Below are 123592 nucleotides of genomic sequence, written 5' to 3'. Positions count from 1 at the left end.
AACCACCCCACTCCTTCTTTGAACCCTTAATCTCTTGAGCTGTTTTGGAATAAAAATACCTTCCACCAAGATCAGGAATCTGTTAAGCCACTTGCGACTCCTGCAGCTTCTCTGTAATAAATCCTCGCTTACTTTGAACTGCTGTCAGCACTCTGGGACAGCTTTTACAGATCGCCCTCTTCCACACCCGGGGTTATGAAGGAAATTTCAAGCACAGACCATGAACTGCCATCCTATGGTCGTGCCAAACCAATCTTCTCTTCAGTCTTCCCTATAGGAAATCTTCGGTTTACAAAAGTCTTTCCAGAAACCCATCCGGATGCCAGATCCAGCTGCTCTTCATGGAGCTCTCCGTTCAAGCAGCCATTCGTGCTGGCAACTAACCCCACCTCCCCTTCAGTGATGAGAGCAATTTTTACTTGACTGAGAATCAGTGCAATAAGCATGTCAGAAGATTTCCAGCTGAAGAATTTAGGCCGTATTGCCTGAATCTATCTGTGAAGCATCCATTGCACATGATGATCTGGGGCTATATTGCTGCTTCTGGTATTGGTCAGATACAAATCGTGCAGGGAATCATGAATTCCAAGCAGTAAGTTGAAGTCCTGGTAAAGACCATACTTCCTTCAGTTCAGCAACTTAAAGGGAAGGACTTTTACTTCCAGGATGACAACGCTCCTTGTCATTGAGCCAAGTCCGTCCAACAGTGGATGAAGAAGCATGGTGTTCGACTCCTGGATTGGCCAGCTCAGAGCCCAGATTTAAACCCAATTGAGAACTTGTGGACCAAGATTGATTACGAAATAAGCAAGAAGCATCCAAAGAGCAAGCAGGATCTGATTGAATCCATTATTGCAGCCTGGCACCACATTGTCACCAAAGATCGCGTGCAAAGGCTTATACAGTCTATGCCGAAGCAATGCTGCAATAAGGGCTAGCCAATTTCATATTAGTTACCATGTTTGGTTACCTAAATGGTCCTTTTCAGGGCTACAAACAATAAAAATGTTAACAAAACACTAGCATTGGCCTTAGTAATTGCAACACGTATGCCACGGTATGCATCAGTTAATCTGTTTTCAAAGTCATTGTAAGCATGCATTGTAAGCATGCAATAAAATTCACAATCCCCATCCAAACAGCACCAATTTGCAAAAAGCTATGCTTTTCACTTAAAAACCACCAGTATTTATTTAAATATAACAATATTTGTGTAGTGGTTAGCATAAAATATCATACAATCAATGGCCTATCCAAAAAATGTCATAAACTATAAACCGTAAAGCATGCAGGACTTTTTCACACAGCTGTACTGTACTGTCATCACTTGCTGACTTCCACCTGAGTCCTTGCTTGCTGACTTCTCGGCCTGCGGCACCCCAACGGAAATTCTGCCTCCTGCGGCTGATTAAAGGTAAGTAAGCCTACCGCAGGCCTCATGGGATGTGGACAATAGGAGGGATGGCAAGAAAGGCTACAGGAGAGTGCCAGTGGGCATTGCAGCCTATACGAGGCCAGGGACTGGGGTCGGCAAGAAAGGCCTTAGCTGAGTGCTGGTGCTGGCTGAGTCCTTTCTTGATGCCCCCAGTCCCCAGCCTCATGTAGGTTGTGAAACCCATTGGCACTCGGCCTCAGCTATGACTTTGCGGGGCATCTGGTCTGGTTGCCTGCCTGTCTGGAACTGGAAGACATCCATTCCAGCATCCATCTCATTGGCGAGCAACTGAGTCTGCCTGCTGGTAAGTGGCTGGTTTTTTTTTTCTTTATGCTTTAAAAAAAATTTAAAAAAAATTTCAGGAAGTGTATTTTTTTAATTTTATTGTTCGTAGGAAATGTTTTATTTGTGATGCAAAATCTTGTTTTTATAAATGCAGGTTGGTGCAAGCTTTGCGAGATTTTGAGTGTTTCTTGTGTGATAACTGGATTTTGAGGTTGTGTAATTTTTGAGATGTGGTTGCTTCTTGCAGCAATCACCTTTTATGCGACTCCATGGCTTTCATATGTTTAGCTGTGCGCGGCTTTGTGAGCTTCTGCAGCTTGATGGGTTTTGATGTGCTTCTGATTGCCCTGATTTTGTTTTTCTGTTTTCCTGGGTTAATCTTGGTCCCAGGTCTTTTGTCATCCTGGGGGTTAGTTTTGCTAGGAAACAGGAAAAAGGGAGTTCCAGGTGAGCTATTTTTAGCCAGCGGATTCCCTTTGTCTTAATGGGTGTACTTAAGAACTTAAGTCTTCCTTTCAGCTGGTGCTTTGGCCTGGGGTTTTCTTGAAGGGCAGGCTTGAGTTTCTTGACACTGTTTTGTGAGGTTTCTGGTTTTGTGAGGTTTCTAGCACTGTCCTTTATGCTAATACTTCCCATAATGCCTTGATGTTTTTTATTCCAGTGGCTTTGTCTTTCCTGTCCTTAGGGGAAAAACTGGTTTTATCTGCAGTCTTTTTTTGGGGGGGGGGGGGAACTGTTGTTATTCTTTTGGTGTTTTTCTGGCACTGTTATAGTTTGGTGTGTGTGTGTGTGTGTAATGTCCCACAGTTATCTACGCATTAATAATGATCAAATAGTATTCGCTTATACATTTTAGTGGTCTTTCCTTACATAATTGGTGTTTTCTTTCATACTTTTAGATTTCTAATTTGTTTCTGTTAGTTAGCCATTGATAAAACAAATCCTTTATTAAAAAGTATCCAAAGCCTTCTCCTTGATTTTAATTGTTAATTAGATTTAGATTTAGATTTTAGATTTTATTAATATTTGTAGGCCGCCCTTTTCCCTGAGGGGACTCAGGGCGGCTCACATAAAATCAGGGAGGGGGGAATACAAACGTTGACATAGAGACATATAATAAAATAGTAAGCAACATATACTCATCATTCGGGAGGGGCGGCTATCCTTGTCCCCAGGCCTGACGGGCTAGCCAGTTCTTAAGGGCTGTGCGGAAGGCCTGGACGGTGGAGAGGGTACGAATCTCCACGGGGAGCTCGTTCCAAAGGGTCGGGGCTACTACTGAGAAGGCCCTCCTCCTTGTAGTTGCCAGCCGGCACTGGCTGGCCGATGGAATACGGAGGAGGCCTAATCTATGAGATCTTATTGGTCGCAGGGAGGTGATTGGCAGAAGGCGGTCTCTCAAGTATCCAGATCCACTACCATGCAGGGCTTTATGGGTGACTAATAACACCTTGAAGCGCATCCGGAGATCGACAGGTAGCCAGCGCAGCTCGCGGAGGATAGGTGTTATGTGGGTGAACCGAGGTGCACCCACAATCACTCGCGCGGCCGCGTTCTGTACTAGCTGAAGTCGCCGGATGCTCTTCAAGGGCAGCCCCATGTAGAGTACATTGCAGTATTCCAGCCTAGAGGTCAAAAGGGCCCGAGTGACTGTTGTGAGAGCCTCCCGATTCAGGTAGGGTCGCAACTGGCGCACCAGGCGAACCTGGGCGAATGCCCCCCTGGTCACAGCTGTCAAGTGGTGGTCAAACGATAGCTGTGAATCCAGGAGGACTCCCAAGTTGCGAACCCTCTCTGAGGGGTATAGAATTTGACCCCCCAGCCTGAGTGATGGAATATTGATCGAATCTTTGGGAGGGAAACACAACAGCCACTCGGTCTTTTCTGGGTTGAGCACAAGCTTGTTAACCCTCATCCAGTCCATAACGGCTTCAAGGCCTCGGTTCATCACGTCTGCCGCTTCATTGAGTTGGCACGGGGCGGACAGATACAGCTGGGTATCGTCCGCATATTGATGGTATCTGATCCCGTGCCTGCGGATGATCTCTCCCAGCGGTTTCATGTAGATGTTGAATAGTAGGGGGGATAAGACCGAACCCTGAGGCACCCCATATGTTAGGGGCCTAGGGGTCGATCTCTGCCCCCCCCACTAACACCGACTGCGACCTGTCCGAGAGGTAGGAGGAGAACCACCGCAACACGGTGCCTCCCACTCCCACCTCCCGCAGTCGTCGCAGAAGGATACCATGGTCGATGGTATCGAAAGCCGCTGAGAGGTCAAGGAGGACCAGGATGGAGGAATGTCCTCCATCTCTGGCTCTCCAGAGATCATCGGTCAATGCGACCAAAGCGGTTTCTGTGCTGTAACCGGGTCTGAAGCCTGACTGGAAGGGGTCGAGATAGTTTGCTTCCTCCAAGGACCGTTGGAGCTGGAAGGCCACCACCTTCTCAACAACCTTCCCAAGAAAGGGAAGGTTGGAGACTGGGCGATAGTTATTAAGAACAGCTGGATCCAGAGATGGTTTCTTTAGGAGGGGTCTCACCACCGCCGCTTTCAGTGCGGCGGGGAAGTTCCCCTCCCGAAGGGAGGCGGTAACAACCGCTTGGATCCAGCCTCGTGTCACCTCACTGCTGTTAGTGACCAGCCATGAGGGACACGGGTCCAGTACACAGGTGGAGGCACTTACAGCCCTCATGGCCTTGTCCACATCCCCGGGGGTAACATCCTGAAACTCAACCCAGAGATGTTCTACTTGATCCTCCTGTGCCTCGGCTGGAACTGCGGGGATGGAGTCCAAATCCGACCGAAACCGAGCAATTTTGTCCGCTAAGAATTGGGCATAATCCTCAGCTCTGCCCTGCAAGGGTTCCCCCGCTTCCCTTTTGTTCAATAGGGAGCGGGTTATCCTAAACAGGGCGGCTGGGCGGGACTCAGCGGACGCAACCAAGGTGGCTATATGAGATCTTTTCGCTGCCCTAAGTGCCCTGGTGTATTCCTTGGTGCAGGTGGTTACCATTGCTCGGTTCGATTCGGACTTATCGGACCTCCATCGGTGCTCTAGGCATCTCCTCCGGCGCTTCATCTCCCGGAGTTCCTCGGTGAACCAAGGAGGTCTCCGGGATCCGCCGCCTCGGAGGGGCCGTAGTGGCGCAATCCGGTCGAGGGCCTCCGATGCTGCCGAGTGCCAAGCAGCAACCAGAGTCTCTACCGGACTGTGGGCGAAAGTATCAGGAATAACCCCAAGCTCCGTCTGGAACCTTAACGGTTCCATAAGTCGCCTGGGGCGGAACCACCTGGTCAGTTCCTCCTCCCTACAGTGGGGGTTTGGTCTCCGGAAGTCGAGCCTCAGTAGGCAATGGTCTGACCAAGACAGGGGTATGATGTCGTTACCCCTCAGACCAAGATCACAAATCCACTGCTCCGAGAGAAATACGAGGTCGAGCATGTGCCCCGCCGAATGGGTTGGGCCCCGAATTACTTGGGTCAAGCCCATGGCTGTCATGGAAGCCATGAACTCCTGCGCCCCATCAGAGTTTTCACCGAGCGACGGCAAATTAAAGTCCCCTAGGACCATCAACCTAGGGAACTCAATTGCCAGCTCGGCTACCGACTCGAGGAGCGAGGGGAGGGCTGCTGCAACGCTGTTGGGAGGCAGGTACGTTAACAGCAGACCCACTTGACCCTTGAGGTCCAACTTTATCAGCAGAGACTCACACCCGACAAGCTCCGGAGCAGGGACCCTACGAGGAACTAACGACTCCCGGATAACAATGGCCACACCCCCACCCCTTCTCTGGGCTCTCGGCTGGTGTAGCACCTGAAATCCTTCTGGGCACAGCTCTACAAGGGGGACTCCTCCCTCTGGGCCCAGCCAGGTTTCAGTAATACATGCCAGGTCTGCCCTCTCGTCTAAAATTAAGTCCCGGATGAGAGGAGCTTTGTGTACAACAGACCTGGCATTTAGCGACAACAGCCTGAGTCCAGGGTCCTGATCACTTGCACCATCTGGTCTCGGAGTGGGACTCATAGGGCCGGACGGAGGGATCTCTGTAATGTAGCGAACCCTCCTTCCCCGGTAATGGCCTGCCCTAAAGTCCCCGCCGTATCTGCCCCTCCCTGTTACAATCGTAATACCCCGACCCTCTCCCGTGTCTCTGGTCCCCCCAACCACCCCCATGGCCCCCGCATCTCCCGGCAGGTCCTCCGAATCACACATACTCATACACTCCCCCAAACAGTCCCCACGTAAGAGTTAAAAACACAAAATTTACAACAATATGATAATAAAAAGTGGGACATTCATTCATCTCATACGTATCTCATGCATATCCCATACAAAGAAAGAAGAGAAAGATGAAAGAAAAGAAGGAAACTAAAAATAGTTGCGCAGTTGTTTAAAATTTCAGGTGCGAGTTCAGATGGCAAATTGGCTCTTAATATTCAAAGTTAAAGTAGCTAGGGACCAGTTATAGTTCAGATGGAATATGCGGGGGAGTGTCTTGTTGCCCCTCTCTTCTTTTGCAAATTTGCTGGTCAAAAGGTCCTGTGGGGGTTCAGTGTAAACACACAATACTGCCGTCATCTGTCCACCCGCAACCCAGGTCCAAGATTTCTTTCTGGGGGTAAAACCAGTATAATAGTGATGGTAACAGTCAAAGCTAAGAAAAACAAGATCACAGGCCCTAAATATATGGGTGAGGGAAGTCAAACAGTCAAAGTCCAGAGTGGCAGGAAGCCAATGTTGGTAAAAAAGGTAGCGTTGAAACCAATGTTGGTGGAAAAGGCAGCGTTGGAGAAGAGGGCAGCGTTGGTAAAAGAAACAGTGCTGGTGGGGGGGGGTATATTGCTGAAAAAAGCAGCAATAATAACAAAGGCAGCGTTGGTAAAGAAGACAGCGTTGGTGCAAGAAACAGCTCTGTTGAAAAAAGTAGCATCGATGAAGGAGCTGAGCCAGATATAGGGGGGGGGGGGGCATCCAGAAAAGGCTCCGGCCACGGCGCACACAGCCAGCCGCCCGGTTCGCCTGATCCGAAGAGAAGCCCTGTTTGAATTCCCCAGTTCTGAAAGATGGCAGTAGTTGATCAATACAGTCACTGTAAGCTCACCAAGTTGTAACGATTGTGAGGAAAGGGTTAAGAAACCCCACAGCTGCTGAAGCCGCCGCAAAGCGCTTTCAATCGCCTTCGCCGCCACCATAGAGCCGCCACTCCCGCCGCCGAGAACGCCAAGCCACGCCGGAGAATCCGAAGCCCCAGACCAACGGAAGGCATCGGCTCCCCTCAACTTTTGTCCCACACACGTCCCCCGAATCTCCGTCATCCTGGGGGACCTTCTCAAGAGCGTTAAAAAGCCGGTTTCAAGGGCTCCCAGCGCTTTTTCGCCAGATCGTTCTAAAGCGAAAAAGCCCTGGCCGCCATTCCGATTCTTCGCACATGCGAATACATTCATTTATGCACATTCTAATATTTTCTTTATTCATTTTCATATCTTTGTTTTTTCACTATTTTGCAAACACAATTCCAGCAGCTATTGACATGTAAAATTTAATATGTATTGTATTCTCTTTGAAATACCCAACAAAATGTTTCTGGTTTTAAATCCATATCTTGCTTTACCATTGCTTCTAACTGTAGGAAGTTATCACCCAGCCCAGCCCTCTCCCAGCCCTCTCCCAGAAAAATGAAATATGCTAGGAAATATTGAAAAGGCAGAATATGGATGTGAAAAGGAAGAAACATGTTTTAAAAGACAGAATAGCTCCCTGTAGCTTCCTGCCCATCTCCACTTTGTCAATGGGCCATTAAGAAGGCCAAGCTAGTCCACTTTACATAATAAAGAGTTCTCCCCTTCAGCTCTAGAGGGATGGGATTAAGGCATGATAATATTGGCCCTTTACCCAACTCGCCACATGGCATCTGAGAACTCAACCAAACCTGGATTCAAAACGTAGCCCAAAGAGTTGCCCCTGCATGGCCCCATGGGAGTCTGACAACCAATCAGAATACAAGATCAAGATCAAAGGCCAGAGGGGGATAAAACCAGGTATTCAGCATCTCAGTCAGCCCTCTCTTTTCTCCACCAACACTGAAGCATGTGATCACCTTTTCTGTTCAGGACTCAAGCCATGTGGTCCTGTCCTCCATTAAACCATCTTTCCAAGCCGAACCCAGAAGGACATTTCTTTCATCATAACCATGACACCACTAACTATTGAATAGCTACTTGTACTGACCTTAGTACTGAACGTAATTCTTATATTCCTGTTTTTTGAACTGAGGAATAAATTTCAGAAAAAGAAATCTGTATTGCTCTGTGAATCTATCTATGACATTCATTCTTCTTGCAGCAAAACGAGCAGCGCACACACAAAACGACCTCTCAGCAAACCGGTAGTAAACCAGTTAGGAACCCACCACTGGATGCAGAGACCATATTTTCTTCAGAGATGGGAAGCTTACATAAAGTTGGGTTTACTACGGAATATCTGCAAAAGCATTTAATAGCATTTTGCTCCAATGGTGCCAGTTTTATGCTTAGGAGAAAATCTGGAGTGAGCACCAGAATAGCTAAAGAGTTCCCAAACATTGTAATCAGGCACTGCTTGAACCATCGCCTCCAACTTGTGCTGGATGACTCCATAAAGGACATCAAGCAACTGAACCACTTTAAAATATTCATTGACAAGATACACACCACTTTCCATAAATCTTGCAAGAGCCAGACAGAACTTTCCCAAATCTCTGAACAACTGGGCATTGAAATCATGAAGATTGACAGTGTTTTGGAACCAACATGGGGTGCCTGTAGTTTAAGGTCAACCATAGCTGTGTGGTGTGCTTATCCAGTGCTACATCAGTTTTTTCATTCTAAATTAGATTTCTCTTCTGTCAAATGCCCACCAATCAGTATCCTGTTGACTTATCCATAATAGCCATAATAACATTCTTTCTCGGAAAGTCAAGGCCGCTTTTGTCCCTGTACCTGGATAGATGTGGATGAGAGGAATCTGTCTTTGTGGCAATGAAGGATTGGATCATGTGATAGACTTGTAGGTGTTGGGGCAGGGTATTGAACTTTCAACTGGGTGGGAAAACCTGGAAGCTTTCAGATTCGGGTTTTCCCAGATGTGCCAACATGACATTTCTAATAAAGTGGAACTTTGAGGAAACACAAGCCTGAGTTTTCTTTCATTGGGGGTGTTTATTGAAACCCTGAGATGTTGAGGACTATGTCAAGAGCTGCGCCACTTGCACAACCGTGGAGAAAAGGCCAGGAAAACCCCCAGAGCTACTTCAGTAGTTGGTAGACCCCTCCAGGCCCTCAGAGGAGATTGCCATGGACTTCATTGTGGAGCTCCCTGAAAGTGGGGGAAATACAGTCATTTGGACCGCAATAGATTTATTTTCAAAACAAGCCTGTTTCACCTTGCCCAGGTTTCCTGTCAGCAAAAAACCTGGCCAGGTGGTTTATAAAACATATTTATAGGTTGCATGGTGTTTCCTGCAGAATTATTTCTTATAGCGGTCCAATTCGTAGCAAAATTCTGGAGAGAGTTCATTAGGTTCATTGGGTCCTCGCAGGGACTTAGCTTAGCTTTTCATCTGAGCACCAATGTGGCCGCGGAATGTGCAAATACCATGGTAGAGTAGTACTTAATGTGCTATATCAACTATCAGCAGTCTAATTGGGCAGAGCTACTGCTATTTGCTGAGGTAGCTTACAATAATGCTGTGCACAGCAGCACCAGCCTGGCCTCTTTCCAGGTCACCAGTGGAATGGAATTTGTCCCTATGCCTGAGCTCTCCAGGGAGCTCCCCTCATCTATGTCACTAAATGAATGGATGGAGTCCCTGAAGGAGTGGGTGGGAAAATACCAAGTGGGCTTTGCGAGAGGCGGCAAAACCCTATAAAGCGCAAGCTGATAACCGCCACAGCCCCCAAAAGCCATTCTGGGTTGGAAGCAAAGTTTACCTCTTGACAAAATACCTAAGGCTAAAACTCCCGTGCAAGAAGCTAGGACCAAAGTTTATAGGGCCTTTCCCTATAGTGAAACTAATTAACCCTACTTATCCTCCTTCACCTGTTAGGGAAAGTTTGTGCAGTATTTCACAGCAGCTTGTTAAAAGCCGGCAGTAGGCTCCCTGATCAAACAAGTAGATTGGGCCGCCCCAAAACCAATAGTGGTATAGGAGCCACATGGGTCAAGAGCTGGAATGTGAAGGCAGATAGGTTGGTCGAACAGTTTCATGACGAGTTCCCCAGAAACCTAAGGATCTCCAGGAGGAGGAAGGGAGGGTTGAGCTGAGCCTTGACTAGGTTCACCCAGTATGCTTTTGTCTTGCAGTAAGTCATCTTACTGGGGGGGGGGGGGGGGGGGAGTCTGTCAACCCTGAAGCTGACCTGACTGGAGCCATCTTGTTGCTTCAATGTTGTCACACTGGAGCTGAGGGTAGGTAGAGGGGATTAGAGATAGGGTTTTGTAGCCAAAATAAAATACTTTCTCTAGGGAACCAAGGACATTCTCACACCTGGCCCGTGGAAGGTCACCAGGCAACCAGACAGCGTCTTGATTGGACCATGTGACTGTTTGGGGTTAAGGGGAACCTTCAGAATTGGTTTTCACCAGAACTGTGCCAATATGATATCTCCAATAGAGCTACTGTATTCTTTGAGGAATTCATCTGCCTTGGAGTTTTGCTTGCTATGAGTTTATTACTCGAAACCCTGAAAATATGTAGATGTATATAATACAATAATATATCTTCATTCAAGCAATATATAAAGATGATGTAATTAAACAAAACTATAAAAAAGACTTTTCAGTCATTTATGCAACCAAAAAATAGCAATAGCAGTAGACTTATATACCGCTTCATAGGGCTTTCAGCCCTCTCTAAGCGGTTTACAGAGAGTCAGCATATTGCCCCCAACAATCTGGGTCCTCATTTTACCCACCTCGGAAGGATGGAAGGCTGAGTCAACCCTGAGCCGGTGAGATTTGAACCGCTGAACTGCTGATCTAGCAGTAGCCTGCAGTGCTGCATTTAACCACTGCGCCACCTTTGCTCAGAAATGCAACAGATATGCCATTTTCTGCATGGAGAAAATAAGTAGACCTCTGGCATTAGCTCCTTTGGCTGCACAACCCCCTCCCCCTGCAACACCCACTGCCCTGATTGGATGCTGGGAGGTGCAGCTATTTGTCCCCTGCACCAATTTGCCAGGGTGGAAATGTGCCTCCAGGCTGGGGCTGAGAGCAATTGTCAGTGGAGAATTGGTGGAAGGAAGGCTACTTACTTTGTTTCAGCTGTGTCGGGGGGGGGGGGGAGCTGAAAGTGAAATGATCATGACCAAGGGGCGATGCATAATTGTCCTAGACTCCACTGAGTTCATTATGCTTAGAATGAACTACCCTTCCTCTCCTACAAAGAATAGCTTCAAACACAGTACATGTCAAACATCTTTATTAATTGCAAAAGGTATGCAGATAAGCATTCTGGGTTAGAAAAATTAGTCTACAGGTTGGGTAGTGCAGGTTTTACAATGAAAATGTACAATGCTACCTCTGCTCATACATTTGATTAGTTCCAATTGTGCCTTCTGAATTTATAATAACCCAGGGACCCTAAAAACACTAGAAGGATATACTCTTTTCCAAAGCCAAAAAGAACTTTACTATCTGGCTATAAATAAATTTCAAGCACATAAATAATAAGATCAGAACTGGTTCCTCTGCAAACAGCTACGGTCCCTTTCTAACACATAAACACACACACAGAGACTTTTTCTACTTCTCCCACTTTTACTGCTTGAGCTTTATACCAAGTTGCTTGGATGGCAAGCAATAATATTCTCCATGTATACATAAAAGTGACAGATACCTACATAAATAACTTATACTTCCATATCCAAGTTTGGACCACATTCTGTCTAGCATAACATTAGTAGGGTCATAATTTCTGACAGGTTCCTCATGAATATAAACTATTTTCAACAAACAACACTTTAGCTTCAACTAAGTATAATGGACCCTATGTCAGGCTGCTAGGAAGAACTTGCTGCTGACATCTGCTTCAACAAGGGACTAGCTCTGAACTGTAATGAAACTTTATGCAGGAAGGCAATCCATAGCCGGTAAGAACTTTAGCTCTCAATCTAGGAGTTATCATTCTACATTTAGCAGCCTTGTTCAAAGATATACCTGATTTTTTAACCTCGCTGAAGAGTTTGTTTATTCCTCCAATTGTTCAGCCATTAATATAGTGAATGGTAAGTTGGACCTTTAAAAATGAACTAATAACTCAAAAGGCTGGAGGGGACATTACAAAATTGTATTCTGTCATACAAAGTAATGGCAGCAACATAACAGAGTTGAAGTAAAACCAAAGTGAGGGTGAAACAGCTTCATCTTTTTAAAGCACACCATTAAAAATTGGAAGAGGGAACAGAATATCATCTGCCTGGGGAGCATACAAAAGAACAGATACAGCTATCTCATCCTCCTGCTTCTAAGCAGGTTTGACTATATTTACACACATAAGATTAATGAAGAGAATGCAGTGCAAATGGGCTGAGCAGGTGGATAGATGGGCTAGAAAAAACGCTCTCAAGGTTGGTCTTTTGCTTCAGTCTTTATCATAGATGTAGCTTCCAACTGCACCTGTGTTCACTCCTACAAAAGAAAAGAAAAAGTCAGTAGAGGAGGAATTAAGGGAAAATAAGCTAAAGGGAAAAGACTGTTTGGGACAGTTTGGGAATATTTGTATTTATATGACTTTGAAAACTAGTAGTGAATTCATTATTGGAAAATGAATGTTTATATAGTATATAAGTAGGTATCAGCAAATTCAGAGAACTCAGGGTTTGGAAAATGCTTAGAGGCTGCATAGTTTTGACTGAGAGAAAGAGGCAATGTGATAAAATGAAGGAAGGAAGGAACCAGTGGTGGGTTGCAGGCGGTACGCCCCGATACGCACGTACCGGAGCCAGCCCGGAGCACCGGATACCGTTCTGGTACGGTGCTGCGGAGGGCCCACCCGCCCGCCCGAGCTCCTTACCGGTGTTTAAAGGCTTCTGTGCTTCTGCGCAGGGACATGGCATGTACAGCCCCTGCGCGACGCTCCATGGAGCAGCTGGAGCATCGCGGAGTGTTATGGTGGCGCTAAGACACATTCGTGTGCTGCACATGTGTGCGCGCATGCTGCACGCGTCCATGAGGACGCCGCCGGCCCCATTCCAACCGTACCGATTGGAACGGGATTTGAAACCCACCACTGGAAGGAACCATAATGCTAATGTGACACTCAATGAGTTTGCCATAGGAGAATGATTTTATTTATCATTATATTATGTTATGATCCTGTTCACACACACACACACACACACACACACACACACACAAAATCCAGTAGTAAAAACATTGCTTAAAAAAGTAATAAAAGTTCCAACAATCAGCTGTGTGACAATCAGCTGTGCCTCAGCATTTTTTAAAACTTTTAAAGCATTTTTTAACTTAGCAAAGACTTAGACTTTTTCAGCAGCTTTATCCCAGGCATATAGAAGAAGATGTATTTTTAACTATATCTATTGACACTAAATTTCACTAAGTTTAACTAGTTTTAAATTATACTCTTCCATCTATCAACCTGTATCTTTCTAGTAGCAAAACAGTCTCATATCTTCTGCCATTTGTGGTGTCAGTCCTCTAATCATCTCCTTAATCAATTTTGTATGGACTCCTCTTAGCATATTTAAATTGATTTCTGTCCATCACTTTACCTTTTGGTCCAAACAGGATGCCATAGCATGGCTTGTGGCAATATGGCTGTCCATCATGCTGGTAGGAAAAAAATAAAAGATACATTAATGTAAGTCATGAGATCAGCACCCTTTCTGCTAAAAACTTTCAATGCATTGTTAACTTTTGAACAAAACCAATAATTTTTGTTCCCATCAATATTTTCAATAACTTTACACCTCAAAGCACATTAAGTATAAATAACCTAGTTTATATAAAGACCTACTCTAGAGGAGGCACCCAAAATAAAACAATCATCTTAGCCCCTAGTATATCTCATACTATTTCAGGGCAATTACAACGTAAGACCACTGCCTTAGTTCTAGCATACATAGAAATAAAACTGCAAGCCTTTGACTTAATTAAAAGTTATGTCCATTAATGGCAAGTAGTATATATTGTGCCTGAAAGCAAAAACATCTTTTGGATCCCAAATCTCACTTACTGACAGTGCAGAACAATGATCTAATACCTCTCTGTACGCCTCGCGTGCCCTGACAAATGGCTCCGCATGCCAGCTGTGGCACACATGCCATAGGTTCGCCATCACGGTTCTAGAGTGATAATGCAGTTCTTTGGTCTAAGAACTCCTATGTCCATAATACAACACATTAGAACTATAAAAAAGTAAAGTGTACTTTGAATTAATTGATACTCAACTAATCAATTAATTCAAAGTACACGTCTCAGATTTTTTTAACTTGTAAATTGAACGTACAATCCTAGAATTACCTGGTAATTTCCAATCCAAAAAGTAACCATTGTGACTGCTGTAAATTTTTATGATCAGTCCAGATCAACCAGGTACATCACCTGGTTTCTACTCAGAAAGCAGCATACATTACAGTTTACAAACAAAAACATACATCTCCAAAATTTCAGTAAGAAAATATAGAAATCAAACAACATAGATACTTTATACTGTTGATAAATAAATCAGATGCAGATTATATCAGAACATTTGTGAATTACTCTCCAAAAGACATCTAGAAAGACCAAAGGATACAGTAAGGAAGAAACATTTGATTATGAAGTAAAATGTAAGGATTAATTATAAAGAATCAATATATGGTTTATTTTGTGATATCAAATATTAATGTGAAATGATGCCAAAATCTGCTTCTCTTCCAGATCTTGTTTCATGTCATCTAGGAGCAAAATAAGCAAAAGGTTCAATTCCAAAAACACCAGAAGATAAAACTGAATCCAACATAATAGTTTCCTACCTCAGCATGGCCTCCAGGAATAAGAGTCTTCCCGCAACGCTCACAACGTAGACAGGGACGGTGCCAATCCTTGCCCAATGAAGTCACCTTCTCAGCTATAATATAGAAGAAAATGCATGCAGTTCAACTTTTTTGTAAGTGTAAATCAATATGCTCACTTTGGAGTAAAGGGAGTTGCATGTTAAAAATAAGAATCGTAATACTTCATCCTTGTCCTCAATGATGATTTCAAGACCTTCAAAGAATATTATATTCTGAATTGAATATAGTTTTAAACTATATTTAAAATTCAACAATATGGGATAGAGAGCATCACCACCAGTTGGATTTGTAATTGGCTGACACATCATACTCCACAAGTAGTCCTTAATGGTACTACATCTACATGGATGGAAGTAAGCAATACGGTACCACAAGGTTTCGTCTTAGGACCAGTACTCTTCAATATCTTCATAAATGACTTAGATGAGGGAATAGAAGGGGAACTCATCAAATTTGCAGATGATACTAAATTGGCAGGAATAGTTGACACTCCAGAATGCAAGCTTAAGATCCAAAAAGATCTTAACAGACTTGAACAATGGGCCCTATCCAGCAAAATGAAATTTAATGTTGAGAAAGGCAAGGTTTTATACTTGGGCAGGGAAAACTAAAGGTTAGGTTAGGCAAAAACCTGGCTTAAAAACAGAAACTATGAGAGGGACCTTGGAATAGACAATCTACGAGTAGACAGTTTATCACAATCACTTACATATGAGCCAGCAGTGTGTGGCAATAGCCAAAAAAGCTAATTCAATCCTTCGTGTATAAACAGAGGCATAAAATCAAAATCACATGAAGTATTAGTACTGCTGTATAAAATCACACTTGGAATATTGCATCCAGTTTTAATCACCACATTACAAAAAAGATGTTGATATTTTGGAAAAAGTGCAGAGAAGAGCAATTAAAATGTGCATCACACTGTTGGCTCATACTTAAGTCTAGATCCTTCTCACAGTTGCTACTATTGAGGCATGTATCTCCTATACCTGTGCATCTTATTCTTCTTGCCTATGCCTAGGACCTTATTTTTCTCACCACTGAACTGCATGTTTTGATAAGGCTGTCAGGACTTTCTGAATATTGAGTCTGTCTTCTAAAATACAGGTGAAACTTGAAAAATTAGAATATCGTGCAAAAAGTTCATTTATTTCAGTAATGCAACTTAAAAGGTGAAACTAATATATGAGATAAGACTCATTACATGCAAAGCAAGATAGTTCAAGCTGTGATTTGTCATAATTGTGATAATTATGGCGTACAGCTCATGAAAACCCCAAATCCACCATCTCAGAAAATTAGAATATTACATGCAATCAATAAAACAAGGATTGTACATAGAACAACATTGGACCTCTGAAAAGTATAAGCATGCATATGTACTCAGTACTTGGATTGGGCCCCTTTTGCAGCAATTACTGCCTCAATATGATGTGGCATGGAAGCTATCAGCCTGTGGCACTGCTGAGGTGTTATGGAAGACCAGGATGCTTCAATAGCGTCCTGCATTGTTTGGTCTCATGTCTCTTATCTTTCTCTTGGCAATGCCCCATAGATTCTCTATGGGGTTCAAGTCAGACGAGTTTGCTGGCCAATCAAGCACAATAATCCAACTGTCATTGAACCAGGTTTGGGTGCTTTTGGCAGTGTGGGCAGCTGGAAAATGAAGTCAGCATCCCCATAAAGCTCATCTGCGGAAAAAAGCATGAAATCCTCCAAAATCTCCTGGTAGACGGCTGCCTTGACCCTAGTCTTAATGAAGCACAGTGATCCAAAGTCCTGTTGCTCAGTGGTCCAAAGTCCTCTTTTCTGATGAGAGCAACTTTTGCCAAAAGCACCAAAAACTGGTTCAATGACAGTGGGATTACTGTGCTTGATTGGCCTCTCCATTCTTCCTCCATACTCTGGGTCCTTGGTTTCCAAATGAGATGCAAAAGTTGTTCTCATCAGAAAAGAGGTAATGTGAAGTTGGCTGGAATGTTATATTGCTATGTTACATCTCAGAGAACTGTAATGATCCTTAAATTTCTCTTATGTATAAAAAAATATATACTACGTATTTTCCATAATAAAATTAGGATAACTCCCTTTTAAAAATCTACCATTTCCAGATGAAGTGTGTTTCTTTCATGAAACTGCAAGATCCTCTATACTTGTGAGATAAAGATAGTTCAGGTCCAATGCAAACAGGAGATCTTCACAAAACTCACCAAAATAGACTCTCTTGGAGCAGCGTGGACAGACATTGGGTTCTCCAGTGAACGTAGTAATGCTGGAGGCTGAAACAGGTAATATAAGCATTTAGTTACACACACAAGCAAAATTCTGATAACCTGCATTAGTTCTCTTTGGAAATATGCTCTGAACCTGATATTGATGCCCTGAATCTACTCTGCATCTTTTGTGAAAAAGTAAAAAAGCAGAATTACCCTGGTATTAAGAAACAAAATAGGAATATCATAGAAGAAGAGTTAAGTGGCTAGATTAATTACTTAATATTCTAAGCAAGATTTCAATCACCTATGCATTACATATAGATCATTGTTCCAAGAAGCTCAGATCCAAAATACCTGTGTTTTCCCAAAAGTAAGACTGGGTATTATATTTTTTTGCCGCCAAAAAAGACAACAGGTCTTATTTTTGGGGGGTGGGGGAATGTTGTCCACTGACTCACCTCACTTATGCTATTACCAGTGGCCTTTTCACTGTCAGAGGCCTTCAGGAATTTCTTCTACAACTAGAAAGACTTTCCTGAAGGCCTCTTCAGCTGATAACAGAGCTCCGGATCAGTCTGAAGCTCTATTATCAGCTGCAGAGGCCTTCAGGAAAGCCTTGCTGGCTGCAGAAGAAATGGACTGGTAATGCAGGTGTTGGGATGTGTGAGGTCTTGTTGAAAAATTTGATCTGTCTCCAATTCCAGACTGTTTCAGAGCCGAGGTGGCGCAGTGGTTAAATGCAGCACTGCAGGTTACTTCAGTTGACTGCAGTTCTGCAGTTCGGCTGTTCAAATCTCACCGGCTCAAGGTTGACTCAGCCTTCCATCCTTCCGAGGTGGGTAAAATGAGGACCCGGATTGTTGTTGGGGGCAATATGCTGACTCTGTAAACCGCTTAGAGAGGGCTGAAAGCCCTATGAAGCGGTATATAAGTCTAACTGCTATTGCTATTGTTTTTTAAAAATATATTTTTTTTATTTTCAAAAGAAACACAACACATAAAATCTTCCTTCTTTACATACTGTAGAAAGTGTATCAGTTGGTTACAAAAAGACTTTGGTGCATCTTTTCCACAGTCATCAAACATAATTCATATTAACTCAAGTATTTTAACTCAGATATTTATACATGTTACCATCATCATACCTCCATTTTCATTTGACTATAATTGTTTAAATGTCCTTCATCATAAAATGTACCAAGATTTAATACATAACCACATACTGGCATTTCATTTACTATTTTTAAAATCCTCCAACAACACTGAATCCTTATGTCCTATTCTAGCTAAACATCCATAATATTTAATAACAAAATTTTCTAATTCTCCTTTCCAAATCACTGTTTCCTTATGTTGTATCCATGCATATGCATATATACATATATACATATATACATATATACATATATACATATATACATATATACATATATACATATATACATATATACATATATACATATATACATATATACATATATACATATATACATATATACATATATACATATATACATATATACATATATACATATATACATATACATACATACATACATACATACATATATACATATATACATACATACATACATACATACATACATATATACACATTGTTATCATTATCCCTTGTTTATTTAACTATATCCTGTATCATAATATTTTCCCCCTAGTAATCAAGACTTAACTGTATCTAACTTAGTTCTTTTTTATTAACCTTTATATATAATCCAAAAGGATTTCTAATCTTCCTTTCATGGGTATAATTCAATATTCATACCCAATTATTACTTATCATAACACTACACATTGTATATATTATCATTATCAATAATCTATTTAACTATATCTATTGTCACTAAATTTCACTAAGTTTAACTAGTTTTAAATTATACTCTTCCATCTATCAACCTGTATCTTTCCAGTAGCAAAACAGTCTCATATCTTCTACCATTTGTGGTGTCAGTCCTCTAATCATCTCCTTAATCAATTTTGTATGGACTCCTCTTAGCAACTCATTGCTTATAAAATCTCTCATGTAATTGCAATGCCCTTCTTCTGTTTCCTTAATCAGCTTATCTTTGATTGTTGGTAGTGTTATCAATGATGTTGCTAATACAATTTCTCTCTTTAAATCCATAAATTCTTTTGTTTTTTCTTCTTCTGTATCTTGCCATCTGGGGTATGTTTCCCCTCCATTTAATTCCTCTTTCAGTATTCCACTCTTTCCATTTTCAGAGACAAACCAATCACCATAAACATCAGCAAATTTAATTTCTTTATATTCATTTTCCTCTTCAATTTTTATGATTTTAACCACCACTTTTCCCACTTGATAAACATCTCCAACTTCTTCATCATATTTTACTGTTAGATGCTCTGTCTTCCAACTTCTTCTCTATCTTTTCATATGTATTTGATAATTTCTATATTTCTGAGAATATCTTTTGCAGATTTAAAGTTTCTTTCTGCTGTTGAAATTGTGCCATTATCTCCAGCTAACAAACACTGCTGCTCTAGCTTGGAAGGTTTTAACAAGATTAAGCATAGATTCCCAATAAAGTTTTATTTTCACTTTTCTCTGGTTAAAGGTATACTTCAAAGAGACATCTGTATGCTTTTCTTCTTATCACTATCTATAAACAAGCAGTGAGATCTTGGGAGTGCCAAGCCAGGATAATCAGTGAGAAAAATAAGAGTGTTTCGTTTCCAATACACAAATCTCCAGCCTCCAAGTAGCAGTGTTATTGTTTCAACTTTTTTGTTTCTTTTTGTTATCTTTTTTGTATTTCAAGTTAAAAAAAGTCCGATTCTTGAATGAGTTAGAAGAACACCCACAGTAATGAAAGAGCAGAATTTGAGGGCATATCTGGACTTATTATTTAAGCTGATCCTGCCTTGTATTCAAGCTGACTTGACTCAAAACCGACTTAATAAAATGCTGTTCAGACACAGACACTGTGGTGTCCTTGGGGCTCTCTGAACTTGGTTGTTTTCTTGGAGATGTTTCATTACCAAACTAGGTAATGTCGTCAGCACTCAGGAAGAAAATAGCCAAGACTAGAGAGCATTTATGACCCTCATATTTCAATCTTGAGCTACAAATATTCTATTGAGACACCTGTGAGATATTCAGTCTGGACAGTAAGCTAACCGTATCAACCCACTGGAGTGTTTGCTGTTGCTGTGCCTTCCTAGCTTTCTTTGCTAGGAAAGCAACTGCAGTTCACTTTCCATTCTATGGCAATGTCTTATACAGTTCTTGTTTTGGTACAATTTTATATCTATGAATATATACTATATATATAAAGAGTTAAACTGAATTTTATGTAAACAATAAAGTATCAAAATGAATGTACATGTAAAGACAAAAGGAAACAAACACCCTTGTCCTATTGTCCTGTTAATTTCTAAAGGTTTTAGAGCTGTTAGGCTCTTTTCCTAGGCTCCACCAGGCAAAATTCCAGTGCAACATGCATAACAGTGGTGTTACATATGCCAACCTAAGGATTTCCTGTACATGCCACTGCATTCTGAACTAACTGTAGCTACCCTCTTCAAGGTCAGTCCCCTGTAGAGCATATTGCAGTAATCCAGATGAGATGTTCAAGGATCATCTCATCATGCACTCAGGGTCTTGTGATCCAGGAAGAGGTGCAATTGGCAGATGATACAAAGTTGTGCAAAGGCTCTTCCAGGAGACCCCCAAATTGTGCACCAGATTTGTCTGGGATAATACAACTCCAGGCAGAACTAACGATGATTAAAATTTTGAATCCTGAGGCTCTGCACACACACAACCTTTCATCTAATCAGGGTTCATCGGAAGCCTGTTGCCCCCCATCTAGGCCTCTACAGCCCCCAGGCACCACAGAAATGAAGTCATATTACTTTGGCTTCCTGGGCTGGAGATATACAGTGTAGTATGACTGGTATATTGATGAAACTTCAATTCCATGGTGTCAAATAATCTTATCTAGTTGTTTCATGTAGAGGTTAAAAAGAAGTGGAGAGAGTTCCAAGCCCTGCATTTCCCACAGAGGAGCAGTGCTTTGTTGGACTTCTTGCTTTCTAGCAACACTAATTGGAACTGGCCTTGGAGAAAGAAACTGAACCAGCGCAACATTATGCCAGTGCCATCCAGTGCCAAATGCCGCAGCCAGCCCAAAAGGATACCATGGGAAGCTGGTGAGAAGTCAAGGAGCGTGAGGATGGATACACTACCTCCATCCTACTTTCTCCAGAGGTCAGTGACAAATGTAACCAATGACATTTCTGTACCACAACTTGACCTAAAACCTAACTGAAAGAGGTTTAGACAATCTGTTTCATCCAGGGCTCTTTGGAGCTACAATGCAACCACTTTCTCTACCACCTTCCCTAAAGATGGAAGAGTGGACTGAAATTGTTAGAGACGTGGAGTATAAAGATCGTTTCTTAAGGAGGGAGCAAACCAAATCCTTCTTAAAGGGTACCTGGAGCATCACCTAAATCAGTGGTGGGTTTCAAATTTTTTTAGAACCTATTCTGTAGGTGTGGCCTGTTTTGTGGGAGTGGCTCAGTGGTCATGTGACCAGGTGGGCATGGCCAATTTGGAAAATGTGATGAAACTCACTTGACAACACTCTTGCTTAGCAACCAAAATTTTGGGCTCAATTGTGGTCATAAGTTCCCTTTCTTTCTTTCTTTCTTTCTTTCTTTCTTTCTTTCTTTCTTTCTTTCTTTTATCTCTCTCTCCCACTTTCTTTTCTTTTTTCTTTCTTCCTTTCTCTTTCTTTCTCTTTCTGTCTCTCTCTCTGTGTCTGTCTGTCTGTCTCCCTCTGAGAGGATCTGTCTCTCTCCCCCTCCTTCTCTCTCTGTCATTCTCTGTGTCTGTCTCTCTGTATCTCGCTGTCTCTCTCTCCTCCCACCCCCATCTGTCACTCTGTGTGTGTGTCTGTCTGTCTCTCCCTCACTCTGTGTGTGTCTCTATCTCTCTCCCCTCCCTTCCTCTCTCTCTGTCACTGTGTGTGTGTGTGTGTGTGTCTGTCTGTCTGTCTGTCTGTCTGTCTCTTACTCACTCAATCACTCACTCACTCACTCACTCTGTGTGTGTGTCTCTCTCTCTTTGTGTCTGTCTGTGTGTCTGTGTGTCTCTCCCTCCCTCCCTCCCAACCCGCAGATGGGCTCCGGACCAGCAGAGCCTCTTCCTTCTTTTTAACCAGATGATCTTTCCTAAGACATAAAAAAGAACCTTAATTGCAGGCTCAACAAAAGAAGCTGGAAAGAGATACTGAAGCCAGGAAGCTGAAACCTGGGACTGGAGAAAAACCTTTTCTATCCCCTTACCAGCCCATCCAGGAAGACGAGTAACACAAGGGGGATCCCTCCCCCCCGCGGATGGGTTCCAGACCAGCGGAGCCTCATCCCTCTTTTTAACCAGGTGGTTATCTTCTTTTCAGACAGGCGATCCTTTTAACTAGGGGATCTTTAGCCAGGCGATCTTCGGCTGCTGCACAAGCACACAGACACGCACTGCCCTTTTCTCTCTGATAGCCGCCTGCTTAAAAAGAAGGAGGAAGCTCTGCTGGTCCAGAGCCCATCCGTGGGGGGAGGGATCTCCCTCGCGTTCCTCGTCTTCCTGGATGGGCTCCGGACCAGCGGAGAAGAAGCGGTGGGGGCTGTCGGGCTGGAAACCCAAGCCCCTTTAGCCCCCAAAACCTCTTCTGGATGTCTATTGCAATTGCAAGGCACCGAGGAGAGCATGGAGAAGGTTCTCAATGCTTCGGGAAGCCACGAAAGCGGCTGGGAGAGGGGAGTGGCTCCCTGGACATAGCAGCAGCAGCACCAAGTGCACTGATCTCGGCGTTTTTCGCATTGGGGCGTGCTGCAAGAGAGAGTGAGTGAAGACCTTTTCTAGCCGATGCAAAGGACTTCCCCAGACTTGCTTTGCTGAGCTGGGGCGACAGGCCCGCACCTCCACCACCAGCAATCTGGAAAAGGTCTTCACTCCCTCCCTCTTGCAGCACACCCCGATGTGAAAAACACCGAGATCGGCGTGCTTGAGGCTGCTGCTGTGGCATCCAGGGAGTCTAAACAAGCCGTACACCTCTCCCTGTGCTTTCACGGCTTCCCAGAGTGCCAAGAACCTTCACGCTCTTCTCCGTGCTCTCCTCAGCTCCTCGCAACTGCAATAGATGTCCAGAAGCGGCGGGGGCTATATGCTCAGAAAAGCAACTTCGAGAAGGTCCTTTGCTAGCAGGCAGGTTCTAGGACATCTGCCGCCACCAAAGGACCTTCCCGAAGTTGCTTTTCTGAGCACGGGGAAAAAGGAAGGTATTTTGTCCCTTCTGTCTCCCCATTGCTCAGAAAAGCAACTCTGGGAAGGTCCTTTGGTGGCGGCAGGCATCCTAGAACCTGCCTGCTAGCAAAGGATCTTCCTGAAGTTGCTTTTCTGAGCAACGGGGAGAAATACCATCCAGCTGGGACAGATATACAGGGCCGGGGGCAGGGCAGGCTTACTTCTGGGTCCGGTGACCAACCGGTTCGCGAGAACTGGCGGGGACCGGCAGCAACCCACCCCTGACCTAAATGTAGGGATGCATTACTCACTGCCAGAACTCACCAGGTGTCATCATCCTGAAAACTTTCACTAGCCACGAGGGACACAGACCTAATAAGTGAGAGGTTGCACAACAGGTTCAAACTGTTCCCAGCTAACTGGGTAAGTCCATTCCCCAGGCATTTCTACTGGACTTGCTCCAGCTTCACTTCCAACTGAGAGCAGATCCAAGCGATTTTATCTGACAGGTGTTCCACAAACTCATCTGATATCCGAGATGATTGAGCGAGCTCTCCTTCCAGAGGAGGGACTGGGTGACCATGAACAGGGACACTGTGAGATACTCTGCAGATGCAATAAATGCAGATAAATATTAGTGTTTCATCTCTCTTACCTATCACAAGGTAGGTCTTCATAGCAGTTCTAATTGGTGCCAGATTGGATTCACTCTATTTTCCTTTAGCAGTCTTTTGGAATGACAGATCACATCTTTCTTTAGCCCGGAACACCAGAACTGCCCCTAGGTTAAGTGTAAAGTCTTTAGGAACCCAAAGTGGCCTGCCAGTTTGGCGGAGTGGCTCCTCTGGAGAATTAGGGTGCATAGGGATTCCGGGACGTAGAGTTATGTCCCCTTCCATGCGAGGTCATCACTTTTTGTCAAGATGTGTTGGTTGTTTTGGAACCAGGGGTCTGCTAGCAATTTTAGAGTCTTGTGGCGTTGTCGTCTGGTGGTCACTTGGGCAGCTATTTGAGTAGGGGGAATGATGGTGTCCACCAATTGCTTCCGTTCGCATTTATACTGGGGCATGTGGGAGAGGCGTCAGCTAGAAAGCTCCCCCCCCCCCCCCCCGTAATGTGCTTTAGTATGAAGTTGAAATCGGACTTGTTTGGGTGATAGTTTCTGCGGGGTCCTGAGAGCCTCCAAATTTTTGTGGTCAGTCCAGACTTTGAACGGTTTCTGGCCCCCTTCCAACAGGTGCTTCCAGGTTAGCAGTGCCCATCTCACCGCAAAAGTCTCCTTTTCCCATGCAACCCATTGTCTCTCTGTATCTGTGAGCTTGCGGGTGGTGTAGGCGTAGGGCTATAAGTTTCCTTGGCTGCTTCTTTGGAGTAGCACTGCTCTTACTGCCATGTTGCTGGCGTCTGCTTGGATCACCTTTAGAGCTGGGTCCATCTCTATTCCCTCATCTGACACTGGGTAACCCAGATAGTCTAGCTGTGCATGGTGGAATTCACATTTTGATAGCTTGATATACTGGTTGGCTGCCAGAAGTTTTTACAGTACCTGTCGGACCAGGGGTATGTGGTCGTTCATGATCTCCATGTAGATGAGGATGTCATACAGGTAGACGAGGAGCTAGTAGAGGTGCTCATGTAGCACCTCGTTTATTAACTGCATGAACACCGCTGGGGCTCCCTGCAGTCCGAAAGGCATCACTTTGAATTGGAAGCTCCCTAGGGGGCAGTTCAACACTGTTTTCCACTCATCTCCTTCCCTAATCCGTACTTGGTAGTATGCTTCTCTGAGATCTAGTTTGGTGAAGACTTTTATCTTGGCCAGGTAAGATAACATGTCCTTCATGAGGGGGAGGGGGTATAGGTTGTGTACGCAAACTTCGTTGATTCCTCTAAAGTCCACACAGTCTCATAGTCCCATATTTTTTTCTTTGAAGAGGACTGGCGCTGTGACCTGTGGCTTGGCTGGCTCAATGAACCCCCGTGCTAGGTTTTTGTCTATGTATTTGCACGTTTTTTGCTTTTCCCGGGGCGTCATGGCATACAGTTTGTGTTTGGGTAGTTTTGCCCTGGGGATGATTTTGATGGTACAATATGCCTCATTGGGGGGGGGGGGGCAGAATGTTGCACTCGGTCTTGCTGAATACTGACCCCCTCTGGCCTGTGAATAAACCAGAACACAGGCTTGTCTGTTTGCCACTATTTAATTAATGAGATAACAAATCGTTTGGCTGAGGGCCCAGGCAACTCACGTTCAAGATAATCGCTTGGCAGCAAACCAGAATGTTCAAATGAAGTAACACAGATAATCCAAATGACACGGCTAGAATACAGACAGATTTCTTCAATACTAGTTCGAACGGTTGTTTCCTGCCAATGTCCCCTCCCAATGCCTCACGTATAAACCCTCTTGGGAGGGGGCCCATCCACAACTACCTGTGCGTAATTATCTTCTATGAGACTGCCTACGGAGTTGCTGCTTGTGTTTCTCAGCCCTTCTCAATCGAGCATCAGGGACAAACTGCCTTTGATCTTCCCCACTGCTCCATGCCTCAGGCGCCACCTGGTGGCCAACCAGCCTCTCTGGTCCCTGCTCTGAATCTGAACCCTGCACAGGATCCTCCACATCTTCCATGGCAGACTCATATGGTTCCTCACTATCCATTTCCATCAGCAGGTCAACCAGGTCCTGCTGGGCCACAACACCAATGGTACATCATTTTGCAAAAATTATCTTTAAGGTTATAACATACCATTTCAGTCCTTTCTATACATATTTTAAACTGTATATTATAACCTGAAATTTTATCTCACTTTATAATATATACATTAATTTGTTCTCCAGTAAATTTTCAATAAAGGTTTATACATTTTAGCAATCACACGTTCATGATTTGTGTACAATTTTGTTTCCAAGTCAGTCTTACAATGTTCATACCAAAAACTGTTTTCAGGCTTCTGCTTCACTGTTTACCTTTGCTGGGTCCTTTTGGTGCAATATTCATTTTCTTTTCTTCCATTTTGGATGCTTGCTCAACAGGGCCTGGAATAAGCTGTTCTTCAGAAGGAGGCTTATCATAAATATAGGATCCTGCTCCTCCAATATTTACACCTGAAAATTGAACAGGAAAATAAATCTGATATTAAAAGCTTCTGATGCCAGAAGCTATCAGCCATATTCCCGTATTTTAATGAAATCAAGTGAGGTCATGAGTAACGTTGATCACTCTTCTTTTTGTCAATGATTCATTACATCATTTCTTTAATCTCACAGATTAAAGAAATCTCTCTTTCCCTCCCAAAATCTTCCTTTTACTTCTCAGCATTAAGCATTTTTCTCTGTTTCCTAATACAGAATAGACTACAGAATAGAGCTAAAAGGGATCTTGGTGTTCTTCTAGTCCAACTCCCTGCTTAAGCAGGAAATCCTAGACAATCTTTTTTAAAAAACCCAGTAATGGAACACCCACAATTTCTGGAGGCAAGCTATTAGTTTCTCTTTGGTAAGTTTCTATCTGTGACTTTTTATCCTTCCCTCAGTTGCTTTGGAGAATAGGTTGAACTTCTCTTCTCTGTGACAGTCACTCAAATATTGGAGGACTGCTATCATATCAACCCTAATCTTCTGTTTGATAGGCTAGACACACCCAATTCCCACAACCATTCATCATATGCCTTAATGTCCAGTCCCTGCTCTGAATCTGAACCCTGCACAGGATCTTTGTTGCTCTCCTCTGTACTCTTTCTAGAATCTCAATGGCTTTATTTTGTATTGAAGTGACCAACATCTTTGCAGTCATCAACAAAATTTTCTGTCTATAATCATAACTGATAAGACAATGGAGATGGGGTGGGAGATAAAAATGTCCTTTTAAACAATTATAGTTTATTTTTCCAAGATTTCAATGACCCCCCTATTCTCTTGGTGTATAAAAGCAAGCAGTCTATTTTTAAGAAATGTAGATGTTATTGTTCTCCATTAATATGTAAGGATTATCACTATAAAGCTGCCTGTCTTTTAATAATGTTTTATACATAACTACCTTGGAATAATATTTTGTCACTATAAAAAATAAAGTCCTTTAACTTTTCATTTAATTCATACATTAGAGGTAACCAGAAGGTAAGCTGCTCCCTCCATCTTTGCACAGTGGCAAAAATACTTCATGTGCATTGGTGGAAAAAAAAACATGTAGAACATTATGGGAGAAAGAAGACTGGCGCAGTTCTATCAGAAAAAGTGGCAAAAGGAAAAAAGCTGAATACTCCCTTTTTCTTTCTTCATGCCTTTATTCTATGTTACAACTTCTCACAACACTTTTCTTGAATGATTTTGTCCATACCGCTTTGTTCATTAAACACTATATCAGACATAGGGGCATATCATAAATAGGCAAATTTTGCAACAACAGAGAAGACTACGATTTTCCAAACATACAAAACTAGACACCTTTTGTTGCTTTGAAGAACAAGAACAAGAAGTTGAGAGCGGGGAAGAAAGAGTGACTGCAATTTACCAATACTGAGCTAAATTGCCAACTTATCAGGAAGGGACACATACCTTTTGGTCCAAACAGTGTTGCATAACAAGGTTTGTGACAGTAAGGCTTCCCGTCATGCTAAAATAGAAAAAAAATATCCAAGAATTAGACTACAAAGATATTGGAAATTTTAATTTGCTTCAAGCAGGTGCTTCATTTCATTCAACACTAGATCAAAACCTGAGGGTCCTACCAAGGGTGGGATTGAAAATTTTTAACAAACAGTTTTCTGTACGGTTGCTGGGTGGGCGTGGCCATGGGAGCGTGGCCCAGTCGGTTTCCTGAACCAAGATGGGGAAGACGTTTTCGCCCTCCCCAGCTCTGAAGGCTTTCCTCTAGCCTCCAAGAGACGAATAAGGCCTCCCCGGGCTCTGGAAGTGCTCTGGAAGCTGGAAAAAGGCCCATTTTCAGACTTCTGGTGCTTCTGGTAGGCCCATTTTCCACCCTCCCAGAGCCTCCTTAGGTCCTGCACTTACCTCGCAGCCAAAACGGGCCATGTGGAGATTCCTGGGAGGGAAGGGGTGGGTGGGGTCAGTCCTTGCAACTACCAGTTCGGTGAACCAGATTAAAATTAACATCCAGTTTACCTGAACCGGTATGAACCGGCTGAATCCCATCCCTGGGTCCTTCATATTACACGAGGACCTTAGCCTTTAAGGATTATGTGCACACCAAAAAGTCTAGCATTTCAGGAAGGTTCCTTCCTTCCATGATTCCTCCATAAACCTACTTCCTGAGCCGAGATGGTACAGTGGTTAAATGCAGCACTGCAGGCTACTTCAGCTGACTGCAGTTCTGCAGTTCGGCTGTTCAAATCTCACTGGCTCAGGGTTGACTCAGACTTCCATCCTTCCGAGGTGGGTAAAATGAGAACCCAGATTGTTGTTGGGGACAATATGCTGACTCTGTAAACCGCTTAGAGAGGGCTGAAAGCCCTATGAAGCGGTATATAAGTCTAACTGCTATTGCTATTGCTATTGCTACTTCCCTGTTAGGAAGTTATTAAAAAGATATTAGTTAGGCTGTGAAGAAGGAGCAACAGGCCCTGTATTGATGGCATTGAATTTAGTTAGATTTACTTCCATGTAAGCCAAAATACTATGTGAATATTTCATGCTGCAATCCTAGCATTGAATTTAGTGAGACTTACTGTTGAGTAAACCAACTTGTAAGGGCTCCTTTCCTAACTTAAGAAAGTGAAGACTCTTGAAAGGGAGTATTTCAAAAGGAACCTTTTATTAAGTAGAATGGCAGCCATTGAATTCAAAGCAACATCTGAATCCCCTTAGGCAATGAAAATAGAATTAAAGCAGTAGAGACCCCTCCCAGTAGTTAGAATGCAGATTTTAGCCAATACACAAGTGTGAAGATGTTTCCTTTATCAACTGCCCTGAGAGCCGAATAAACATGCATTTCCATGGCTATCTTCCATTAGACATTAAAGTGAAACGTCCCACATGGCCATCATAAACATTCCCCCAAAAGGTGAGGTGATCTCAAGGCACATTGGCACCAGAAAACCAATTGTAAAACATCAGTTGTCACAGGCACTGCCTCAACTCCAAGGTCCTCTCCTCCCAGTTGAATGGCAGTATCACTTTTAGGGATCTGACACAACTGTTACTCCCTGGATTGATGGGGAGGAGAAGATTGGGGGTGGGGTGGGAGAGAGACAGTGTGAGGAAGGCATTCTGGCAAATTATTTTATGATTGTCTCCTTACATTGGATTTCTATTAATGGTCCTAAATAATTCCTTCCTTCCTTCTACCCTTTCTAGTCACTTGGTTGAGGGCTAACTGCCCCAAGGGGCAGAACACCTAAGACAAACCCTCTTTCTGTGAATGGGCCATGCCAATGCAGTGGGATGCAGGGGCCGATGGGTATGGGTGGTGGAGTATGGTAGAGGCATGTCAGCCAAAGGGTAAATCGGCCGAGGAGAAACAGCCGAGGAGAAGGAAGAGCAGGAGACTAAAAGTCCTAGACCCCATTAGACTGATAGGAGAGGGGGGCACCTGGGGTTATTCTGGCATGGGGACAAAGTATATCTCATTGACAACTTTGAAGGGAATAAGCCCAGTGCTGCTGTGCACTACGTTATTGTATGCCACTTCAGCAAAAGGCAGTTCTGTTCAATTAGTCTGCTGGTGGTTGACATAACACCTTAGGTACTGCTGCACCATGGTGTTAGCCCTCTCCACTGCCCCATTGGCACGCAGATGAAAAGCCAAACTAAGCCCCTTGGAGGACCAATGAACTTTAAAATCTCTTTCCAGAACATAGCTGTGAATTGAACCTCCCGATCTGAAATAATTCTGCGTGGGCCCCATGCAATCAGTAGATATACCTCAGGAACAACTTTGTCAGTTTGTGGGCAAACAGTAATCTGTGGAAGGCAATGAAATGGCCCTGTTGGAAAATTGGAAAAGCTGACTATGAAGTCCATTGTGATCTCTTCCCAGGACCAGGTGCTACTGGTTTCAGAAACCCAGGGGGCTTTCCCAGTCTTTTCTTCATCATTGTACAGGTTGCACAACTCTTTACATAGCTCTCAATGTCCTTTTTCATCCCTGGCCACCAGAACTGTCTAACCAGGTGGAAGGTATTTATGAACCAAAGTGCCGTGCCTGCCTGGCATCATGGCTCCTTTGTAGGACCTGTATCTGCAGGCTATTAGGGATGTATAGTTTAGTCCCTTTCCAGGCCAGCTCATCCCTAATGGTCAAGAGCTGTGGGTGGTTCTTCGCTTGGCAACTTAGTTTTGAGTTTCTGGGTCCGTTCCTCCCCTGGTGTGGTCAATTGCTGAATGGCTCATCATCGTGTGATCACCTGGGCCGCTTCCTGAAGTAGGGGAATAATAGCATTAACCACCTCCTGAGGGGTGTGCTCTTGTACTGGGGCATTCTCAAGAGAATGTAAGCCAGAAAAACTTTTCCTCCCGGGAGGTATTTCAAGATGAAGTTAAATCAGTTGAAAAACTGTGTCCACTGAACCTGCTTTGGTGAGAGTTTGTAAAGAGTTCTAAGTGCCCCCAAATTTTTATGGTCAGTGCACACTTTGAATGGTACATTACTCCCCCCAGGAGGTGGTGCCAGGTCAATAGTGTCTATCAGACTGCAAAAGCCTCCTTTTCCCATATGGCCCAGCATCTCTCCATGTCAGTGAGTTTTTGAGAGATGTAAATGCACAGTTGCTGTTTCCCCTCCTCATTCCTCTGGAGGAGGACAGCCCCTAAGGCCATGTCATTGGTGTCAGCTTGGATCACTAAGGGTTCCTCGGGATCAGGGTGCTTCAGAACCGGTTCCTTTGCAAATAGCCTTTTCAGAGTTTTGAATGCCTTTTGGAATTCCATCATCCATTGGAGCAGCTGGTTTGGCTAGGATTTAGCCCCAGTTTTCCCTGTTTTCAGTAGCTCTGTGATCGGCAAGGCTATTCTCACAAAGGATGTGATGAATTGCCTAAAGAAGTTAGTGAACCCTAAAAAGCTTTGTAGTTGTTTACAGGCCCAAGGAGCTTGCTATTCACCTTCCCTGGATCCATTCCCACCCCTTCACTCAATACTCGATATCCCAGATAGTCCAGCCAGGTCTGGTGGAACTTGCATTTGGACAGCTTAGTGTATAGGTTTGCTGCCAGAAGCTTCTTAAAAACTTGGCAGACTAGCTTGACGTGCTCCTCCATCATCTTGGTGAAAATGAGAATTGGCAGGAGCTCAATCGCTCAGTCCGTGGGCCTGTGAGGAGGTAACATGTCACACTCCTCCCCAAACACCTCTGCCAGGTCTTGGTATTTTCTGGGGATAATTTGCATCCCCAGTAGCTGATCTGACCCAGCCCTTGTGTTCTGAGCCCTCAGATCCTGTCCTCTGTGGAAAGGCTTGCCCCACTTGTCCAACCAGGGTAGTCCCAGGATCACAGCTTCTGTCACCTTCAGGGCAATCACAAATCTCCCAGTGCTGACCCATCTCCAGCTTCACGGGTTGGGTAAAATTAGATACTGGGGTCCCTCCTATTAGTGAGCCATAGACTTGTTCAGACCTCATGGCCATAGATAGCCTCCTCGTTCAGATTCCCAGCCTCAGCATTGTGGGCAGGCTTATTAAACATGAGGTGCAGAATGAGTCTATGAGAGCCTCAAACTCCCCCTAAGCTCCTGATTTGGGTGCCACAATTCTCACAGGGATTGCAAAATGGCAGGTGGCTCTACTCACCATCAGGTCTCTTTTTCTCTTATCCTTGCTGTCATATGAGGTGGGAAACTGGTCTCCTTCAGCCAGAGTGGGGAAGAGGGGACCTCGGGTGGGGAAGAGGGGACCTTGACGGCCTGGCATCCCAAGCTAGATTTCTCTGGTGGCTTCCATGGTGATTTTTTCGGCTTTCCCAGAGCTGTCAGTCCCGCTTTTGGTTTGGGAGTGGCTGCCAAGCATTCAGGTGCTCAGTGCCCCAGCTGACCATATCGGAAACACTGTATGGAGGCTCGGGTTGGTCTTGTGGGAGCACTGGTAGGCATGGCTGAGGCTGACTGCCTCCTGGCTGATTGGTTTTCTTGGCTCTTTCACATTCTCGCCTCAGTGTTGCTCCTTTAGTGGCACCTGCTGCTGTTCCTTCTGCTGTTCCGGTAATGCAGGCTTCTTGGAGAGCATTAAGTTGCAGGCATAGTGCACCGATTCCAGCACCTGCATCTTGCCTTGAACTTTGCTATGCCGGCAACACAAAGGGGACATTGTCTCAGGCGCTCCCACCCTTAGCCAGGAGGGAGTGAGAGTGGCTGGGCGCAGTTTGGTGCCTCCTGGCTCCCCTCAGATCATCAGTAAATTGCTTTGGATTTTTGAAGGACTGGCTTTCGCAAAAGAAACACGTTCTGGGCTGCAGGGTCTACAACACATGGTAGCATATGGTAGATCAGTGTTTTTCAACCTTGGCAACTTGAAGATGTCCGGACTTCAACTCCCAGAATTCCCCAGCCAGCATTCGCTGGCTGGGGAATTCTGGGAGTTGAAGTCCGGACATCTTCAAGTTGCCAAGGTTGAAAAACACTGTGGTAGATGGACTTTCTTACGATGGACTACAACATGCGGTAGATGGACTTTCTACTTGATAGATTTACATTCTCAAAAAAGAAGGGCAGAAAGAATGCATGCCCTTCTCTTCGCCTTTTCTAAGTGAGTGATGGGTGATAGAGCAATGTAGTGCACACCCTGTCCTCTTATCTGAGGAAAAGTTGCTATGACAAGGAAAAATGCTGCTCTATGCCTCCTCACAGTTCTATTGTTACCGTCTGTGACAGCTAGCTGGCAGCACAAGTGGAACATTTCTTGCAAGGAAAAATGTCCATAACTTATCAGTATTTCCTCTCAGAAATCAGACTTCGTCCACAGTAGGATACTTATAATACTAATAAGGCTGATCTCGAGAAGAAAAAGAAGATGAGAGAGTTCCAGGGAATGAAAACTTAGTATGTGCTTTAGAAAAAGATGAAATTTGTTTTCTTTCTTTCTAGAAAAGTGATATTTTAAAAGTGGTTGATTCCAGATGTAGACATATTAAATATTCTAAATTGACCCCCTTCTCTTAAGTGCCTCAACCATTTAAACCATAACTTTATTAAATATTTCAAGGTAAATAAAATTAAGTAACATACAGTTCATTCTTGACTTACAATTCATTTATAGTCTGTTCGAAATTACAACAGAACTGAAAAAAAAATACTTATGACCATTTTCACACTTATGACTGTAACAACATCCCCATGGTCAAAAAATTTGGATGCTTGGCAACTGGCATGCATGATTATTGCAGTGTTCTGGGATCATGTTAATCCTCTATGTGATCTGACAAGCAAACCCAAAGGGGAAGTCAGATTCACTTAACAGTAATGGTAATAACTTAATGACTGCAGTGATTCACTTAACTGTGGTAAAAAGGTCATAAAATGGGGCAGAACTCACTTAAGAACAGGGTGGCTAAAAATTGGTGTATTTTTTTTTAAACAAAAAAAATCAATTTTTTAAAAAAATAATCAGTTTTTTTTATTTACCACATTTATCAAATTTATTTTAATAAAATGCTTTTGGGGTAAAAATCTATTTAAAGATAGTTTTCTATTTAATATACATTAATAATTTAATTTATTCAGCATGAAATGGAGCTTAGTTATGTAACATGAGGCTGTATATTCTGCAATATTGGGACTGTCGGTGAATCAAAAGGAGTCAAAAGGAGGAGCCACTGTGGGACAGATGATAGTTGCTCTTTAAAAATTATGATTTAAATTGAGTTGATTTAAAGGAAGGAAACAGTTGGGTTGGAGTGGAGCTGGAGAGAGAATTAAATAAGAAAATGAATAGAATAGGGACTGGGAATAGAACTAGGAATGGAATTCTTTATTGGCCAAATGTGATTGGACACACAAGGAATTTGTCTTCAGTACATAAGCTCACAGTGTATATATAAACAGCAATAATACCATGTTTTCCCGAAAAAATGACATGTCCCGAAAATAAGGCCATGCCAGATTTTGGGGGTGGGCCTAAAAATATATGTCCTCTACTGAAAATAAGCCCCCCTCTCTCACACACACTCACATCACCCCAACCCTCCCAAGGCAGCTAAATCCCTGCGAAATCCTGCACCCCTTATGGCACCAACTGTAGACCTTCAGTGATCGCTTCTGCGCCATGACAGCAGCCCCCTGTAGACCATCAGCATCACCGCTCTAGGGCTTCCTTGGCAGGGCAGCTGGCAGCATCAGAGAGGCCTCCACGTGCGGTGGGCAGACATTGGTGTGCGTGCTTCCAGTGGGAGTGGCGACTGCGTGGTGGGGCAGTCGCAGAGGACTACAATGGCAGACCCAGTGTGTCCTGCAGTTGGGCGTAGGTGTCTCGGCGGGGATGGCTGTTGTTGCCATCACCACCTGTGGAGGCCCCACCAGCCCTTAGTTTCAGGGCAAAGGAGGGCAGCTGCAGTGACACTGGGAGCAGCCTTCGCGCCTCCACTGGCTTCAGTGCAGCAGCAGCGGCAACTTCAGAAGTGCCAGGAAAAGCCTTCACCTGTCCGGCAGCATCAGGGAGGCAGTAGGAGCAACCTGCAGCTGGCCGACACCTTGGGTGCCTGGCAGCAGCTGATGACATCATCTGTAGATATTTTTCCAGCTATCTTCTGGTTCGTGAAGTATACAGACACAATGGGATATTTAGGCCCGGACCAGTGGCCATGCCTCCTTCACTCCCAGAAATCAAAGGATGTCTGAGAAATGACCTAGGAAGTTGCTGAAATCAGTGGGATTTAACACTAACCAGACCTGGATATTTTACCCTTCACGGGCCACAGCCTGTGGTCTGTCAGGCTCATGGCAGCTTCCACAACAGTTCCAGTGCCTCATGTGGTCCCTTGGAAAAATTAGTTGCCCACCACTACACTAGACAGCGAATGTAGGGCATTTTTAAATATATAAAAATGTTTTCCTAAATGAAAATAGCCTTTAAGACTGCAAACTTCCGTGGACATGTTTGTATATCTGTGTGTTTTTGCGATGCATGGAGAGACTGAAGTTTATTTGAAAAATTGGAACTGTCAGTCTTCATTGGAGTAATATTTCTTAGCTTGTGCTACACAGGTTGTCATTGAACTACCACCACAATTGAACACAAAAATTTTATACCTAAGCAAGGCTGAGTTTCCCCCTTCTTAGCCACAATTGTTAAACAAATCACTGCAATTGTTAAGTGAATTGTATGGTCATTAAATGTATCTGGCTTTCCCCATTAACTTCGCTTGTCAGAAGATGGTTGAGAAGGTTATGAATGATGATCACATGACCCATGATAGTGTAATTGTCATAATGACATGCCAGTTATCAAGCACCCAAATTTTGATCATGTGACCATGGGAATGCTGCAGGTTTTTAAGTGTAAAAACTGGTTGAAAATCGTTTTTTTCAGTGCTGTTGAAACTTCAAAGTATCAGTAAGTGAATGGTTGTAAGTCAAGGACTATCTGTAGTGAATTCCTTCTTTGGGCAAGGACTAGATTATGTCGAAGGTTTCTGTCAATCCTTGCATTGTATGATTCTACATGTAAATGCAATTGTGTTGCAAAGCCATCATGTTTTTGTACAAAAATGATTATTTTAATTAGATTTTATTTTCAAGGGTTATTTGAGCTCATTCTATACTTACAGGGCGGGGCATAACCTTTTCCTAGGGGGTCACAGCAACACTTGTAATAACAACACAAATAATTCATACACCATTCGAAAGCCCATCAAAAACTGAGTTTATTGACACGATTTAATAGTCAGTATGACCACCATTAGCCCTTCGAACAGCATTCAAACGAGGTGGATAAGAACACAACAAATCTTCAAACAGTTCCGTTCGATTTTCCAGATTTTTCAACACAGTTTCCAAATTCAATCTCAATCCGGCAGAGAGCATTGGGGCCATAATTAAGGATGAAGTGGAAGCTCTGATGATTCAGGAGCAAGGTCAAAATCGATATTCGGTTGAAACTTTGAGAATGAATTTGGAAACTGTGTTGAAAAATCTGAAAAATCGAACGGAACTGTTTGAAGATTTGTTGTGTTCTTATCCACCTCGTTTGAATGCTGTTCGAAGGGCTAATGGTGGTCATACTGACTATTAAATCGTGTCAATAAACTCAGTTTTTGATGGGCTTTCGAATGGTGTATGAATTATTTGTGTTGTTATTACAAGTGTTGCTGTGACCCCCTAGGAAAAGGTTATGCCCCGCCCTGTACTTGAGCATTCTAAATGGATGATAATGTATATTCAAATCAGGGATGGGTGGCTGCCAGCATCACTGCTGGTTCGGCACACAAAATTATTTTTTTTATTATTATCATTATCATTACACAAAATTCACAACTGCGGTGCTTCGCTTCACCATGGTGACAAGATAGGTCATAAAATGGGGGCAAAACTCACTTTGAACAAACATCTCACTTAAGCAACAGAAAGTTTGGGCTCAGTTGGTGGTCGTGAGTCGAGGACTAGCTGAGTTTTATTTCCCTACATATAGGGACTATTCAGAGGGCTGAAAAAAGTGAATTATGACTGGTCCTTGCACTTATGACCATCACAGCATCCTCACGCTCACATGATCAAAATTTGGCTGTTCGGCAATTGGCATGTATTTATGACCGTTTCACTGCCCTGGAGTCATGTGATTGCCATTTGTGACCATCCCAGCAGGCTTTCAACAAGGGGATGGGGACTTGATCAGGAGGTTATTTGTCTTATTTTTACATACCTGCCAGTGACTGACCTGGCTTGGTATCCTTGGACCGTGACCCGACAAATGCGCGAACGTCAAAAGCGTGCCGACAAAACCGCGGCGCTAAAACCGCGATGTCAAAAGCATGCCGACAACAGCGCGCTGACAAAACCGCGCCGACAGAAGTGTGATTTAAGTTAAGGTAAGGTTTAGGGTTAGGTTTAGGGTTACGTTTAGGGTTAGGTTTAGGGTTTGGTTTAGGGTTAGGGTTACAGCGCGCTTCTGTCGGCGCGCTGTTGTCGGCGCGCTTCAGCGCTCATTCGTCGGCGCGGTTTTGTCACCGCGGTTTAGTCACTGCGGTTTAGTCAGGCGCGCTTTTGTCGTTCGCGCATTTGTGGTGGAACCTCCTTGGACAGCAAGTAATTGCAATCTGCTCAGAAAAATATTAATTATTTTGTGTGGGTTTTCCCTCCTGATGGCAATAAAATATCTGACATCCATTTTTCAGCTAATAAAAACATTTAAAAAAGGAATTTCATTCTTGGCCATGACAAGAATTTGCCCTCTTCGTTTCTGTTTCCACGAATTGCAGCCTACTCCTTCAGGGCCACCAAAGTTAATCAAACAATAATCCAATGGGATCATAAGAACCTGTATTCAGTGGAAAGTGCTCCATCACTGGAGGGTTTCAAGAAGAGACTGGACATCTATTTGTCATAGGTTCTCCTGCTTGAGGAGGGAGTTGTTGAATGAATGTTGAATGTTTATTTCATTTGTATGCCGCTCTTTTCCCCCGGGGGGGGGGGACTCAGGGCGGCTCACACTCAAGCAAGGGAAGGGATACAGACAATTTGACAACAACACAAAACAATACATAATTTAAAAAAGCGCAACAATCATACCATTCGAGATAGGGGCACGGTTCTTTAGCCCCAGGCCTGTCGGAACAGCCAGGTTTTAAGGGCTTTGCGGAAGGCCTGGAGGGTGGTGAGGGTGCAAATCTCCACGGGGAGTTCGTTCCAGAGGGTCGGAGCAGCCACAGAGAAGGCTCTCCTCCGGGTAGTCGCCAGTCGACACTGGCCGGCGGATGGAATTCGGAGGAGGTCTAATCTGTGGGATCTAATCGGTCTGGTGGAGGTAATTGGCAGCAGGCGGTCTCTCAAGTACCCAGGTCCAATACCATGAAGGGCTTTATAAGTGACGACTAGCGCCTTGAAGCATATCCGGAGTTGAACTAAAAGACCCGAGGAATGGGCCCAACAGTAGACCCAGAGTTGGAAGGGACCGTGGAGGTCTTACTCCAACCTCCTGCTCAGGCAGGAAACCTTATACCATTTCAGACAATTTGTATTTGTACATTACAAGTTGTTCACAGCAATGGATGAAAACAGACTGTACAATGTTGGATGAAAACAGATCCCTACAATGTTAGGTGAAAACACATTGCTACACATTGGAGAAAGGAGCATGAGCACAGCAAGTACTTCCAATAACTTCGACATTGCAGATAATCTCCCTGAGTGCTGGACATTGCAACAGTACAGTACACCAACTTTAGGGAGAAATACGAATGACTGGCAGTTTAAAAAAAAAAAAAGTTGCAAGTATTGCAAAAAATTTAACAGCATTTAGTGCAGTGTTTCTCAACCTTGGCAACTTGAAGATGTCCGGACTTCAACTCCCAGAATTCCCCAGCCAGCGAATGCTGGCTGGGGAATTCTGGGAGTTGAAGTCAGGACATCTTCAAGTTGCCAAGGTTGAGAAACACTGATTTAGTGACTTCTAAATTTGGATGCATTTGGATGCATTTAGTGACATTTTAATTACAAAATTAATATAAATGAACATAGAGATTCTATAGAAAATGTTTTGAAAGATTCAGAGAAATATGTAATTCCTGACAGTATCAAAAAAGCAAAAGCTATTGTCAGAACAATTGCTGTAAGTTCAGCAGAAGCGGAAAAGGGTTTTTCACAAATGAACATCATATGTTCAGAGAGCAGAAGTCGCCTGTTTCTAATATAACTCACTTAATGACCATTAATTTAATTGGCCTACCCCTATAGCAATAGCAATAGCAGTAGACTTATATACCGCTTCATAGGGCTTTCAGCCCTCTCTAAGCGGTTTACAGAGAGTCAGCATATTGCCCCCAACAATCTGGGTCCTCATTTTACCCACCTCGGAAGGATGGAAGGCTGAGTCAACCCTGAGCCGGTGGGATTTGAACCGCTGAACTGCTGATCTAGCAGTAGCCTGCAGTGCTGCATTTAACCACTGCGCCACCTTGGCTGCACCCCTAAAGGAATGGCACCCTATTCCTGTAGTTAAGAAAAGGTTGAGAGCAAATCACAGTGCTGATGATGCTCATGTGAAAGTGAAAAAAGGGGCAATTGAGGACGCCAATAAAACTGCAATTTGGCAATACCTTAAATAGGTTTTATTGTTTTGTGTTAAGTATTTAATATTTTCATTAATATTTTAAAAGTCTTGTAATCTTTTGATATATGATATCTTTTTTAGACTTAAAACTGTCATAAGGGCAAAGAAGTGATGTCGGTCAAGTTGGCCATGCCTACCTGATCACATGACCACCTAGCCACGCCCACCAAGCCACGCCAACGCCCAAAGCCACGCCCACAGAACTGGTTGCTAAAAATTTTGAATCCCACCCTGCTTGCCGTTAGTTGAATTCCTAAATATTTAACTTTCTTGACTATCTGTCTACATATTTTCCTTGCTAGTTCTTTTTTCTGTGTGGCTCCTTACAGTGTGTCTGTAACATTTTTAACTATTATTTTGGTTTTTTCTTAGTTTATTTTTCAGTCCTGGAACTTCACCATATTCTTCTATTTTCCTAATTAATTTAGGAATTGTGTGGGTAGGAGCTAGGAGGTCTCTGAGCGAGTGCTGGGCAAACAGGCAGTGGATGACCTCGCTTTCCAGTCGCTGGTGAGTGGCAGCTCTGGATCTTGCAGCTTTTTTGGGGGGGTTTCTTAAAAAAACACCTCTCCAGGCAAGCTTGAAAACCTCCGAGGTTGCTTTGGGAGGGGGAAGACGGGCATTTCTTCCCCCTCTCTGGGCGCCTGCAGCCTTGGAGCAGCTCTGGCTGCTTGCACAGTAAAGAAAATCTCACGAGGGAAAGTTTTTAATTGGCTTTACTTTGCAAGGGCCAGAACTTGCTGTAGCATCCGAGGCTGCAAGCACCTGGGAAAGGAGGGGGAATGCTGCCTGTCTGCCTGCCCCCTCCAGGAGCAACCTCAGAAGCTTTTAAGCATCATCTGGAAAGCAGTTTTTTTTTAAGAAAACCCCCCAAAATCCGCAAGATCCAGAGCTGCCAGTCTCTGGTAAGATCCGCATCTCGTGGGCCGCCTCTGCCCTACCTGCCATGCCCAAATTGCATCCCACTGGAAGCGTCTGTCAGCCATTGTGTGCAGGGAAAAACCTTGCCCGGAAAAGAAAAACTTCCCAGATTCGAGAAGCTGTTAATTGCCTTGCAGTCACGAGGTTTTCTTTACTGTGCAAGGTTTTTCCCTGCACAGAACAGCTCATTGACTCTAAATAATACAGAAGCTTATTGCTTCATCTTCTCATTATCTGATCTCTTACCTCTGCATGCCCGCCAGGTGTCAAGGTCTTGCTGCAACGCTCACATTTCAAACAGAATTTGTGCCAATCTTTTCCCAAGGAAGATACTTTTTCAGCTGTACAAACAAACAAAAAAAGGAGAATCAGAACTCTACAGACCAGATTCTCAACTTTTACATCTTTCAAGACTCACTTGAAAGGACTAAAAATTATTGAAGATTCACAAAATGTAAATGGAAGCAGAATCACATAGATCTGTTGTAATCTGAGTTTTATGAACACTTTAGAAAGCCTCTCCCTCAGTAAACATATACTAACAATTTAAATAATCAAACAGATTGCTTGCCTTTTCATGACCTCACAATCAGCTGCCTGAGGTAATTACTTAATTCTTCACAGTATCACCATCACTTCATTATATACCCTATTTTTCACACTATAAGACGCACCAGATGATAAAATGAACACTAGCTTCAGAGGAGGAAAACAAGAAAAAAATCTGCCTCTGCCTCCCAGCATCCATCCGGTATTCATCTGGCTACTGTCCTTGCAGCAAACAGCAAAGTGCCTGGTCAGCTTCAGCACGTTAGTGCAGTGCCAACATGTGGCTTATCAGGACTCTGCTCCGTTCTCCCCACAACCTGTTAACTGAGCTGAGCTGCTGCCGCTGCCAGGGAACAGCTGATTGGCAGTTGGATCAGCTTCCCAGAATACCGCCGACCAGCTGTTCTAGGTGGTGGGGATTGCCACCGCCTATCACCATTACCGACCACTGCCACCACCATTTGGGGCAGCTATTGGTGGCAGCAGTGATCGGCAGGTGCAATTGGTGGCGATTGACAGCCGTGATCTCCACCACCTAAAACAGCTGATTGATGGCATTTCAGGAGGCTGATCAGTTGATCAGCAGTGAAGGCTCCCGCATTCCCCACTGGCGGCAAATGGCAGCAGAGTGACTGGTGGTGGCGAATGCTGTCGCCACACCAACCCTCCTTCCCCTACTGCAATATTCACTCAATAAGATGCACAGACATTTCCATCCACTTTTTTGGATGTAAAAAGTGCATCTTATAATGTGAAAAATACAGTAAGTTTTTTATTTTAATCATGGCACTAGTGGATTTCTTTTTTTTCCCCAAAATTTTTTAATTTTTTATAAAAATGTAAAATCAATGCGTCTACAGTGTGGCACCTGGGTGCCATACATTCCAGTACAAACAAAACTAATCAAATTAAACATTATTATATATTCAAACAACTTCTAAAATACCTATAACAATACACATCTATATTTGGTTACAGTCTATCATTATTCAATTATTCCACCTATTTCTCATTATTACTTTCATTTTATCAAATAGAAATGTAATACATTGATATTCCCTTTATTTCTATCTCTTACTCTTACTTTTAATCATATTATCTTGTATTAAAAAGCGTCTACAGCACTGCCTCACGGGCCTTTGACCTTGGTGCTGCCCGTCCACCACAGAGAAAGGCTCCAGTTCTTTTTAAATTTTATTAAATGATGTTCATTATATTCAGCTGGAAGTCTCTGTTGTGACTCCTGATGAATATTGCACTGTACTCAGTTTGATTTTAAGGTTCATTAAACTAAATGCAAAATCTGACAAGTTGCAGTTCTTGATGTTATTAGCCATGCTCACAGAGTTCTCTAGTTCCAGAGTAAACAGTTGCATGTTTGACTGTTTCAAAATGTCTGCTTTTTAAAAACAAAAATTGAAGGCACTCCAGTGCTGAAAGCATTTGCATTAACTTGCAGCTATTACAGAAATTACATGGCGAAAGAGAAGGACATATGCTGTAAGATGTTTGCTCCACTTTCTCAATAATATAGATGAAAATGAAACTGCAGATGAAATAGGGAAAGGATTATAAAAGCCATTTCAGTAAAAACTACATGGTCTCACAGGTTTCACTTGAGTAATAAAGTCTTTAAAGATATAATACACATCTTACTAACAGGCATCAGCTTCTACTTAGGAAAGGTAAAAGAACTGGAATTACAAGATGCAAAATTGCCTAGGGAGCTAAATTAATATTCTATTCCATATAGAAGGATTATTAATTTTGTTCAGGTAAAAGAAAATTCAAGATTTTTCCGAGAACAAGTACAGGAGTTTAATCTCCAAAAGCAAACTCAAAAAAGAATGAATGTCCAAATCAGCCCTTATAGGCTCACATATTTTTGAAAAAGCAAGCACCATTTCTCTTTTTGGAGCAGTTTGCATTTAAAAATAAATTCCCACGGACAAAAATAAAGAGAAATTCCATTGAAGGCAAATTCCCCACAAATGAGTCATCAAGCAGGCATGCTGATACCAAAGAGAATCAAGCCAGGGTTTTATGAAAATGAACTCCATAAACCTGTGATGGCGAACCTATGGCACGCTGCTACAGGTGGCACACAGCCATTTCTTAGGGCATGTGAGCCATTGCCCTGTCAGCTCCAGCACGCATGCGCGCACTGGCCAGCTGATTTCGGCTTTCATTTTTGTCCGTTTTCCACCCTCCGGAGGCTTCCCTGAAAAAGGGACCTATGTACAACCCAGAAGTCCATTCCCAAACTTCCAGTTTGTGTGTTGGGTTGTTTTTTGCCCTCCGGCCTGCCATCAATCTTATTGCTGCCATCAATCTGGGAAGGATTATAAGGCTATTTCAAAACAATTTAAAGTCCATCATTCTACAGTGAGGGAAATTATTCACAAGTGGAAAACATTCAAGAAAGTTCCCAATCTTCCTAGGAGGGGATATTCCAGCAAATTCTTCCCAAGGTCATACCAGGTAATGCTCAGAGAAATTACAAAAAAACAATATCCAGGAGTTAGATCACAGATCCTACAGGCCTCAGTATGTTGTGTTAACTTTCATGATAAGTACAATTAGAAAAAGAGTAAGTATACTTAGTTTGGAAGGGGTGCCAGGAGTAAGCCTCTTCTCTCAAAAAAGAATACGGCAGCATGGCTTAGGTTTGCCAAGTTGCTGTGAAGTTTCCAAAAGACGCCCTAAGTAAATTATGAGCCTCGAGATAAAGTTCAAAAGAAAGCCAGTCATTTATTAGGAGGAACATTTTGACATTTTCTTCTGCTGAGGAGCCAAATCTGATTTGATTAGATTAGATTAGATTAGATTGTTTATTTGTATGCCGCCCTTTTCCCTGGGGGGACTCAGGGCGGCTCACAATCCAAAGGAAGGGGGGGAAAACAGACTTTTACATATAAGACAGTACATGATTAAAACGCAACATTCATACCATTCGGGCGGGTTACAATCTTTAGCCCCAGGCCTGACGGGATAGCCAGATTCTAAGGGCTGTGCGGAAGGTCTGGAGGGTGGTGAGGGTACGAAGCTCCACGGGGAGATCGTTCCATTGGGTCGGGGCTACCACCGAGAAGGCTCTCCTCCGTGTGGTGGCCAGTCGGCATTGGCCAGCAGATGGAACTCGGAGGAGGCCTAAACGATGAGATCTAATGGGTCGTGTGGAGGTGATTGGCAGTAGGCGGTCTCTCAAGTACCCAGATCCACTACCATGAAGGGCTTTATAGGTGGCAAGTAGCACCTTGAAGCGTATCCGGAGACCAACAGGATTTCTGTTTGATGGCATCTAAACTTTACCCCTGTGTCTCCCCTCCCCTCAATCTGCATCATAAATCACATCCACCAATGAGGTGCTGCAGCAGGCTATGAACTTTCGCACCTCACACATCTGTAGAAATTATGAGATCTGACTTTGGCCGAAGGTATGCATGGAATTCTCCCTCCCTTCAATGTCAACTTTATAATAGTCATGGAAATGCTTTACAAGTTGACAGTTGCATCTGAACAAATCACAAGACTTCTGGAATACTATCCTTTGGACAGATGAGACCAAAGTGGAGATGTTTGGCCATAATGCATAGTGCCACATTTGGTAAAAACCAAGCACAGCATATCAGCACATCTCATACCAACCACCAAGCACAGTGGTGGAGGAGTAATGAGTTGGGTTTATTTTGCAGCCACAGGATCTGGGTACCTTGCAGATTTGAGTCAACCATGAATTCCTATGTGTACCAAAGTATTCTGGAGTCAAATGTGAGGCTATCTGTCTCAACAGCTAAAGTGGGCAACATGGGTCAGGCAACAGGATGATCCCAAACACACCATCAAATCTGCAACAGAATGGCTGAAAAAGAAAACAATCAAGCTTAAGAAAAACAGTTGTTGCTTTTCCAATGCAGCATTTGATGTCTGTCTCTGCATCTCCATTAATTGTCTCTGTTACATTGGTTAATTGTCCTCACTGTTAGGAGGTTTCTCCTCAATTGTTTTTCTCCTTGATTAGTGTCAGGCGTGCCTCCATCAATAACCAAGAAAGAAAACTCCCAACTCCATTGTTTGTGGAATTAAACATACTTTCACTGGTCACGAAAAGATAGCAGCAAAAGAAAAGCAAGATCTGAACCCAAAAGGCATGAACATGTACATATCAAACATTTACCCAGCACCCTCCCCCCAATCACCCCAACCCAATGGCCAATCTGCAACTCCCAAAAGTGTTGTGTGGGGTGCATTTTCAAAAATCTCATTCAGATGATATGCAGAGACAGTTGACCTTGACCAACTCCAAAGACAGGCTATCAGCATGCGCAGAACATGGTGAGAATCAACCTCCCTTCTGATAACTCCTCCAGCACCATAGGTTTCCCATCCCAAATACCTGAAACTCCCTCCCTCCCCGTTTCTATGGCAGCTGATAGAAAGCAAGCAAAGTAGAGGCTGACATTTAATTTCCATCCATTGTTTCTTGTCCTGCCCTCTGGTACTTTGGAAAATAAATTGACCCTCTCTTCTTTATGGCAGCCTCTCAAATACTGGGATACTGCTATCATGTCCACCCTAGTCATTCTTTTCTGCAGACTAGCCAAACCCAATCCTTGTTCTTCATATGTTTTAGTCTCCAGGCTTTTAATCATCTTAGTTGCTCTTCTTTGCACTTTTTCCAAAGTCTCAACATCTTTTTTGTTGTGGTGGACAAAACTGCATGCAGTATTCCAGGTGTGGTTTTACTGAGGCTTTATAAAGTGGCACTAATACTTCATGTGATTTTGATTCTATGCCTCTGTTTATACCAAGGATTGCATTAGCTTTTTTGGCTGTTACTGCCCACTGCTGCCTCATGTTTCAGTGATCATCCACTAAGACTCCAAGGTTTACTTTACTTCACAAAATGTTTCTGTCCTAGTTTTCTTCTGTTTGTGTAAAGCATACAGTAAGGTATGATAATTTTATTCAAGTAAGTTGAAAAATATCATAAAAATCAGTAAGAAAAACTAGAGTAGAATTAATGGTGTACACTCAGAAATAAGGAAAACATACAGCACTTACTGGGCAACCAGGGAAACACCCTTTGAGTGTGGGATAAAATCCAAATGTAAAGCATATTTTAGTATTCAGTCTGCCATTCAGGAAGCAGCAATGATGTAATGTCCCACACCCAGGTCTGGTGATAACCATGCCAGAACAGAAACACAATGTTCTCTTTAGAGAGGAAAGAAACTGAGCTAGTGAACAAACAGAAAAAGATTTCCTACTGAGTGCTACAGTTCCAAAAATACATAAAAAAGTTCTACTTTCTATCCCAAACATTCCTTCTCTGGGCGGATGAACAGCAAAAGCAGAACACCAAAAGAAAAGAAGATTTGACATATTGTTGTAAATGATAAACTAAGGCACACTGACTTGCTTTCTACTGAGGAAAGTAAGATAAATCCTTAGGAAACACAAGCTTAAAGCTGCTTTTAGTGATTTCTGTGTTTCCAGAAGATTTAAGCTAAGGTTTGCTCCTTTCCTTTAACATTTAACAGTTTCAAAGAAATCTAAGAGGAAGATGGATGAATCAAGCCTTGACTTAGAATGGGGACTTTTTTTCAAAATGCTTCACTCTGTCTAGTTATTTCCCTTTCAAAAGGATTTTTTTACAGAACAGAACAGGTACTTATAAATAATTATGAAATATCATAACATAATGAAATTTGTGGGAATGGGGTGGGCTTGACAGCAATGAAAGAATGTTTATGAATTGCCAATCAAAGGAAGAAATAGGAATGGCTTGGTTATTTCAGAGACAAGACAGATCTTGAAACAGATAACCCAGATTCTAAATTTTAAAAAAGCTTCTACATACTCCACATAATTGATACTTCTATATATATATATTTTCTGTGTCCGGTTATTCAGATTAAAATTGCTTCCTATCCTATGAAGCAATCCCCATCAAGCTATTGTTCCATTATGAAGCAAATGTGAAAATATCAAAGATTAGAAATTGAGATATAACATCTATGTTTTTCTATTACCAAATAATTCTAAAAAGCAGGTTATGTTGTTCCAGAACAGATTTGTTTGGATGAGTTTGTTGATATGAATGTATGAAGAACTTTTTAAAAAATGAATAGAGGCATACAATTTTATAAAACATGTAAATGATCTGTTAATTATCACATGGTGAAATTCAAAAATTTTCCCTACCGATTCTGTGGGAGTGGCTTGGTGGGCGTGGCTTGGTGGGCGTGGCTTAGTCATGTGACTGGCATGGCCAACTTGTAAAATGTGAAATTTACTTAACAATGCTCTTGCTTAACAACCAAAATTTTGGGCTCAATTGTGGTCATAAGTTCTCTCTCTCTCCCCTTCTCTGTCTCTGATTTGTTTTCCTCTCTTTTCCCTCTCTCATTCTCTCCCTCCAGCTCTCTTTCATTTGTCTCCCCTTCTCTCTCTCTAATTTATTTCCCTCTCTTTTCCCCCCCTGTCATTCTCTCTCTCCAGCTCTTTCATTTCTCTCTCCCTCTTCTTTCTCTCTGATTTGTTTCCCTATTTTTTCTCTCTTTCATTCTCTCCCTGCAGCTCTCTTTCATTTCTCTCTCTCCCCTTCTATGTCTCTGGTTTGTTTTCCTCTTTTCCCTTTCTCATTCTCTCCCTCCAGCTCTCTTTCATTTCTCTCTCTCTCCCCCTTCCTCAGGGCCGCAGTTCCCTTCGTGTTGGCTCAGGAAGGAGGGGAATGGGAAGCAGCAGCAGCAGCCATCCCCACATGCAGGGAGGAGAGCTCCAGTTCTCCTATGCAGCACAGGAGAGCCCTGCAGTGTAGGAGAGTTGGAGCTCTCTTCCATGCATCTGGCGGCGGTCTGGAAGGACAGGTGGTGCGCATGTGCAGAAGCCATGGGACATCTGCCTGGCACCTGCCCTCCCAGAGCACCACCACCACTGTTGCTGCCCCTCTCAGCCCCTGAGCAGCGGCTGCATCTCCACCAAGGGCCGCCAGCCCACTTGGGCTGGACGCCAACCCCGGAAGGCAAGTGGGTGTGTGGGAGCACCAGGAAGGCCGCGTGGAAGGCAGGCAAGCATGGCAGGGCTGCGGGGAAAGGAGTAGGCTGCTAGCTGCCTTCTACGCAGCCAGCTGGTCTTAACATGCTTGCCTGCCTTCCACGTGGCCCTCCAGTTGCCTGTCTTCGTAAACTGGCCACAAAGACACTGGGAAGGCCGCGTGGAAGGCATACAAGCATGGCAAGGCTGCGGGGCATGGGCAAGGAAGTAGAGGAGACAGGTTGGGATGGTGGAAAGCAGAGACTGGATGGGGTGGGGCCAGCCAGCAGTTGCTACCAGTTCAGCAACCCAGGCCAAATGTCTGCTACCGGTTCTCCCGAACTGGTAGGATTTCACCCCGGATATGTTAAGCCTTTCTTGTAAATATGCTTGAAGAATCTGCACTTGCCAGAAGGCACTATACATGTCTACATGCAAACTGCATGTAGATTCTAGGTATCAGATTATATACATAGAGTTAGTCTGATATATTGGCCAAATTTAGGGACCACCTGGTTGGATCAGATCAGTGGTGAAATTCATTTTTTACTACCGGTTCTGTGGGCATGGCTCGGTGGGCATTGTGTGGCTTGGTGGGCGTGGCAGGGGAATGATACTGCAAAATCTCCATTCCCACCCCACTCTGGGGCCAGCCAGAAGTGGCATTTGCCAGTTCTCCAAACTACTCAAAATTTCCACTGGCCGTTCTCCAGAACCTGTCAGAACTTGCTGGATTTCACCCCTGGGTCAGATCCAACCTATACCTTTGAATTTGATGATGCTATCTACTCAATCATGTCTGATTTTCAGCAATTGTCTATACCAGCAATCTTCACATTGTCCAGTCTTGTGTGCCTTCTTTCAGTTGTTTTATATTATATTCTGGCTTGCATTGACTTTAATGGTGTAGACACTGTGTTTTTTCGTGGCCTCATTTCCTTTTACCACTGACATTTTCAAGCAAAATTGCCTTTTCCAGTGAATTTGATTCTATGACATTACTGAAATAAGTAAGGCAGAATCTTGTGACTTTGCCTTCCAGCGATATGTCTCATTTTTCAGTCCTTGCTTGTTTGCTATCCAAGGAATGCACAGGAGCTTTCTCAAACACTGCAACCTGAACAAGTTGTCAGTGCTGTCACCTTGCTTTGCCCCATCGCTGCTTTGCTGATGCCAGACTGCCATGAACCCTTGCAGGGAGGGAGGTAAGACAAAAAAGCAAAACTACTTTGGGTGCCTACCAGAGACATCGGTTGACTAACCCCAAGGTCACAACCATGGGAATGGAATGCATACCATCTCGGAGCCTGTCAAGCAGCAGAACTGTTACCAAAACAATTTGTTTGGATTCAGTTGGACACTATAGAGATAGTTGGGGTGGGGTGGGGGACCTGGGCACAGGGAAAGTTTTTGGGCTCCAACCTCAGATTTGGCTTTTCCTAACATACAAACACTTGGCTTTAGTAAAAATACATCTTTCGCTACAAATACAGTCTATCAGGATTCCAAGTAACAAGCCCAACAAAAGAAGACTGCGAGGCTTGAATTTCCTCAAAGTTCCATTTGATTAGAGATGTCATATTGACATGTCTGAAAAAACTCAATTCTGAAAGCTTCTGGGTTTTCCCCACCCAAAAGAAATTCCCTGTCCCCACATATCCATCACATGGTCCAATCAATCCACCATCCCAACTGGAGATGCCTCCCAGTCATGCCACTCCAGGTGCCACTCCAGGTGCACTCCAGGGCCCCTAACTTATGGGGTGCCGCAGGGCTCGGTCTTATCCCCCCTGCTATTCAACATATACATGAAACCGCTGGGCGAGATCATTCGGAGGCACGGGATAAAATACCATCAATACGCGGACGATACACAGTTGTATCTGTCCGCCCCATGCCAACTCAATGAAGCGGTGGACGTGATGAACCGGGGCCTTGAGGCTGTTTTTTTTTTTTTAATTAAATGTTTTTTAATTTTAGTTTGAAACGGGTACAGCATCTTTCTTAATATATCAATCAATTACAGATAAGTTTTGGTACATCTCCTCCACAGTCAACCAACATAACTCATATTAACTCAAGCATTATTATATATCCATTTTCATTTAACTGTAATTATTATTTAGGAGTATTGGTAGGAGTAATAATCTTGAACAATACCTACCCACACTGATGGGAGGGGAGAAAAAAAAAAAAAGGACAAATAGAAAATAAAAATTAAGATAAAAGATAGTAGATAATACAAAAAAAGACAAAAACGACAATCAGGAAAACAAAACAAAACAAAACGGGGCCTTGAGGCTGTTAAAAACTGGATGAGAGGTAACAAACTGGTGCTCAACCCGGAAAAGACCGAGTGGCTGTTGTGTTTTCCTCCCAACAATTTGGCTAATGTTCCATCAATCAGGCTGGGGGGGGGGCAAAATTTATACCCCTCAGACAGGGTCCGCAACTTGGGAGTCCTCCTGGACCCACAGCTGAGTTTCGACCATCACTTGTCAGCTGTGACCAGGGGGGCATTTGCCCAGGTTCGCCTGGTGGGCCAGTTGCGGCCCTACCTGAACCGGGAGGTCCTCACAACAGTCACTCGAGGCCTTGTGATCTCTAGGCTGGAATACTGCAATGTGCTCTACATGGGGCTGCCCTTGAAGAGCATCCGGTGACTTCAGCTAGTCCAGAATGCGGCCGCGCGAGTGATCGCGGGCGCACCGCGGTTTGCCCACATAACACCGATCCTCCGTGAGCTGCGCTGGCTACCTGTTGATCGCCGGGTGCACTTCAAGGTCCTACTTACCATCCACAAAGCGCTCCATGGTAGTGGATCTGGCTATTTGAGAGACCGCCTTCTGCCAATTACCTCCCTGCGTCCCATCAGATCGCACAGGGTAGGCCTCCTCCGAATTCCATCCGCCAGTCAGTGCCGACTGGCGACTACGCGGAGGAGAGCCTTCTCAGTTGCAGCTCCGACGCTATGGAACAATCTCCCCGTGGAGATCCGTACCCTCACCACCGTCCAGGCCTTCCGCACGGCCCTCAAGTTCTGGCTATCCCGTCAGGCCTGGGGATAGGACTTTACTCTCTCCCCGCCCGAATGCTGAGTGAATGTTGTGCTTTTATGGTTAATTATTTTTTTTACTCACATTTTCTTTTATGTCTTGTCTTGCACTCCCTTCCTTCATTATTGTAAGCCGCCCTGAGTCCCCTCAGGGAAAAGGGCGGCCTATAAATGTTCAATAAACTCAAACTCAAACCCTTGACTCTAAGAGAGAAAAAATGTTGTTATGGCTATATATCTCCACCACTCCGTGAAATTCCCCCCTCCCAGTTGCCCACCGCACTAAGTGTGGCAGCCCTGAAGATCCAAAGAAAAAGATGGCCTACAGGGCTGACACAGTTGAATAGCAGTTAGACTTATATACCGCTTCATAGGGCTTTCAGCCCTCTCTAAGCGGTTTACAGAGTCAGCATATCGCCCCCAACAACAATCCGGGTCCTCATTTTACCCACCTCGGAAGGATGGAAGGCTGAGTCAACCCTGAGCCGGTGAAATTTGAACAGCCAAACTGCTGAACTGCAGTCAGCTGAAGTAGCCTGCAGTGCTGCATTTAACCACTGCGCCACCTCTCTTTCTTTCCAAATGACCAAGTTGGAACAAGCCTAATATTAAGCCAGATCTGCAGTAACAGTCTACCCAGAGAATTGCCTCTACCGCAGAGATCATGCAAGAGATTTCAGGCCATGGAGGAGAGCAGGAGGACATGGAGACCTGGTAGGAGGCTGCTTCAAGACCGAGGGACAATGAGGAGTAACCCAGGCTAGAAGAATAAGCAGAGATCTCTCCTAGAAGCAAGCAACTGACCAAAATCTTGGTGGTCAATCAGAGTAGGGAGACTGGAGGACTGGGATAAATCTCCTCCCAGAGTAACTGTAAGGCCCAGCCTTCCCTTCTTAATCAAGGAAGTAAAGACTCTTAAAACTTAACATTTCAAAAGGAACCTTTTATTGAAAAAGGAGTGACAGGTGGGTGAAGACAAAGCAGGATCTGGGGTCCTTACAATACAATAGGAATAAAGGAAATTAGAGTCCCTTCCCAACAGTCTGATGTGGATTCAGCCAATCCACAGGTGTGAAGATATTTTTGCAACAGATGCAACGGATGCTCTGGGAAAATAATAATACTTTCCCAGGGTCATTTCCTGAGCCATGCAGTCCACATGCCCCTCCCTCCCCTCGCATTCCCTGAAAGGTTAGAAAATGCCAGGCCTCTAGACACTAGGTTAGAAGTTATAAAGCAATTAATTACATGGTACAGGATATATAGGAAAGAAAGATAGAAAAGTCTAAAGGAAGTATAGGGGTCCCCTCTTCCCCTGAATAATGACCGATTCATGGATCTGACAGTAACTCTTAGCTGAGGGAGCTGTTTTCAAGCCCAACGTGCCACCAAGCCATATGAGGCCATGCTGGACAAACCAGACACCAATGCAGTGGTGCTTGAACAGGCAAACAATTTTCTGATGGAGACCTTTGACAAGCTGACAGTTGAAAACCTCCCAGAGTGGCCAGACCCACCATTAGTGCAGCCCATCCAGCCGCTGTCTAACCAGCTCAGGCACTGACCCAAGCTGCTCTCACGGGGAGGGGATGATCACCATCCACCGGTGGTAGGAGTAAAATTTGACAGTTGACCTTCTTCCTCACCCAAGTGAGGAAATACATGAAAGAATATTGGTCAGATCTGCTAAATGTCTTGGCCAGAGTGCAGTGTGACACCATGGCCTTCGAGGGAGAGGCCGCAGAGTGGCTGGTGGCCCTCCATGATGATGATACTGTGGAATTGTGCCATTTTGACAGATTTACAGCTGCCTTGAGGAAGCAGTTTGAGGACTCACTTCCCAACTAGAAAGCCCAGACCAGGATCACAAGCCTCAAGTAAAGAAAACAGTCCATCGCAGTCTACATTCAAGAGTTCCAAAACGTGGCCTGATCAAGTGCTTCTAAGAGCACTTGACAAAGTATTCTATACCTGCCTATCAAAGGGGGCACCCCAAACCTTCCAGGGTTGGTATGTTCTGGCAGATGAGATAGAAATTGGCCTGGCCAGATACCATGTGTGTACCAACTGAAAACTGACAGTCTTTTTGGCCAGAAAAACTGGAGTCTTCAAAGCCAAACCCCAGTCTTTGCCACTGTGGCACTGAGTGAGAGTCATCAGGCTGCTGACTGCCTCATGGAAACCAGAGAGAACGGAAAGAGACCCTTCCAAGCCCAAAGAGATAACATTCAGAAGAATGGAGGTTGTAGAGTTCCCCTCTCTCACTGGGGGTGAAGGAACTCTGACCAAGGACCCCAAGACCAGAACAGAGAGCGACAGCAGAAGAGATAATAACTGCCAATAAATCACACCATAATACCAGTAACTATCCAAGTAGAACTAATGATGACTTCCTTAGGGTGCAAAGCAGTGGTGGGATTCAATTTTTTTTTACTACCAGTTCTGTATGCGTGGCTTGGTGGGCATAGCTTGGCTTGGTGCATGTGGCTTGGCTTGGTGGGAGTGGCAGCAGAAAGATACTGCAAAATCCCCATTCCCTTCCCATTCCCAGGGGAAGGACACTGTAAAATTTCCATTTCCACCCCACTCCAGGGCAAGTACTGTAAAATCTCAATTTCCACCCCATTCCAGGCCAAGGATACTGCAAAATCTCCATTTCCACCACACTCCAGGGCAAAAACAGAGGTGGGTTCCTCCCAGTACGGTATGGTACTGTAAAATAAGTAGTGAAAATCTGGCATATAGGACTGGAACGGTAGTAATGGTGGCTTGGCCACGCCCCAAACCTGTTCTACCATCAGAAGCTTTTTTTAAAAAGCCCTTTTTCCCTGCCAATTCAGGCAAGAGAAAAGAGGTTTTCAAAAGTAAAAGGAGGGGGGAGAGGGAGGAAACTCACTTTTCAGCCGAGATTCAGCAAAGGAGAAAAACAAATGCTGTCGCTTTAAATCGGAACTTAGCATGCCTGGCTGTGAAATTCTGAGAGTTGAAGTCCACAAGTCTTAATGCTGCAAACTTTAAATTGAAACCTGCTTTAAATGGAAAAGCTGTTCAGAAGGAGGTTTGCAAACTGACATTCAGCAGTTTGTTTCTGGGTCAGCTGGATAAAAGATAACGATTCTTATATGGTTTTTGAAGTTTTGGGGTTTGTGCAATATGGGCTTTGTGTTTCTAAAAGGGTTTGGATTATTCCCTATTTGTGAATGGAGCCAAACTTTCTATAGGCCCATTATCTTATTATCTCTATCTGGCAAGAATGTGGAATGAGCCTTTCTGGGAGTAATTTTTTTTTTTTAGGGGGGGGGTTGGTTGCTTCCCACAAAGGGAAGGGAGAAAGAAAGAAAGAAAGAAAGAAAGAAAGAAAGAAAGAAAGAAAGAAAGAAAGAAAGAAAGAAAGAAAGAAAGAAGCACGGCAATTTAGGGCTAGAAGGCTACTCAGAGGTCATCTAGTCTAACCCCTGTTGCAGCAGGCTTACATTGTCTGGATTATTTTGGTGCCTCTAACAGAGAGGAAAATTGCCAGAAAGGAGAAGGACTTTACTAGGACAAGGCTGCCATGCAGAGGAAGGCAGAGATAATCCTTGACTTATGACTACAATTGAGCCCAAAATTTTGGTTGCTAAGCAAGAGCGTTGTTAAGTAAGCTTTGTCACATTTTACCCAATTCATGACATCTCCTGATGAGTGACATCACGTTAGCCATGCCCACCCAGTCACATGACTGCCAAGCCACGCCCACAAAATAGCACCCTTAAAATGATTTTGAAAAGGTATCTTAAGAAACATTCAATTGTACTGTGTAGCAGAATCTATATACCAAATAACTTTTAAAAAATGAATTTAATATAAAAATGGCTAATTTTCTTTGCATTCCTCATGATATGAAAGCTACAAACTGGAGATGAAGCTCTGTTGAGCATTGGGACACACATCTCTCTTTCCTTGAGCAAGATAATAGGAACCCCAAACTGCCTGATTCCAGGCTTTGTTTGCCTTTATGCTGAGACAGTACATATCCCAGAAACTACGTAAATAAAAACATTTAAAATAAGATGAAATTGTATCTAAAAATACATCTGATTTGATTTGTTTTCAATATAATAATCAAAATCCAATAAATAATGGAATGTGAATTGGCCTCATACAGTATGTGTAACGACAGTTGATAACCTCAGTCCAAAATGTGTTCTTCTGCTGCATATGGACAAACAGCCCAATCCTTGTACAATGTTGTTATATTTGAAGAAGGCCAATAACTGCTCAAAGATTCTGCATAATTTATGCAGAATTTCAATTTGACTTTTATATTTTCTGTAGATATTTTTCTACAGGAATGATTCCAAAAGCACTCATAGAGGAAAATGCTATGAATATACTAATTTTATGCTCAAGAATATTCTCAGAATGAAACAATGTAGAAATATTTCATAATAAACTTAATCACTCCTGTAAATAACTTTAAACAACAACAAAAACCCTATCTTCATTAATATAGCCATTTGAAAATGGTGAAAATGAAACAAGCATATTGGGTTGCACACAAATCAGTTACAGGAAGGGTTTGGAAAATTGAGTATTGTGTTGTCACATTTATCAAACTCAAATAATTCCAGGAAGGAAAAAGAATTTGTGCATAACAGATGATCAAAATAGAATTGATGTTTAGCTGAATGTAAAAAAGCAATGTTCTACTATTGAAAAAAAAATGGTGAACAGAGATTGTTTTCCTAGGTTCTGGATAAGCAACATTCCTTTGATAGGAGCAGGAAAAAGAATAGTGGTTTAAAATAAATATTTGGCTGCTTATTCAATCCTACCACTAGCTTAAGAAAATCAACAAAGAATCCATGAAAGTTAAGACCAGTGTTTCTCAAACATTCTTCAACTATGAACTTAGCGTTTGAAATATGAAGACATTAGAGAATCCATTTAAATACCAAATTGCATATTTTCATCTTGATGTTTTCATCTTGAAGAGCATGGGGTAGATTTTTTCAGTAAAAAATCTTATTTTTCACTAGCCCTTCGTTTCATTTTTAAAACTCATCTAACAACTAATAACTCAGAGAATAAACTAGTCAAGATTGTTATTCATTAGAAATATCTAATTACTAAGGGACATTTAGATGGCCAGTCTAATGAAATCTGTTTTAGATACTCTTTCTTCATATCTTCTATTCCTTTTTATTCACATATGCAACATCACAGTTCTACTCATATTTGGAACCCTCTCCCCAGATTAAAATATTCTTTATTCTTAATATTAAAAAGAGGCAGGATAGAATATTTCCCCTAAAAGAGAAGAGGAGAAAAAATCTTAACAAAGACAGCCTCAGTAGCAGCCTCAGTTTTCCTGCCATAGGAAAAGAGCCTCAAGCAGAAGCTTGAAGACAACTTTGTTTCCAAAAAGTAGAGAAGGGAACGAGGGTATCAGCCATATTGGACTTAATTGTCACTAACAGAGATGAAATGATATAAGATGTTGAAGCTGTAGAACCTTGGAGGAGGAATGATAATGGAATATTGGATTTCAACATCATGCAAGCACAAACAATAGAACAGTCAAACTAGAGAATTTGGGAAGGATTCCATGGATAAGAATCCTCAAGGGGAAAACAACTCAAGAAGCTGGGGAAATTTTGAAAAGTGAGATTATAAAAGCCCAGTCTAGCACAAAACCAATGAAGAAGAAAAATAATTGCTCTCAAAAGAAACCAGCATGGTTACATAAAGAACTCTCTGATAAATTGAAAGACAAAAAGGAGAAGTATAAAAAGAGGAGCACATAACTAAGGTAGAATATCAGCAAATAGCCCGACCCTGCAAAGATGAAGTGAGGAAAGCTAAGGCTCATAATGAACTAAGGCTTGAGACAAAAGTAAAAAAATAACAAAAAAGAGCATTTTTCAACATATTAAAAACAAGAAAAAAGTCAAGAGCGCCATTGGTCCATTGGTGGGAGAAAGTGGCAAGAAGGTGACAAGCAACAGGTAGAAAGCAGAATTATTTAACTCATGTTTTGCATCTGTCTTTACACAAAGGGAAAAAACAGCCCAATCTATCAAAAATAGTACTTCAAAAAACAAGATTAGGAACACAAGTTAAAATAGGGAAGAAAATGGTAAGTGAGCACCTGTCCACCCTAGACAAGTTCAAATCACCAGGACCAGATGGATTATACCCAGTGGTGAGATTCAAACATTTTTACTACCAGTTTTGTGGTTGTGGCTTGGTGGGCATGGCATGGCTTTATGGGTGTGGCTTTGTGGGCATGGCAGGGGAAGAATACTGCAAAATCCCCATTCCCTCCCCACCCCACTAACCTGCTTTCCAGCTCTGTTCTCCTGCTCAGGGCAACAAAAGAAGATCAGCTGGGAGGCAGCAGGGGCAGGACCAGCCTATTTGCCAGTTCTCTGAAATACTCAAAATTTCCGCTACCAGAACCTGTAAGAACTGGCTGAATACCACCTCTGATTATTCTCCAAGGTATTGGTATTGGTATTTTATTATTTGTATGCCGCCCTTCTCCGGGAGGACTCAGGGCGGCGAACAATTCAAAGGGGGAAAAAAGGGGGAACATAAAAAACAAAATACAAATAATAAAAGTCGACAACAATCGCACAACCATACATGTCGAGAGGGGAGGGAACTCATCACCCCCAGGCCTGCCGGCAAAGCCAGGTTTTGACGGCTTTTCAGAAGGCCTGGAGAGAGGTGAGGGTCTGAATCCCTGCGGGGAGTTCATTCCAGAGGGCCGGAGCTGCCACAGAGAAGGCCCTCCCCCTGGTAATAGCCAGGTGGCATTGGCTGGTAGATGGCACCCGGAGGAGGCCAACCCTGTGAGATCTAATGGGTCTGTGGGAGGTAATTGGCAGCAGGCGGTCTCTCAAGTACCCAGATCCAATACCATGAAGGGCTTTATAAGTTACAACTAGCACCTTGAAGCGTATCCGGAGACTGATCGGTAACCAGTGCAGCTCGCGGAGGATAGGTGTAACATGGGTGTACCGAGGTAATAGCAATAGCAGTAGACTTATATACCGCTTCATAGGCCTTTCAGGCCTCTCTAAGCGGTTTACAGAGAGTCAGCATATTGCCCCCAACAATCTGGGTCCTCATTTTACCCACCTCGGAAGGATGGAAGGCTGAGTCAACCCTGAGCCGGTGAGATTTGAACCGCTGACCTGCTGATCTAGCAGTAGCCTGCAGTGCTGCATTTAACCACTGCGCCACCTTGGATCGTGCACCCACGATCGCTCGCGCGGCTGCGTTCTGGACGAGTTGAAGTCTCCGAATACTCTTCAAGGGCTGCCCCATGTAAGGTTCTGAAGAAACTAGCAGATGTGATCTCAGAACCATTGAACAATATATTTCAAAGATCATGGAGTATCAGGAAACTGCCAGAGGACTGAAAAAGAGCTTCAAAAAAAGGAGGGGGGAAATAGATCCAGGAAACTACAGACCTATCAGCCTGACCTCAATACCAGGGAAGATTCTTGAAAAGACAATCAAGCAATGAACCAGAAGCAAACAATGTAATAACCAAAAGCCAACATTGGTTTGTCAAAAAGAGATCATGCCAAAAAAACTTATTGCATTCTTTGACAAAGTGACAATATTAGTAAACTAGAGACATGGTGTCGATATAATTTACTTGGACTTCAGTAAGGTATTTGATAAAGTAGACCATAACCTACTTGGTAAGATAGAAAAATGTGGATTAGACAGCATCATCACCAGAAGGATTTGTAACTGCCTGACCAACCACACTCAATGTGTAGTCCTCAATAGAACTGCATCTACATGTAGGGATGTATGCAGTGGGGTACTCCAAGGCTCTGTTTTAAACCCAGTACTCTTCAACATTTTTATCAATGATTTGGGTGAGGGAATAGATGGGGAACTCATCAAATTTGCAGACGACACCAAGCTAGTAGGAATAGCCAACACCCCAGAAGATAGGCTTAAGATACAGAAGGATCTTGACAGACTTGAACATTGGGCGCTATCTAACAAAATGGAATTCAATGGTGAAAAAAGTAAGGTTCTACATTTAGGCAAGAAAAACAAAACACATAGGTCCAGTATATGTGGTAACTCGCTCAATAGTAGTAACTGTGAGATGGATCTTGGCGTCTTAGTGGGCAATCATTTAAATATGAGCCAGCAGTGTGCTGCAGCTGCCAAAAAAGCCAACACAGTTCTAGGCTGCATAAACATAGGGATAGAATTAAGATCACATGAAGTGTTAATACCATTTTATAATGCCTTGGTAAGGCCACACTTGGAATACTGAATTCAGTTTTGATCGCCACAGTGTAAAAAATATGTGGAGACTCTAGAAAGAGTGCAGAGAAAAGCAACAAAGATGATTAGAGGATTGGAGGCTAAAACATACAAAGAACGGTTGCTGGAATTGGGTATGTCTAGTTTAATGAAAAGAAGGACTAGGGGTGACATGATAGCAGTGTTCCAACATCTCAGGGGCTGCCACAAAGAAGAGGGAATCAAGCTACGGTATTCTCCAAAGCACCTAAGGACAGGACAAGAAGCAATGGATGAAGTTTTAAAGAGGGGATTTGGTAACCATTTGTCTGAAATGGTATAGGCCAGGTTTCTTGCCGAAGCAGGGGGTTGAACTAGAAGACCTCCAAGGTCCCTTCCAACTCTGTCATTCTATTCTATTCTATTGAAGAGGCTAGTCTTTAGGAATGAAGAACTTGTATTCATTCAGAAAGACTGGGCCAATCTATTCATAAGCAAAGAGCAGCTAGAAATCCTAAATAAGCAATAGGCCAAACTGACACAATTAACTCAGACAAACATCTAGCATTTTCCCTTTTGCCTGTAGAACCAGCCATGACCCCCTACACAACTCCATAGGAATTTGGCAACAGAGGTTAAAATATTAAAGGACATATTCTTACACAGGAACGGACATCTCAATCACAAAGCCCCAAAGAATGTATAAAAAACTACCTACTCTCAACCTCATTTTGTCAACCACTCCAAAAACATGCTGCTGTCATTGAAGTTTCTGGCTACCAAATAAATGGAGACCTTCTTTCCTGAAGCTTCCCTCTATTTTATTTCAGCAACTTTGATTGGATCTGATTTTTCTTCCAATAGTAACTGCACTTGAGACTACATTATTGTCAATTTTAGTACTGCATCAATCAATCAATTATCAGCCATTTATTCCTTTCTGCAATGTAGGTGATTGGCAGGAAAAGCAGAGAGAGGTCTGAAGTGGCCCAGCAGGGTAGAAAACATGGTTTAAGAATAAATTTGATAATCTTTCACAAATATATTGCTGTAACATATGACCACATATTTGAAGGCTCTGAAAATCACAGAGAACAAAGATTGTCAAGTCCTAAATAACCAATATAAATGTGAATTACATTCAATAAGAGACAAAAAAAATAATGGGCCCGTAAAATGCTGGCCACAGTTCAACACATAATTATGGTCATTAATCTGTACTACTGTCAGAGTTCCTTATTTTCTGATATATAAACACTAGAGAATATGATCTTTTACAACATTTCCATACTTTCATGTCATGTACAGAATGTCTTGTTCACTATAGGAATTCCAAATTTTCACTGCTTTCCCTACCTGCTTTTGGCAATTAGGGCTTTAATAAAGGATATTTATAAACCATTCTGAGAACACTTTTGGTCTTTAAGGATAACATGTATTTTGCAATAATAGAAAATATCTATTTGTCTTAAAAATGTATGTTTCTCATCTGTGGAGGCAAGTTGCCGACTCAATTTGCTAAAAAAAATTGTAAACCGCTTAGAGAGGGCTGAAAGCCCTATGAAGCGGTATATAAATAAATAAATAAATCTTCTCACATAGAAGCTGCTTCCAACAAAAAGAATGGGAACAGACCAGTTACAGTTACTTTTGTAAAGGTGCAACAAGATAATCAACTATTGTCTTACAGAGACACCTGTACTTGCACATAATTTGTTTTCTGCCTTTGTTATTTTTACAAACAATTCAAGGCAGCAAACACATCCAACACACCTTCCTCCTCCTGTTTTCCCCACAACAACAGGTGAGTTGGGCTGAGAGAGTGACTATTCTGAGGTTACCCAACCCAGTTGACTTTCATGGGCAAGACGGGATTTGAACTCATGGTCTTTTCATTCAAGCCATGCCTTAACTCCTAAACCAAACTGATGTCATGCTTAAATTGACAATTTCCTTCCAGCCAATGCACCCTCAAATATTTAAGGTCATATAGGAAAGCAAAGCTCTGTTCCAATAGATATTTGTTGGGCTGGGTAGGTCCTGCTAGTGAAGCAGCTTTCCGTTAAAATGCCTTATTTTACACAAGAACAGAGACTAATCAGATGTGCTACTAACACAACAGCAACATCAGTCTCAGTGAGAAAAATAGTAATGTACTCTGAATATGAGACAGAACTGATTGAGATAGAAGTTTTTCTTCTTGAAAAGTAGTTATCAGACTCTGGAATTAATATGGAAAGGAGGGGATTTTTTTAAACCTAAAAAAAAAAAGAAAATATATTTTCAGTATGCGTGGGGCAGAACTTCTGGAGCTCTCTGTTCTGTTTGCAACATCTACCAGCCATACATTTTAAAGAAATTTCCAAGTAGAGTATTTTAATGATATATTTCTCTGTTTGTCTGTAACTTTTGAGATTTAGAATTATATTGGTTATGAAAATGGAGATTCTATTTTTTACCATGGCTGAAGCTGACATGGACACCACAGAAATGCAGCAATAGCTTTGGGTGTGGTTGAGATAGAATAAATGGGAATGGCTGAAGAGGGGAATTTGAACCACTCCTAAAATCTTGGAAGAAGCAGCTAGAGAAACAGAGGAACTGTTTGATTTTTAAGGAAAAAAATGAAGTTTTCTTGCATCCTCTGCAAATTAAAAACTTTTAATCTTAATCCACAAGGATTTAGGAAAATCATAGGGAGATCTGTTCTTGTTTTAAGAGCATTTCAGTCACCAACTTGAAAATATCTCAAAGTGAGGAGTGATGATAGATAACAAAGGGAATTGAGATATCACATACACTGGCTGGTGTTGGGGGTCTCACAGCAAAGTGTATTCTTTTTTTCCCATATAATCAATAACAATTATTTCAGAGATGCACTTTTGAGAGGGGAAAGAAACTGAGCTAAAAAAACTCCCTGGAAAGGAGGCTGACACTCCTTCCAGCCCTCCCAACATAGTTTGAGTGTTCCCAGAAGGCAGTTTCTCAGCCAGGGCAGAGAACCGGAATGTGTTGTTGAAAAACAGAGCCAAGCACCACTATTAACTGGTATAAAGCACTCAAATCTCTAAATTGCAGGATTTAGAAAACACTAATACAGGAGAGACAGAAAGAGATACACGCTCCGAGGAATACAATAATGCAAAGAAGGAGAAAAAGACTCACCGAAGTAGACAGTCTTGTCGCACTTGGGGCACTTGGATGCCATGATGGATAATGAAAATCTAAACGCGAGCTTTTTCTCTGCCTGTCAGCCCCCCACTAACATGCTTCTTCTCTCATCCACCCACGCCGGCTGGAACACGCCTTAGTCGCACGTCCATTGGCTCCGCTCTCCAGTCAAGGGAGGAGGGATGTAGATAGAGTCGACACTGGGTGGAGCTATTGGTTCCCCCCATCTCCTCTTTATTGACGAAAGAGCAAAAATAGAGCAATGGGATATCTTCCTGTTGTATCCTTTCAAGCATGCAGAAAGGCAGCTTCCGGCGACTGGGAAAATGAACTCTTGCTTTGCTTCTAGTTCTTAGGTTGGTTGCTGTCTGCTGCCTCAGTGGTAGTGCAATGATAATGCCCACCATCAGAAAGAAGGATGCACATTAAGAGGCAGCTTCTTCTCCTTTTAGTCAGTGCTCTCAAATAGCGTGGTGGGGAGACCTGGGCCTAGAAAGGTTATACCATATGAACAGGTATCTAAACAGACGTTGGTGGCTATTCTTATTCATTCTATGCAGATAAGGCAAGAGTCAGCTGCTAAAATCAAAAGCTGCAGTATCCACATTGAAAACAGTTACAAGACAGTAATGTGGAGTTAACTGAAGCAGGCTTAAAGTGAGTTAGAGACCAGGATACTGTTGTCAAACTAAGGTCATAGCAAGTCAAAGTTGCCTATCTTCTATGCCACTCCCAGCCATTGTTGAAGCAGTTCCAGTCCAGATTCCAGTGGTTTGCAATTATTGACTGTTCTTGTGCTTCTCACCTGTGTACAGAAAACGCAAGCCTTCTTGACTGATGGCTTGTTGACTGATACCTGCCTTCCTTTTTGGGATTGTTTTCTCCTCCCTAGTTCCCTTTCTTTTCTTACTTTCTGAAATGCTTGCACACAGAATAACCATCTGCCTCACGTTTCCTGAGTTCCTTCTTTTTTCTTTCTTTCTTATTAAAGCATCTTTGTTTTGAGACTATGACAAAAAGCCAAGGGAATGCTTGGGTCAATAGAAACATTGTGGGTTCAAAGACATAATGGATCACTGATAGGCTTCTACAAAATGTTTTTGAACATGATTTGTACTTTGTTTATTTTATCAGTATGGTTGGTGTCAACTGAGTCACTTGCTACTCATGTAGATGGGGTGAACTAGTATATTGGGTACTCAACAGAACTCCCTAGATTCCAGTACTTGGTATTCAGTATTCTTATTGCACACAAAGATGCTCACTTTCCCCCATCTCACTTTATCATGACCAACCTCATACAGGAGAATGGAATCCCATCCACAGAGGTTTAGCCACGTTTTGATCAAAGCTTTCCTGTTGTGCTTTGGTTGCCTGCTATCTATAAAGAGAAGTCCACACTGCAGACCTAATATTGTGTCAGAGTCCATATGTTTGTGTTAATTTGCTGCTGTTTTTTTAACCTCAGCTGCTGATTTGCATGCTTACCATATTTTTCAGAGTTTAAGATGCACCTTAATGTTGGGGGAGGAAATCAGGAAAAAAACCTTTCTGCCTCTTTCCCAGCAGCATCCACCTGGCAGCTGGTTCTTAGAGCCCACACCTGTAAGTGTCACTGTCAGCGACCATGGTTTCGCTCTCACTCTCCCGGATAACAGCCGACAGGAGAGGAGAGGCAGTGCGCCGGGCGAAGTTTCACCACCACCTCCCCAGCAAGCGAGGGGAGAGTCCAGCAGCGCTCGGGGCACTTTTTTGCCACTGGCAGGGATGCCAGGCACCCCATCCCCTGCCCCACCTGCCACCCCCAAATTGTGCCCCAGCACAAAATGCACATCTTAATAGAGCCACGACACCAGTTTCTTTTGCTGCCTGCGCACTCCGGGTTGCCAGCAGCCAAGCCGCCAAGCCGGTAATCGGCTGGCTGCCTCTAATCTGCCTGCCTGGCTCCTGCGCCTTTGCCTGACTGTGCTGCCCTCTCCCTTTTCTCCCTGCCTCCCCCAGCCGACGGTGCTGGCCAGGAGAAAACAGGCGGCGAGCTTGTAGAGGAGGAGGAGGGCGCGTGGCTCTATAATGTACACTGGGGAACTGGGAAGGAAAGCATTTTCAGGTGGCAGCGCGTGCTGGAACTGCCTGCCACCTGAAACACGATGCACTTGTTTGACCTCTGTACGTGCCCTTTTTGTAATTGGGCAGTGGACCTTACAGCCTAAAAATGCTTTCATTGAAAAGGCTTTCATCGCAGTTCCCTAGGCAGCTTCAGGAATTAGGCGCCATGTGAAAGTGAGGATCCCCACCGCATGGAACACCGTGAAAATGCGACATGTGGAGCAGGTGGGTGGAGCTACATTCAGAGTATAAGACGCACCCAGATTTTCACCCTCTTTTGGGGGGTAAAAAGGTGTGCCTTATACTCCAAAAAATACGGTATATTGTTCTATATTTTTGCATAATTTTTAATTGTTATTAGTTTCCAGAGTCATGAATTTGAGATTGACAGCCAAATGAATGAATAAATTGTTCCACAGATCTCTGCTTACACAGCTGTACACAGATGCTTGGCATTTGTCATCCCCACAGTTTGCATTCAGTCAATTGTAATTTTGTGAGTGGAAATCTGATCATTCTGGTAATGGCAGGTGGGGGTGGGGTTCACCTCCCCTCAGGTGTGCCTTAGTTTCTGCATAGCTGGATAACAATGATGTAAACAGCCAATATGGTGGCAACCAAGAGAAATGTCTGCTATGCACCACTCTACAAAGTATGGAAGGAGGATTATTAGCATGAATTGGCATGCATGCTCATAGATGCCATTCTGCCATGGTAGAACCATCATCTTTTCCCAGTCACTACCTCTGCAGATTTGTAGGCCAAAGTCATGGCAGAAATGCCAGTGGGAGTTATCTTTTATCCTGTGTAGAGCCTTTATAGGATGTCAGTGGAGATTCAGTCATTCAGGTCAAAGTAGTCTCAAAGGTGCTTTTTCAAAAAGGCACCTTGACTGTTTTTTTTTTTTTGAGGAGGAGGAAGAAGATAGTTTGCGTCTCATCCAAAAAGCATCATCAGCTGGATGGTGGCAGGATGGAAGGATAGGTTTTGACAGGATGGTGGAAGAGTTAGAGGGGAGGATGGAAGGGTTAGAGGGTGGATGGAAGGATTGTAAGCGAAGGGCACTTGATTGGAGGGTACTTGTACTTGCTAGCGTAGCTCCACTCATGCAAGTGGTGGGCCCTTGCAATCGCCCAAAGCTCCACTCAAGTGACCAAAGGGCACTTGTGCTCACATCCGATGCTCCATTCATGTGAATAAAGCTTCGTGCATGAACATCCTCCACTTGCATGAGTGAAGCTTTGTACGAGTGCAAGGGCCTATCGCTCGCGCAAGTGGAGCTTCATGCATGTAGGTGTGTGGTTGCCCATAGCTTGCATGGCCCTGTTGCAAACAGGCCACAGCCACTACTGGACTGTAATGGGTTGGGGATCCCTGCTCTAGCACAGTATGATGTTACTCAAGTACTTCTAGGATATCCTGTGCACTTGTCCTTGACCAGACTTTGGGATGAGCTAGGGATGGGCTTTGGCTGACCACAGCACGTTTATACATCATACTTTAACTTTCTAGCCTGCTTGCCTATCTACCCACAGCAAAAAAAAGCCAGAGATGCAATTTGATGATGTGTGATATGTGCAATGGTGGGATTGGTCAAGCACTGGTTGTAGATATTGAAGAAATGGCAATGCACATGTGTATGGCCACCAATATTATTTTTTTCTTTTCCATCCTCACATACCTGGGTTGCTCTTTTTTGTTGTTTTGGACTACTTACTACTTCCTGTTTCTGTACTCTGTAGATTCCAATTAGAAGTGTCTGAAGCCAACCTTACAGATGTTTATAGATGGAAGGCAGTTGTTTCAGCACATTATGGACATGCACCTTACACTCACAGCCATATGTCCTCTTATCTGTTTGGCCTCTAGCCAACAAGATGCAGTTTAGTGTTGACAAAAATAAGGTCCTGCAGTTAAGCAATAAAAACCAAATGCACAGGTATCAACAGTGGTGGGTTCCTACCGCTGCCATCTTGTTTTTTCTTCTGCGCATGCGCAGAACAATTTTTATTGCACTGCGCATGTGTGCGTGGCATGCATCAAGCGCACATGTGCGTGGCATGCCCACAAACAAACTAGCAGTAGTGACCGCTGGAACTCACCCCTGGGTATCAAGTAGATGGCATCTGGCTCAACAGTAGTAACTGAGACTAGATAGGAAAGCAATGAAAAGCTCTAGAGTGAGGGAGCTGCCCAAAGGGTTTGGGAATTTGGATTACTTTTCTCAAGAAAGCAATGGGCAAACACAATTTGATTTATTTGGCACAATAAATGTCACATTGGTTCAGAAGATAATTTATAGCAATTCTGAATTCAGGAGTAAATGATTCTTGTTTTTATGACAATGAATAGATTTGTTTCAGAATCTAACAAAGCAAAAAACAAATAAGAGTCAATTTAACTATAATTTTGGATCATGCAAAAACAATGTGTATAATAATTTTGTCCAGAAATCCTACTTCTAAACTCTATTGCATACAGTTTATTTGTCCCAGACTTATTTATTAATGGTATTAAATTAAAACACTCTATTATTTATTTGTGAAAATTTATATGACCGCTCAAGTGACTTTCATGACTCTGGGCTGCTTTGAATGATAAAAACCCATTACAAAAACAATAAGAAAGCAATATCACCCTCCTCCGGTGACCACAATCACATGAACCATTTGATAAGTTCTAGCCTACTTTGGGGTCCTCAGGCCTGTTGGCAAAACTATGTCTTCATGGCTTTGCAAAAGAGTGTCAAAGTGGGGCCAATCTTATATCCATGAGAATGATGTTACATAGTGAGGGAGCCATCACAGAGGAGGCCCTTCTTCTTGGTCCTGCGAGATGGACCTCCTTAGGAGAGAGGAACCATAACATTCCCTGTCTTCTTGCTTTTGTAGGTTGGGTAGATGTGGCAGGGAAAAAACAGTCGTTTAAATAATCTGGTCCCAAACTATGTAGGGTTTTGAAAGTGACAAACAGCACCTTGAATCATGGCGTATTTTTAGCAGCAACAAGAATGAATACTTCAGATGAATGTAATCCAGCTACTGTATTTTATACTTCCACTGTAATATTGTAGATAATCCCCACTGAATTTTGGCAAACATTAGCAAATTAGTCAAACAATTAAAAGGAAAATTATTGTTCATGAGAAATATATATTCAGGAAAGAACAGTAGAGACAACAAAAACATTGCTGCAACCCAAATGCAAGTTTGATCATATCCTTAGGGAAAAAAAATCCCTTCTTGTGGTTAGATGGGATCTGCTCAACTCCACTTTATAAACAATAGTTCCAAGTAGTAGAAAAGAACTTATTCCCTTCTCTCTCTATTGCTCTCTTACCAAAAGCTGAAAGGCTTTTGGAGTAGAAGAGTAAATATTCATTCCAAAACAGTACAGACAAATGCTTTGCAATCAACACTTCAAATGGATAAGAGTCTGAGAAGAGGCACACATTCTCTGCATGCCATTGCAGTACCATTCTTCAAGGAAGAAAATACCATGGCTTTTCTATTTAACAAAATTAGAAACCAATAAATTGTTGCCAGAGTATGCACACCTGCAAGAAGAACATTATCATTATTGGGGAAATAATATGTCCATTAGTTTGGAATTTAAGTACCAAATCATGATGTGGGATTCTTTGTCTAGTTAGGAAATAAACAATCACCAGCCATAAATTCCAAGAGAAAACAATGGTAATTTTATTCTTCACTTTGCAAAGAGGGTGGACTACGCACAGGTGAGTATTTGATTTGATTGATTTGATTTTATTACATTTATATGCCGCCCTTTTCCCCCGAAGGGGACTCAGGGCGGCTCACAACTCAAATCAGGGAAGTGGGGTACAGACAGGAAATAAAAAGACGAAACGTAACAATACATAATTTAAAAACACACAACAGTCATACCATTCGAGACGGGGCAACAGCTCTTTAGCCCCAGGCCTGTCGGAACAGCCAGGTATTAAGGGCTTTGTGGAAGACCTGGAGGGTGGTGAGGGTTCGAATCTCCATGGGGAGTTCGTTCCAGAGGGTCGGAGCAGCCACAGAGAAGGCTCTCCTCCGGGTAGTCGCCAGTCGGCATTGGCCGGCGGATGGAATCCGGAGGAGGCCTAATCTGTGGGATCTAATCAGTCTATTGGAGCTAATTGGCAGCAGGCGGCCTCTCAAGTACCCAGGTCCAATACCATGAAGGGCTTTATAAGTGACGACTAGCGCCTTGAAGCGTATCCGGAGACCAATAGGCAGTCAGTGCAGCTCGCGGAGGATAGGTGTTACATGGGTGAACCGAGGTGCACCCATGATCGCTCGCACGGCTGCATTCTGGACAAGATGAAGTCTCTGAATGCTCTTCAAGGGCTGCCCCATGTAGAGCACGTTGCAGTAGTCCAGTCTAGAGGTCACAAGGGCACGAGTGACTGTTGTGAGGGCCTCCCGGTTCAGGTAGGGACGCAACTGGTGCACCAGGCAAACCTGGGCAAATGCCCCCCTGGTCACAGCCGACAAGTGATGTTCGAAAGTCAGCTGTGGGTCCAGGAGGACTCCCAAATTGCGAACCCTGTCTGAGGGGTGTACTGTTTGACCCCCCAGCCTGAGAGATGGAAAACTTGGCCAATCAGTAGGAAGGAAACACACCAGCCACTCGGTCTTATCCGGATTGAGTACAAGCTTGTATGCAATATGCTGCTTCCCCCAATCCCTCCACTTTCTTTTTACAATCAATATTGATTTTTATATACATTTTTCACAAATTGTTGCAACATATTTTGAACCGCTTCACTCTCATTTTTCATTTTCCATCTAACCATACAGTCTTTACAACAAGTCATCATTATTGGTCCAAGTTGTATACAACACATAATCATTCCAATTAACAATATTAAAATTCCCAACATCACTAATTGTTTTACCCATCCGGCCAAGTTAGGGATCCAATCACTGAGTCCTTTCAAGGGATTCTAAACCATCCCTCCCTATGGCTCTAGCCTTTTCTTGTAATTTATTTATTTGTTCATTATGTTCAGAATAATCAGGTACCTCTTCTTTAGTATTTTGTCACTTGAGTTATATTTATTATCTCATCCATATTATTGGTGTATATTTATTCTTTTCATCATTTCCCATCCCCATCCTGTAAACGAGGGAGCTAAGTTCCACCATTTATCCACAGCTCCAAATACCGGTAAGTCATCTTTTTTCTTCTTCTATTTAACAAATACCTGGGATGTTTTGTTGTGAGTATATGTGCTTCATCCTGTATCTCCATTACCAGCACCAACCTGGCAAGCTAACACCATCCAACTCTCCTCATGTCATCTATTGGAAACATTTGTTTGCACAACAGTAATAAATATTATTTCCAGCACTAGGCATTAGCAACACCATTGTGCCTTTCTGGCCCTGCATCATGGCATTATTCACAATTTCCGAAGCATGGAACCACTGACATTGTGAATCATCACTAGTCCAATTCTTATACGTGTCATACAGAGAATCATTTTTGAACATGTGAAATAAGCTTCTGATGCCGCTATCTATATTAGTTCTATTATATCATTCAGGGGGTCATGGTAACATTGAACAAAGTATTCCATACCAACCACCTCCAGCGGTTAAATTTCCTTGGATACACCAATTGGGGATATTTAGGCTTCCCACTATTTCTTGTATCCATATTTGTTCTGTCTCTCTTTTACAACAAAATTTCTATAATGGATATTTGAAGTATTCATTAAAATCTGTGAAATATTAATAGGAACCACTACCATTGGAATCTTCATAGTTTTCTCTTTCAAATGAGAATATATACCCTGATTTTCTAGCGTAAAGATATTTCAAAGCCAACCAGGCATTGGTTGGTTTGGTGTCCATAGCTTTCATATCTTCATCATTATATTATTCAGGGGTCATGGTAACATTGACCAAAGTATACCACACCAACCAACTCCAGTGGTTAAATTTCCTTGGATACACCAGTCAGGGACATCTACTATCCCATATTTAGGTACTATCTGTTCCAATATAATTTTGGTGACTACTGCTGCAGTGGTGTCAGGCCTGGAGTTATATACCTTTTAGGATCTTTGGCCTGCCACACTCTTTTATTTCACTGTGCTGTTTCATTAGTGTAGTAGTTGGGAGGGGGGAATAGAAAGGAGTAGAATTGTGGAATGTGTTGTCATTCTTTTCTAGAAGCCCAAGATCATCTTTTGTCTCTGCACCTTTGTACCTGACCGGAACCAACTGGGTGGAGATGCCAGCGTGGCCGAAGAAGATTGGACCATGTGATGGATTTATGGGTGTGGAGATAAGATCATGAACTTTCAACTGGGTGGAATCCCAGGAAGTTTTCAGATTTGGGATTCCACAGTTTGTTGCTAACATCTCTGTCTTATTAAATTGGAACTTTAAGGATAGCTCTGCCTTGGACTCTGATTTAATTCTGCATGATATTTGGAACGCTGACATTATCCCAAATCTCATTTTAAAATAAATCATCAGCACCCCAGCCGGGGGCTGGTGAGGTGGTGCTGATTTCCCAACGCTGACCAGGTCAGCGTAAAATATCAGCGAACAATTAAGAGAAAGCTTTTTGAGATAAGAAGCTGAGATGAGACACTTCTCTACATCTCTCCCAAGCAGCAAAGGAATTTGTGGGAGAGGGAAATTTCAGATAAATAGTGTCTGGGAAGATGCAGCCAGAGGGGACTGGGAAAACTAATTCACTGCAGAGAAATAGAATGAAAGTCCCAGATAAACTTGAGCAACTAAGCGTGAGTACATGCTTCCCCTCCTTCCCCCCATCCAAGGCTTGCGGGGAAAAAACCTGGAGTGGAGATTTTGACTCCTTCCAAACAGCGATAAATGAAATGACCCATTACCCTGCAACTGAATTGAAGACAAATTCCCTATCAAAATGGGAAATTCAACCCAGTCAGCAAGAAGGGATTTGGCCAGCATCTTTCACTTGCCAACCACCGGAAATTGGGCTGCAGCTTGTGAATGAAACACCACCAAATTGGGCTTTCTTCCCAGAGTATGGATGGAAAAGATGCCAGTGGGCACCTACTTGGCCATCAGCATGGGAAGCTCCTCCAAGCCAGCAGAGAGGTCCTTGGCACACAATCTCCCCCTGCCAGCCATTGTTGATTGAACTGCAACCTGTGAATCAGGAAACCCCGGGATGGGTCTTAACCCCAGGTCATGGATGGAAGGGATGCCAGTAGGCACCTGCCCTCCCTCAGCAGATGGCACCATGGCAGATAACAGGGCAGTGGCCAACCCAGGGATTGACCCCCCCCCCACAGGGTCCAGTCCCCCCTGCAATGCCCCAACAGGTTCTTGCCCCACCTTCCTACAGAGAAGAGTTCTCAACAATGGAAGAAGGGATGAATAAGGGGAAGGCTGCAGGATGGGTGGCGGGACAATGTGCACCTGCAATGCCACAACAGGTTCTTACCCCACCTTCCTACAGAGAAGAGTTCTCGTCAATGAAATAAGGGATGAATGAGGGAGAAACTGCAGGATGGATAGCAGAACAATGTGATGAGGCGGTTCCTAAGTTTAGAGATGTAACTAGGTTCCTTCCCTCGTGAGGACCAATAAAATGCCACCATTGCTGTCAATTTGGCCACAGAGCATCAGAGTGCTTGGCTCCAGCCCCAATTTCACAAACATGCCCACCAACCGCCACGGCGGTAAAGAGAAGGCCCCAGATGCCATAAGAAAAGAGTCATCTGGGCCAACAACCTCTGGAAGAGGATCGCCAACCTAAGGTGACGAAGAGCCCTACCAATGGGGAGGAGGAGAAAAATGCCGAAGATGACCCAATGGTGAGTGCACCCATCCACCCCTTCGCCTTCCAAGTCAACCTCCAAGTAGCTGAGACAGGAGTGGAAGGGGAAGTTGAAGCAGTTGTGGACACTGGTTGCACTCGATGCTTAATCAGCATGTCGATTGTAAAGCAACTGGGCATACGCACAAGACCTCTAGCCTGTCCCATTTGGGTTGAGCAGGTAGATGGAAAGCTAATTGGAGGGGCCCCAACCACGCTAATAACTGAACTGGGGAAGTTACAAGTGGGCCGCCACTATGAGCTTCTCAGATGCATTGTGGCTCCAGAGATGCCGGAATCAATTATCTTGGGGGTTTGCATGGCTTGACAAGTGGTAGCCTACAACAAAGTGGGAAGACAGTGGTAGGAAATTGATGATTGTGGTTGGGCTGGTGGAGAAAAAGGGCCAGCCAGGGATGATTAACCCAAGAGCCCAGAACCTGCAGCACCTGCAGCAGAGACAAAAACCCCAGGGGTCCAACAAGTATCAAAAAACTTGTTGGGGGATGTTTTGTTGAGAAAACCGCAGTATGACAGTAAGAAGGGAGAAGTTGTTCACCCCATCATTTCTTCCTCCCACTAAAAAACAGACCAAGTCACTAACCAAAGCCAGGATAAGCTGATGACAGGTATGAAATTGGCGCTCCCAACAGACCAGTGGCTCAACAATAACCAGGAAATCCTAACGATGGAAAATGGATTAGCCTGGAAGGAGTCCAAACTGTATGTCCCCGCGGGGTTGAGGCTGGAAGCAATGTTCCCTCTAATTTTTTTTCAGTGTGTGCGGAAAAGTATAGTGTTTGAGCGACACATTTTCATTCCTGAGCACCTGAATTTTTTCACAGATATCACCCAAGACAACAACGAAATCAGTGTTATTTGAAACTCAAAGTTATATTTATTCAAGGTACCCGCTTAATTAAAAGTGTTACATAATATATAACTATATAATATATATAGTAAATCGAGGACTACTTGTATTCAAGTTCAATGGATGACTCTCTATGGGAAAAGGATCAAAACTTCCCTCTATCCACATTTTCCATACTATGAATTACTTTATATGCTTTATACTTCCCCCACTTACTATCCAATAGTCTGCAGTGATATTAGCAAGTTATGAATAAATTACCCATTGATGTAGATTAGCAATTGGGGTACATAAACCTATTATTTATTGAGTTGCACGTATACAACATTTATATATTGGCTGGCTGTAAACTATATTTAACCATTTGTTTTTATATGATGATCCAAGAACTGGAACCATTTGCTGTATCAATGCTATGGATGGTAACACCTAGCTGACCATGGCTGATCCCCCAAAAACTAGTAGACTCTTTACTGCTGCCAAAACAATCTACATGGAGGTTAGGCCAATTTGAACTTGCTAAAGAAATCTGATCAGTCACCTTTGAGAGGATGAACCAACAGAAAATAAAGTTGGCTTTCAATATATTAAATGGCTCATTTAATATACAGCCCTTTCATATGCTAATAGTATAATAATGCATGGAATGTGTGATGATTTGTAAGTACTAATTTTCAGATGTAAAAATACAAAGATGCATAAAAGATGCGAACCAATACCGTAGCTTAGTTTTCTATTTCCTGAAAATTATCCCTTTCTTCTCTTGTGCCATTGGTAAAAAAACAGAAGACTAATTCAAAGCATTTAAAAAGAAAATACATAATGACAGCATGCAAGTGTCAGCAAAAGCCTCCCCCTGACAGATAAGGGAAAGAGGTATATGACCCTACACTTTCAGAATCAACCAGAAAGGAATCCCCTCCCAGACTAAACGTGTGTGTGTGTGTGTGTGTGTGTGTGTGTGTGTGTGTGTGTGTTTCGCGCCTATACTTTGCAATAGATAAGTGCAACAGACCGACTGGGATCCTGAAATCCAACCACTTCCCCTAAGGCAGAGTGCTCTAATGTGCTTCCAGCAGCCCTTTGGGGCCGGTGGTCCTGTTCACGATTATCACAAGGAAGCTCCGCTCCGTTAAATGGAGATTACTTTCAGGAAAAGAATTTGCGGACTCGCTGCCTGCCTTATGCACTCAGAGCTTCAAAAAACAGTCCCGGATAGACGCCAATAAGCAACGGGGGCTGCAGGTTCTGGGAGATTGAAGCGCTCCGCTCTCCCCTCAGGGAAAGAGGAGGCAACCACCAGGAGCAGCCCCAGCGCCCCCCAGACCGCACAGCAAAAAGGATGCGACGCGCCCATCCGAACTGAGGCACGAGCCGCCACCGCCGCAATTCCCTCTCCACTGCCGCTTCCCTCCCGTCCATCACACATTTCCTTCTGCCGAGGCCGAATCTACCCCCAAGACGCTCCCGCCTTTTATTCATGACTGCCTTTAAGTTGCTCGTGGTGATTGGCTGGGCCTGCCAAAAGACGGAACTGGCTTGGCAGCACAGCCACTCCTTGACAAGTTTGAACAGAATCCTGGGCCAAGGGGTTGCTAGTGGTGACGGCGGGGAAGGATTTTTACTTTCCGAGCTTGTCAATTCCTCTCAGTCCTGAATTGCATGGCGTCATTTTGGCTTCATTGCTCGCCCCGGCTGGGCAGTTTCGTTTTGGGGGAGGAAGGCAGCTGGTAGAGCCGAGGATTTATCATGCTAAAAAACACTGAGCGGCTGTTGGAAACTGTTGCGCGGCATTTTCTTGACACGTGCGCGGCCGCTCAGCCGCGCACCTTAGAGGGAACAGTGGCTGGAAGTTCTACAGCAAAGCCATGATGTGGAACTAGGAGGCCCCTTTGGTTTCCTAAAAACGCTCCACCTCGCCAGGCGTCAATTTTGGTGGCCAAAGATGGAATCAGAGGTGGCAAATTACATAAAAAGCTGTGCTACTTGCACAATGATGAAACCACTGCCGGAGAAGTCCCCTGGACTGCTACAACGAGTGGCCAGCCCTAACCGACCTTGGGAAGAGGTCGCAATGGACTTTGTCGTTGAAATCCCAGACAGCAGTGGAAATAGAGTAATCTGGACAATTATTGATTTGGTTTCCAAGCAGGCACACTTCATTGCTTGCTCAGGATTGCCATCTGCTAAGAAATTAGCGAAAATGTTTGTGAAATACATTTATCACCTGCATGGATTGCCCAAGAGGATCATTTCAGACCGCAGAGTCCAGTTCACAGCCAAGTTCTAGAGAGAAGTCCTGAGATCCATTGGGTCCACACAAGAACTGAGCTCAGAGGTTCATCCCAGCATGAACTGCGCAGCAGAGAGGGCCAATGTGGTGGTGGAACAATACATCCAGTGTTATGTGGACTATCAGCAAGACAACTGGTCAGACTTGCTACCCTTCACCGAAGTAGCGTACAACGACGCGGTCCACAGCAGCACTGAATTAACTCCTTTCCAGATTACCAGTGGCATGGAATTTGTTGCCATGCCTGAATTGCCTAGAGAACCTCCCTCCTCCATGTCTTTGAATGAATGGATGGACACGCTAAAGGAAGGACGGGAGAATATGAAGAAGGCTCTAGCAGACGTGGCAGAAGCCTACAGGAAGCAAGCTGATAAACATCGCTCACTCCAAACCCCCTTTCGTGTGGGGGACAAAGTTTTTGTATCTACCAAATACAGATTAAGAATGCCTAGCAAGGAATTTGGTCCAAAATTTCTAGGTCCATTCCCAATAGTGAAGATAGTTAACCCAGTTACAGTTCGACTCAGTCTACCCAGAAGTCTAGGGAAAATTGGCCCAGAATTTCAATGTAGCTTATTGAAACCAATAATTGGGTCCAAAATAAGACCATCCACCGAAGTTTTCTCTCCTCCTGTAGTGATAGAAGGGAAACCACAATCTGAGGTGGAAAAAAATCGTAGACTCCAGGCTGAATAGGGGTCACTTACAGTATTTAATGTATTGGAAGATTACCCTTTGTCTGAAGCTACTTGGGTGAAAAGTTGGAACCTAAAAGTGGAAAAGTTAGTAGAACAATTCCATGAGAAATTTCCCGATAAGCCAAAGGGTCCCCCTGAGGGGGGAAGAGTTGGTTAATTTTGTTATGTTAACTTTTATGTTATTCTCTTTTTAGGACACATTTTTCTTCTGAGGAGAGGCCGCCTGTCAGGCCTGGAGTTATATACCTTTTAGGATCTTTGGCCTGCCACACTCTGTTTTATTTCACTGTGCTGTTTCATTAATGTAGTAGTTGGGAGGGGGGAAATAGAAGGGAGTAGAATTGTGGAATGTGTTGTTGTCGTTCTTTTCTAGAAGCCCAAGGTCATCTTTTGTCTCTGCACCTCTGCATGTGACCGGAACCAGCTGGGTGGAGATGCCAGTGTGGCCGAAGAAGATTGGGCCATGTGATGGATTTATGGGTGTGGAGATAAGATCATGAACTTTCAACTGGGTGGAATCCCAGGAAGTTTTCAGATTTGGGATTCCACAGTTCGTTGCCAACATGTCTGTCATATTAAATTGGAACTTTAAGGATAGCTCTGCCTTGGACTCTGATTTAATTCTGCATGATATTTAGAATGCTGACAAGTGTCCCTCATGGCTGGATAAGTTTCAACCCATCCAGTCAAGTGATCCACTATCATCAATAAATATTTACCATGTTTCCCCCAAAATACGACCTGTCCTGAAACTAAGGCCTTGCCATATTTTTCGCGTGGGTCAAAAATATAAGCCCACTCCCGAAAAAAAGCCCCCTGGACAATCCCCCCCATCTGGCCAGGCAGAGCAACGCTCGCCGACCTAGAGGTATCCCGAAGGCACCAAGTCGTGGGAACGAGGTGGTGGCAAAGGCACTCACGTTGCTTGGTGCTTTCGGGGTACCGCTAGGTCGGTCAGCGGCGGTGTACCCAGCTGAAGAAGGGGAATTGCCGGGCAGCTGCTCTCTTGCGAGCGGGCTCCCGAAGACCTGGGCACAGCCTCAGAGTCAAATAACTGTGTTGTGCTGTCGCAGCAGAGACACAGTAGCCATGAGGTGGCCATGCTTGAGAGCAGCCGCCCAGCAACCCCCCTTTGCAGCTGGGCACAGCACCGCTGACTGCTTGGTATCTGGAAGGCACCAAGCAATGCAAGCGGCTGTTTGCTGCCCTCCGCCTCCCGTGGCTCAGTGCCTTCGGAATGCCCCTAGGTGAGTGAATGGGGCTCTGCATGGCTGGAGAGGGGGGTTGCGCAAGCGACTTCTGCTCCCCATTTGTGCGACTCACATGCTCATGATGCCCTTGGCTAATTCTACAGAGCCAGGGCATCTCCACTGCTGGTTCCACCTGCTGTTTTTTTTTTCCAGCTTTCAAAGCACGGAGGACAGATGCCGCTCTGGGAGTATGTTCTATGGTTGTGGGCTACAGAGTATACAACCATAGAGTGTACTCCCAGAGCAGCACACATCCTCCTTTGCGGCTTCCAAAGCACAGAGTTAGGATACCGCTCTGGGAGTACGCTCTATGGTTGTACGCTACCATAGAGCGTACTTCCAGAGCGGCATTCATCCTCCGTGTTTTGAAAGCTGAAAAAAACCCCAAGCAGCGGGCGGCACCAGCAGTGGAGATGCCCTGGCTCTCTAGAGTTAGCCAAGGGCATTGTGAGCCTGCAAGTCGCGCAAGCGGGGAGCGGAAAAGCCGCTCGTGCAACCCTCCTCTCCAGCCATGCAGACACCCATTCACTCAACTAAAGGCATTCCAAAGGCACTGAGCCGTGGGAGGCGGAGGGTGGCGAACAGGCGCTCGCGTTGCTTGGTGCTCTCTGGGTACTGCTAGATCGGTCAGCAGCGCTGTGCCTAGCTGGAAAGGGAGGTTGCCAGGCGGCTGCTCATGAGCATGGCCACCTTATGGCTGCTGTGTTGCTGCTACAACACAACAGGGCAACACAGCCATTCGACCCTGAGGCTGTGCCCGGCTCTTCGGTAGCCTGGTCGCAAGGGAGCAACCGCGTGGCAACCCAAAAACAATAAGCCCTCCCCTTTAATAAGCCCAAGGCCATATTTCATGAGTCAAAAAAATATAAGACCCTATCGTATTTTTGGGGAAACACAATAAGTCTCCCCATTTGCAGTAATTCAGTAAAATAAATTTAAATGCACTGAAATTGTCTCACCTCTAAATGTCGCCCTCCCTTTTCTTTATGTTGTAGAACTTGTTTATTAATTCTTTTACACACCATACATTTGTCACATATTTGTTTACCTACTGTATATAACCCACAACATCTGTAATCTTCCAAAAAAAGCCACATAATGCCTTAATCCCCCAACGACTACCCTGATGTAGTACTTCCAAAATTTCTCTAGTTATTGATTTATTCAGCATCTGCCTTCCATCAGGTAAAACCCATTTACCTTCTTCAATTTCTATGGCTCCCACTTTCTCTAAGTCCTTCTAATCTATAATGAACACTGGATTAACCCTTGGTTTTTCCACTATAGGAGTTAAACTTAACATTAAACGTTCAGTTCCTTCTGCTGCTGCCATCTTGGCTTCCAATTGAGCTAAATTATTGACCTGAACTTCAAAGGAATTCCCTTGTTGATGTCCTTTCACAAGTCTGTGCAGACCTAGTAGTTTTCCACTCTTTATTTACAGCAATTACAATCCTGTTGGCTGAAAGCCCAAAACACGACTCACAGGCAAGAACTTGGCAGCAACCCAGACTTCAACAGACAGTGCAGACAAGAGCTTCTTCAGATTGTTACAAACGGTTGTGTCCTGCAAAAGGACTCCTCCCAAAATCTCTTCTTATATACTCTCTTGGGAGGACCCAAGCCACAACCACCTGGGCTTGATTATCTCTTATGAGTCTGTCTCTGTAATTGCTGCCTCCGTTTCTCCGCCCTACGTTGCCTGGCGTCAGGGACAAACTCCCTTTGATCTTCCCCACTGCTCCATGCCTCAGGCACTTCCTGGTAGCCAACCAGCCTCTCTGGTCCCTGCTCTGAGTCTGAACCGTGCCCAGGGTCCTCCACATCTTTCATAGCTGACTCATAGGATTCCTCGCTATTGGAGTCCATCGGCAGCTCCAATGGCTCCTGCTGGGCCACAATAATTATCTATCCACAGCCTACAATATCCAGTCAAATCTAGAAATTTCCTCAACTCTTTCTTAATTTTAGGCAAGGATTGAGTTACTATTCCTTCAATTCTTTCAGGTGTTATTCTTCTACTTCTTTCACTAATCAAATGTCCTAAGTATTTTACCACTAAATACTAAAATAGGATGGAGCACCTTGACGCCTAAATATTCAAAATCAGTGAATCCCGCACACAGACATAAAGGAGGAAGTAAAAAGAGCAACTTCAAAAAGAAAACAAACAATCTTAATGAGGTATTCTGAGTTAATGCACTGAAATATATGTGGGTATGCTAATAAGCCACTGGGCTATTGCAAAGGCTAAAGTTATGTACCAGATGTTAGTATCACTTCTCTGCTTTTAATAAAAATTAAGTCAGATTCAGATTCCATTCAAATGGAAGCAAATTAAACCTCAAAGGCTTCCAGAAAAAAAATCAAAATTGTATTCAGAGCAAAAAGAAAATATATCTGCATAGTTTCCTGTTCTGACCCCCCAGCCTGTGAATAAACCAGAACACAGGCTTGGCTGTTTGCCACTGTTCAATTACTGAGATAACGAATCCTTTGGCTGAGGGCCCAGGCAACTCACATTCAATAGAGAAGCTCTGCAGCAACCCAGATAGTTCAAATGAAACAACGCAGATAGTCCTAACAGCTTCCTATATGCAGACCAAAAGCAGTGTAAACCAAAACTGCAAAAGCAGCAGAGGTGGGTTGCAAATCCCAATGCTACCTGGCAGTGATGGGTTTCAAAATTTTTTAGAACCTGTTCTGTAGGTATGGCCTGTTTTGTGGGAGTGGCTCAGCGGTCATTTGACTGGGTGAGAGTAGCTTGGTAGTCATGTGACTGGGTGGGAGTGGCCAAGTCAATGTCACTGAATTTTTTGCCCCAATGAATGACATACAAAAAAAAAAGATATTAAAAAATGAAATGTATTATTTTGTGCACTTACTATTTAAATAAGAATAAAATAAGTACACAAAACAATAAAAGAGCTACTTACAGAAGGAAAATGATTGTCCTTGCTGGTCTTCAATATCACTGACCACTTGCTCCAATGAATGGCCTGCACAAAGAAGAGAAAGGAAGACTTTAATTGCATGCACTACTACATTAAGAATGAAACCAGCACACAAAACAATAAAACAGCTACTTACAGAAGGAAGATGACTGTCCTTGCCAGTCTTCAACATCACTGACCACCTTGCGCCAATGAATGGCCTGCACAAAGAAGAGACACAGAAATGAACTCTTCAATTGCATGTACTGCATTAGGATGAAACCAGCACACAAAATAATAGAGAAGGAAGATGATTGTCCTTTTGATGTCTTCAACATCACCGACTGACCACTTTGCTCCAATGAATGGCCTGCACAAAGAAGAGACACAGAAAGTAAGACTTTAATTGCATGCACTTACACCTTACATAAGAAGAACACAATGAAAGAGATACACTCAAGTACTTACTTGTTTTATTGGTTTTGTGGTTGAAGATGTTTCCAGATTGTTCTTAGGCTCCCAGACTCCTCAGTTGCATTTTTCTTGGTCTTCACTCATGGGTCATCAGCTGTGTGATGGTGTGCTCTGAGACACTTTTTTAAAAAATATTTTTTTTATTTTTTGTTCTCTATATACAATTATAGGTATACATTCACATGGTTATTCTTTTTTCTCTTGTTTACATTCATGGTTCTTCTATATTTGTCATTCCATTTAAAGAATTATAATATTCCATTTGGGTTGTTTTGTTTACCATCCCTCGCCTGTTTTGACACCACCATCTTCTCCCTTTCTTTTCTCCCTCCCTCCCTTCTCTACTTCCTTCCTTCCTCCTTTCCCTTCCTTCTTCCATTACCTCTCCCCTCCTCCTCTCTTCCTCTTCCTCCCCTCTCTCCTTCTCTTTCTCCCTTCCATCTTCCTCTCCTCCTCTCTATCTTTCTTCCCTTCTCTTCTTCTCATCTCATCTCCTCTCTTCCTTTCTCTCCCTCCTTCCCTTCTCTACTTTCTTATTTCCTCGTCTCCTTTCCCTTCCTTCTTCCCTTACCTCTCCCCTACTTCTCTCTACCCTTTCCCATTCCTACCCTCTCTCCTTCTCCCTTCCATCTTCCTCTCCTCTCTCTTACTTCCCTTTCTCCTTTTCCTCTCATTTCCTCTCCTCTCTTCCTTTCTTTTTCTATTGTTGCAGGTGTTTCTTCCAGCTCTTAATTTATATTTTCTTGGGGTGGTATTTCCGCAAACCCAAAAATAGTTGAATATCATTTCTTGTTCCTTTTCCTTCTCTCTCTCTCTCTCTCTCTCTCTCTCTTTTTAAAAGAATATTTTTTCTTTTTTGGACAGACAAAGACAGACAACACATAACACATAGAACTTTCTTCAATCTCATACAGCATGTTGTTTGGTTGCAGAGTTTTTGTGCATCGTTTCCATAGTCCTCTCTTTCAATTTTATATAAAATCACAAATTATCAATCTAGTATATATGTATACATTATTATTATTGTCCATCATTTATTTGACTATAATTATTATTCCTTCATTTTGAATGAAATATTCTAGGTATTGGATTCATTTATATTATAACAATTCATTACATCATCCGAAATCTATTCAATTATCATATATCTTTGTATTGTTATCTGTATTATTCTATTATTCTTATATTATAAAAATTCTCCAATGTTTTTCATTTCCATGTTTTTTTTTATCTAACCACTGGTGAAATAAATCCCATACCTTATAAAATTGTTCATTTTTTTGTTCTCTAATTTCAAATGTCAGTTTACTCATTTCAGCACCTTCCATTATTTTCTGAATAACTTTCTCCTGTGTTGGTATTTTCTCATTTTCCCAATTTTTTGCAAATACAATTCTAGCTGCTGTTAACACGTTTACAATCAAATATTTCAAGTCTCTATTGTATATTTCCGGTAATATTCCCAATAAAAAAAATCTCAGGTTTAAACTCTATATGTTTTTGAGTCATTTTTTCCAACCAAGTGTGGATTTTAGTCCAATATCTTTTAACTTGTCCACCACATATGGTAATATGAACCCTATATCTGATGACATTTCCAACATTTTTCTGATTTGTCCTTGAACATTCTTGCTATTCTCACCGGGAGTAAGTGCCACCTGTAAAACATCTTATACAAGTTTTCTTTATATGCTGTTGACATTGTCATTTTATAATTTTGTGACCATAATTTTTGCCATTTCTCTAAATCAATTCCATGACCAAAATTCCCCCCCCAAGCAATCATAGATTCTTTAACTTGTTCTTCTTCTAGTTTAACCTCTAATAAATATCCATATAGTTTTTTAATAATCTTTTCATCAGTACCTGTCAGAATTTTATCCAAGTCAATCATTTTACCATAAAAACCTTCTATTTTAAAATCTTTATCATATCTAGAATGTATTTGCGTGTATGAAAACCAGTTCATTCTTATACCTTGTTCTTCTAATTCCTGCATAGATTTAAGTTCACCCTTAGCATTCAATATTTCACCATATCTAACTGTTTGTTCCTTTTTGTATATTATTGAATATGAAAATGCTTCAATAGCTGATAACCACACTGGAATTTTTAAATAATGTTGCCCTTTAATCTTCTCCCAGTATAATAACAAGGCCTCCTGTATGCCTCCTGTATGTAATGCCTTCTGAAATACCCCTGTGTTTTAGTTCCCTTATACCATAAGAAAGTGTGTCAACCCAACAACAAATCATGACCTTCTAAGGTCAATAATCTAGAGTTTCTTAACGTTATCTATTCCTTAACCCACATCAAGCTTGTTGCCTGGTAATATAACTCCCAGTTAGGTAAGCCAAATCCTCCTCTTATTCTAACATCTTGTAACAGTTTAAGTTTTATTCTCGCTTTCTTTCCCTGCCAAATGTACTTCAATACTATTTTGTTAAGGTCTTCAAAGAAATCTTTCCCTAATTTAATTGGAATTGTCTGGAACAAATATAAAATCCTGGGTAGTACGTTCATCTTGATTGTTGATATTCTCCCTTTTAGCGATAGTTGTAAGTTTTCTCATTTGGCCAGGTCTGTCGTAATTTGTTGTTTAAGTTTATAATAATTGTTCTCTTTAAGTGTACTACATCTTGCTGTCAAATATATCCCCAAATATTTAACCTTGTTCGTGACCTGAATCTTCAAAGCTTCTGCCAATACTTCCTTTTGTCTTGCTAGTATGTTCTTTGTCAAAATCTTCATTTTGTCTTTATTTATTTTCAAACCTGCTACTTTTCCATATTCCTCTTTTTTCTATCAATTTAGTTGCGGTTTCCAATGGATCCTCTAAAACGAAGACTAGGTCATCTGCGAATGCTTGCAATTTATATTCTTCTTCTTTAATTTCTATTCCTTTTATGTCTTTATCTTCTCTAATGTTTCTATTTAAGACTTCTAACGTTAACACAAACAACAGGGTGATAGTGGGAAACCTTGTCTTGTCCCTTTCCCAATATCAATGGAATCTGCCAATTCTCCATTTATCATTATCTTGGCTGTTTGTTTGTGGTGTATGGTTTGAATAAATTTCTTGCCAGAGCCCATGTGTTCCAACTGTAGCAATATAAATTGCCAATTCACATTATCAAAGGCCTTCTGAGCATCTAAGAATATCAACGCCATTTGTTTTTCAGGAGGTGCCTCATAATATTCCAAAGTGTCCAAGATTATTCTCATATTATCTTTAATTTGTCTCTTTGGCAGAAATCCATTTCGATCAGGATGAATAAAGTTATTTAAGTATCCTTTGAGTCTTTCTGCCAGTATTGAGGCAAATATTTTATAATCTGAATTTAGCAGGGAAATTGGTCTATAATTCTTAATTTGCTGTGGGTTGGTGTCCTCCTTTGGCACCAGTATTATATAGCAATAGCAGTTAGACTTATATACCGCTTCATAGGGCTTTCAGCCCTCTCTAAGCGGTTTACAGAGTCAGCATATTGCCCCCACAGTCTGGGTCCTCATTTTACCCACCTCGGAAGGATGGAAGGCTGAGTCAACTCTGAGCCGGTGAGATTTGAACCGCTGAACTGTAGCTAACAGTCAGCTGAAGTGGCTGCAGTGCTGCACTCTAATCACTGTGTCACTTCGGCTCTTATATAAGCTTCTGACCAAGATTTGGGTATCTTCATCTTTAACATGGCTTCGTTCATAACTTCTAACAATGGGAGATACAATGATTCCTTTAAAGTCTTATAAAATTCCACTGGTAGTTCTTCTGGATCTGGAGCTTTTCCATTGTTTTGTTTTTTAAGGACTTCAACTAATTCCATCATCGTTATATTACCTTCTAGTATCATTTCAGTTTCTTTAGTTATCTTGGGTAAATTTGCTTTTTGCACATATTGTTAACTCTTTCCTCCTCTATCTTCTTTTGTTCATATAATTTCCCATAGTATTCTTGTATAATTTTTTTCTTCTCTCTGTTTCCATAACAAATTTGCCCTTGGTCATCTATTAGTTGCATTATTTTTCTTGATTCTCCCTCGTTTTTCAATTTATATGCTAGCCATCTCCCTGGTTTATTTGCATTTTCAAAATAATTCTGTTTAGCACTTCTAATTTTTTCTGCTAATTCCTCCTTTTCCACTAGCCCCATTTTATATTTAGTTGTGTCCATTTTTACTTTAATATTCTTTTTTTGTGGGGCCTTCTGTAGCTCTTTTTCAAGTCTCTTGTAGTCATCATCCCGTATTTTAAAAGCTTGTCTTTTTTAAATATTTCTTTTTCTTGTATAGTCTATTATCAAGACTCTGGCATAGGCCTTCATTGTGTCCCAGAGATTCTGCATTGATGAATCCTCTTTTTTATTTTCTTTGAAGAAAAACGCCTATTCTTTCTTCATTTTCTGTACAAAATCCTTTTCTTTTAATAGAGTATTATTTAAAGTCCATCTAGATCTTCTCCTTTGTCCTTTCCACTTAATTGTCATTGGATTGTGATCTGCCCAGGTATTTGTTTCTATGTCAATTTCCTGTATATCACAAATCAATTCCATTGAGATCCATATCATATCTAATCTGGACCATGCTAAATGTCTATTTGAGTAGAAGGTATATTGTCTATTTGTGGGGTTTCTTTCTCTCCATATATCTTTTAAGTCTATTTCATCAGTCATTTTAAAAAAGGATTTAGGAAGAGTCTTTCTATTTAGTTTTGTTGTTTTTTGTGTTTTATAGTCCATATTCTGATCTACAATTCCATTAAAGTCTCCCATCATACAAATATTAACATAGTCCAATTCAATTATTTTCATATAATTTCATGTAATTTTTTTTTATAAAATTCCTCTTGGCTATCGTTGGGAGCATAAATTGCTATTAAAAGTATTTCCTTGTTATTGTCCATAATTTCCACCATTAAGATTCTTCCATCGTCATCTGTGTAGATTTGCTCTGCTGAAATTGTATCCTTAATATACAGAACCACTCCTCTTTTCTTGCATTGTGGCAATGTAGTAAATATTTTCCCTAGTTTAGGTTGTATCAATAATTGTTCCTGTTGTTTTTAATATGTACTTCTTGAAGGCATATCATGTCCACTGTTAATTTCTCTAATTTATGAAATGTTTTCCTTCTTTTAATAGCTGAGTTTATATTTATTGAAATTAATTTTTTCTCCTCCATGTTTATGTTTTATAGATAGGGTTTACTGCTCTAGTAGATCTCGGTTCTCATTGTTCTTTAGTATCCCCATTGCCGCCTACTGCACCTTCTTCTTTTCCAGTCGCAGCCTGGCCGTTATCTTGTAGTTCAATTAATGATTCTGCTTTTCCTGTCTCTCTCTCTTTCCCTCTAAAGTATTCTGTATAGAATAGTTCTGCTTTATCAATTGAATCTATTCTATGTCTTTGTCCTTGCCATAGAAACATCAAACCTTCTGGGATCAGCCATCTATAATTAACTCCTTTTTTCTGTAGAATTTTAGTCAAAAAATTGATATTCTCTTCTTATCTCTCTCAGTCTTCTTGGTACCTGTTTCAGAATTACAATCTCTTTGTCTTTGTATTTCAATGTTTTGTCTCTTGCCATCTATAGTATTTGTGTCCTAATTGTTTTCTTAGTAAATCTTATGTGGACTTCTCTTGGGAGCTTGTTTTTCATTGCATATCTTGTAAAGACTTGATACACCTCGTCTATGCCATCCATCATCTTCTCTTTGGTTATCTCCAAGGTGCCTGCGAGAATTTCTATCATTATCTCTCCCACGTTCTCTTCCTTTTCTTCTTCTATGTTTTGGAATCTGAGGTAGAATTCTGATGTGTCAATCTCCCATCCGAATATTCCACTTTTTTCTTTTTTGACCACACTTAATCGATTATCAATATCTCCGATTTTCTTGTCTCTTTGTTCATCCTTTTCTTCAATTTTCTGGAAACTTCAAATTTCATCATCATTTGGTGGATGTTCTCAACTTTCTCATCTGTTTTTTCTGTTCACTTTTCAATATTTTCGGTTCTTAATTCTAACTTTTGTATCCCTTGCAAAATCATTTGTAGTGTCACTTCTTTCTCTTTTTCCTGCTGCAACATCATCTGGATTGATTTTTGCCCTCCAAATGGTGAAGAAGAGGAAGTTGGTATTGAAGAGCCGGCGGTCATTATCTTTTTACTCATTTCTACAAAGTTAATGAGCTTTATTGGCTGGGAAGTACAAAATCTTTGGGTTCTTCTATTCCTTAATCCGTTTATGTGGAGGGTATTTGTAATCCACAATGATCCTAAAATAAAAACACCCCCCTCAAAATGGAGAGAAAAACAGAAATAGGAGAAAAGGGGGGGTAAAACTTCAGCCTCTTATGAGCCCTAATCCAATTAGTTCCAGATGTTTGCAAAAAGAAAAAATGAAAAAAGCGGGGGAAAGGCAAAAGATTTTAGCAGACCATTCACAATAAAAATAGGAAGAGTAAAAGGAAAGAAAGGTCAGTTATGATCTTCAGGTTCTTCTTTAACTTAATCCAATTCAGTATCGTATGAAAACAGAATCAAAAATCCAAAAGGAAAAAGGGAGAAAAAAAGAGAGGAGAAAAAGTTATATCTATCAAAAAGGAAAAAGGGGAGAAGAAACACGGTTGCTTTAAGAAAAATAAAAGGATTGAGCTAAGAGAGAGAAGAGAAAACAAAGCAAAAAGCAAAAAGACGCTAGGCTTCTGTTGCCAAAAGCCTCTAATCTGTTAAAAATAACTAAGTCTGAGGGGGAAGCAATGAAGTGGGAAAAAGAAAAATATAAAGGTAAATAGAAAAAGAAATCACAGCCACTACTGAGGTTCTCAGGCTAAGTTCCAGACAGAGTTATCAGTTCTCTTTTTCCAAGGTCACAACAAACTTATAGCTTTAAACTGCCAAACTCCCTTTCAGTCCAGCCTCCATTCACTGATAATATCTCAGGAAAGCACCTGAATAAATAATCTTCACTGCTTTCCCCATTATCGGCTGCCTCAAGGACTTTTTCTCAAAACACCCATGCAGAGAAAAGAAAACAATGCTTCAAAGCCTCTAGGTGGCAGTGTTACTTATTTTTTAGCACTAGAAGCACTAAAAAAATCCATAAAGAAAAGGAAAACAATAAAACATTAGAAAGAGAAAAGTAGAGAGAAAGTGGTCTTAGTCAATAAGAAAATGTTTATGCCAGCATTTAAAAGAAAAAAAGAAGAGGGGAAAAAACCCAATCCAGTTTAAAAAATAATGGGCGTTGTAAAAGACAACAAAATTTCCCACTTTAAAAAGGAAGAAAATAAAAACAATCTGTTTGACTTTCTGGCCAAATCTCGCCGCTTATCCACTTTCTGTCTTCAACTTTAACTTTATTTTTAGTCTTTTAGGGTGTTCTCTCAGATGTTAATGAAAAAAAAAATCTCACCAAAATGGCACACTTCTCTTCTGTTTCTCTTCCCTTCGGGAGCTGTCCTGATTTCAGCAGCTATATGGCTGCCTCGCTGTTGCCGGCAAGAAACGGCTACTCCTGGGTCAAATAGGGACTTTGCGATATCCCTGAGATCAACAGGATATGCCCTTCTCTATCACCGTCTCTTCGGGACGGTTTAGGTTCAAAAGAACTGTCCAGCAGCAGAGATATCAACAGCAATCTTGGAGCTACAAGATTGCATGTCGTCTCATCCAGACATCTGTCCCACCCATGCTGCTTTGAGCCACTTTTTGACTATAGGAATTGGGTCCCATCTCTTATCAGGCATGCTAACAAAACGCTTATTGTCATCAGATTGCTAATGTTTGGAACAGTTAGGCGGGTTCTTTGCTCTGAATATATGACATTCATTTTTGAGAACCCCTTTCCACCTCTGCTGAACGGACAGCAATTGTCCTGACAATATCTCTCGCTTTCTTGATACTGTCAGGAATTTTGTAGGTCTTTGGATCTTTGATCACATTTTCAAAAAAATCTCTGTAGTCGTTCAAATCAATTTCATGATTAAACATTTCACCAAATTCAATCAATCCTGCCTCTGCTTCTGTCCATGGAACGACTACTTCTTCAATGTTCTGGTAATCTGGCTCCAAATATGTGAGAAATTCTAATTTGTTTGCGCCTAGCAATTGGCTACCTGTTTTTAGATCGTCACAATCTATCAGCCTTTCCTTCAAATTGGTGATGATGCTTGCCAAAAGATTTTCACGAAGAAGAGTAACAAATTGTTGATTTGGAACTAATTTTATGTTTTTGAAGGCTTCTGAAGCTAGCATTCCATCAATCTTTTTTTCATAAGGGCCCTTTCCCCATCTAGGCATTTCAAATGCTTTAATTGATTGCAATACCAATTTTTTGGCCTTGATGATATCTGTGTTTCTCCCCTGCAGGGCATTTGACAGAAGAGAAATCTCATGAGAAATCATGAGGGCCAAATCATTCAAAAAATTTAAAATTTCAAAATGGACAGCCATACCTGGGAATCTTTCCTTGCCCAGAAAAAACTGATGTAGCGTTGGATAAGCATGCTACACAGCTATGGTTGACTTTAAACTACAGGCAGCCCATCTTGGTCCCAAAACTCTGCCCATCTTCACGATTTTAATGCCCAGTTGTTCAGAGATTTAGAAAAGTTCATTCTGGCTCTTGCAGGATTTATGGAAAGTGGTGTGTATCTTGTCAAGGAATATCTTGAAGTGGTTCACTTGTTTTATTTATTTTATCGCATCATCAAGCACAAGTTGGAGGCGGTGTTTCAAGTCATGCCAGATTACAATGTTTGGGAAGTCTTGAGCTATTCTGGTGCTGACTGCAGATTTTCTCCCAAGCATAACACTGGCATCATCAGAGCAGAATGCTATTAAATTCTTCTGCAGATATTAGGTAGTAAAACCAACGTTACGCTTCTCATTGCTGCCGAACATATGGTCTCTGTATCTTGTTTTTCCAATTCCAAGAGCTCAACAAAAATGGTTGCTGGGCATTCTGAATCCTCAACTTTAACAAAACTATCAGAACTGCTTTTATTGATAGCGTTGAGGCTTCATCGATTATTAAATGTATCTTTATTCTTTGGAATAATGCTAGCAAACAGGGTGGTTTTAATTTTGTTTGCAATGAATTCAACTATTTTCACTGCGGATCTCCGTGAATGCAAGCCTACTCCCACATCTACTCTAATCACAATTAGCAAATCTACCTGCCTTTCAATGTCTGAGAATGGTTTGCATCTTTGTGCCAGATTGTAAAAAGAAAAAAATATTTTGCAAGTACTGGATAAAAGTTTGTTAGTTGATTTATCTATGGATTTGGTTAAAGCATCCTGCCCCCGTTGTTTTACTGTTCTCTCTACAAATAATGTGTGCTTTTGATTGAAAATGTTCCTTCAATTTTTTTCTGAGAGATGATTGCTGATTCTCCTTAGTTGTCCCTGCTGCCACAACCTGGAAATTTTTCCACTCTCTAGAAACATGAATACTTTCTCTAATGAGAACATGGGTTTCGCACAGTATTCACAACCTAACTTTTTGTCAGATACTGCCAGTCTATCATACTTCTCATTGACGTTTCTGTATTGCTGCAAACTCCAGCAGTCAGGAAGTTTTGGAACTTCAGTAGAGGAGATGGACTTGCTGCTTTCTCCAACTTCAAGTGGTGGTGGTGGTGGTGGTGGTGGTGCTGGTAGTGTTGGTATTGGTGCTGATAGTGTTAGTGTTGGTGGTGTTGGCGCTGGTGATTGTTGTGGATCAGCTGATTGCTCCTCTCTTGGTTTTTTTGAGAAGAAAGCGATCATATTCTGTTGCCTCTTCTTCATTCTGGTAAATAATCTACTAACTGCAAAAGAAATACAATAATATTGGACTTGATTGTGGTTGTAAGCTGAGGACTACAGGTAACAGAAGGGACCTCTGTTTTCACCCAACCATGTAAAGTCTTTTCAGGAAGGATGTCCCCCAACATTCGTTGGGTATTCCAAAGGGAATACAATACATATTTAATTTTACACATGCTAACAGCTGCTGGAATTGTGTTTGCACAACAGTGAAAAAACAAAGATATGAAAATGAATAAATATTAGACTGTGCAGGAATGAATAAATTGACAATTGAAATCAAGAAGGCTTTGAATACTTTTTCACGTGGGATTCGTTTTATCAATGGCTAACTAACAGAAACAGAAGTTAGAAATCTAAAAGTATGAAAGAGAACACCAATTATGTAAGAAAAGGTCACTAAAATGTATAAGCAAATATTATTAGTACTTGATCATTATTAATGTGTAGATAACTGCTGCAGGATATTACACACACACACACACACAAACTATGACAGCCCCAGGAAAACACCAAAAGAATAACAGTTCCTCTCCCCAAAAGAGGAACAGAGAGCTCCGGCTTGGCACGGGCTGCACGGGAGGAGCCCCATCCTCTGGTTTCTGTTATCCTTTCTGCTTTCCCAGACATCAAATATTCTCCTTTCAAAAAATGACTAAGATAAGTATACACACAGCGAGAAGAGCCAGACAGCCATTCCCTCCAGAGGCCTAACACTGCAGGCTCTGCAACTTTGGCCCGAGCAGCTGATCAAGAAGGTTTGCGGGTGGAACACCTCTTTTCTTGCGTCTGTCGAAATAGCAAACAAGAAAACACCCTTCTTCCCACACCCCGGTCTTTGAAATAGACTGTGGGCCCACTGGAGTCTCCGGAGCTCAGCATACGAAGGATACCATGCTTTCTTTGCCTTAGCATTGGAGCTTTCTGAGATGCCTTTCCTCTTCTAACACACTTTTGCTCTTCAGCTGATCTCTTCCCCTATTTCTGATCTTCATATTCCTTTCAATTTGTTCTGTTTGGTTTGCCCCCCCCCTTCTTTGGATCAATCAGCAAATCGATGGTATCTGCCTTTCAAAGCCCCTTTATCTGGGCACGGCAAATGGTTGATCTTCTGGTTAAAAACAAGCCAGGCTCCCAGGCCTGGCTAAGGTGGCCAGTGGCCCCGTTGTTCCCCAAATTGTCAATTTAAAAAAACTTAAAAAATTAAAAAGACCGAGCGAGAATAATGATTAGCTAGGCTGGCTAAAAGTAAAAGATAAACGCAAGGGTGTGTGTGTCTGATCTGCGGCTGCGATGTTCTCTCCAAATGTTCCCAGGTATTTCTAAAGGTAGGTGGGATTTTGCTATTTGCTAACTCATTTGCGCTCTTGCTCTCTTTCTCCCTCTCCCCCCTTTCTCTCTTGCTTGCAATGCTGGGACGTTTGGCAGAGTCCACCGGAGGTAAGCATTATTTCGATTCATTTTGATCTGGAATCAATTCCCCAGGTTTCATTTTAGAACACTTGGGAAGCTTTGTTGGAAAGAGCCAAACTTTGGATGGTTCTTTGTAGAATGGAACCGGACAGGGGTCCTGCTTTTTATAAGAGATCTTGCCCTGGGTTTTTGTTTTCTTTTTGCTGGGGGCAAAAAGTCATCCTAATTATTTCCCCCATGAAGCAGAGAGGCTCAGCCTTCTGAGGTAGTGGACCCCCCCCCCCCCAATACCTAGCTCTCCTTCCGGAACCTTGGTCTTAAAACAAACTAAGGAGAGATCTGGCTTATCTTGAAAGGCCCATCCTGGCTTCAAGATCACATATACATGAGCAGGGACACAGCGTGGGCACATGAGTGTGTGCGATAGTGGGTACACTCATGCTTTTGGCACCTGAGGTGAAAAAGGTTCGCCGTCACTGCTTTATTATTTCAGTTAGTTTCGGTTCTGTTTCTATCGGATCTTCCATAATAAATACCAGATCATCAGCAAATGCTTATAGCTTATATTTTTCTTTTTTGATCCACATTCCTTTTATTTATTTATTCTGTCTTATTTCTCTGTTCAGGATCTCTAGTGTCAATATAAATAATAGTGGCAATAATGGCACCCTTGCCTCATTCCCTTTGTAATTGCTACCTTTTCTGTCATATCACCATTTACCATCACCTTTGCTGATCGATTATTATAAATAGTTTTAATCATTTTTATAAACCCCTCACCAAACTCCATCATTTGTAACTTCATTATCATAAATTGCTAGTTCACATTGTCAAAAGCCTTTTGTGCATCCAAGAATAGCAGCGCCATTTGTTTCTCTGGATAAACTGAATCTGGCCAATTCTTGGACGCTCCCACTTAAATAGAAACAGTGACTTTCAGGAGTTGGAGTCCATTCAGCAAAATATTAACAGTACAGCTAAGGCCAGGTCTTTAGTCTGGAGTCCCAGGGGACTTGCTTGTCTCCAGAGAGCAAACACTATGGGAGGCCAACCCACAAAGAGCAGACCTCTCTTTCCAAGAAAAGCAAACGCTGGGTGAGTGGGAGAATCTGGCTTGAAGAGCTTTGAGAAGTTGAAGAAAAGACCCTTTTCTGCGAGGGCTGTTGGGTGGCACTGAGAAATGGGCATCTAGAGACCACACCTCTCTCAGATACTCGCCCTGCCCAGATTGAGGAGAGCTGCCTCAGAAGCCTCCTTGGCTTCAGTTGGGAAAGAAAAGTTGCCTTGCAGCAGGATGCAGTTCGTGCAGACCGCAAGAGTTACCAGAAAACATGCCCACACTAGAGGCTTAGCCAGAGTGCTTCTTAGCAGCCTACTTTCAAAGTGGGACCACAGCTACTTCTCTACTGCTGGGCTTTCCTCCTTACTTACTGCTGCAGACACTGTCTCTGCTGCCTTGTGGCATAAAGGGAAGGAACTTTTGGGCAGCTGTATACCTTGCTTCTTTCCTTGGGCAATTGGCTCAACAGCCAGGCAGGGTTTTGTCAGTTCCTCAGAAAATGCAATTCACTAATTGTAGCATGTATTTTTCTGCACAAAATGCATTTATTAGGAATTGAATCAGTGGTGAAATTCAAAAATTTTCCCTACTGGTTCTGTGGGTGTGGCTTGGTGGGCGTGACTTAGTGGTCATGATCGGGTGGGTGTGGCTGCACAACTGACTCACATATAATGTAAAAGCAGCTGGACTTCACACAAAATGGCCCTGCAACAAGCAGGAACCTCACAGAGTCACAGAGAGCTCAAAAACTAACTTTCACACTTTACACAAAAATAACACAAAAGCTGAACAATTGACTCACACAATGTAAAATTAGCTGGACTTCACACAAAAGGGGCACTGGTCTTACCTGTGAACGCCCTTTCTCATGACGATCGATAGGAGCGTCCAGGATAGGATGGGTTATTCTAATCTGCTAGCTCATTGACTGAATTGATAGTCTGAAGGCACGCCTCCTTGGTAACGGTCCTCAGTCTTGAACAATGAAGATGAAGCGAGTGGAATATTGTGCTCTGTCCAGTCCAAACTTCTCCCTCTCCCGGTAACTGGCCAAGCAGTCAACCAGGCAGGTCTGGACTCTCCCATCGATCATCATAAGAACGGGCGTTCACAGGCAAGATCAGTGCCCTTTCTCCATGGTATCGACGGGAGAGTCCAGGATGGGACATACCAAAGCCTTGGAAGTCCTGGATCCGGGATCTGTCTTGGCCCAAAGTACCATCCTCCTCATGCACTTTCTGAAGAACACGCTGACCAAAAGCTCTCATAGGCTCTGGCTATACAACCCCTCAGCAACGACTGTGGAAGGTGTCACCCTGTGGCCCAGAGTTGATTGCTGAAAGGATACAAACAGGGCCTTGGTCTTCCTGAATGAAGAGGTCCTAGAAATAGAAGTGCGGAGGGTCCTCCGTACATCTAATGTATGCCATTGCCTTTCTAAAGCATGCTGAGGCCAAGGACAGAAGTCCAGCAGTATTAACTCCTGTGCTCGGTGAAACAACCTTAGGCATAATAGCATGATCCACGCACAGGACCACCCTGTTCGCATGAAACACACAGAGATCCTTTCTCACTGACAATGCTGCCAACTCTGATATTCATCTGTCAGATGTGATAGCCACTAGGAATGACACCTTACATGAGAGGAGGCAGACTAGCCTCCCTTAAGGGCTCAAAGGGTGCAGTGATCAGTGCATGTAACACCTTGGGCAAATCCCAGGTGGGATAGTGGTATACCATTGGAGCCGTAAATTAGAGGCACTCCTGAGAAAAGCTCTAGGATGGTGAGCTAAAGAACTAAAACCTCCTATACTAATAACAGAAGCCAAAGCTGCGACCTGTCGTCGGAGTGTGTTTGAAGAAAGTCCTTAGTTCTAAACCTTCCTGCAGGAATTCCAGTACATCTGTTACAGAAGCCAAAGTAGGATCTACCTTTCCTTTCTTTTTTTTTATTATTATAAAGTTTTTTTTCTTTTTTCATTTTCATAACAAATAACCACATGTATACTATTACGTAACCAACATTGTATTATATTGTTAAATGTTTACATTAATTCGTCTTACCATCAACTCCCAAAAGTGATTATTGGCTCCAAGTGACTTCCAGTTTGCTCGTAGGGTCGTTTTTCTTCCTCCGGATCCTTCAGGGAAGCCTCCAGAAGGCCCCTGAAGGCTCCGGAGGGCTTAAACCGCCCCTACGAGCAAACCAGAAGTCAGTTCCTGAACTTCTGGTTTGCCTGTAGGGCTGGTTTTTTGTGCTCTGGAGGCTTCAGGCATGTCTTTGGACTTTCAATTCAGTCAACAAGATAGCAGGCTAAAATAAGCCATCCTATCCTGGACTCTTCTGTTGATACCATGGAGAATGTCCCCTGCAACAAGCAGAAACCTCACAAAGTTACAGAGAGCTCAAAAACCAACTATCACACTATTAACAAAAATAACACAAAAGCTGCACAACTGACTCACACACAATGTAAAAGCAGCTGGACTTCACACAAAATGGCCCCTGCAACAAGTAGGAACCTCACAGACAATCAGGCTCAGCTGATTGGTAGTAAAAAATGCTTTAAAAGGTTTTTTAAAAGTTCTGACGATTGCAAGCACAGCTGATTGTCACACAGCTGATCATCGGAACTTTTTTTTTACTTTTTAAAGTATTTTTTACTATTGGTTTGGGCAAACGTAGCATTTTTTACTACCAGTTCAGGTGAACTGGCCCAAACCGGTAACATTTCACCCCTGAATTAAATCCTCTGAAGCCCTATTCTCAGCTCAGTAGCACCTTTCTGCAATTACTTCGCTTTGTGGAGAGTGGGAATGAGTGTGGAATTTGACTGCCTGAGCCAAAGTTGTCCATGGGATCTTGAGACAGATCATTTTCTTGGGGGATGGGGGGCGTCAGGAGGGGAGAGATGAGGTGGGGCCATACAAGGGAGGCCAAGAAGCAGGGCCAGGCCGAGGCAATTCAATTGGTTCGCCAAATTGCACATAAAATTAGCAACCAGTTCTAGTGAACCAGTGTGAACCAGCTGAATCCCACCACTACTTATATTCTCCAACCCCATTACAAATTTACCTTCCACCTTTTCCTCATCCAAAATGTTTAAACAAAATACATTATCTCTGCTCCTGATTACATCTCCCATTACTCTACTTCTATTGCCCCCTTCTCTTATTTAGAAATTACCTTTTATGGTCCAAGTTCCTAAGGGTTGTTTGTAGAGTAACTATCATATCAGTAAATTCTGGTTAAGGGCGGTTTTCTAGCATAGCTAAGACCTTCCTACATGCAATTCTCAAGCTTCAGCCTAGCTCATGAAATTAGAAACATATACAATGTATTTTCTTCACAGGCCAGCATGTCTTCTTACAATTCTGCAAAAACAATATACTCTGTTTCCCATAATGAGTTTAGGAAGAGATTAACAGCAACACAGTTCTTTCAGCGGCTATCAACAGGCTGTGGGTTGGAAATTTCCCCATTGTTTTTGAACAGTATAATGCTCCAGTGCAATGCAATTGTACTATATTATAATAGATTATTATTGTTATGGTTGGTCACATACTCAACCAGATGTTGTGACTGGATTTACATTTTTATCCACCTGTCAAGTCCTTCCCAAGGACCTGGGATATGTAGATGTGGATCTTTGATGGTATTAAAGGATACATAGGAAGCAAACCCAAAGTCAGACATCTCAAATACTTTTATACAATTGCACAAAGTTTGGGGAACAAACAGGGTGAACTTGAATTATTAATACATGAAGGTAGATACAATATAGTTGGAATCACTGAAACTTGATGGGATGAAACCCATGACTGGAACATACTGATAGAAGGATACACACTCTTCAAAAAAACCAGACCTCATAAAAGAGGAGGGGGAGTGCACTCATAGGTAAAAGACCACTATATTGCTACAGAAATACATGAAACCCAAAAGAAAAACCTTCTAGGGTAGAATGCATATGGGTCAATATAAAAGTGTGTGTGTGGGGGAAGAGAATGACATTGCCATAGACTACAGACCAACTAACCAAGCAGAAAAAATAGATATACTTTCTGCTAACCTATTAACAAATATATGTAGGAAATACACTACAATAGTAACAGGGGGCTTCAATTACCCTGACATCAACTGGAAGACTAATTCTGCATCAAATGAGAAATTGAATAGGTTCCTGACCAACCTAATTGACAACTTTGTTGTCCAAAAGCTAGAGGAGGAAACTAGAGGGACAGCCATACTGGACTTAATTCTCATGAGGAAAGAAGGGAGTTGAAACTGCAGGAAACTTGGTGAGAGTGACCACGTCATACTGGAATTCAACATAATGCAAACACAAGCAATAGAACACAATGATACAAGAATTTTGGATTTTAAAAGAGATAATTTTAACAAACTCAGAGAGAACTTGGGAAAAATTCCTTGGATGGAAAATCTAAAGGGGAAAACAACTGAAGAAGCTTGGGAAACTCTGAGAAATATAATCATAAAAGCCCAGTCCAGCACAGCACCACTGAAAAAAACAACAACAAATCCAATAAGAAACCAGCATAGCTGGACAAAGATCTCTCTGATAAATTGGAAGACAAAAGGACAAGTACAAAAAAATGGAAAAAGGGACACATAACTAGCACAATATCAGCAGATAGTCAGAATCTGCATAGATGAACTCAGGAAAGCAAAGGCTCAGAATGAACAAAGACTTGCAACAAAAGTCAAAGATAATAAAAAAAAGTTTCTTCTAACACATAAATAACAAGAAAAAAAATCAAGGAAACAGTTGGTCCACTAAAGAGAGAAGATGGCAAGGAAGTAACAGGTAGTAGAGAGAAAGCAGAGCTGCTTAATTCATTCTTTGCATTAGTCTTGCAAAAATAAAGTATAGCCCAGCCTACCAAAAACAAAACTATAAAAGACAGACTAGAAATAAAAATTAAAATAAGTTAAAAAAAATTAAGAGAACATCTGTCTGATCTTGATGAATATAAATCACCGGGACCAGATGGATTACATCCCAGAGTTTTAAAGAAGCTGGCAGATGTCATCTCAGAACCACTGTACCACATCTTTCAAAAATCTTAGAGCAATACTCTTCAATATCTTCCTAAACAATTTAGATGAGGGTATAGAAGGAGAACTTACCAAATTTGTGGATGATACTAAATGGCAGGAATAGCCAACACCCTAGCACAGTGATGGCAAACCTTTTTCTAAAGGTGTGCCAAAATTGTGCATGCCCACACCCACAATTCAATGCGCCCCACCCATCTGTACATGCACGCGCAACCTCCTGCGCATATCCCCCCCCCCGTTGAACCCGTTTTTCACCCTTCCCAGGCTCCAGAGGCTTTCATGAAGTCTGGGGAGGATGAAAAACAGGCCCAACAGGCTAACCGGAAGTTCAGAAATGATCCATTTCTGGCTTCCAGAGGGGGACCCGGGGAGGCTGTTTTCACCCACCCCAGCTTTCCTGGAGTCTGTGGAGGGTGAAAAACAGACTCAATGGGCCAATTGGAACTTTGTTTCCGAACTTCCAGCCCATTGGGTGTGTTTTTTGCCCTCCCGAGACTCTGGAGGTTTTTCTGAAGCCTGTGGAGGGCAAAAAACCGCCATCAATGGGCCAACCGGAAGTTCAGGAACGAACTTCCAGTTGGCATGTTGGGCCTGTTTTTCGCTCTCTCTGGAGGGTTTCCTGAAGCCTGGGGAGGGTGAAAAACAACCCCAACGGACCAACCAGAAGTTCAGGAACGAACCATTTACAGCTTCCAGAGGGCCTCGAGGGGGGTTGCGGGGGGCTGGGGGAGGCCATTTTCTCCCTCTCCAGGCTTCAGGAAAGGCTCTGGAGCCTGGGGAGGATGAAAAAAAGTTCATTTCTAAACTTCCAGTTGGCTCATTGGGTCTGTTTTTTGCCCTCCCCAGGCTCCAGAGGCTTTTCTGAAGCCTGCGGAGAGTGAAAAACGGTCCCAATGGGCCAACAGGAAGTTCAGAAACCTCACACAGGCTCCCTCGACGTAAAGTGGGGCAGGTTCCTCTCTCTTCTTCGAGACGTCCAGCACCATCTCTGTTGTCTTGCTGATGCTCAGGTGCAGGTTGTTTTCTGAGCACCATATGGATAATTTATGAACCTCTGGGAGAAATCCAATCCAAACACCAAACTTGTGCTTTCCCCTGCGGCCAGGAGAAGCTCCTGTCCCACCCATGAGGCAAGCCAGCAGAGGCCGCGGAAGCCCCAATCAGCCGAGCTTGCATGAAACGGATCTCGGGGAGCAGGAAGCCAAGGGTGTGGGTTTCCCCCACACCTGCTGCTCCTCCCTGCTGGCATTACTGTGGGTCAGGTGCAAGGCACCTGAATGCCAGCCCTGCAGACACTTGCAGAGTAAAGCGAAGGAAACACTGGAAGAATCTCAACAGATGACGGCTGGATTGATGATCCCTCACCAGAAGCAGCACGGGGGAGGTGCTGATGGGAAATCCCCTCTGGCCAGCCCAACTACCTGACAGCTGCAAAAGGGGGTGGGGGGAGAGATGGTTAGGTATCTGATTTTAACCCCCTGTGTAACTCTCGTTAGAGGCCACACTTTTCTGCTGTGAGGGGTGTGTGTGGCTGTCAGTCCTGGAAGCCATCTTTTACATTGGGCCTTCAGGCCTGCCACATTTTCTACTATGGGAAAATGAGAGGGGTGATTATATAGAGCATGCGTGATATTTAGTCAAAATAACATTCTTTTCTCAGAGAGTCAAGGATACCTTGCCCTGCAGTTGCGATGAGATGACTGGGAGGTATCTCCAATTTGGGATGGTGCCTGATTGGATCATGTGACGGACATATGGGTGCTGGGCAGAGACTTGAACTTTATTTGGGGTGAGGAAAACCTGGAAACTTTCAGATTTGAGTTTTTCCAGATGTGCCAATGTGACATCTCTAATAAAGTGGAACTTTGGGGAAACTCAACCCTTGGAGTCTTCTTTCGTTAAGGGGTGTTACTTGGAACCATGACAGCTGATCTGTGAGGCTGCTTTTGAAGACAAGCCAGCAAATTGGCTCTATAGCCGCACTTTTGTTTCCATTCCTTTCACCTCTGTTGGCGCCTCCCAAACCCGATGAGAATCCATGGGGATCCTGGAAGTCTCGCCATGAAGTTCAGTATGTTGTGGGACTGCTGAAAGTTGCTGGTAATCCTGGATTTACTTGTGAACCTGATGTTTAACAACTCTGCAAGTGTGTAGGCAAGTTTCGCCCCTTGCACTTCACTGTGCACATCTAAACACACATTGTCAGGGTTCCAAGAAACACGAACGAAAGAAGACTCTGAGGCTTGAGTTTCCTCAAAGTTCCATTTTATTAGAGATGTCATATTGGCACATCTGGGAAAATCCAAATCCGAAAGCTTTCAGGTTTTCCCCACCCAAGTGAAAATTCAAGTTTGTGCCCAGCACCTACATGTCCATCACATGGCCCAATCAGGCACTGCCCCAAATGGAGATGCTTCCCAGTCACACTATTCCATGTGCAGGGCAAAGTGTCCTTGACTCTCTGAAAAAGAAATGTTATTTAGACTTTATGTCTCCCACACTCCATATCATCCCCCCTCCCTTTCCCACAGTAGAAAATGTGGCAGGCCTGAAGGCCCAATGTAAAAGATGGCTTCCAGGTTTGACACACATTATTCCAAACACCACACACCAATACCAGGAGCTCAGGGCCACTGTGTGTGTTACAAGTGTAGTCTTACCAATGTAGTATAAAACAGTATGTGGCAGGCCTGAAGGCCCAATGTAAAAGATGGCTTCCAGGTTTGACACACATTATTCCAAACACCACACACCAATACCAGGAGCTCAGGGCCACTGTGTGTGTTACAAGTGCAGTCTTACCAATGTAATATAAAACAGTGCTAACACTTAATCTTGATACTATCATCTCTGTTGACTAGCCTATGACTGCATTGGCTTTATTCACATCAATAGCAGCTTCTCCTGATAGCAAACAGCAATCATGTTTTTTAAAAAATCTGCCCTAGAAGTAGCAGAGGGAGTTAAACTCTTTCCTACAGCTGTTGTTCACAAAAGGCTTGTATGTAAAATAATATGCAATTGTCACGTCTACAGTGTGCAAATTATGCTTTTGCTAAAATAGCGCTTATAGCATTTAAAAGATGCAACAGACGAAAAGGAGTTCGGAGCAACATAAGGAGACAAGGTGTGAGGACAACCCCGTTTGGTATTGTGCTAGACTAGAGGGATGCAGCTGGAGCTCGAGCCATCGGTCTCGAAAGCCGTTTATTGGCGCATCGGTAGCATATTGCTCGATGTCCCCCTCCAAGGGGGGGTGTCCTTAGAACCTAAGGGAGGCCCTTAGCCCGCACTACTCTGTAACTGTGTTGTGGAACTGCCATCGCCGAAACGAATGACACTTAGGCCTTCAAGCTTACGAGGATTGCTGGTGATGTTGAAGACACACGCCTCCACACTTCTGAGAGGAACAAAAAAATATGTTCGTCACTTTTACCGGAACCAAACAGTTAGGGATCTCCGCTCTCGACCGGCAATATGATTGCACAGGAAATAGGCAGGAGAGTTGTTATAGGGAACCGGAACTTGGTTTTGCAGCTTCCGGCCAGCTCAGTATAGTTAGACTTGAGCGGGTAGGATTCTGAACTTGTAGGTATTGATCGTCCAAGAAGATGGTGCTTCTAACGATGATTGCGCGGGTGGCTGATGGGCTTCCTTTAGCGGCTTCTATGCAGGAGGATGAACAGGTGAATGTGAGATACTATGGGTTTTCCCCCTTCCTTTCTACTCAGGATTTAATTTCTGATTATGTCATATATACAATGCGGTTTAAGCATTTAAAATGCACTCGCTAAATGCTAGCATTGAAATTGAAAGATATTTAGCAGTAAAGCTAATTGGGTTGCACTGGGTTAATTTTTCTTTATTTACTACGAATCGCTTGTTGTCTAGGCTAAAAATAACATGTGAGTTTTGCTAGTATAGTTACTGAAGTGTATAGCAAAGTAAGCTCCGTGGAGTCTTCTAACGTTTAGCATTAGATAATGAATCCCAATCTAAATTGGGTTCATTCTACCCCACTCCCATTTAGAAGAAGTTGGATGATACAGTTAGGGATTTTCTCTTTATTTAACCTGCTTAATGAATGCTCCTGGAGAACAGGAATCTGCAGATATATACTAGTTCATTTAATAAAGTGGACAATAGTCCATAAATTTTTGTTTTAAAATGCTATAAGCTCTAAATTTTGATCTAGTTGTTTTCTAATCATTCACTATAACTAACTTTGTCGAAGCATGTTGGAGATTTTTTTGTTTGTTTGGGGGGAATTTTTTTTTATAGTCGGGGAGAGATTTGCAGCAGTATCAGAGCCAGGCCAAGCAATTGTTTCGGAAGCTCAATGAACAGTCTCCTACCAGATGCACCTTAGAAGCTGGACCAATGGCTTTTCAGTAAGTATAACTAGTAAACCTTATATCAAGCTAATAATGGGACATAACGCTTGACAAAATCCTCAGTTATTACAAATAAATATTGATCCAAGTAACTATGTAGGAATTATTGGGCATTCTTCCCTCCAAATGAGATTTAGAAAATCCTAATTGTTATCTCTAAGAAACTAATTAAAAGCATTATAGTAAGACTGAGAAGGTCTTGGATTCTTGAAGGAGCGTTGAGGGATGTGAGTCAGTTCCCCAATTTGGAAGAACTCAACAGGTTCATAGAATCATGGAATTCTAGGCCTGGGGTCGATCGTAAGAATCATTTAGTCCAATTCTCTGTAAGAAAAAAAACATACTAAACTACAGAAAAACATACTAAATTACATTTTTTCTTTAAAATCTTTTTTCTTAAAAGGGATTGTAAAACCCACAAATTTATAGTAGAACATTCCATTTTTGTAAAGATCTTACCATTAGGAAATATTTCCCTGAGTTTAAATGAATTATTTTTCTTTTGTTCAATTCTGTCTGATTCGCTGGTGTCTACCTGAACAAAGTCCCTGCAGTTTCTTTTCCAGGTTTTCAGAATCAGTTTGCTGGGAGAAAGTATTAAGCCAATGTCACCCAACTGGCTTTGTGCTAAAGCAGGGCTAGAACTCATAGGGTCCCAGTTTCTAGCCTTAACTCTACACCAATTTAGCTCTCTTAAATAAAATTCAGGCAACTATAATTCTTTATTCTTGGTTTGTTTTTAGGAAAATAGTTCTTGCCCATTTTTCCAGTAGTTTTCCTTTATGTACGTGATGATACTTATTATGTCTCACCTAAGTCTTCTTTTCTGTACATTTTAAGTCCCATCAGTCTATCAAATAAGGTTGTCCTCTGAATCCATTGTAACTTATCAGTATCCTTTTAGAAATATGATGTCCAGAATCATAATCAGAAAAATCCACTAAAGCGGAATAGAGAAAGAAGGTATTTCTTTGAGACAATGTTGCTTCTAAGGCAGCCAGGAATTGCATTAGCCTTTCTACCTGCTATGTTTACACTGTTGAGTCATGTTCAGCTTGTCAATGAGTTCAAGGTTCAAGGTTCATAGAGCACAGGTTTGATTCCCAGCATGGGTATGGCTAGCTGATGAGAGCTAAATAGCTTGAAATAGATCTACTAGTCTCCCTTTATTTATTTATCAGCATAAATATAACATATATATATATATATATATATATATATATATATATATATATATATATATATATATATATATATATATATATATATAATATATATATATGCAGGGCTTTATAACCAACACTTTGAAATGCGCCTGAAAGCAAACCAGCGACCAATGCAGCTCGTGGAACAATGATGTAATATGGGCCCTTCTAGGGGCCCCAAAGAGACACTTGACGTATTCTGCACTAGTTGATGCTTCCAAATGATCTTCAAGGGTAACCCATTGAATAAAATCAATAAAACAAAGAAGTTAAAGATGGCAAGCATGATCAAACATAGGTGTGAGTTCCTCACCTTTGTCCTTATCTAAAATGCAGTGGAAGTCTGAAATAGGTATAAGTTAAGGCTAAATATAATTTATGTCTTGTAATATAGATTGGAATGTTGTTCGCTATATGGCCACTGAAATTAATAGTCCAATGTAGGGTTCATTTGTCTTTCAGGCTAACAATTGGCTTATATCTTCTTTTACAGTTACGTAATTGAAAAAGGAGTTTGTTATCTGATACTATGTGAAGCTGCTTTCCCCAAAAAATTGGCGTTTGCATACCTGGAAGATTTGCACTCAGAATTTGATGAACAACATGGAAAAAAGGTGCCAACGGTGTCCAGACCCTATTCTTTCATTGAATTTGGTGAGATTTATTTCTTGAGATTAATGATTTAAGGATGGTCCAAGGTCAGCACTTTGGTAATCTTAATGTCCCTTCTTCATCTGCTCATTCCACTTCTTTCTTTTACCAAGTTACTAAAGCATTCTGAATTGCATATCTAAATTATTCTCTGATTTCTGCTTCTGCTAATGGGATAAAAAGATTGTGTGGCATATACATGAAAAGATTCAAAGGGATAGAATAATATACCACAGTATGCAGTGATGTCTGCATTTAAAATATTTCACATCTTACATTGTTCTGTCAGACCAGACTAAGAAACCAATGCTATATAAGTTAGAACTTCTTTTATAATAATAGTTATAGTAATGCAATCTTGCAGTTCTAAATGTGCTTCTCCCTGCCCTCGCTTTTATTAGTGTGATCTAGGGAGGGACTGGAGACATTTACTCAAACTAATTTCTTGGAAGGGGCTCAGGCCCTGCTTGCCTGGTTGTTGCCTTGATAGCAGTTCTTCCTATCCTTCAGGGCCATTTCCTATGTCATCTATATGTTTTATCTTATTAGACTACATTTAATTGCAGTATCAGTAGTCCTCACTTAACAGTATTGAAACAGTGGCAACTCTTATTGTTAAGCGGTGTGGTTATAATGAGAATGTCACGTATTGTCACATGACTTATGGCAGCAGTTGTGACAGTTCAGATCGCCATTGTTATGCGAATCCTGCATGACTGTTAAGCATGATGTCACATAATCACAATTTGTGACCTGATGGCTTTGCTTGTTGGAAACTGATAGCAAAGGGTACAAATGCTGATCGAGTAATGGCAGAATGCTGCAACTATCATAACTGTGAGCTAGTTGCTGAATATCTGAATCATGATCATGTGACCACAAGGCTGCTATGACAAGGACTGGTCATAAGTCTTCTCATTTAGTGCTGTCATAACTTCAGTCACTGTATGAGTGTTCATTAAACAAGGACTATCTGTACTTGGAAAGTTTTATTTTACTAAACAAGAGGTAGGCAATTTACATTGAATATAGGATAACAAGGATATAATCAGATTGTGGTTAATGACTATATTTGCTACCAGTATAGTTACTGAACCCTGCTAGGGAAATTAACAGACAAGAGGTTCATTATACTTTTTCCTAGAGCAGTTAATTCTCTTTCTCCTCCACCCACTCTTTTTTCCATTCCTTGCAATAACTTCTCTGTATGGCATGATTTGAGAATACAAATTGATTTAGAATTTTGAAAGAGAATACTCTTACATGAACAATTACTTTTTATTCCAGATACTTATATTCAGAAAACAAAGAAGCTGTATATAGATAGCCGTGCAAGAAGAAACCTTGGATCTATTAATACAGAGTTACAAGATGTACAAAGAATCATGGTAGCCAACATTGAAGAAGTCTTACAACGAGGCGAAACACTTTCAGGTACAGGGATCCATAAACCAGATATTTTCAATTTTTTTCCGGCCATAGATTTTGTTCTGTGGATTTTTTTGTGCGCTCTATCTTGCTATTATAGATCCCACCACCCTAACCCATCATATTATTGTGTAACTCGTTTCACAGAACACAGTTTGCAAAATATTGCCCATTTTGGGAGTCATTTAAATATATGATTGCAGAATAAAACTGGCAAACTGCTTTGTATAAAATACTTCCTGTTGATAATGAAGGACCATTCTAATCCAAAAGATTAATACCGAGAAAAACAAATATGGAATGTGCAATTATTCTGCTGTTTTGGATATTATATGAAGACACTAAAAAATTTTGTTTGTATTTTAATAGCATGTACTAAATTCCTCTGGGAATTTAGTTGAAACATAGCATGCAAATATATATTCTATTTTGTAAAAATCAACAAACCAGCAGATGGGGAAAATTATAAATTTTGTGAGAAGTTTTAAATGATTTGTAATCTTGAGTTTCAATGCCACTATTTCATGCTGAGGAATCAGGGCAATGTATAATAAGTATACATCAACAGCACTGCTTATTGAATAGTATTTTTTAATTCATTCATTGGAGTTGTTCATTCCAGCTTGGAACAGTTTGAGAAATGTTGTACCTTGTCAATTATTTTTCTTGAGAAAAATAAAAAGCAGGCAAAGGCAGGTAGGAACCACTGGGTGATTGGAAATAGTCAACAGGTTAAGGTTTATTTAATTTGTATGCCGCCCTATTCCCAAGAGACTCAGAGCGGCTAACAATCTGAGGGGGAGGGGGGGTACAAAATAAAAATAAAAGACAAACAATTTAAAAATACAGCAACATTTGTACCTCGGATGGGGCTGGAAGATTCAACAGCCCCAGGCCTGCCGGAACAGCCATGTCTTAGTAGCTTTGCGGAAAGCTGGAAGGGTGGTAAGGGTCTGTATCTCGACATGGCAACATGGCAAATCCCATAATCAGACCATAGGGAACAGGACAAGATGCTGCTCTGCTGCCTAATTTTTCGTGTCCATCTATCAAGACATTTCAGGCCCTCTGGCGGCTTTCGTTATTTCCGTAGCATTATTTTTTTGTCTGTGGTGGAATAGTGTACGCAACTTATTCTGTTGTGCTACTTTCTAGTTACCCTCCTTGCACCCTTCCTTTTTGCTAGAGAAGACACTAAGAAGATTAAGAATATATATTTCCTAATAGAAATCCTTTGTCTTACCTGTTGATACTCTTCTACTGGTTCACTATCTGTTTTAGTCAGTGATTAAGCAATTATCTTGCCTAAATGGAAGCTGATATTAGCTGAAGAATGAAACCAGACAGAGCATCAGGTGTCTGTTATTGCCGTGTTCTGTCATTTTATTTGACTTATGGACAAATAATTGGCATAGGGGAAAAAATTCTGCTTATATAACAGAGAGCAAACAATTTCTGTTTTTTTTCCTTTCCATTGTTTTTGAACCTGAGGAAAACCTTCATGAGGAATGGTCCACCGGAGATAATTTGGTTAAAAATCTTTCTCAAACTGGAAATAATTCTGAAAGTGTAGATTCCTACCATCATGTAGAATAGTACTACCAACAGATGGATTTGCAGTTGGATGACAAATTGCATCCAGAGTATAGTCCTTAATGGAACTACATCCATATGGAGGGAAGCATGCAGCAAAGTACCTCAAGATTCTGTTATTGGGCCCATTGCTTTTCACCATTTCAATAATTATCTAGATGAGGGAACAAAAGGATAACACCAAAAATGGGGGGAATTGCCAACAGCTTGAGAGGCAGACTCATGAGTCAAAAGAAGCAGACTTGAGCATTGAGGGCCCTAGCCAACAAATTCAGTGGAGAGAAAAGCAAGATCCTGCATTTAGGTAGGAAGAAGCAAATGCACAGCTATAGTGGTAACTGGCTAAACAATAGTAACTGGAAGAGGGATTGTGATATCCTAATAGGCCATCACTTAAATATGAACCAGACATGGGCAGCAGCTGCTAAAAAAAGCCAATGTAGTTCTGGGCTGCATCAACAGAGGGTTAATATTAATATCACAAGAAATGATTGTATTGTTCTATGCAGAACTAATGAAGCCACACCTGAAATACTGCATTCAATTCTGGTCACCACAATACAAAAAAAGATGCTGAAGCCCTAGAAAAGAGTGCAGAGAAGAATAACAAAGATGATTAGGGGACTGGAGGCTAAATCATGCATGAAACAGTTAAGGGAACTAGGTATATCTATAGCCTAATGAAGAATAAGATTAAAGGTGACATGATAGTTGTCTTTCAGTACTTGAGCAGTCTCAGAGATGAGAGGGTTGTCATTCTCCAAAGAACCTGAGGGCAAGACTGGAAATAACGGATGGAAGCTTGTTAAAGAGAGATCCAACTTGGAACCAAGGATAAATTTCCTGACAATAAGAAATATTAGGCAATGGAACAGCTTATTATCTATTAAATTTTTATTACATTTTTATGATCAACCCAATAAAGCAGCTTACAGTTTACTTCCTGGAATGGTAGCTGTTCTATCGCTGGAGGTCTTCAAGAAACGATTCGATAGTCATTTGTTTGGGATGGAATTAGGTCTGTTCCCTTGGGAAGGGGATGGACTAGACCAGTGTTTCTCAACCTTGGCAACTTGAAGATGTCTGGACTTCAACTCCCAGAATTCCCCAGCCAGCGAATTAATTCCCCAGACATCTTCAAGTTGCCAAGGTTGAGAAACACTGGACTAGACTATCAAAGTCCCTTCCCGCCCTATGATTCTACACCATTTCTACCCTTTATTATTCTAAATATATGTAATTTCTTTTGATCATTTCTGCTTAATGTTCCTTGCATCAATCAACTGGTGTGGTATTCTCCAGTGTCAATCTTAATTTATAAAATATTTAGACCAAAAATCATCTTACTTTACACAGGCTGATAAAGCATGGGAAGGCAGAACATGTGCCTCAATAATAGAACTTGAATTATGAACTTTGTTGCAGTTGGCTGGTAACATTTCTGTTCCAAACTTTCAGTAATTAAGCCAAAGTTTAGTCTGGTATCCTACTATGTTTACTGAAAACTAGGTGAATGTTAAGATACCAGGATAGAATCTGGGAGACTATGAGCTCTAGTTATACCTTAGGCACAAAACCAGCTGGGTGACCTTGGGCAAGTCACAGTTGCTCAGCCCTAGGAAGAAGTCACTGAAATCTTGCCAAGAAATTTGTAAGGACCTTTTAAGATGTCATCATGATTCAACTCTGATTTGAAAGAATTCCTAACACCATACCCACTCACCCCCATCCCAATCTATACACTCCTTGCCTGATTTGGTGGAACAACACTTTTCTTCATCTCTACCTAAAGATCTTGATCAGGGGTGTCAAACTGTCTGAGCATTATGTGCAGGCCATGCCCACCCTAGCTCCGCGAAGGGAAAAACATCTCAATACATCATGTGACGGCAATGTGATGCCGTGTAAAGTTTCCCAACAGATTTAACATCAGTGATCTTGATTCCTCCACTTTTTAAAGACAGCTATTATGTGCTCATCCCAATATTTGTATAATTTAGGAGAAGCAGTGTTACATAATTCAAGGTGGTTACTGCCTGCCTCTCAGAGTGATTTCCCAATTTATTTTTCTGTAATACTAGTTTTCCTTTAATGAAGATTGTGACACAGGATCAGAAGTGAGGCAGTTAGGTAGCAATGTTATTAAGCAACTGCGGTAATGTCCTCTTTGTAATTGATGAAAAACAGCAAGTAGGTAGGTGATAATTTTTTCCTCTGTGCAAAAGTCCCTGCTTAAAAATATGGGCTTTTTCAAAGAAATTATATAGAATATGAATTAATTATTAAATACACTTTTGAATACAAAGACAATATTTTAGGTAAATAAAAATTATTTCATAACATACATAGTCTTTCTAAGTAGAAACTACAGTGGATATAAAAAGTCAGATTGAAATCTCTTGGAGAAAAAGAACAAAAAAAAGTTACAATAACATGCATAATAGTGCATACCCTCTTTATAAGTGGGCATGTGACTATGTTCAGAATTAACCAATAACATTCAGACTGACATTAAATAGTACACATCTGCCATCAAAATGACTGATCAAGCACATAAAAAGTTCAGCTATTGTAGATTTCTTTTTTGACATTTATTCAGTTGCCTCTTCCAGCAAAAGGCATTATCAGCAAAGAGCTTAAAAGGCATCAAAGGGATCTTGTTATTGGAAACAGTCAGGAGAAGAGTACAAAAAATTTCTAAGGTGTTGGATATACCATGGAACACATTGAAGGCATTCATCAACAAGTAGAGAAAAGATGGCACAAAAATATTATTATCAAGAATTGAGAGGCTGTCAAGAGGCATGCAACAACATTAAAGGAGCTGTGGGAATTTCTGGCAAGTGCTGGTTGTGTACTATAGGTGACAACAATTTTTCATATTCTTCATATGTCTGGGCTGTGGGATACCGTGGCAAGATGGAAGCCTCTTCTTAAGAAAGAAAAACATCCAAGCCAGTTTGCAAAAACCTACATAAAGTATGACAAAAGCATGTGGGAAAAGGTGCTCTGGTTTGATGAGCCCAATACTTTCTGGCCATATTTCCAAATGGTGTGGTGGGAAACTAACACTGCACATCACCAAAAGTACACCATATCCACAGTGAAGCACGGTGCTGGTGGCAGCATTATGCATTGGAACTGTTTTTCTTCAGCTAGAATTGCGGCTTCAGTCAATGTGGAGGGAATTATGAACAGTTCCAAATATCAATTTTGGCACAAAACATTTAGGCCTCTGCTAAAATGCTAAACATGAATGTCACCTTTCATCATCATGACCCAAAGCATACCTCGAAGCAAAAGAATGTCTCCACCAGAAGATGATAGAAGTTTTGGACTGGTCTATCAAGAGCCCGAATCTGAATCCAATGGAAAATCTATGGGTGTCATGGCTGACTTGCTATGCATCCCTGCATGCAACTAGGCAATGGAAACCAGGGAGGGGGGAGAGGAGTCATTGGAATGTATGAGTGGCTTGGGAGATAATTGAGGAATACAGGTGCACTGTCTGTAGCCTGAGAGAATTCCAACACCTCAAGGTTGAATGCTGCGAGGAGTGCAGAAAACAAAATGAGGGTAATTGATTGATAGACTATGGACTGCGGGTGGCCAAGGGGAACAAAATGGATTTTAACTATGCTGTTTTTCATACAAAAACCTCAGAACTGGCTTTGCTTCTTCTGTGCCTATGTGGAATTGCCGGTAAAGTTATACTCTTGTAAAAACAATGTTCCAGGAGGTTTTTTTTTGCTGCCAATGGGACAGTTGACAGTGGAATTACTTGAAGAGGGTTGTACATGGGATATGCCCTTGCAATCTGACAGATTTGGAATGGTTTTGCAGGGAAGAGAGGACAAAGTTTCCCAAAGCAAGATGTGCCATACTAATAGGCTTCTACCCCTGAATGCAGTCATAAAAGACTGAATGCAGTCATAAAATAAAATGTTGTAACAAAGTATTACCATATTTTTTTGAATATAAGATGCACTGGAATATAAGACGTAGCAAGGTTTTGAAGAGGCAAATTAAAAAAAAAGTTTTTGCACTCTACAAACCTCCCGAAAATGGGCCTGTTTTTTTTTTAAATGCATGAATAGCCTTTAGGAGGCTTGTAGAGTGCTCCTGGGGGCTGGGGGGAGGCGGCAAAATTGAGCAAAAACCGGCCCGTTTTTCACTCATTTCTGCCCTCCCCAGCCCCCAGGAGCTCTTTGAAAGCATCCTACAAACTCTGCACGGCCATTTTGGTGAAGGGGGCAGGGTTTGGGAGGCAAAAAATGCTGTATTCAGTGTATAAGACGCACCCAGATTTTCAGCCTCTTTTTTTGAGGGGAAAAGGTGCGTTTTATAACTCCAAAAAATACAGTAGTTTACGGGTATGCACACTTATCCAACAATGTTATGGCACATTTATATTGTTATTGATTGAATCGTATAGCTTATATATTAAAGAAGGAAAATATTCTGAAGTGATTGATCTTTTGTGATTGATCTGATTTTTTTTTACATCTCAAAAACATGGCATTTGAACAGATTTGTTTTATATCCATGGTATATGGAATAAGAATTGATAAACATACTTTGGAATAAAAAAACTAATAGTTCATGCAGATAAAAACTAATGTATACCATAATCCAAAGATGTTTATGGAAGTTAATTTATCTGAATTGTAATTATTCTTAATGGTAGCAGCTTCTGAATTAAATATTTTGCTGGATAAAGTCTCAGTTTCTTAGTCAATTTACCAAATTATAGCAAAAGACATTTCTATTTCTAAAAAAAGATATTTTTGAATGAACACACACACAAAAGTTTTTAACCTTATTATAGGCTTCTTATTATAAGAGTCACTTATTTGTGAAATGGCTGCATAAATTTGACAACATGTACTGTGTCTTCTAAATTAATTTAATACACTTTTCATTCTCTCTTTCATTCGCCCTGTACTACCTGTGATCCCAAAAAACTTATTGTAAAGATTGGGGGTAGTTGATGGGGAGAAGAGGGAATAAGGAACTTCCTTTCTGCAGAGTCAGTGCCTCATCCCATTGATTATGAAAGTTCACTAGCCTTTCATATAATTTTTTCAAAAGGTTTTTATACCTGCTAGGGGAAATGAAAGAACTTGAAATTCTCTTTTGTGGCTTACAATAGTTTTAATTCATTGTCCCTAATCTAAATAAAAGTTGATTATCAAAGACAAAACTTCCTACCTGTTTGAGGGAAACCTATAACATCCAGCAAGCTTTTCTATGAGAAAGATTGAATCATATATGTCAGACTAAAGTCAGTCTTAAACACTTGATAGAAGTTGGAGCTAGGTCTACTGTCTTATAAATAATGTTGACATTTCATGAATATAATATTTTTGTTTGCATGCTATCTTTTCTTCAAACAGCATTGGATTCCAAGGCAAACAATCTGTCCAGTTTGTCCAAGAAATACCGTCAGGATGCGAAATATCTGAACATGCGTTCCACCTATGCCAAGCTCGCTGCTATTGCTGTATTTTTTATTATGCTGATTGTTTATGTGCGGTTCTGGTGGCTGTAAGAGATTAATAGGTCCCCAAGAGTGATATTTAAGAACATTAAGCATATCACTGTTAAGTAACTAATATCACAGGATGTATTTAGAATCTGCCTAGACATTTCCTTATAATGAGAATTGCTATTTCCAAATGTCAGAATTTGCTGACACTAATGATTTTCTTTTGTAGCAATTAAATGCTTGAAAAAAAAACATTTTTCCAGTTGACAAATAGGAGTAGCCTCATTTGATCCACCTACTTATTCAACACTACTGTTAACAGACAAACTAAAATAAGTGCAGCCCTGATAGGGTATTCTAATGGGTATTCCTTGTTAATTGAAGAGAAATTCCTCTTTCAAGGGTGATGTGTATGTGTGTACATAACACATAGTTTTTTTTTTACTTTGATTGGATCAATACTGATTTTATATGTCAAATCTCTTGCCTCATTACCCTGTTAATTTAGTAACTGCATAAAATATTGCTTCATCTGGCTTCTATGACTGGTAAGTGAAATGGGGAAATAATTTGAGTTCATTTCACTGTAAATATTTGAATGTCATGCTAAACTGTAGCTGTGTGTTCTGACTGAGCTACAGCAGCTACTGTTAGACATATTTCTGTACAGCTGTATAAATACTTCAGCTTTTATTTCTAACTAACTTGATTGTCATACCGTCTGAACCAAATCAGGTTTGATTTTATTTTGAAGCATACAGTTTCAAAAGCAGAAGCTTTTGGACAATTCCTCATGACTAAGCAAGGGAAGGGAAGAATGGACCAAGATTCATCAAGGTTTGTCTACTCTGTGGCTTAATTCAGATATGACCTTTCTTATCTTATACTGAAGTGCCCTCACAAATGTTGTTTCAATCTGTAAGATCATCGACTAGCTGAATATCTCTCCTTGCAAAAATAGAGTAGAAGAGCAGGCTTCATCCTGAGAGCTTGAATATACGGAATATTTTGAAAAATTAACCTCTCTATTTCACACAAGTTTGTTTCAACTTCTGTATCACAAAAGATAAATTGCCATGCAACAGATTCTGTGATGATACTGCTCTCCACAAGATATGCACATCTATTTTGGGAATTTGCCAAGTTGTAAGTAAATTCAGTTCCATTAGTCCAGTAATATCATAGAAATTCTGCAGAATAAACAAAACAACTTCTCCATCTGACAAGGCCAAAGAATTTTAAACTCCAAAGTTAAGTGTCTCTTGCCATTCACATGTCAGCATTGAAATAAATGTACAGGTAGTCTTCAACTTACAACCATTGGTTTAGTAACTCTTCAAAGTTACAACAGCACTGAAAAAAGTGACATAACCTGTTTTCACACTTATGACCATTGTAGCATTTTGATGGTCATGTGATCAAAATTTGAGTGCTTGGCAACTGGCATGTATTTATGACAGTTGCAGTGTCCCGGGATCATTTGTAACCTTCCCAGTTGGCTTCCGACAAGCAAAGTCAATGGGAAAAGTCAGATTCACATAACAATTAGCTGATTCACTTAACAACTGCAGTGGTTCACTTACCAGTTGTGACAAAAAAGGTCATAAACTGGGGTACAACTCATTTAGCTATTTTGCTTAGCAACAAAAATTTTAGGCTCAATTATGGTTGTAAGTTGAGGACTACTTTTTTGATGTAAATCATATTTAGTGTCCTGGTCTGTCTTCTTTGTATATATTTTCAAGATATCATTTTGAGTTTTTCAATGATAGGTACCTGTTTTCCAATTAACAACCATATTCTGTTCTTATTGAAAGAACTCTACTATCTATTACTATTTCATATAAAATATTCCTTTTTGTTTTGTTTTATGCAGATTTCCACTGGAAATTGAGGTAATAATGAGGATAATACTTCAAGAAAATATTGCACAGGGCAAATGGGACTGTTGAAACTGCCACTGTTAGGCAGTGTGGTCATTTGGTTTTTTTTATTAATTGCCACATTGTTTAATGATGCGTTTCTGGTCTTAATTAGTATAAGTAAACAAGAACTACCTGTATGAGGATTCCTGCACTGGGCAGGTTAGTCCACTGTCCACTGGTTGGACTAGAGACTCCCTTGAATCCTATCATTTGATGAAGGTGTATTATTTTTAGAAACTGCCAATTCCAGAAAACTCTAGAGATAAAAGTCAGTAGAGGTCTGGAACTGAAGTACAGGTGAAACTTGAAAAATTAGAATATCGTGCAAAAGTTCATTTATTTCAGTAATGCAACTTAAAAGGTGAAATTAATATATGAGATAGACTCATTACATGCAAAGCAAGATAGTTCAAGCCGTAATTTGTTATAATTGTGATGATTATGGCTTACAGCTAATGAAAACCCCAAATCCACAATCTCAGAAAATTAGAATATTGTGAAAAGATGCAATATTCTAGGCTCAAAGTGTCCTACTCTAATCAGTTAATTAAGCCATAACACCTGCAAAGAGTTCCTGAGCCTTTAAATGATCTCTCAGTCTGGTCAGTAGGAATCACAATCATGAGAAAGACTGCTGACCTGACAGTTGTGCAGAAAACCATCATTGACACCCTCCATAAGGAGGGAAAGCCTCAAAAGGTAATTGCAAAAGAAGTTGGATGTTCCCAAAGTGCTGTATCAAAGAACATTAATAGAAAGTTATGTGGAAGGGAAAAGTGTGGAAGAAAAAGGTGCACAAGCAGCAGGGATGACCGCAGCCTGGAGAGGATTGTTAGGAAAAGGCCATTCAAAAGTGTTGGGGACTTTCACAAGGAGTGGACTGAGGCTGGAGTCAGTGCATCAAGAGCCACCACACACAGACAGATCCTGGACATGGGCTTCAAATGTCATATTCCTCTTGTCAAGCCGCTCCTGAACAACAAACAAAATCCTCTTTTTCTGATGAGAGCAATTTTTGCATCTCATTTGGAAACCAACAACCCAGAGTATGGAGGAAGAATGGAGAGGTATACACTGCAAGATGCTTGAAGTCCAGTGTGAAGTTTCCACAGTCTCTTGATTTGGGGAGTCATGTCATCTGCTGGTGTTGATCCACTGTGCTTTATTAAGTCCAGGGTCAACGCAGCTGTCTACCAGGAGATTTTAGAGCACTTCATGCTTCCTTCTGCAAACAAGCTTTATGGGAATGCTGACTTCATTTTCCAGCAGGACTTGGCACCTGCCCACACTGCCAAAAGCACCAAAACCTGGTTCAATGACCGTGGGATTACTGTGCTTGATTGGCCAGCAAATTCGCCTGACCTGAACCACACAGGGAATCTATGGGGCATTGCCAAGAGAAAATGAGAGACATGAGACCGAACAATGCAGAAGAGCTGAAGGCCGCTATTGAAGCATCCTGGTCTTCTATAACACCTCAGCAGTGCCACAGGCGGATAGCTTCCATGCCACACCACATTGAGGCAGTAATTGCTGCAAAAGGGGCCCAAACCAAGTACTGAGTACATATGCATGGTTATACTTTTCAGAGATCTGATAGTTATCTCATATATTGGTTTCACCTTTTAAGTTACATTACTGAAATAAATGAACTTTTGCACGATATTCTAATTTTTTGAGTTTCACTTATATATTAATAATCTGCACTTTTTCCTCAGGATTTCCAGAGATCTGTCACCTGATACATCTTTATATAATAAGATTGCCAACTCAGTAAGTTAGGTCTGATTAGGAGTGCCCTGGCAGCTCTGTCTACAAATAAACTTGTCCAGAATTTTATTTCTGCTGTGTTTCAAGGCTTATTTACAGTAATACAGTACAGCTATTATTAATCCACATTTCATTAATTGCATTCAAACTAATTGCTATATAAAACAAGCTGATTCTATTTATTAAGGTTGCCTGATGAAGAAAGTATGTTGTGCTGGCCAACATTTCACCCCAAATTCAAAGCATTCTTTTGCCACCAGCACAAATTTAAAAATAACTCCAGACTTCTTCATGCTACTCAGTATTTGTTAAAAGAAAAGCAGAAGTTGTTCTTGAAAACTGTTTTTATATATTGTGTGTATGTCTCTACTGCCTTACATACAAATTGATGCTGGATATCTGTATAAGACATACTAACCTGAACCAACTCTCATAATACATCTTGATATCTGTCACTAACAAAGGATATTTACATATATGGTAATGATAGATTTGTTGTGTCATATAGGTCTTCTCTATTGAACTGTTTCTTGTTCTTCCAAAGCAAGAGTTTTATAGGTAGAAGTTTTCTCTATGTTATATCAAACATCTTATTCAGAAATGTTTCTAGTTTTGTTTTAAATATAAGTCAAGATTGTGTTGGGAACACCAGGAGAAGAGAGAAGTACACAGCTTTGATCTGCTCTTCCTGAAACACCATTCATTTTCTCTGGTTTTTGCTTTATTGGAATCTCGAATAGCCAAAATATTCTGGGTTCTGCTTCTCTTACACTGGCTAATCTGAAATGGTACCTCAGACATATCCAGAACGAGACAAAGCATATTTTCCATTTCATACACAGATGAATTAAAGCTCCTGGCAGATCCAGGCAGAATGGTCAGTGGTAAAAGTAATTATCTGAAGTAATTCAGGAATTTGAAAGACTACAAATTTCTCAGCTTATTCTAACTTTTAGCACTAACTTGTTTTAATTTCCTGATAGTTGGCTTTTCGATGGTTTGAACCACAGAACCAGTTTTAAATATAAATTAAGATACACCTTAGGGCAGGGATGAGCAATTATTGTATTTTTCACACTATAAGAAGCAACTGACCATAAGAGACACATTAGCTTTAGAAGAGGAAAACAAGGGGGGAGGGGGAATCTGCCACTGCCTCCCAGCATCCATCTGGTATTCATCTGGCTAGCGTCCTCACAGCAAACGGCTTGGGCAGCTTCAGCATGTTATTGCAGCCCCAACACGTGGTTCGTCGGGGCTCCACTCCATTGTGCCTACCACCAGTCAACTAAGCTGAGTTGCTGCTGCTGCTGGGGTACACTGGAGCCTTCGCTGCTGTTGTAGGCGGCGGGGATTGCTGCTGCCGATTGCAGCTACCAAATGGTGGTGATGGCAATTAGCGGCAGCAATCCCCGTTGCCTAGAACAGCTAATCGGTGGTATTCCGGGGGGGGGGGGGCATCCAACTGCCGAGTGAAGGCTCCAGCAATCCACGGCGGCAGCAGTGACGGGCAGCAGCAAACACTGCCACCGCACCAACCCCCCTCCCACAATATTTGCTCTATAAGACGCATAGACATTTCCACCCACTTTTTTTGGGGGGGGGGAGAAAGTGGTAAAGCCCAGGTCCCCTCTTAAGATGACCACTGCCGCCTTCTCAGGCTGCTCTAGGCAAGGTGTGAGTACTGCACAGGCGGAGAAAAACACTTCTCACTTTGCTGCTGCTGCCAGCCAAGTGAAGGAATGCACAGTGGAGTCAATCTGACTTCTGCCCTTGCAGCAGGCGTTTATATTTAATATTTAATTTCCAATTGACCTCACATGGACCAGACAAGAACAGTAAAAGGCCGGAAGTGGACTGGGGGTCATTAAATGTCCAGGTCTGCCTTAGGACCTCATGGTCTGAAGAAGAGCCTTTTCAACATTTCTGGTTTTTTTTCCCCATTTGTTAAATTTTTGATTCTATATATGAAATTACTTACAGGCGAAGACCAATATTTAAAATATTTACCACACATCAAATATAAAACAACAATAAAAATATATAAAGGGAAACATGTATATGAGAACCTATATTTGCATTGCCCACATGATCCGCATTAATTAAGGTCTGCTTTGTTTCTACATGCATTTACACCTGTTCACAGAAGGCTTTGAACAAAAGGGTTTGTTATATTGGCATCATTCTTAATTTTTTTTTACAATGCCTTATTTTCTCTTAGCATTTGCCAAATAGTTTCCACAGCAGCTACAGGTGAAACTCGAAAAATTAGAATATCATGCAAAAGTTCATTTATTTCAGAGCAACTTTTGCATTTCATTTGGAAACCAAGGATCAAGAGTATGGAGGAAGAATGGAGAGACCAATCAAGCACAGTAACCCCATGGTCATTGCACCAGTTTTTGGTGCTTTTGGCAAAAGTTGCTCTCATCAGAAAAGAGGACTTTGGACCACTGTGCTTCATTAAGACCAGGGTCAACACAGCCATCTACCAGGAGATTTTGGAGCACTTCATGCTTCCTTCCGCAGACGAGCTTTATGGGGATGCTGACTTCATTTTCCAGCTGCCCACACTGCCAAAAGCACCAAAACCTGGTTCAATGACTGTGGGATTACTGTGCTTGATTGGCCAGCAAACTCATCTGACTTGAACCCCATAGAGAATTTATGGGACATTGCCAAGAGAAAGATGAGAGACATGAGACTGAACAATGCAGAAAAGCTGAAGGCTGCTATTGAAGCATCCTGGTCTTCCATAAAACCTCAGCAGTGCCACAGGCTGATAGCTTCCATGCCACGCCGCATTGAGGCAGTAATTGCTGCAAAAGGGGCCTAAATCAACTACTGAGTACATATGCATGCTTATACTTTTCAGAGGTCCAATATTGTTCTATGTACAATCCTTGTTTTATTGATTGCATGTAATCTAATTTTCTGAGATGGTGGATTTGAGGTTTTCATGAGCTGTACGCCATAATCATCACAATTATGACAAATCACGGCTTGAACTATCTTGTTTTGCATGTAATGAATCTTATCTCATATATTAGTTTCACCTTTTAAGTTGCATTACTGAAATAAATGAACTTTTGCATGATATTCTAATTTTTCGAGTTTCACCTGTATAAACAACCTGCAATGAGTTTTATGCCTCTCTGGATGACTAGCAATGTGACCTCACAAGATCATAAACTTTTAACATTATATGATTTATATACATTAACAATATTACATATTTTCTCTTCACTCACTGTGGCCCTCAGGTGGCTTGCTCCCGGTTCTGCCTGGATTGGGCAAACTGGTATTGGAGGCGGCAAGCTCTGCCCACCCGCCTGGACACTTATGCGCAGAAACATCGTTAGCGCGAAAGCGTCCACCAACGAACCGGTAGTAAAAAAATTAGCAACCCACTCTGGTGGCCCTGGAAGTCAAAAGGTTGGGCACCCATGCTCTACATCAGGGGTGTCAAACTCATGTCATCATGTGATGTATTGCGACTTGCCAGAGCCGCAGTGGTTAGAGTGCAGTACTGCAGGCTACTTCTGCCTGCAAGCTGCCTGCAATTTAGCAGTTCAAATCCTACCGGGCCCAATGTTGGCTCAGCTTTCCGAGGTGATAAAATAAGGATCTAAATTGATGGGGGCCATATGCTGACTCTGTAAACCACTTAAAGAGGACTAAAAACACTGAAGCAATATATAAGTCTAAGTGCTATTGCTATTTTTCCCCTTCACTAAACTGGGGGTAGGCGTAGCCAGAGTGTGACCCATCCAGGCCGCTAGTTTGACACCCCTGCTCTACATCTTTCTACCAGTTAAGGTTTTTGCCAGGTCTACACTTGCTAAAAGGAATACAAGAGAGGTTTATATGTTAGTTTACTACCAGGTTAGATCAGTCAGAATTTGACTGCATTTTTATGTTGGTATTTAATTTGTTTCTGAAATTGTTTATTTAAGAATTTGGAATAAAGGAAAATACGTCTGACTTAGTTTTCAAAACATTGTTTTATATAATTAATATATTTCATAATTATATAAAGGTTCATGCATTCAAGCTGTTGCTTTGCTTTAAAATACAAATAAGCAGTATACTACTCATCAGACATTAAAGACATCTATTATATTTTTCATGTATTTATGAAAGATTCTTAGCAATATAAGCCACAATAATGAGCATATTTGTATGACATTGTGACCTATTCCAATTGATTAATCAGCCATCTTTTCCAATATTAATCATTTTTTGAGGAGAAACAATGGGGCATTCAATTTGAAAAAAGACCATTCTTCTAGTGGAGGAATATTTGAAATACTCTCATGTTCTTTCATATTGCCACTACTACAAAAATGCCCAGTTGCATTTAGTAAATACATCATCTATAGCACTCAAATTTCCAGAGCCTTTACAGTTGCTATGATTCGTGTGATTTATTTCTCTTAATGTGGCTAAGTTTTATTGTAAATATCACACGTGTTGACCATACTACTTTTAGAATACTTTTACTGTAGTATTTGCAATTTCACACTTTGTTTTCTGTTTATAAGCTGGTTTATGACTATAATATTTAGTCTTCATTCAGTTTGAATTTTTAGATAGTTAGAGATACTTAGAGATACCATAAATCACATTCATCATGGAAGAGCCAGTCTACAGTTAAAAGCTACTTAAAGTACGATTTGATTTGCAAGTACTGATTTAATTTGCTTCTATTTCTTCCTGCAGTTAATTAAGAATTAGTTGCCAAAGTTATTTTAAAGTAACTTTGCCTAATAGCAAACAAAAACAGTTTTCAGACTCTAAAACTAATAAAAATTAAAAGCAGCAAGTGATATTTTAACCAAAACGATTACAGATAAAAGAAAATATTAGCATTTTTGGGGTTTTTTTTTACAACTGAAAAATTTGTAAAGCTACATAATATGTACGCCAAATAGAAAAAAGTTGAAAAGGGGGATATCAAGGATACAAAACGAAGATTTAACGAAGATTAAATCTGATTCAGCTCCCTACTACTTAAGCATGATTTAGGCAGGCAGAAACGTTTAGACAATGGTATTGTATTTTGCTGCAAATTCCATCTGTTCAATGGTATACGTTTTTAACTATACTGTCAAAATAAATATCATTTAGAGAGACCCTAATCAGACTTCGAGATTTCATTTCAGAAATGAGAATATTCACGTTCTACGCCTTGTCAATCATTACTCCCAACTTCCCCTCAAGGGCGGGAAAAGCGACATGGCTGGTTGTGACCAATTTGTTCCGCCCATAGAATTACCATCAGCCTTCCATAAATTGTGAATTTATTAGCAAAGTGGATCAATACTACTGAGCTCTAGTCATGCCATCCTACTTCGTGACAGTGGCGACGGGAACTCAATGGTTCGCAGGGACCGACGACTATATCTACCTTACCTTGGTGGGCTTAGCCGGCACGAGCGAGAGACACCTGCTTGACAAGCCCTTCTATAATGACTTCGAGCGCGGTGCTGTAAGTGAGGTGGTGGTGGGCGAGCTGTGGGATATCGAGATATGTACGGTCGCTTCTCTCTCAGCATAAGTTATTTGAGATTACGTTTTACAGCGACAAAAAGTCATTTATTTCTTTCCTTGTCCCTCAATAGTTACTCATCGATATTGGCTTCCTATTTGCACTCTTACATCCCTTCTAAGTTATCGAGGGATGTTTGCATTCTGCCACAGTACCACACAACTTTGCCTCCTGAATAGCAAGCAAAAATTTTGAATGCTAATTTGCCTTATCGTGGAAAGCGGAAAGTAATAATATACCTTCTGTATTATGATGCGGAAATGCAGCTGCTTAATAATTTTCTGTTGCGTGATATAAGAGCTATTTTGCAGGAAAGGATCCTGCCTCCGTTTGCTTGTTACCGTTTGTTTTTTTCGGACCGCATAGGGCGAAAATGGCCATACAGTACTGCACTATCTAGAAAGGAGAAATCAGTATTCGTACTTTTTTCAGTGTAATTCATCAGAAATCTCTGGTTTGCTGTATCAGGATTGTGAAGGTGTCCAAAATGATATTTGTAAGAAGTACTTGGTAACTTCCTCTGTAGTATTATGCAAGAAATTGGGGAGGGGAGGCAGTTAAGCAGAGGTTCCTCTAAGAGTATCCTGGCTTTTGTTTCTTATTCTAAGAGCTCTAATTAGACCCAAAGAGGATGAAAATTCAAAAGGGAAATTTTTTAAAACAGTTTTGTTCAAATTTTTGAACAAAATGAAATAATGGTGGATACTCTTTGCTGCCATCCTTTGCTTAGTCTTGCCCCATATATGTAAGCCTTTAGGTGGGGAGGAGCAACTAAAAAAGAAAATTGTTTTTGAAAGGAGCAGTTAGTCATACTTTTCTGTGTTTTCTATTGTTGTTACAGTGGCAGAGAGGTTTAGACCTAATTTCTACTTTTGTCTCTTCAGCAGCAACTGTATTTGACATTCTAGAAAGTAATGAAGAAGAGATTATTATAGGTTGAAACATTTACTATTTCTAAATACTTATTCTTGCTTATGTATGTTTGTGGCTCTGTCTGCCTTGTTTTGTCACCCTACCTGCCATGGCCCCAACTCTGGGGTTAGCTCATGAGGCCTCTACCTGCCATGGCCTCATTGGAAAGATGCATATCCACCCTACCAATTAATACTGCCTTCATGTTTCTTTATAATTTATTTCATCCCAATGTATGTTTAGTCTCTCTTACACATATGTTATGTTTGCTCTGTTATTATAATTTTTACTTCCACTGAAGTAATTTAAATCTGTAGTTGAATGTCTGGATTAAGAGGATTTGCATTCCAAATATTGTATGGAAGT

General features: G+C 41.9%; 3 protein-coding genes across 4 annotated transcripts in view; 2 read left to right on the top strand and 1 right to left on the bottom strand.

Annotated features, from left to right (window-relative positions):
* Positions 1 to 11168: 11168 nt before the first annotated feature.
* LOC106552828 (cysteine-rich protein 2) lies at positions 11169 to 62641 on the bottom strand. The gene is given in 9 exon segments (XM_087726550.1): positions 11169 to 12349; positions 12351 to 12393; positions 13500 to 13557; positions 14745 to 14839; positions 16997 to 17065; positions 26257 to 26394; positions 27844 to 27901; positions 40663 to 40757; positions 62486 to 62641. Coding segments are annotated over 9 exon segments (621 nt in total). The 5' UTR covers positions 62529 to 62641; the 3' UTR covers positions 11169 to 12327.
* A 39193-nt stretch (positions 62642 to 101834) lies between these two features.
* SEC22B (SEC22 homolog B, vesicle trafficking protein) lies at positions 101835 to 116830 on the top strand. 2 transcript variants are annotated; one of them, XM_014071204.2, is made up of 5 exons: positions 101835 to 102001; positions 102591 to 102700; positions 104402 to 104562; positions 105847 to 105993; positions 112977 to 116830. In XM_014071204.2, the coding sequence occupies exons 1-5, from the start codon at positions 101921 to 101923 to the stop codon at positions 113129 to 113131; spliced, it is 654 nt and encodes a 217-aa protein (XP_013926679.2). In that variant the 5' UTR covers positions 101835 to 101920; the 3' UTR covers positions 113132 to 116830. The 2 variants fall into 2 exon arrangements, with proteins under 2 accessions (XP_013926679.2, XP_087582673.1); XM_087726547.1 differs by having other exon boundaries at positions 101836 to 101995.
* Positions 116831 to 122043: 5213 nt separating this feature from the next.
* The window catches only part of ALOX5 (arachidonate 5-lipoxygenase), a 133938-nt gene continuing 132389 nt past the window's right edge, over positions 122044 to 123592 (top strand). The window contains exon 1 of the mRNA XM_087726546.1: positions 122044 to 122254. Within this exon, the coding sequence (XP_087582672.1) occupies positions 122105 to 122254 (150 nt within the window). The 5' untranslated portion in view covers positions 122044 to 122104. The remainder of the gene's footprint in view (positions 122255 to 123592) is intronic.

Source organism: Thamnophis sirtalis, unplaced genomic scaffold (genome assembly GCF_051295495.1).
Source record: "Thamnophis sirtalis isolate CommonGarterSnake01/CBP01778 unplaced genomic scaffold, rThaSir2_p1.2 scaffold_12, whole genome shotgun sequence".
Taxonomy (NCBI): domain Eukaryota; kingdom Metazoa; phylum Chordata; class Lepidosauria; order Squamata; family Natricidae; genus Thamnophis; species Thamnophis sirtalis.
This window is presented reverse-complemented; position numbering and strand designations above follow the sequence as displayed.

Coding starts and splice junctions, on each gene's coding strand:
- SEC22B (XM_014071204.2), top strand. CDS start 101,921: ATGGTGCTTCTAACGATGATTGCGCGGGTGGCTGATGGGCTTCCTTTA. Junction 102,701..104,401: donor GCTGGACCAATGGCTTTTCA/GTAAGTATAACT, acceptor CTTCTTTTACAG/TTACGTAATTGAAAAAGGAG. Junction 104,563..105,846: donor CTATTCTTTCATTGAATTTG/GTGAGATTTATT, acceptor TTTTTATTCCAG/ATACTTATATTCAGAAAACA.